Source organism: Megalops cyprinoides, chromosome 5 (assembly GCF_013368585.1).
Source record: "Megalops cyprinoides isolate fMegCyp1 chromosome 5, fMegCyp1.pri, whole genome shotgun sequence".
NCBI classification, from domain to species: domain Eukaryota; kingdom Metazoa; phylum Chordata; class Actinopteri; order Elopiformes; family Megalopidae; genus Megalops; species Megalops cyprinoides.
The window spans coordinates 14,003,178-14,147,356 of record NC_050587.1 but is presented as its reverse complement, the minus strand read 5'-3'; the positions used below and the strand labels follow the sequence as shown (position 1 = coordinate 14,147,356).

Below are 144,179 nucleotides of genomic sequence, written 5' to 3'. Positions count from 1 at the left end.
CAGAAATCAATTCTCCTTTGCAGCGAGCATGTTTCAATGAAATGCCCTTGATTGGCTTTCTAAAATAAGAGCTGTGTTTTAAAAACTACCTGTCACTCCAAAGCTCAGCTCAACAGTATCAGTTCCTGTAACAGTCACACTTATATATATATATATATATATATATATATATCACACACACACACACACCATTTAGGCCAAACTCCTTGAAAGGCCACCAGACATAGAGATAAAACCCTGCAGCACTGAGTATACTATATGCTGTTATGACCTCAGCATGGACAGGGACTGATCAATATTGTTCAGTATCCCCTGCCAGGGACATGGGCCTTTTGGCCCAGTATGTGCGGTATCTATTCCAATAATATGTGTGATGGCAGAGGCTGAGATAAGTGCCATGTATGATGTAGGACAATGACTACACTTTCACCTTATGAGTTCAATTCATTGCTTAAGAACACAATGAAGCCAGTGCTTGACTGTAAAAAGGTGTTCATTAACTCAAAAATACATACATAGCAATGAATAATTTGTGATAATTTCATCAAGGTCAAAATTCCCCTCAATGAGTATTTTTGAAAACAGAGAACTGGGACATCAAAGAACATTCAGAGAAGAAAAAATACTCACTTTCTCCATAGCCCAGGAAAAGACATGCCACTTTGTTACTTTATAATGCAGAGGATTGCACCTTGTTTGAAAATTTTTATCTTTTAACCAGTATATGTCAAGCTGCCAACCAATATAATGCAATTTAAGACAGGGCTACACACATTTCAAGAATTTTTTGCAGAGGCATTATCTCACTCACAGTCATTGCAAATTAAATATAGAGGATGCATTTTCTAGGGGTTGCATTTTGAACACCAAGACACAGTAGGAGCACAGATACAGTTCTGTTGAATATGTAATAGTCAATATTTCCTCAGAGCAGTTTTTTCCTCCTTCACGCTTAACAGCAGAATCCAGCCAAATCACTCAAAGAAAATGATGTTCCTCTTGGCTGCCACAGGAGAAATGAGCAAGTAGATGCAGATCTTGAAGGAAACAATTGAGATACAAACTCTTTATATTTTAATAGTTCACACTTCTTGGAAGGCAATCCTATCTCTCAAATGATGTGGGCTTATGACATTTTAATTTTATCCCCTTTACACCATGTAATGATTTATTACTTACTAAGGAACGGATATTGTGATGAGATGGTCACCCATGGAGAGAACTTATTATAAACAATATGTACACATATGGCAGTGATACACTTCACATAAATATGATATGATGAGTGACAAAAAAACATGCTGCAGGATTCGGCTTATTTCAATGGTGCACAGGAAAGTGTTTTCTGCTGTCTGCTGTATAAGTGAAAATGCTATGCTCGCTGTGTCTTTACTGCTGATAAAAAATCAACCTAACTTTTTCAGAAAAAAAAAAAAAAAAACGTTAACTTGATTGGTGCAATGGCTGTTCCCTGGTTGCCAGCATTCATCCACACCAGTGATAATGACAGCAAGTAACTACATCACTTGAACACATATGGATGCAATAAACTTACCAGAAGCCACACAAAACAGCGTTAACCCATTGGAATGTACAGGAACACATTAGCTTCCATTGTTCTGTGGACTTAAGTGCTCAGTTTTATGTAAAATGTAACATAACTGTAATAAATATTTATATTAGAGTTTACATAAAACTGCATAGCATAGCAAATTTTATATCCTTCATTTGACCAAAACACACCAGCATTTACATAAGTACTTGAGATTGTTTTCAAAAGCCACAAGTGGTCAACGTGCAAACAATGGAATACGTACACAACCAAACTGCTTTTACACCTTCAACTGATATGAAAACAGCACTGAAATACACACATTTTCCTTGCCTGAAATGTCAAATCAATGACTGCTATATATCTAGCCAGCTATGATGTGAATTGCATTGTCTGTAAAAATTCCCTTGTCGATGATGTATTTAGTACAAAAACAATACGGCAAATAAGTGAATAGTGGTTAGTCTTAGTTACATTTCTACTGTACTTGAGTTAGCAATTAGTATGTACAATACAAGTTCCTATTTGTAATTATTAACCTAAACAGTATAGAAAGTATAAAACTTACAGAAGCATGTGCCATGTAAGTTTTACACTTTTTATACTACGCTGGTTGATAACTACAAACAGATATGTATACATACACAATTTGATTTTGTGCAGAATATAATTTGGGAGCAGGTTTATTTGAGACACAGTTTGCTGTCATCATTTGAGCTCCATGGCTCATGATGAAATGAGAGCTGATGAAGTCCACCGCTCTGCTATGAATTGCTCCTTGGTTGTACATGGCATCAAGAAATGTTTACATTTGTGTTTGACAATGACATCCATACGCTAAAGGAATATAATGACATCCTTCATGGCTTGCTGCCAACCTACCCCTGCACAACATTTCACACACATCCACATTATCCGTGGTTCTAAATTGTCAGATTGAATTCAACAAGTGGCAAGTGCTGGATCTAAACACTGCTGTTATTTGTGCTTAATTAGTGATAATTAATTTATCAGCTTAGATGAAGAGGGAGGTGCAATTGCTTAACAAGTGTTTTAAAAAGGCTCTGTTGACCTCTTGGTGCCAGAGGACTGAAATACATGCAAGAAAACAAGTCAAGAAAAACTGAGGGCTCTACTTACATGCGACGCTAGCTAGCAGGCCATGCTTTGTGAAATCAACATAGTGGGTACTAGCAGTAAGTCATAAGCCTCAACATTGTAGAATTTACTCATATTAGGAAGGAAATATAAAACAAAGAGCCTCCTGGTGATGGCTGTTTAATGTGAATGCCCAAGATAAAGAACATCTACAGTAGGTCTCTGTGGCTGCACAACATCCTTCATTGTGTTAGGGTGAAAAATGAATATACATACATTTTAAAGGACCCCAAAAACCACTATTATGAGGCAAGCAAGTCATTTTAGTAAGACTGTAAAGTAATTGTAATATTATGTCTTTAAAAACAAACAGATTGAAGGAAGCCTGTTTCGGCAACATCTAAAATCTGATTACTCCTTCAGTCTGACAGGTCTTTCAGCTGACTTAAGTGACTAGTGCCCTACAACATTAAATCCACATCATTTTGATAGAAATGTGTGACTATTTCTTGACTGTGGCTCTCACAGCCTTGTGGTTCTCTCATAATTGAGACTAGTGTATCCTTGTGCATCCTTGTGTAAAATTATGGGGTAACTGGATTGGGCCTGACAACAGCGTTTAAACTTTAATTACCTGGGTGATTTCTTTCTGAATCAGTACACAGTATTGACTGTGATTTAAGCATGGTTAAACTGTCAACCACATACTGCAAAATGGCCTCATGTTAAAAATTTTCAGAAGGATATATGGGTGAATTGTGAGTTAAGATATTGGCAACAAGCTGTTTTGCACTTGGTAGGTCAGGACATTTTTCATTTTGCATTATTTATTTATTTGTTTGTTGCATAATGTCAGGGTGCCAGTTTTCCAGTCTTGTACAATTCCTGAACTTTAGTTTACAAGTTAGGAAGGCATGTGCATATGGAATGTGGCACAGTCTCTCAATATGACGGAAATAATCAATTTAAAACCATCACTACAGCTGCCACGTCTCTGGATAGACAACTTTAACACATGTTGTGAGCGAACAGAGGGAAGAGACTGAACAGTTTTATGTATGATACACTGGCTCCTGCAAGCCTTATGGAATTGCAATAGGAAAAGTGGGTTGGACCATACATAGAACAGTACTTAGTGTGCCAGGTCTCGCGAAATCGCTGACGAAGAAAATAATTACTATTTTCCACTAAAGTTAGGCTACTTTATTTATGACCAACGACCCATGGATCTTCTAATACACAGCCCAGTCGATTTGTTTCGACAAACGAGCAACGGTAAGAACAGAGTTCCATATGGTACACCTTAGTTCATTATCCCCTTATGACTGGTTTGCAGTCTCGGTCCCAGACAACAGCGAACGAAATGTCCGAATTGAAATACACGAAACTAAACTACAAACAATGCAAAACTTCTGCACTCAAAAGGTCCGTGGAATTAGCTAGTGTATGGCTTTATCTGAGATTTGAAACGCCAAAAATGGCATGCAACGTAAACTTGGGGGATCCGAATAGTGCCGTTTAAATCGGGACAATGTTGCTACGTTCGTAATAGTGTCTAACACGAACAAGAAGGAAACACTTCAGCTTCTTACCTGAGACATACAACACCCGGTGCACATTTTGAGCCTGGCAAATCGGTCACGACAATTTCCAAGGCAACTCTTTCCAGTTTCGGAAGGAAAAGATCCTCGCCTTCCTCATTAGATTCACCATTGGCCACACGCCCCTAGGTATTGTGTCCGTGTTTGTCAGAAAAGACACTGTGGTTTCTGCCTGGAGGACGTAGTGATGGCGTAGAACTCCGAGCTGGAGATACGCCTGCTCGGGATCTTCCCAGTGTGAAAGGGGATGCAAGGGGCTGCACAGTTTTTGTTTGAGAGAAGTAGTCGTCTGTCATTTGCTGGACTTAGACTACAACGGAAAATGCATGTGAAATCACTTGAATCAGACAACGTATCCATTAGTTATTCACTGCACTCAGTTTTCAAAGCTGGGCAACATAATTTTTCCTACACCGTTCTCGTCAACAACCGAATGTTTTACTCCACATAAAGCATGGAAAACAGTAAAGTAGACTAGTTCGTTATGACGATAGAGACAGTCTCTTGGCCATATCATATGTAGGCTACCGATGTACTTTAGTCTACAGTAAAGTTTAAATTAGCTTTATGAACAATGCAGCTCAAGTTAGAAGACTTTCGTTGCAGTAGCTTTAGGCTGGTATAACGGCAATTAAGCACTCGACAAACTCAGTTTTTTTTTTTTTTTTTTGAACCGGTAGGACATGATTAGGATGTCTCCGTGGTTTGTTTCGCAGCTATAGTCGCGTTATTTGGCTAAGCTACTCGTCACTTCCAGCTGTGTTAGGCAGCATAGAAAGTGAAACTTAAACGCTGAATCAGTCAAGAATAAACAAATATCGCAAGATAAAGGTCTAACGGTGTTCATATGCTCTCCCTTCAACATGTTGCTTGGTAATTAGGTAGGAAATCTTTGAATCACGACAAAAGGACAGCTCACTCATATAAAAAATGATATAAATTTTAGAGGATACTTTTAGGTCAATAACTATATTGAATAAATGTAAATTATTGCCGTTTGGTATGTTGCAATATTTTTGGCTTGCATTACACCATTTAAAATGTATTCTCAATATATTACAATTTCCTGTATTTAATTTTCATTGGGGCAATCAAGGGTTTATTGGAACAAAGACAGAAGAAATCAGCAGAAGCCAACAGGAGCCATGTGCTAACTGCCTGTGATTTCACCTCATGTCTTGTCTGCTATCTGTTGACATATAGCATGGCCATTCTGCCAGTTTGAAAAGTGTATAACTGCCACAAGTTTTATAAATCAAGGAACTTTAACAGATAATATTAAAAACTATACAGCAACACTTCTGCAGAAGTGAGAATTGCCTCTGAAGCATCATTTGTTGATGGACTTTGTTGTTGGGTTGTTGTTTGTTGATGGAGTAAGTTGTTAAGGCCAGTGTCTACTCTACCCATAGTGTGCCTCACACTCCAGCTACTTCCTCCATGGGCCCTGGACGAACCCCTGCTGAAACCCTGGTCGCTTCAAAGCCTCAGTCTTCGAGATGCTTTGAGGCCCGATTCTTGACCTTATTTCTCGTCTTGCATATCCCATCTGTGAGACCACTGCTCTGTGGCTTCTACTCTGTTAGCTGCTGATTCTTCTCTCATCCAAGGCTTGTCAGAAGGTGGATAAGACACCAGAGTTGTTCAGGCTTACTTCTGGAGAATGGGAGAAATGAGTGGAAGAGGCTGAAGAAGATTTGCAAGTGTTTCTTTGCTAGATATGTTTTATTTGTTTTTAATACCAATGTTCATTATATGAGAGATCCTTGCTGTGTTGAAGTCCAGACTTGATGCAGTTTTGGATTCTCTTTAATTGTAATGGCGAGGTTAGTTGGGCCAAATGGCCTGTTGTCATCATAATATGTTCTTATATATTACATTTCATGCGTTTAGCAGATGCTCTTATCCAGAGCAACTTCGAGCACAGAAGAACAGAAGTATATTCATTCAAGCTGAATGAGCAACACTGTCAGACAGGCTAACAACACTCCCAGACCAGTAGGTGTGAGCATAACACTATTCAAGCCCTACCACAAGTTAATTTATGCAATCTGACTAGACAGCCTAGAATCTAAGGGAAGCCAAGTATAATACCATACATCACAGTCACTAGATCACGGAATCCAAAACAGATTGTGATACTACATGTAAAATAAACAGCAGATAATACAAGCAGTATTTACAGTTGTTAGGGGGTGGGGATTGAGGTGGAAATGAGATGCAGTTTAAAGAGGTTGGTCTTCAGTCTGCATCAGAAGATGGCCAGTGATTCCACTGTCCTGACCCCCATGGAAAAGTCCCTTGCACCACTGAGAGACCAGTACAGACAGGAATCGTGTCTGAGAGGGGCGACCCCGGAGGATGGGACAGTCAGTTTCCCCATGGTAGCAAAGCGTAGTGATCTGAGTGGTACAAATGGTTTGAAAACCAATTGTAGGTATGAGGGGGCTGTTCCATACGCTATCCTGTATGCCAGAACCAAGGTCTTGAAATTGATGCAAGCGATAACAGGAAGCCAATGAAGTGAGGTGAGGAGGAGTGTGACTTGACTATGTTTATGAAGGTTGTAAACAAGTCGTGCAGCTGCATTCTGGATTAGTTGCAGGGGTTTTCTTGGCACAGGTAGGAAGACAGGCAAGGAGGGAGTTACTGTAGTCCAGATGTGAAAGGACCGGGGCCTGAACTAGGAGCTACATAGAATACATAGTGAGGTAGGGGCAGGTCTTTTGGTTGTTGTACAAAAAGAATCTGCACACCTGACTCACCGCTGCAACCTGAGAGGAGAAGGACAGATGAATATGGAGCATTACACCAAGGCAGTAGTAGTGCTATTGTTGAGAAGGCTTGTAGAATCTAGGCTGAGGGAGAGGCCATGAAATGGGGAGGACCTGGATGGGATGTAAAGCATTTCAGTCTTTTCCAGGTTAAGCTTTAGGCGGTGGTCCACCATCCACTGTGAAATATCTTTGATGACCTGCAAAATTCAAGTATTTAAAATGAAAGAAACATTTGATTAATCTGATTAAAACAAATGTATTCCTGTGGTCAATGAGAAAAAAAGATGACAAGATGACCAAGGCATGTAATCAAATTTGTAAAATTTATTTTATTGTGGAATAATAGAAGTTGTCCAATTTGTATATAAGTTGTACATCTATGAATTGTAAATAACACTCTTGGTGTCCATTCACAGGCCCAGGTGCACAGCGTGTGTATTTTCCTCTATCCCCTTGCCAAAGTCCAAAGGTCCCTTGGCCCCCAGTTTCTAAGGCTGCATGTAGTGTGAAAGGCTCAGCTGTTTTGCTTTCACAAGCCAGTCTCGGTGCCTGACATTTCGCTTCCACTCTATACCACTGGCTTAGCTTAATATACTTTTGGCAAACCTAGGGTGTAGCCTCCTCTGCCAACCAAGGACCAAAGGGCCTGGCCTCTTACTTCTGCTGGGTCCATCAATACAATGTTCATTTCAGGCAGCCAGTTGCAGACCAAACAAAACAGGGTTGCAGATACACAGTTTCCTTTCATGCAGATTGGAATTTTGCAGATCACTATCTCAATCTGGAAGCTCATAAAAATGTGTACTGCATACACCTTGCAAAGCATTTTGTGGTCAGTACACATATTGCCACTAATATGAACGCTCGGTCTGGACAGGAAATTGCCCACACCCCTTATAATAGGTGACAACGTTACAGTTCTGACCATATTGTGAATCCATCAAGAAGATGCAAATGTCTGTGAGCCTATTGTATATGTGTGATATGGTAGAGCCATTGAGAAGTATCAGACAATGGACAAGGACCACAGTAAATCCAAGAGGTGAAAAAATTAAGAAATTACTAGAGGATATTAGGAGGTCAACCAAAATGCTGTGATCTGTAAATCAATAAGCTCACCTATCCACTGTCTTAGATATTAAACAGAATGTAGCATTACTTAAAGACAAAGCAAAACTGCTTGTGCATTTATTTGTATTGTTGTTAGTTATATCAGTGTTAAAAACATATCAGCACTATTATAAACTACAGAGAATGGTCTATTTTTAGACAACTAGATTTAATCCAGAACGCAGCTGCAAGACGTGTCTACAATCTCTAAACGTAGCCAAGTTACTCCCGTCCTCACCTCACTTTATTGGCTTCCTGTTATCACTCGCATCAAGTTCAAAACCTTGGTGCTGGTATATAGGACAGTGAATGGGACAGCCCCCTAATACCTATGATTGGTCTTCAAACCCTATATTCTGTCAAGATCACTATACATCTGTGGGGCAACTGACTGTCCTATTCCAATGGGGTCACTCCTCTCAGACACGATCCCTGTCTGTACTGGTCCCTCAGTGGTGGAGGGTGGAGGACTGGAGGACTAGGAAGTGTACAGTTTGTAAAGTGGGAAAACTAAAGTGTGCCCTCTAGTGAACAATCCAGGGCATGCCATGAAAAGAAAAAAAGGTGCAAGGCCAAATGATAATGGATTTAATCTCCCACTATAAAAATGGCCATATCCTCTTTTTTTTACAAGCAGAGACAAATTTAAATACTACACGTGTTTCTAGGCATCTGTTAGTGCTTTTATGTAATAGTGATGACAAATATAGCTTTCCTGCAAAGAAAAATATCTGATTAGTGCTTGATAAGTTATAGACAGTTAACATCTATTTTGGGGGTGTTTACACAAAACTGCATAATGTGTAGTTCTTTTGTTATGCAGTTTTGTGTAACCACAATAACATGTAGTTCTTTTGTGACAAACCAAAGTTGAAATATTATCTAATAATATAATAATGTTTTACCAAGTATCAATTGTACATTACCAAGTACTTTATTTCATGAAAATTCTGGTGATCCAAAGAGATGTTAGCATATTTAAATAAAGTGACCTTTGGATTTTCATTTTTATAACTGAAACTGACTGCAACATTATATTAGGTTAGGTGTCGATTAGGTGTTGTAGAACCATAAAGGAGCCAAACAATGCATTTTAATAATGAAATAATAATAACAATGAGATTGTTTGTAAGAAATCCTGAATATTCAGTATTTTAATCAATACTGCTGAATTATCTATACAGCTTAAATCAATTTTGGGAGATTTTCACTCACTATTTAATTACTCAGTATTAAATCTTACAGTGAATGAATGTACCTGTATGTACAGACAAATCAAAATGTCAGTATCTAATAGAAATATTTGTTTGTTTACTCAGCTATCAGTTAGCACTGTGTCTCTGTAAACTTGAAGCAGTATCTGAGATGACAGACAGACAGATGAACATCCTGAAGGCCAGATCAAAACACAAATATACAGCATTCATACAGGGTTCAAACTACACGATTTTTTTGTCTTTCACAACGTTCACCACGTCAGACTAGGCATTCATAATGCCATAAAATCTTGCCTCGTCTTGGTCGGCAGACTGGCTACACTACAAGTTTGACCCCGACCAACCATCGTTCACGTCCTTGCGTGTCGTCGGGGAGGCGGGTCAAGAAAGTGTCAATCATGGCTACAGAAGCATGTGTTGTTGCTGTCGAGTTCACGCATTAATGTTACACCGGAGAATTTGCTATCAGCTCCTAAATCGCAGATACAGAATGTGCCTCGTTGTCTCTAGTACACGATTTCTACAACTAGTGTAAATGTAGCTGTAAGTTTAACAAATATGATAATAATAATGCTGATCACTGTTACTACTGTAACTCCATGCAACTGACAGTTACTGTAACACTTTAATTGTGTAACCACAATTAAAATAATATTACCGACGTTTCACAATAATATACTGCTACTATTCCTAATTTCCATGTTTGCAGAGAACACTCTGTCATCCTATTGGACAACTTCGGAACACGTCATGGGAGATTCTCAAAAAATTCTGACATGCTAGATTTTTCGTCGGGGTGTCATGGGTCGTCCCAGAAGCCACATCGCTGTTCATCGATTATGTCTCATTACAAGACCCGTTCGTCGTTGTTCCTGATGTTCACATTCTGGCCCAACGCTAGAAATTTGTTGCCTACGACAAAATCGTGTCAAAATCGGGCTGAAATCGTGTAGTCTGAACCCGGCATTAGATACTCAGTGTCCATCATGTTTAAAAAAATCTTTATTGTATACTAAACTATGCAATAATATGCTTACTTTTAGATATTGCCCAGTTTGTAAGAAAAACTTGTTGATTTTCAGTAAAGGGATTACAGGTAAAGTTATATATATAAAACATCAAATTCTCAAAGCAAATTCTAAATCACAAATCAAAGTCACAAATGTGACTAAGGAACACACAGGTGCTGTGTAAATAAATGAATGAATTTTATAACAATTTCCGGTAATTTTTCTGTTAAAATTTGTATGTAGGCTATTTTTTAGAGACTGTGAAGCTGAACATTAAAGAGTTTTTGAAAGTATTCAGTGTAAATCAGGCATGTGATTGGCAAAGGACAAAAAAGCAGGAAAATATACAGAGTGCAGAGCACTGTGGGGCTGTGTCACGCGCACGCACACACACACACACACACACACTGACATTTCATACCCTTTGCCAGAAATCTACTAGGCCTAGGGCCACAAGTGTGCTCCATAGCAGTGATGGGAATTCTGGCTTTGTAGTGAGCCGGATCATTCGGCTCAGCTCAGCAATAAGAGCCGGCTCTTTCGGCTCCCAAACGGCTCTTCCTTTACTAGCCTACCCTTTCTGTCTTTTATAATTCAGCCAATGTTTTGACCTATGATTGGAATGTGTGCACGTATAGGCTATCACTTAAATTATTCAATGTAATTATAGTACTAAACCTTATAATTTCCAGAATACCATTATTTTACATTTTGTTTGGTATAAAAACATTAATGTAAAAACACCAAACACTATTACACGTGTATTGAATGTTTTATTTATATTGAACGTTGTAAATTAGCGTTTCGCTACAAACACTAAACACAGTGCATCTGGTCCATGTGCATAAATGTATGTTACAATTGTAACATTTAGTCAGTGCATGGAGTGCCTGTGGCTGAGCAGTGTGGTGAATGTTCATCCTATTGTTCTGTCTTATATTAATTTAAAAAAAGGAAAAAAAAAAGAAATCGGCTCTCAGACGGGAGCCGGTGTCGTGCCGCGTTCTGCACCCCTGCCGTGAAATGCACCCCCCTCTCGGTGACTCACGAGGATATTGCAGGCTTTGATGACTAAAAGCAACTTGACGAGTCAGATTGTCTTGAAAAAGAAGAGACTGCACAATATTTCGCCGTATTTAGATTTATCTTGGTTTGTAATACTCCTTGAAGTAACGTTAGCTAACACGGAAAAGAGCTAATATAGCTTAGGGTGAGAATGGGGTTGGTTGTCACAGTCATTAGATCTCGGTCTGTAGAGGGCGCTGTTAAAAAATGTTGAAATTAAAATTTTCAGAATTTGGGTCAAAGGTCACCTACAAAGACATCTAAGCAGCGAGACATTTGACATTGAGGTGAGAGGACTTTTAGTGTTTTTCATATCAAAATGTAATTATCCAGGTCTTCAGTATATGTCCTCTAATTTCTTAAACATTGGGTTTATAATAAAACAGTTATTACCATTAAAAAGTGTGAAGGCAGAGCTACAATTCAGATATTTTTTTTCTTAGCTACGCTACAAAATGTGGTTGTTAGCTTTGCTGTTAGCCAAAAACTCCAGTTGGGGTTGCTTGTCACATTCTCTTTGAGGTTGGTTGTCACATGTGGAGCCCTTCTCAAATAGCCGCCCCAAGGGGACATGGCTGCAATGCATCCTGTGCAAGCAGTGGGCACACAAGGACTGCACACCTGGACAGCCAGTGTATACTTGTCAGAATTGTGAATCTGAATGTGAGTGACTGACTGACATAGGGACATAGGTAGTAGAGGTTAATGATTAGTTAATGATTAGGAGTTTTACATTAAATGTAATTAAATGATATATTATTGTTCTTATTATTGTTCTATAAATGAAATATTATTGCTCTTTGTATTGCAACAATATACATAATAGCCTGACAATAAAGTTTATTTATATAGCACTAAAAACAGAATAAATGAAGTCATTTGCAAAAACAAAAAGTAAATAAAAAAATAAAAATGGCGATCATACCGCATATTCCACTGTTGAGCCACCCTAAATCACTGCAGGGGAAATTCCTTCACCACGACAGCCCTATACTTGTCCATTAATTATTCAGATAATTGCCATCCTTGTTAATTAAACAATCTCATGTTGTAGCTTTAATACCAAATCCTGTTTAGCCAGCGTTTAAACGACAGAATCTTGCAGATCTGATTAACGCTTTTGACATTAACATTCCGTGACTTGGACAGAGAACGAACAGTACAGTTATCTGCAATTTACAAAAACGTGTGGGTATGACAAATGCTACACAGTTCAGTGAAGAGAAATAATACTATCACAAAATGACACTAGTAATCATTTACTCAGTTTACGCGATTGCTGTTGATTATTCTGTGAATCATCTGTTTTATTGTTAATCAAGGAGGATTACAAGTTGAAAACAACGATAGATTTAAAGGTAAGGTTTTCTCTGTTTCCAGCTCTCCCACTGCCACTGCTGTCTTGGGAGGGAGGTCACTGTGTGCTGAAATATGGAACTTTTGGGCTTTTTAGAATCTGAAACATATTTTTTAGAATGTCTGATATTATGGATATTGTCATGATATTCCTGTTGTCTTCTTACATGGATGTCTAATCACTTGGTTATTGCTCTGTGTCACAGATGATGCCACCCTCAGCCAGCTGCAGCCAGATCTCCTCAAGGAAAAGGAAGAGCACAGCTCTTCCTGACCTAATGGAGGTCATCAGGGAGATGGAGAGAGAGGAGAGGTGTTGGAGGGAGCTTGAGGAGAGAGGGAGAAGCGAGAAGCAGTGGAGAGACGAGAACGAGAGGCACAGGAGAGGGAGGAAAGGAGAGAAAGTGAGACAAGGGAGAAAGAGGAGAGATTACTCATCCTCTTGGAAAAATTAGTAAATAAAAATTTATATATTTTTCTACCCACATTGCCTCATTCTCAATATTAAGGCTTTTACAAAAGTTATTAAATGTGTATCTGATTTAGAAAATAGTATGAGTGCCTCCACCCGGCAACTAACATACCTTTTCTTCTTTGAAAAAGGGGCGAGGTGGTATAAGATATAGGAAGACACTGTATAGTCTAAATGTCAATGTCAAATGACAAACACATACAAATGAAAAAGAGGTGTGTACAAATGAAGAGATGTGTACCACAGATATATCAGAGAGCTAAACGGATTATTTAGTAAGCAAGACCTGTTTGGGAATGGCAAACATAACCAAATGATATACAGACAGTGAATTCTAGATTTAATGTCTGTATAATTACATCATCATGGAGGGGATACTGCAAAACACAATTAAAAGGGAATGTCACCACGCTAAACGAAAACAAAGTTTATTATACAAAGGCAAATTTGGAATATTATCAGATATTTAAATAAAGTGGTCCTGGTGGATGGAGCAGATTCATTTATGCTTGTTGACTTTCTTCTTTGCAACTGGGAAACACAACAACATGACTGCCCAAACATTTTATTTATTTAAACAGGAAAAACCCATTGAGACATAAAGTCTCTTTTGCAAGGGTGACCTGGCCAAGAGGACAGCAGGGAACATTAAAACAGTTACATGACATTACATTACAATTTAGACATTGCAGCATTAAAATATACAACATATCATCAATTAACCGATCCAGGCTACAGGAAACATTTACACTCCTCCTGCACATTTTGAAGCAAATATTTAAACTCACCGAGGGGCACTAATACGTCTTAATGTAGCATACTTTGTAGACTATTCCATGCCTCTAGTGCACAATAACAAAAAGCAGTCTTGCCTAATTCTGTAACAGCCCTGGGGACTCGAAGTAGTAGCCACCTAGCAGACCTCGTTAAATAACTGCTAGTGGTGAAAGAGAAGACTACAGAGGTAAAGGGGTAGTTTACCCAACAGGCCTTTATATATGAATACATACCAGTGTAGCTGTCTACGCAAAGACCGCAATGTCCAGCCTACTAATTCATATAAGGTGCAATGACGGGTGAGTGACTTGGCATTTGTAACAAAGCGCAGGGATGCATGATAGACTGAAACCAGCCTCTGCAACACAGAAGAGGCTGCATGCATATATATTATGTCTCCATCATCAATTATAGGAAGAAATGTGGATTGAACAAGCTTCTTCCGAGCCCAAATGTAAAACAAGCCTTATTATGAAAATAAAAACCAAGTTTCCTCACAAGATTGTCAATGAGTTTTGTAGAACAGTTTCTCATCTAACCATATACCCAGGTATTTATAAACTGGCACCTTTTCAATGGGCATACCCTGCAAAGTAACAATGCTAAAAGACTCTGCCTGAAAACGGACTCTGGTGAAAGTCATGAATTTTGTTTTGTGCACATTCAGGACTAGCCTGAGACCATGTGATGAGGTCAATTGTAACAGAAATGCAGTCTGGAGCTCTTTGTTGTCTTTAGTCAGACAAGAAGCAATTGTGCAATTTAGCTGGATGCATCCCATTGCCTAGGTCATTAATAAAAAAAGGAGAATAAAACAGGAGCTAAAATTGAACCCTGGGGTACACCTCTAGATATACTGAGAAACCGGAGTTTACAGCCCCTTCGCATAGACCAATATTATGGAGTCTAGCTAACAAAAGCTGATGATCAACTGAATCAAATGCTCTAATAGGTCAGCAAATAATGCAACACAGTGCTGTTTTTTATCAAGTGCATTTATGATGTTTGTCACTGCCATGGCTGCAGTGATAGTGCTGTGTCCTGATCTAAAGCCAGACTGAACCCCACTCAGAATGTTGTTTTTAAGTAGGTAATTCTTAAGCTGAGCATTCACTAAAGATTCAAGGACTTTGGCCAATATAGGAAGCTTGGAGATAGGATGTTAATTATTTACATTTGAAGGGTCTCCACCTTTTAACAGGGGGAGAAAATAAGCTGATTTCCAAACCTTCAGTATGGAAATGGACAAGAGGCTGGCTTGACAACAATAGGAGCTGCTATCTTTAAAAAGTAAGGATTCAGATTGTCTGGGCCTGCAGACCTTTTAGGGTCTATGTCTTTTAAAGCATTGTAGACCCCATCATAAGAAACGGTCTCAAAATTAAGAGATCGCTCACATGAGGCCCTGTATCAGTGCTCACTGTAACAGGGCATACATTAGACGGCTGTGCCACATCACCAAAAGATTGTTTATTGTAAGTGTTTATTAAAAACCTCTACAATTTCAACTTTGTCCTTCATTTCATTAGAATCCATCATTATATGGTTTGGAAGCACAGGACATACATTAAAAGTTGAAATCAGACAAACATAGATCCTACTCATATAGATACAACCAGAAATCACCAGGACTACCAAGTAACAAACTAACCAAGAAACTATAACATGACAAATAATCTGAACTGATTGGCGAATAATTATGTGTTTAAATATTTAGAACTGATTTATAAATGATTTTGTGAATAAATAATTACTGATTTACAGGTAATCATGCTCGTGAAGTGCTGGCACTCAGCGGTCTGGAGCAGAGACGGCTGCAGCCAGATTGTCCCACACATTGTCGTCACCTCCACTGTCAGCCTCCAGCTCGACAATGTCCCCGTTGGCAATGCAGAGGTTGTGGAGGACGGTGCAACATGCCACAACCTCTGGCACAAAAGCAGGGCTGACCTCCAAGGCTTTAAAGAAAATGGAACACCACTTGCCTTCAGCATGCCCTCTCAATTATATTCCTGGCCTGAGAGTGCCTGCTGTTGTAGCAGGCCGGTACAGGGTTCTGAAGTGGTTCCCTGTATGGGGTCATGGGGTCGCTCAGGCACGGATACCCACTATCCCCAAGGATGCACCAGTCCGCAGGTGGGTACAGGCAAGGTGTAAACAGGACTGTTTTTTAACACTCTCGCATCGTGTACTGAGCCAGGATACCCAACAAAAACATCAATAAATTTGGTCTGGTGGTTGCAGATGGCCTGCATCTGCACTGACTAAAACAATTTTCTATTGAAATAGTAGGCTGCATGGTGGCTTTAAGCGGATGTGGCAGCCATCTATGGCCCCAACTGCGGCACTAAATGCTGGGGACTCAGCCAGTTGAGCAAAACCAGCGGCCACCACTTCCATGTCCTCATTAACAGGAAGTGAAATCACCCTCTGGAGAATGGGCAGGACAGCCTTGCAGATCCGGTAAATGTCATGAACAGTAGACTTAGGAATATCAAAAGTCCTGGACACCACAGGGTAAGATGTTGTATGGGCAAGCCAATACAGAAACACAAGCACCTCAATGTGTCTCTGCCATCCGTGGTCAGAGTCAGACCTCAGTGCCGCAGTGAGGGTAGTGATGGTCTGCCGCGACAGGCGGAGATCTGGTTTCAGGTCTCCGTCACTGAAGTACAGCCACAGGATGGGAACTGTTGTATTCAGGCGGCAGTAGGATGTTGGACTTAACGTCTGTCAATGAATAGTTGTATATAGTTTTAGTTTGAGAAGTTCTGTTTCGGTAATATTTTTTGTGGTGTAAATGTTATTTCTTAATGATTTCTGATATACTGAATAACTACACTGAAATTAATTAACTAATAATTATTATTAAAAACATGAAACGCTGTAGTTACTGGCTTTTCATTAAGCAGAAGTTGACTGACACTCTGCAAACTGATCTGTTCCTGGTTGTTTAACCCTTCATTTATTATGTCAGAAGTGATAAAACATATCAACATCCAAAATGCTTATTAGGTCATCGGAGGTGTAGTTTGGTTAAGGTTAAGTTTAAAACTTGGTTAAGCTAACAAATAAATTTGCATGTTATGTAACGTTAACTTTTCATTTTACCTCAGGTTGGCAGTCAGCTAAGTAAAGCAGGCTGATTTTTAAAATATTAATGAAAAAGGAAATGAAAACAATCTTACAACATCTTGTAAGAGCATAAAAGGCTACCTGTAAGAAGATGTACGATGACGTGAAGTGCCATTTTCAAAGCATAAGACATTTTGTGGTATCATCAAAGATTGCTACTGGTGGTGCCAATTGCAGCCTTGCCCCTTTTTGGTGTGTCTTCAGCGTTAATCGGAACTAGCTTAATCCAAAAATTAAGAAGTGCTAGTGTTTTGATTAGAACATGAACGATTTTGCAGAATATCACCGAAATGCCATTCCAACTACTGCACGTAAAAGAGAAGAAGAAAAAAAAAGCGCGACAAGAAAGAAAAAAGTTGCATTGGAGCGGCTGCTGAATTTCACTGTAAAAAGCTTGCATTGCTGGGAGAACAACAAAACATAAAGACATATTCTAAAGTTCCACAAATATTTTTGTGTTCAAACTATAACTATTTATACTGCCTTTGATTTCGAGAGGGGCTGTATGAAGTCCAGTGCAATAGGTATGTCAACTAGGTTAGTTTGTACTAGCTAGCTAAAACATTCACTGAGTTAGGGTGGCCATACATCCTGTTTTTGGGACACATTTCTTAGGTCCCAAAAAGAGGACATGTCCGGGAAAAAGAGGACGTATGGTCATCCTAAGTTATAACACAGCTGAGTTCAAATTAGCAAACTGGCTAAGTTATTGTAATTCTCCAGGGTCACATCTAGCGCTAGATCAGTCCTGCACATGATTTTAGCTTCTTTATCAATAAACAATACATGGATATTACATGTGTAGGACGGTTTATTGAAAGAACTTTACATGATAAATAATCAAATAGAGAGGTGGGCTGCATCCGAATACTCAGTATGCACTAACGTTGGTTAAGAACCTACCCAACCATTACTGTAGCACGTTCTATGAGTATGTGAGCAAGTAGTAAGGACACAATTTGTACTCCACCGCCATCTAACCTGTCCTTTGACCTGGCTGTTTACATGTTTTAAAAATCTGCCTGCTTTACGTAGCTGACTGTCAACCTGAGGTAAAACGAAAAGCTAACATTACGTAACAAGCCAATTCATTTGTTAGCTTAACCAAGTTGACTACACCGCCATCTTCTTCCTCTTTTTCCCGGGGAATTCTTCTTCAGTTATTTGGGCTCCAGCTGACTTATGGGATAGCGTAGTGTAGTACATCTGCACATTTCAAAATTTCACTACTATTAAACGCCTACTGAGTATTTGGACACCCTACAGATTGTGGCGTATTGCTTTTTGTGTACTATACAGTACGGCAGTATGACTATTCAGATGCAGCCATATACTCACCGTAGGAGCAGTTGGCATTTGCTGTCAGTGAGGAAAGAAAAAGCCCGCCAAGTGTGGTCAATAGATGTTGCACCTACGCATGTCCTAAAGCTATGGCGCATCATACTGAGCCACAGCCAGTGTGCAGAGCTTGGAATATGCCACCTGAATTATTATAGACTGTTAAATTGTTTAATTATATGAATTCATATTTAATTGCTCAATTTAGCTAATTTGAATTGATTATTTACATTTTAAATTGATTAATAAATTTTACTCAAAGTTAAATAAATAAATCACATTTAAAAAATTATTCTTTCATTTTTTTTTTATAGAAAGAAAGAACAAACCAGATCCATAGGTCATTATGAAATCACTCAGTTATAGGTTTGAGGGGAAAAACCCTAACAAAAAACAACTTAATAATAATAATAATAATAAAATAGATACATGATTAACATAAAATCAACAGGGAAAAAAGTTTAAAATTCAATCTTCTCAAAGTATGTTTTTAAAAAGACGATTAAATTTGCCAAGTATAAATTTTTCGTTTTTATGTCTTGAAAATATGAATAATTTACTAATTTAAATAAATGTTATTTTAATTTTGTTCATTTTTTAAAATTTATTTTGTTTTTCAATTTTAAAATTAATATCAAATACAGAATTAAATATTAATTGATTAATATTAATTAATCTTTTAAAAACAGAGAAAGGAAATAAAATTTACTGTAAAAGTCTGTAATTTTAAAAGTGTATTATTATTCCAGTGGCACATTCCAGGCTTCATAATAAAATGAATGTCAGCCTATAGGCCTAATTAATTAATTAACTAATTTTGTGTGTGTGTGTGTCTTATTTTAAAACATATGACATGCAGTCATGGGCCCATAAGTTTAGGGATAATTTCCTGCACAAAGACATTCTGATTTGGCATGGTCCAGAGTTGACCCACCTTGAAAAGGCAGGTCCACTTTCTCCTATGCCCCACCCCTGATCTCTCCGCCCCCAACACTCAACCTAAACTGGTTCAGGTCTTTATGGCCATTTGGTCCAAATGCAGCCAAATGTGCAAATTCTCGGCCGAAATCGGCCCAAGTCCACACACCAAAAACTTAGCCAAATCTGGCAACTGTTAGCTGCCAGATGAGCTGCTGCCAGAACACAGCCAAGTGCGTCGACACTTAGCCGCAATTGCCCCAATTCGGCTGGCTACCTGGGTTGCTTGCATGATTTTTTTCAGCAGCCCTCAATCTTACAGATAGATGTATTCAAGTCTGAATCGTAAGTAAAATGCTGCCACATTGGATTTTCCTGATGGCGTCCCATCTACAACGGAAAACCCAAAATAAATTGCAATATCAGAATAACTTGGTGTAGGCTACTGGTTGCAGGTAACATAGCTAGCTAGTTATCTGTAAATCGTCCAAGCTAGGCACGCAAGGTTAGCTGATTTCCGCCACCAAATAGCCTACTACTGTGTAGGCTAACTGACGAGATAGCTAATGTAGCTAAGCTATATTCGTTATGGTTCGTTAGCTAGCGTAATAATTGTAGTTGATGGAGGTGATTAAATTTGGCTGCCTAACAGTACTCATTTTATGATTAACTGTGGTCTGACACTTGGAAAACTTACAATTCAGCTCAATTTAACCTTTGTTCATCAGTGATGGTTTCTTGAAGTGCACTACAGACATGGGACTGGTTATTAAATTAACCAGTAATAGAGATTTCAGAATGATGTTTCTCTTCTGGAACAACAAACATAATAGCGTTTTCATTTCTGTTTCTGTTCTTCATAAAGTATTGCTCATTTTCGGTTTTCATTTTTGTTCCTCAAACTGGTTTGAAGCCCTGGTGCAAAGCCTGGCTTGTCCCATTCAAATTTATATCATAAACAAAATAGGAGAAATTCATCTCAAAATGTTAGATAATGTATACCTAACAAATGTCACAATCTATGTACTATTATTTATGTTATTTATTTTACTAGGAAAGTTCCATATTGACAATGCCAAATGTCAAACCTCCACTCCTTCCTTCAATTTATTTTTAACTTTAATTGAAATCTATTTCAAGTCTCTTAAATTGATTAAAAATACAAAATATGTAAGTAGTCAACATCTATTCAGAATTATTTTTATAATAGAGTCGAGACAGACTCTATTGTATTTCTTTGGTTTTGTATTACTTTTTTTTTTTTACTTATTTATTTGTATTGATTTCTTATTTTATTCTAGATGATATTCTAGATTCTGAGTCAACTCCCTCAGAGCTCAGAGGTCAAATATATGTGAGAGCCAGATCTGTAGCTTGCTTGGAAAGGGAGATATCAAACCACAGGGGGCGCCGCACTGAGCTGGGGCTCGACTATGTGGTAGCCCCAGCCAAGCCGAGTCCAGTAATATTAGTTTCAATTCTGTCGGAAACTCAGTTGAACCACAGCAAGCCTTACTCCTTCGGTCTCTGTAAAGTGGAAAAGCAGATCCTAGGCTGCCTGTAACCCCAGATGAAACTAGATAGCATGGACTGAGCTTTCTTAAAAAAATCTGGTGGAGCAAAAGGGGTCATGGAAAACAAAAAAATTACTACGTGGGAGGACTATCTTGAAGAGATGGATGGTAGGGTATAGTATCTTGGAGGGGCATTACAAGCGATTTACCCGAGTTGACCTTGTAGCCTGAGAACTGGCTAAAAGTCAAAAATAGATGTAACGCAATAGGTATTGAATGGGCTATATCAGAAAGAAAAAGGAGAATGTCATCTGCAAATGAAGAAATACAGTGAGAAGTCCCCTTTAGTTATTGACTTGATGGTCTGAGACTGACGGATGGCTTGAGTGAGCGGTTCTAAGGCCAAAACAAATAACATAGCTTAAGGGGAAGCCTTGACGAGAGCCACGCTGCCGCTGGAATGGTGTCGATCTGTAAGCGCCTGTCTGCACAACTGCCATTGGGGCATTATAGAGGGGGTGGATACCATTTTAATGAATGAGGGCCCAAAACCAAATCTTTTCAATACCAACCACATGGAACCCCATTCTAAGCGATCAGATCCCAAAACTCTAATAATAACTCTGGTGGGATACCATCAAGGCCTGGGATCTTACGTTTGCTCAACATGTTAACTGCATTATGTAATTCTGTAAGGGTCAAAGGGGCTTCTAACAACTCTTTTTGTTCATTCGTAAGTGTATATAAAGCTAGATGTTGTAAAAACAAAGAAGCCTCTTCATAAATGTCAGACACCTCTGATGTGTATAGATTTGTATAAAAATCAAGAAAAAATTTGCTGATGGCTGAAGGTTTGCAAATGACCAATTATTTAAATTCCAAGACACCACTTTAAGATTGCACATCAAGAAGGGTAAAGCACCCAGCCAAGCAAACCAGCTCTCTCCCTGCCCGTAGGTCTAATCCCTCTAACACAAGATATGTAGAAAAGACTGCACCCATTACACAGCACTACATCCATATAATAAACTACACAATTGTGAAAACCCAGTGTATCAAAAAGAACAAGGAAAGACAAAAGAAACGAGATGAAATAAAATGAAAAATATGCCTGCTGCCATGGGAGTGCGAGAACCACCACTCACCCCCACTTGCTGGCAACAAATAAAGAGTCCTTTAGCGTCTGTGACGACAAGACCAAGAGACCCTGTCCTTGAGTACAAAGTCCTGTATAAAATTGAACTATACTATAAACCACACAAATACAGAATTATAACCTTATCTAATGAACCATCTTAAAGATCTTACACCAAATGGCCTTCAGTCTGATAAACTAAGGCTAGGGCTTAATAACCCGGTAACAATAATAATAGAAAACATTCAGCCTACCCTTTTCCCACACTAGGATTTAATAGTCCCTAGCGCACTGAGCATCTTTTCAACTCGAATCGTTTGGGGTAGAACATATAAGCCGCTGCTTCAAGTTCTATGTGGCCATGTCTCTGCTGCCAGCAGGCCCAACGAACTTTTCCAGCGCTTTCCGCATCCTTTGGAGTGACGTAGTAAGACACCCTGCCGTGTTGTACCACCTTCAAAGTGGCAGGAAAAAGGAGGAAGGATGGGATGGAGTGATCTTTCGAATGCCATCAGATCAGTTGATGAGCCTTCTGTCGCTGAGCAGTTTTCCTTGGAGAAATCCTGGAAGAGTCGGAGTTGATCCGTAGCATTGGAGAGTTTCTATCTCTGTCTCAGCTGATTCAAATGATCAGTTTGTTATTAAGCAGCTTCAGGAGTTCACAGTTGCCTTTTGGAAAGAGGGATAAGCATTTTTAATCAGCAGAAGAAGGTGGTCGCCCTGCCCATGTCTGCCCTATGGGCCCACTGCCTTGTGCCCCAAATAGGGCTGGGCGATATGGCTAAAAAAAAACTCGTATCTCGATATGCTTAAGAGAAATGGCAGTATACAACACGATGCCATGAAAACCTTAAAGTATAATGTTAAAGTATTAGTATTTATTTGTAACATCAAACACACAGCATATTGTATGTCTAAATAGTAAATATCTAACTATATCTAAATAGTATTTTATGAGGTGAAATGAATTTGTTGTGCTGCTGCCTTTAGTTGCGATGTTTCTACGTCATAATTTGCACAAGACCGTACTCTGTTCAGTGTCACCCTCCGGAAACCGAACCATTTCCACACAACTGACCCATGCGCATTCTTTTTAGGAATTAAATCTTCGCCATTGGCTTCATTTTCCTCCATTGTTGACAGATCAGGTGTGGGAAAATGGTGAAAATTGGTACAGCGACATACACCGACAATGATAGCGTGGTGACAGTGGGGTGTATGTGTGCATGCGCGCACCAATTAACGAGAGAGAGAGAGAGAGCTGCATCATTCTTTCCTGTTAAAATGCGGTCTGTTTAAAACACACAGAGATGGTAACCTGCGTAGCAAATATTATGCATATTCGATATTACGAATATGGTCATTTCTTATATCCTCCATAAAATAGTACCGAATATATCGATATTTTAAATATTCCGCCCAGCCCTAACCCCAATGCCCACTTGTGTCCGCACAGCGACGATCTCCTGCAGCTCTGCCTGACAGTGCTGGGTGAGCTCTTCACCAGCCTGCTCCTTGATCTCCCCTGCGTGTTTTAGCTGCCATTTATACTCCTCCTGCAATTCCTCCAGCATAAGGTCCATCTCCTGGTAAACTTCAGGCTCCGGCACCACCTTACCATCATTCTTGGAGTCGGCTGTGGGAGGGAGGAGGGTATTAGAGAACTGTTCATCTATACTAAGGTTCAGTCACAGCTATGATTTTTATATCTTTACTAGTGATAAGAGTTGTGCCTAAATCCTGCAGCCCCTTGGAGTGCTTCTCCATCAGGTTTGCCATTGATTCCCAATGCTCCATCTGCTGCTTCTCTTTTTCGCTTTTAAGAACCTGCAAAGGAAAGGCAATGGCAAGATTATCCAGACAGCAAGAGATGACTCACATTTTTGTGGCACTCCGAAACAGGGGTGTCTTACATAAGGCGCATTAGAGCCAGCGTCATTTCAGCTCACCTGGCACTCCGTTCGCAGAGACTCATTCTCTTGAATCAGTTTCTCCATCATGTCGATGAATGTTTCATTGCATGTCAGGTTCTTCTGATTCATTTCGTCTATGAAATTTTGCTGTTGGAAGTTGGTAAAGAGACAGGGAAAATGGAAATGACAATATGAGTAAATCTGACCAAACCGAATTACCCATGACCCAAGGGCAATGCAAATGTAATATATCAAAGGTCTTGACTTTCAGAAAATGTATATTCCACAGTGTGAGTTTTACTATATATTCATTACATAGCCCTTGAAGCTACACTGTGCTTGAGGCACTCAGTGATCAATGAGGAATCTAGAACGCAGAGCATTTCCTGCTCTTGGGTCTCATTAGCCTTTCGCTGGAGACTCACCTACAGTGACAAGTTGTTGAGATGAAAAGGGAAAGAATGATTCAAACAGAAGAACAGCACCAGCTTCTTGATGTCCTTCATCTCCCTTTCAAGGAAAAGTGGTAGGAAACACAAAGTAGTGGTAGAGACAGAACAGAGTAGAGGGAGAGTAGAGTAGAGGGAGTACAAATAATGACATGATTAGCTGTTAGTGCATGTGCAGCCCAGTAGATATCCTCAGTTATATCCATCGTAAGTGCTACTAACCTGTACCTACATGTTATCTTCTTGATCTATCAGTACTTCAGAAAACCCCAGACAACCCTTCTGAGCAAATGAGGTGTTGCTCAGTCACATGCAGGTGAGCTGTTGCTGTTTACCTCTGTTTAAATGTCCATTTCTGCCATCAGATGTGATCCGGTGCTCCTCTCTTCCATGAGAACCGTCTCATATCGCTTGTGCACGTTGCACATTTCTTTTTCTAGGCTCTCAAAAAGCCTCCTCATTTTCTCCAGCTCGTGCTCCAGATGTTGAGATGTATCTTTACTCTGGCATAGAGAGGACACAGCTGATACTGTCAGCTTTTTCCAAGATGTTCTTGTTCCAAAGCCTTTTGCTGGCAGAAAAGTTACTTTTAAATATTTTGTGTAAGAGGATGTGTTTGAAGCTGAAACAATAAAAGGATCTACTTATTTTTAGTCAGTGGCTCAGCATGGCTGCCTTCTTGCCATGACTGTACCTGCCCTGTGAGTCTACCCCAATGCACCCTGATACCCACCTGTGTCAGCTCTTTGGAGTGCTTCTCCATAATGTCTGCCATCGCATCCCGATGGTCCAGCTCCATCATCACCTTTTGTGAATTGAGAATCTGCAGAGGACAAGCATAACAGCTTATCAGATGATTTACTTTCTTTGCAGTTTTCAGAAACAGGTTTCATAGTTTGCTCCATGACACTTGCTGAAGACAGCCTGTGATTTCAGCTCACCTGGTTCTCCATGTGAAGGGACTCACTCTCCGTCTTCAGCTTCTGCACCTCTTCCTGCAGGTTGTCCCTCCTCTTAACCTGGGCAGCAATCTCCTTCTGCAGGCTGTTGATCTGTAGTTAACAAGGTTTTGAGATACAAAGCAATAATGAGAAATCATATCTATCATACCTATCATAAATACTATCAGTCTGTCAGTGGTTACTTCATATTCACTTATGAAAGTGAAATGTAATCTGTTAGATGACATGGAATAAATCAATCAATTACATCATTTGATAAGTCTGGTATTTTCTAAAGTGCATATGTGATGATTACAGGGCAGTAAATGAGCTGCACACAATTATCAAATAGGAACAAATGTTACATAAAGACCTTGACACAAAACATGAACGTGCACATATGCACATATAACATCGCAAACCTAATTCGTATCAGAAATGCCCACCAGAAGGATGGGGTCCAGTATCTGGGTGAAAGCATCATTGGTAGGAGCAGGTTTCTCAGTTCCTTTTCCACATACATCCAGCGGCTTCTTTTTATCAGTGACCCCATCACCAATGAAGGGCTTGGGAACAGCATCTACATTGAAATTAAGGGAAAGTACCTTTGCAATCCACCTAATGACGTCTTTATGATCAGGGGCTATGTTAGGATTATGGATTTGGTGGAAATGTATTTGATGGCCCTTCAATGTCGCAGTTGCTTGTGTCATTTAATCTTTACGCGTATTTGAAGTTTTTACTTTGTAAATCGCTCTGGATAGGCATGAATAAATGTAAATGTAAATTAATCTCAAAGCTAGTAAAACAAATGCCTCGCCTTTAACCAGCTCAATTGCAAGGTTAGGCAATCTGCAATTGAAAAATGTATAAGCAAGCCCTCTCAATCAGTAACTTCCTTACTTCTCACCGGATGCAGTTCAGTATATAGTACACTCACCCACACATGCAAGCATCGCCACAAAAATAAAATTCAGTGTACAAAACTCCCATGTTATTTACATTTACGGAGTACAAATGAATCGAAGTTACATGAATAATTTAAGATACATTACTACTTTGCTACCGTATTACTAAGATACTGCTTAGCCTGTTAGCTAGTACCCTGGTAATATGGCAGTAAAGCTAGCGAACAAGCTAAGTAGCAGAAAATTAAAAAAAAAAAAAAACTTTGCAAAAAGCAAGCAATCTGTGAAACCTGCAAGTTACTTACAAGTGACACCGGAATGTCATTACAAGTCTCATTGCATGGCTCTTCTTTGTTGCCCTTCAGGCAGCTGAACCATGAGAAAAACTTCCTACCTTTCTTCTTGTTTTGCTTATTACCACTCTTGACGTCTTTTCCTCGGGCCAGTTTTGGGGTGACCTCAGGGTCAACCCCATTCCGGCCCATGGTTGCTGAATGCTGAATTCCGTAGCTCTGTAACCTCTCTGGCTCGTCGTTCTCTGTAGTCGAAGGTCTGGACCATAAGACTGAACTGCACTCCAGATTATCGGCTTATTTATAGAGAAATTGCAAATAGCGCTTAAGACGTCACAAGGCTATAGTCCAATTTAAAAAATCGAATTCTAATAAATTCCTTCAATGACGTCACAGGCGCCTTCAGTAATTTCCATTTTTCAGATTTTACTATCTTCGGGAAAACTATTGTAAAATGTTAGAAAACGTTAGAGAGCCAATGTTTTACTAGTAGACCTAATATTTTATCTTCCTCAAGATCGTTTTATTATATAGGAGAACACAGCAGTAGCCAGCCAGTTATCCCGTTGATTAAATCTTTTCTGAATACCGTTCTAGATTTACACTTGTAAACTGTATTTTAAGTGAAAAGGTCATGTCAGGGATACATGCAGGGCCGGTCCTGACCTCCCTTGGGCCCTCCTATCTGACTCGTGAGCCATGTAAACCATTTGCCATTGCCACACAGTCACACCTGACACCCCAGTGCTCCCACTACAATCCTCCCTCCTTTACAACAGTTTACTCCATCTGTCTGTCTAAGAATAAGTAGACCTATACAGAACAGAATGAGGTGTAAACAAACAATATTTATTGAATAGAATATTTTCTACAGAATCTGAATATTAACATTAACATAAACAAGAAATTCTAGAAAATAAAAAATGTAGAAAATAATAAAATATAACACGGAGCTTTGGCTAAAATAAAACCTATACAGCTCTGTGATTAACTTTGGTTCCCTTTACAGCCTGGGCATTTTCAGCATCAGAATGGACACCAGTCTATCTGGACTGTCTGGAAGAAATTGAGAAAGTATGTCACATAGTTCAGCGTTTCTCAAACCTCTCCTGGAGTACCACTTGTCCTGCATGTTTTAGATCTCTCCCTGCTCCAACACAGCTGATGATCAGTTTATTATTAGGCAGCTTCAGGAGTTCATAACGAGTTGATTATTTGAAGCAGCTGTGTTGGAGCAGGGAGAGATCTAAAACATGCAGGACAAGTGGTACTCCAGGAGAGGTTTTAGAAACGTATCAGGTAAATTCTGAATCTTGTGTGCCAGATCCATTCCACTGATGTCACAGTCATCTCTGAAGGTTAGAGTGTTTTCAGCTTCCATGCAGTGAGCCTTTAAAGATTCACTGAACTGATCTGAAAGGCAGTACTGAAATTCAGCAGCACTCCATATTTGGTTTTCGCGTGGTTGAGCGTTTCAAATCTCTCGTCCATGGATGTCACAGCAGAGTCGACCACAATGTTGAAGTAGTTGACTTCAAGGTTTTTCAGTGCATCGGTCTCTGGTTCATCAGGAGCCTCATAGCTGAAATGCCTCTTGCTGTTTCTCAATCTTTTCTCTTTCAGAACAGCCTCCACATTCATTTCTTCACAAATGCTTTTGGCTGTTGTCTGGGCCTCAGAGAATCCAGTTTCCCAGTAGTGAGAGAGGCCTTTGCATTTGAGATTAAATTCACTGCGACATCCAGCTGCATTGAGGCGGATTGGAGGAGCTTGTTCACCTTGTTTGTAATTGTCAATATCTCACACCATATTGTCAGGAACGGGGATCGGGACACAAGCGCGGACCACCGGGTAAGCGAAATCAAGCGTTTATTGGAAATCGTCAGGCAGTTCGTAGTCCAGGGGCAGGCAGGGTTCAGAGACACGGGAAGGCAGTCCGGGGGCAGATCCAGGATCAGGAGTCGGGGCAGGCAGAGTCGGTAACCAGGTGGTCAAGAATCAGGCAGACGGAACCAAAACGGCAGGCGAAGGGCGAAGTCGAGAATCAGGCAGGAATCCGAGAACAGTGATGAAAACGTCAGGTAAGCTAGAGCGGGGACGAGACAGGAAAAACTCACTGCAACGAACAAGCAAACAGACAGGGACACGCAGAGGAGATATAGGGCAGGGATGACGAGGTGATGGAACACAGGTGAGCAGACAGGCAGCGGGGCGGGGCTAAAACACAGGGGAAACAAACGAGAACACCGCGGCTAAGGGGGCGGAGCCCTGACAGTACCCCCCCCCCCCCCTACGGACGCCACCGGGCGTCACAGCGGGTTCGCCAGGGTGTCGGTGGAAATCCCGGATCAGGGCCGGGTCCAGGATGTCCCTTGCAGGCACCCAGCTCCTCTCCTCGGGACCATACCCCTCCCAGTCCACCAGGTATTGCAGACCGCGCCCCCGACGCCGAACCCTAAGCAGGCGGCGCACGGTGTGAGCCACGGCGGAGGAGCCCGGGGGGCAGGGCAGAGAGGACTGCGGACAACGGGCTTAATCTTAGAGACATGGAAGGTGGGGTGCACACGGCGAAGGGAGAGCGGGAGCTTCAGCCGGACAGCCGTAGGGCTGATCACTCTGGCGATGGGAAAGGGGCCGATGAAGCGGGGAGCCAGCTTGCGGGAGTCCACCTTGAGGGGAAGGTCCCAGGTGGAGAGCCACACCCGCTGGCCCTGGCGATAACGGGGTGCCTTGGAGCGGTGGCGGTCAGCAAACCGCTTAGCCCGAGCCGAGGAGCGGAGCAGGGTGGTGCGCGCGCGTCTCCAGGTGCGATGGCAGCGCTGCACAAACGCCGTTGCCGAGGGGACCCCCACCTCCTCCTCCTGGGCCGGGAATAGGGGAGGTTGATAGCCTACACAGCACTGGAAGGGCGACAGCCCCGTGGAAGCAGAGGGAAGGGAGTTGACGGCGTACTCGACCCAGGGGAGGTGCTGGCTCCACGCAGATGGCTCCCGAGATGTCAGGCACCGTAGCACTGTCTCTAGCTGCTGATTGGCCCGCTTGGTCTGGCCGTTGGATTGGGGGTGAAAACCAGAGGACAGACTGACGGTGGCCCCCAGTAATTTGCAAAATGCCCTCCAAAAGTTCGACGTAAACTGGGGCCCTCGGTCGGACACCACATCGGAGGGCAGCCCGTGCAGTCGGAATACATGGCTAATGAGCAGCCGAGCGGTCTCCCTGGCGGACGGCAGTTTGGGTAAGGGGACGAAGTGCACGGCTTTAGAGAACCGATCTACGACGGTGAGGATGGCGGTGTTACCGTCAGATGGTGGCAGGCCAGTAACGAAGTCCAGGGCGATATGGGACCAGGGTCGTCTGGGGACAGACAGGGGTTGTAGCAGACCGGCGGGGGGTCGGGTGGAGGTCTTGCTCTGGGCGCAGACGGAGCAGGCGGCGGTGAAGCTCCGGATATCCTCCGCCAAAGTGGGCCACCAAAACCGCTGGCTAATGAACGCCGCTGTGCGCCGGGCTCCAGGGTGGCCAGCGAGCCTGGATGAATGCCCCCACTGCAGGACCTGAGAACGGACAGGCTGGGGAACAAAGAGGCGGTTAGGGGGACAGGAGCTGGGACCCGGTTCGTTCTGGAGGGCGGTGCGGACGGCGGCTTCAACGTCCCACAGCGCCGCTGCGACAACGCATCGGGCTGGCAGGATTGTGCTGGGTTCCTGGGAGTCCCCGGCAGGGGCGTGCTGGCGCGAGAGGGCGTCAGGTTTACCGTTCTTAGAGCCGGGTCGATAGGACAGGGTGAAATCAAAACGGGAGAAAAAAAGGGACCAGCGGGCTTGTCGGGGGTTGAGGCGTTTAGCTGATCGGACGTACTCGAGATTCTTGTGATCAGTCCAAACCAAAAACGGAGTACTCGCCCCCTCCAGCCAGTGCCTCCACTCCTCGAGCGCCAGCTTGATGGCTAGCAGTTCCCGGTCGCCGATGTCATAGTTACGCTCGGTAGGCGTAAGGCGGTGAGAGAAGTAGGCGCAGGGGTGGAGCTTGTTGTCGGCGGACGAGCGCTGAGACAGGACCGCCCCCACTCCCACATCCGAAGCATCCACCTCCACCACGTACTGACGAGCGGGATCGGGCTGGGTAAGGACGGGCGCCGAAGTGAACCGAGCCTTCAGGTTGCGGAAAGCCTCCTCGGCAGCCGAAGCCCAGGTGAACGCCTTGTTGACCGACGTCAGGGCGGTGAGGGGAGCCGCTACCGTGCCGTAGTTGCGTATAAAGCGACGGTAGAAATTCGCGAACCCTAGGAATCGCTGCAGCTCCCTGCGGGAGGTGGGGCGCGGCCACTCCTCCACTGCGCGGACCTTCTGCCGGTCCATACGGATGCTACCTGCCGTGATCACGAAGCCCAGGAAGGAAGTAGTGTGCTGATGGAAGGCACACTTCTCCGCTTTCACGTACAGGTGGTTTTCGAGCAGGCGCTGCAGGACGCGGCGGACGTGCTGTACATGCTCGGGCAGGGAGCGAGAGAAGATCAGGATGTCGTCGAGGTACACGAACACGAACTGGTTGAGCATGTCTCGGAGGACGTCGTTCACCAGAGACTGGAACACGGCCGGGGAATTCGTCAGACCGAACGGCATGACCAGATATTCATAGTGCCCCGAGGGGGTGTTGAACGCCGTCTTCCACTCGTCCCCCTCGCGGATCCTGACCAGGTGGTAGGCATTACGGAGATCGAGTCGCGTGAAGACGGTAGCGCCCTGTAGCGACTCGAAGGCGGACGACAGAAGAGGCAGGGGGTAGCGGTTCTTGATGGTAATGGCGTTGAGACCCCGGTAATCAATGCAGGGACGGAGGGAGCCGTCCTTCTTCCCTACGAAGAAGAATCCGGCTCCCGCAGGAGAGGAGGAGGGGCGAATGAGACCGGCCGCGAGAGACTCCCGGATGTATTTGTTCGTGGACTCGGTCTCTGGTGGCGACAAAGAAAACAGTCGCCCCCGAGGGGGGGACGAGCCGGGCAGCAGGTCGATGGCGCAATCATACGGGCGGTGAGGAGGCAACGATGTTGCGCGGGACTTGCTAAACACCGGTTTCAGGTCCATGTACTCGGGCGGCAGTGCCGACAGGTCCGGGAAGTCCTCGGTGGTGGCAGCGATCGGCGATCCAGGGGTGACGGCTGCCCGAAGGCAGTGGGAGTGGCAAAAGGGGCTCCAGCCCAGGATCCGGTTGCCCTCCCAGTCGATGTGGGGGTTGTGGCGAGCTAACCAGGGGTGGCCCAAGACCACGGCGGCCTGCGGGGAACGGATAACGTTGAGGACGATCTCCTCGCGGTGGTTGCCCGAAACGAGGAAGTTCACCGGGGGAGTGGCGTGGGTCACGCGAACCAGGGGGGCCCCGGTGATCGCGTGGGCCTCCAACGGCGAGCGCAGGGGGACGCGGGGCAGGCGCAGACGGGCTGCCAAGTCGGCGTCGATAAAGCTGCCATCTGCCCCGGAGTCAATCAGGACGGACACGGCGTGGCTCTGACCTTCGACGAGCAGGGTGGCAGAGAACAGGGGACGGGTCTGAGGAAAGTGACGCAGCGGGGTTACACTCACCTGTAATCCCCCTGCTGCGGGTGACCGCTGGCCCTTGGCCGGGCAGTTCGCCACAAAGTGGCCGGACTGCCCGCAGTATAGGCAGGACTGGGTGCTGAGCCTCCGTTGGCGCTCCGCGGGAGACAGGCGGGTGCGGTCGACCTGCATGGGCTCGGTGGCTCCCGGGGATGGTGGTGCAGGACCCCTGGCCGCCATCGGGAGGGGTTGCTCACGGACGAGACCGGGCAGGCTGCTGGATGCTCTCTCCCTGCGTCTTTGCGAGAGGCGCTGGTCCACACGGATAGCCAGGTCCACCAGGGCCTCGAAGCTGGCAGGCAGCTCTCGAGTGGCCAGCTCGTCCTTAATGGGCTCCGCGAGACCGTGGAGGAAGGCGTCGAACTGGGCCTCCGCGTTCCATCCGCTGGTGGCGGCCAGGGTGCGGAAGTCGATCGCGAAATCTGACACCGACCGACGCCCCTGGCGAGCCTGCAGCATCTCTCTCGCTGCCTCGCGGCCCTGCCTGGAACGGTCAAACACCCTTCTCATCTCGTCGGCGAATCCGGCATACGAGTGGCAGAAGGGAGCGCCGGCGTCCCAGACCGCGGTACCCCACTCCCTCGCGCGGCCTGTCAGCAAGGTGATGACGTAGGCGATCCTTGCCCGGTCTGTGGGGAACGTGGAGGGTTGCAGCTCGAATACCAGGGAACACTGGGAAAGGAACGAGCGGCAGGTTCCTGGATCCCCCGCGTATGACTCGGGGGGCAGCAGCCGAGGCTCCCGGCCGGGAGGGGCTGGCGTAGCCGGTGGGTAGGCAGCCGCCGGCGGAGCCGGTGGGTAGGCAGCTGCTGGCTGAAAGGGTTGGCTTTCTTGGTTGAGCTGCAATTGTTGCAGCCGCGCCGAGACCTCGGCGAGGCTGGTAGCGAAACCCTCCAGGGACCGCTGATGGAATCCAGCTGGTTCTGGTGTCCCCCCAGCAGCGCTCCCTGGAGCTCCAGGGCCGTCCTCAGCTGCGGTAGGTCCGCTGGGTCCATACTGGCTTGTTCGTTCTGTCAGGAACGGGGATCGGGACACAAGCGCGGACCACCGGGTAAGCGAAATCAAGCGTTTATTGGAAATCGTCAGGCAGTTCGTAGTCCAGGGGCAGGCAGGGTTCAGAGACACGGGAAGGCAGTCCGGGGGCAGATCCAGGATCAGGAGTCGGGGCAGGCAGAGTCGGTAACCAGGTGGTCAAGAATCAGGCAGACGGAACCAAAACGGCAGGCGAAGGGCGAAGTCGAGAATCAGGCAGGAATCCGAGAACAGTGATGAAAACGTCAGGTAAGCTAGAGCGGGGACGAGACAGGAAAAACTCACTGCAACGAACAAGCAAACAGACAGGGACACGCAGAGGAGATATAGGGCAGGGATGACGAGGTGATGGAACACAGGTGAGCAGACAGGCAGCGGGGCGGGGCTAAAACACAGGGGAAACAAACGAGAACACCGCGGCTAAGGGGGCGGAGCCCTGACACATATAACACAGCAAATCAAGAAGCGGTAGAAACAGCGCAGATTGTCTGTAGTTTGTGTGCTATTGCGAAAGCTACAGCATGAGATTGTTTAATTAACAAGGATGGCATTTTGAATAATTAAGAATCCCAAAGCTTTCTCTTAAATGTTTCACTTTATAGTTTCCTTGTGTTACAAAATTCAGATTAACGGAGCTAAATATAGTTAAATCGATTTAAATTTCTGAGAATGAACTTTTAGGTTAGGTTAAGTGCAATGAACAATAATGTTTAGAACACACATCTCACAAAAGCTGTGATGTGTCATGAGCATTTAACGTAATGCAAATTGATAAATGCCGTCCTTCGTTATGTTTTCATTAGCGTTATTAAGCTTCTCATAGTTTTCAGTTAGCATAACACCGGTGTGATCGTACGCGTGAAAGGGTTAACGTTACTGTTATTTACTGACATCAAACTTGGAGAGACCTGATTGCTGTTCTTGAAGGCTTTTTAGACTGCACATTTAAAGTTTTTCCCACTGTTTCCCATGTTTGGAAATAAATGTTTAAATATGACAGGCAAGCACTTTGCACTAGTGAAGACTTTTACAGTACTAAGACATCTGCCCTCCAGTGGAGAAACTGGAGCACAAGACCCTTCTTTGGTTGCATAATAAGCACATATCTGAACAATTTTTGTTTCTAATTGCAGAAGTAATTAAGTAGTCTGGTGTAATTCAGTGGATTAATACTGTTGCTACCCCCACTCCCACCCCAGCAATATGTGAGTTCAATCTTGCTACACTTATTGTAACTAAGATCTATTTTTGCTTTGCTTTTCAGATTGAAAGTTTAAGTATGATATCTGAATAACTGGAGTCACAACCGCAGTGGGTAAATGTTAGGATTTTGTTCCTTGCCTTGACAGTGTGAGCTAATTGGTTTTTCAAATGGATCTTTTGCAATTGGCCCATCGGATTGTAGCCTTTACTAGGATGGATGAGCAGTTGGTGTGGTGGAGCCATAGAACCCTGCAATTCCTCTCCCCATATCCCCCATACACACCCCCTCCCCTGATCTAATAAACCCTTAGTTCCTCCCACTCTGATCCAGCACCCCCTCCTTCCCTCCCTTCCTTCCTCCTTTTCCAATCCCTCCAGAGGGACCCCCGTTCCACTTACCTGATGGCTGGCTCCTCCTCTCCAACTCCAAGACATCTGGTCTGACCCCCAGCCTCTGCACCAGCTCCACAGAGAGATCACACCATGTGTGGGAATCAAAAACATGAGTCACTGGGGGTAACACCAGCATTAACTCACACCAGAGCCCTCAAAAAAGTCGGCCAAAAATGACATAATTACGTGCAAATAAGACAAAGATCACACCAATGCACACTATGTGTGAGAACTGGACCCATCATTGCTGAGTGGTAGCCCCAGCATTAACCCACTGAGCTATTATGGAACCCTGGTCCATGTATATCATGTCATATACAGTATATTACGACCATATAGTTTCTGTAGGTCACTCCAAAAGTCCACCTTCATGGGTTGTGTGTCCTGGTGCACTGGGGAAAATGAGGCTCTTCTGCAGTCTATCTTCCCCAGACTTTTTTTTTAATTCTATCATGAGTTATTCTATCTATCTGAGCACATTTTCCTATTTAGATATCAAAAAGTGCCTGGCAACATAATTTCAAAAAAATGTCTCCATCTGGTGGACAGAAACAGTATGAGGCACAGTGAGATCATTGCCTGCACTCAATTTTCTACAGACAGACAGTGACCTTACATTAATCTGTCTTTTGGTTCACAAGGTACTCACAGGAAAAGGAGGCAGTCTGGGTTCAACACACTGTCATCTGAAGGGAAATAATTAATGTTGCTATGATTACTGATCTTTCCTTTGCTTCCCCTAAATGTTGTAAATCGCAGGTCTCTTTTCTGCCTTGCTTTGAATATAGTAGTATGACTGCTGTTTTCCACATAAAAACAATAATACTCAGAATTAAGTGGCTATTTTATGATCAGAAGTAGAAAAATATATGATTTTACATATGAGTTCCACAAAATCTTATGACAGATAGGTGTACACAGCCTTCAACATACACCATCTGGCACAACATACATGTCTGCACTGATGTTGAGACAGTGCTTTAATCAAAAAAAAGAAAAAAAAATTATAAAAAAGAAATTTAACGGTTATAGCCATGTCCGCCCAGTAGTGGAATGAACTTATTGTAAGTGTCACATCTCAGCCATTCTTCCATTAAAGATTCAGACTGAAAATTCTGTATTGATCATCAGCATAGAGTGGCAGTAGGAGATTTTGCATCACCTCAGTATCTAAAAGAAAAAAGGTATGTTAAGTTCCTGCTTATTCCATCATTTCAGACATGCTAAAAATACTTAACTCACAGTTTGTAAAAACTTTCTATTCAAGAATGCATTGCAAAAAAGATATCAGATGAGGATGAGTCATTAAACGTAGCAATTTAGAGATAAGATGATAGAGAACTAGAGAAGCCTAGTGAAAATACTTGTGTGCTTTTAATGTCTGCAAGAAAAGTCATGTTGAATGTCTGTAAAAAAAAAGTTATGTTTCAACTTTGCTTGGTACCTAACAGCCAGATTATGAGATTATGCAAATGAGGGCTCCTTTGAACACTGTGTAAAACAAGGTAAAGGGGAGAGGGTTAAGGGGGTCTGTGAGGAAGGATGAGGTGTCCTGGCGAGGGGGGGGGGGGGTTGTCCTGGCTTGTCTTTTCGTTTTGAGGAGAGGGGCATGGTGTCCTGGCTGATAAACCAATTAGAAAGGAAGGTTGGGGTGTCCTGGCTGGTCCACTATATTTGGGAACCCCTGAGAGGGATGAGTGGATGGGTAGAAGGTGGGTGTTGCCCTTCAGAGGCTGAGTAGAAGGAGAGGAGGGGATCATGGAACAGTTTTGCTAAACTACCCTAAACTAATAAATAAACATAAACTTCTCCTTTGAGAGAAACTTCTCCTTTTGAAGCTTTGAAGACGCATTTTCTGCATTTGCAACCTTGGTAATGATCCATTTGCAGGATACATCTCTTGTCTTGTCTTGCTTCTTTCACAAACCTAAGGTGGGACCTGACTGAACTAACAGAACAAGAGGGAGCAAAGTAGTTTTGAACCTATGAGCTACACTTGTAGAGGGGCTAGATCATACTTCTGTACCAGATTCCTTTACATGTTAAAATTCCTGCCATTTCTGTGTATGCATACATACAGGGAGGTGACAAAATAATGGAAACACCAGACAATATATGAATATTTATTAACTAATAAGGAGCTGGGCTGCTCCTTGCCTTCTGAACAGCTCCATTCCTTTTTGGAATGCTGTTGTACAAGTTTTGAGGTTTTAAGTGGATATTGGACCATTTGTTGGGAAGGAAAGCCCCCAATTCTTTGAGAGATGAAGGAGAAATCCACTCCATACTTTACATCACAGAACTTCCCATAAAGTTTCATTGATGTTAAACCTGGTGATTGAGGAGGCCAAGACTTCATCCTTATAAAACCATTCTTGAATCTGTTTCGCAGTGTGTACAGGTGTGTTATCATCTTGGATTATGGGAACATCTTGTTTACAATCAATTGCTTAAAATGGCTTTGTATTCCTACCATGCAGAGTAATAATGAAACCCAGTGATTCCCACATGGTGGCTGCCTAAACCATCACAGATCCACCAATATCTTTAACAGCTGGGAACAGGCAATGCGGGTTGAGGGCTGTTTCTCTTTCCTGATGCAACTTTTCCTTGTTTGGTGTATGTTGTCATAATTTTTAACACTGTTCCTCTTGACATATTAAATAATGTTGCCATTTTGGTGATTGTTGCTCCAGCAATTTGGCCAGCAACCACTTGTTGTCTTCCATAATCTGTTAGATTTCTCAGGTTGCTTTAGAAATTCATATATTAAAGCACTGACTTTGTATTTAATAGCAGAAATATATTGGTAAATAGTATTGATGTTAATATGAAACAAGTGTAGGCTCCTTTTCAGTTGTGATTTAGTAACCTAAGAATACGAGTGCTTATTCTTTGGGTATTGCCATTATTTTGTCACCCCTTGTATGTTTTGTGGATATTAGACTATACACTGACTCTTTACCTTAATTTGTTGAATACAGCTACAACTGTAAACTAAAGGTTACCAAGCAAACAGTTGTCTGTTTTGGCTATAGCTTATTAGATTCCATGGAACAATCCATGCATGTTTTGCATTCGTGCAAAAAAGAATAATGAAAAGAACTGAGGAAATTTGATACTTTGTTTCATCACACATGACTTTGTTAAAAAAGATTGGATTGTGCTTTTTTTCTCCATTTTTCTTGTTTACTGTACATCATGCTGTAGCAACAAATGTTTCCCACTTCAATAGGAAGTGGTTAGCTCAGGTTCTGTTCTCACAAGAACACCCACATCCTGTGACTTTGATAAACACACTTGTGGCTTTGCTCTTAACCCCTTTCCTAACTGCTACTGAACTGAAATGTACTCTCAGATGGCAAGTGACTAGATGAGGGTCTTAGAAGTCACCTTGAATGGCAAAAGCACTTTCTCTGTTGAGGTACATCACTGTGCTATAGATATTCAGAGTACTTACTGTCTTATAATAACTTACCTGTATTATTTGACCACATATCACATTAATGTTATATCTAAGAAAATTATTACTTTGTAAATTGTACACACTATCAATACCTATTTGGAAATAGAACTGAATCTGAATCCTACAGGTGGAATGACTTTAAATGCACTATTAATCTATTAGTAATTTATGAATTTGTTAACCACACTTCAGCACATCTTTAAAAAGCCTCCTGAAAAAGATAGGACCACCGTTCAATATCAGGTGCTACAACACTTTCCAGCAAAAAAGCAACAAGACAAGCAAAAACAATCCATTTAGAGACCATGTTAAATATGGCATGTGAGAATTCCCTGTCAGAACTTACACTGTACTTCCTTGAGTATTACTGACCTCCTGAAATTTTAATCAGAGAATACATTCAGAATGCTAAGTCACATCTTTATTCAAGGTTCAGAGTGAATCACCAGTGAGAAACAAATGCACAACAATGCTTTTTAGCTTTGTGGCTTCACTTTTTTCTTGATTTGAAGTAAAGATTCAAAAAGCACTTTGCAAGACATCAGCGAGGCTGAGTCCTTCCTTTTTTTGAACAGTCTGGCCTTTGATGTGTGCATACTGAACTTTGAACTTTGCAAAATGTAAATCCTTCTTTTCTCCTTTGGCCATTTGTTTTTGAAACCACACACTTCACAGCAGCCATCAATAATTTGCCATCAATAATCAAGTTAATCCCGATGGTGCAAAAGTATTTAATGTGATAAGCACTTTCAGTGGAGCCTGCTGCCAATACCCAGTTGTAGATCTCCCACCAGCATTAAAAACCCTAACTCTCTGCAGGAGTTGCGCATGGCAACCAGGCTTATCAAAATATCAGCAAGGTCAGCAGAGAGAGGTCTGATCCTGGAACCTACAGTATGAACACCTGAGGCTATCATGTCATGTACAGTTTGACTGTTTTTTTTTTTCTTTTTAACAAAAAACACACTGTACACAAATTCTGTGTGAAGATGCAAACAATTAACATGCAAAATGCAATTTAAACACTATTTTATCTTTGTGAGATAGTGTCAGTGATAAGAACACATTTGTAGCCTACCTCTTTAAAAAACATGACATCCATACTATTATATTTTCACTATGATGTTACAGTATCTATGTGAAGAATCCATTTAGAGACCATGTTGAATTTGACCTTAGTGAAAGGTTGTTCTAGCATCAGGTGTGAAAATGACTTTGAAAAAGCTTCATTAAGTCCACTGCAGCCAGCAGTTACAAGATGTCACAAACAGTCATGCCAATGAAAAATAAGGGGTTGTCAGGAAGAAATAGACTCTGTATTCTGACTGAGGTGGTAAGATCCTGTATTGTGCTGGTGTTGTGCTACTTCATATGACTTGTTAATTCATGCTATCAGATAAACCATAAGATTACATAGAAAAATGTGTGTTAATGGATAAAAAAGTGAAAGATTATTTTATTTTATAATAAACAGCTGCATAAAAGTTTATTGAGCATAGCTGTGTATAGTTTTGTCCACATGTGGTTTTTGCGAACTCTGTTGTCTACTGTTGTCATGCGCTATTTAAATGTAGCTCTTTTTGAAGTTTGTTTCCTAGACTTCAGCTTTACTATGTGTAGAGTACAATGATAATGCTACTATTAAGAAAGACTATATAACAATACTCTGTGATTATGTAATGCTGTATCTATTGTGCTGTCAAATAAATGAAAGTGCACTTTCAGCACTACCTCTGCTTGTAGCATATATATATCATCTAGCTGAATTTTAAATCAAATGTGGCTGCAGTTCTAATATTGATGTAGTCTCATGAATAACTCCCCTCACTGAAGGCAGCCCCCGTGCATAATTATTTGATTCTTGCAGCCCTGATGATAAACCAACAATTGAATAGCTTTTCTGACATGAAGTACATGGATTTTCTATTATTTCCATCAAGTAAATCAATCAGTCTTTATAATACAGATATAGCTATTCCTGCCACAGAAAGATAAGTAAAACCAGCAGTATTAAAGTCTGAGAAGCTGACAGTTACAGCTTTTGTGTGGGAACAAGGTAGTCCTTCAGGCTGACAGTGAGGATTCCATTCCAAATGTCCTGCGTTTGAAAAGAATCACACCTAATGTTTCTCTAAGGGAGGTAAACGTAAAGAGAGTCAACAACTTACAATGTGAAATAGGATTTAAATCAGCTTTTCTTTTTTGCCCTTGGTCACTAATTTCCATATCAAGCAAGAGAAAGATGTGTTCCCGTGGGCAATAAGATCTCTGGCAGAGACACTCAACCCTGATCCAGGGGTGCAGCCTTGTCTGCTTCTAAGCTCACTATACACTGCTAGAAGCTGAGGGTAGAGGTTGAGTTGATTCAGTCAAGCAAACAGAAGGACAAGCTAGCTGAAACGGCAACCCACTAAAGAACCCCACAGCTGAGCACTGCCGCATGTTCCCAACATAGAGTACATTGACTGTTGCTATTGTACCCCAACAAGGTTAGCTGTGGATAAGAAGTGTGTAGTACACAACTCTTCCATCAGGGGATGCTCTTAGATTCCTACACACAATATTGCGGATATTGATAAAGCACTGATACTACACTTACCTTTCACTATAGTGTACTCATATATATATATATATATATGACTTGGTCAATTTTTTGTTATAAAATATACAGATTGTGAGGGTGTTTCCTTGTTTCACTCTTAATCGTACGCAAAAGCTGCAAAAGCTGTTTGTATTCGCATGTGTTATGAAGTTTCAAATAAATAATCTACATAGAATTTGATAACGTTGTTAATTTAGGGGCCAGCAAAGTGTTTTTAAAAGAATATCCCTTCCATGCATATGACGATTAAGCAAGTAACTTTTTCTTGTATCTGATCGATAGAGAGAATGTTGGTCGAAAACACATTGTACAGTGGCTAATGTGGACGCAGAAAAGGGGTACATTAGTCTACAATGCGCGGAGGGACAAAGTGTTTCTCGCTGGTTGACAGTTGAGGGGCGACAGTGAGCCCCGTGTGCATTTACTACAGCTCCAAGCAGTGTTCGCTCTCTGTGTGAGATCATTATCTAAAACTGCTGCAGGACAAGTCAGAAAGGCATACGCTCTTTTACTGATCACTAACAGTAGTATCTCGCGTAGTGTAAAAGCGACAGTATCGGTTAAATTTGATTTCGGATTCAAAACGGATACATTTTTCCCGCTGTATTGCGCTGCAGTAAATTTTCTAATTGGGGGAAAAAGCTGCGTGTTTTTCCTCTCTCTCTCGAGCTCTGGGATTTGAGAGGGAAATTAGCTATGGAGGTCTGTAATTGACCAGCAACAAGGCATGTGGGATAGTTTTTGCAACAAGGCAAGCGTCGGTTTTCATCGGAGAAACTGTGAAATGAATCCATTTCCATTCCAGAATTTCAGCGATCATGTTGGATTATAGTTTACCATTTGCTACTTCTGCATTTTAATTTAACTCTCTCTTCAGCAGACGCCATTTTCGTATCTTTTATTTCGTTTAAAGCGTCGTTCGATTTGACACATCACCGGGAGGATGTCATTGCAGTTGGTGATCGCGCTGGTGTAGACAGCGAGTAGTGACCGACATTGGCTAGCTGACTAGATTAGCTACATGGATTTGAATAAGAACTAATTGTAACGCGCAGACGGATCGAGAGAACATCACAGCACTGGATATGGGCAAGTATCTCTGAATAACTTTGACTTTGTTGCCTGACTGTGGTAGTTTGGAACACTGCTATCTAGCTAGCAGTTACAATGTGAAACGAATGTTGATTTTGCTAAGCAGTTTTACCCATCATTGGCCAGTTAGCAATGGCAAGGTGCAAATGCAAGGAATGTACTAGCTAGCTACTTAACTTAGCAATGCAACTGTCTTTAGCTAGCTGTTTATGTAGCCAACTAGCTTGCTAACTAACTTTTCTGTAACATGCTGTCTAGCTAACAATATAATTGCATCCAAGCAATGCAAACGTTTTGCAAAACCAGGGCAAAAGAAAGTGAATCTGATAATGTGGCTAACTGGCTAACTTGGAATGTCTACCTGGCGAGCTAGTTAACGTTATCATTTTCCCTGTGAAAGCTTCATTGCTCGCGTTTAGTCGTCACGCGCGTGTGGAACTTCTTTAAGGAAAACGCATAACTAGCTGGACATATGACTGGATGTACACCCTTGAATTTTTTTGTACTCGTCTTCACCTATGTTTTCTGAGAAAGTGTGATATAATGTTATCTTTTGCAATGCTATACAGGTCTCCCCGTATCCGTCTATCAATCTGTCTATCCATTACCTTGATTATATATAGTCACGTTGTGGGGGAAAATACGAGAAAAACCTAGCAAGCAGTGGATGGAAATGTGCAGGATATTCCCATACTGACCTACCCCATTTCAGCATCTGAAAACAATCTAGTGGATTGCTCATTTCCCAGTAATTTCTGCAGTTTGGTAGCCTATTTCTATTGAGGTTTCGAGCTGAATCGATATATGAAATACCAGTGGCACTCGTATAGCACCGTAGACAACACTTGAACGATATATTCTTTGTAGCTGAGTGGAAAAAGTCGTATCTGCTTGAGTACAGCGTATGGTCCAAAGCCATTATCGTGTCCTCACGTGATGTAATTTCAGTGTGGTTGCATGCACGTTTTGGAAACGAGAACCAACACACAAAAATAATACACCAGACGTTCCTAACGAATAGTTAAAAATAATGACACCAGTAATTAAACATTATCCAAGAATTGTCGTTTGCATCACTCCTGACCTACTATCATATCAGAGATGCGCTGTTCAAGACTCCGCCTCTTCTCTCATTTAAATGGTACAAATCAAGTATTTAACCAACTGAAACCATAGCTACCACAGCTTTTAAATCAAAGGGGATTCCCTGAAGAGCACACAGCAAGTGTTCCGTTTGAAGAAGGCAGTCTTACACAGGTTATTAAATACAAGAAAAGTTTGGTGGTTCATCTGCAGCAGTACTTATCTCTGGATGAGTAGTTAACTTAATCTCCTGAAGGAGGTTATCCCACACTCTGGACTGGCAGTCCCATTACAGAGGTGGATATGCCAGCACCCTGCAAAGGTGCTGTTTGATGTCCAGTGGTCATCTGTCTCTCCATTGGTCATTGCCCAAGGCTCCTAGTGGAGTTTGCCACTACCTATAATGGTACTGGACACCCTCACAGCTGTATGCTATCAATATTGCATCCACAATCCAAAATGGTAATGTTTGTTTAGAAAGGGCCTCACTGTGTACTAGTGGGGGGCCATAACACACAAAAATGGTCCGTACTCTGAAGTAAAGCCTTGCAACCTGACTTGAACTTGATGGGACCTGATGAAACATGTTGGATTATGGCTGGTTTGGGCCTATAATTGCATTATAGCATTTGGGGTTGGGTCAGGTCAGGCTCAGTGCTTCTGGATATCAGGATTTGAATGCACTGCTGTGTAAAATCCAGTTTTGATTTCATTTTGAATAAATGACATACAAAGGGAATTCATGTTTTTAGGGTTACCAAACATAATTTTTGAATGGAGGATTAATTAATATACTTACTTTTTTATTTTTGCATACATGCCCTCTGATTCCATGTAAAGGGCTCTTGGTTCTGTTGAACATATTAAACTGAATCTTCTCATTTGTATTTGTTTACTTATACAGCCTTTATTCACTGCAGTGCTCTGTTTTCCCTGCATGGATGGACTGTACTGTGTTCATCTGTTGTGCTAACTGAATTTTACAACCTGTGGTATTAATTTAATTATAATAATTCTGTTAGTTTAATTAGCCAGTTTGGTAATTTTCTCATGAGCAAGCCCCCAAAGTCAGGATGGGTTTGGGCTGGGTTGAGTTGAAGTTTTGGCCGAGTTTGGTGCGGGTGTTATAGTGTGCGGGTTGGGCTGGGCTCGAGTTCCAGTTTCAGGCCTGTGCAGACCTTCACCCTGAAGGTTTTTTGTTTATTTAGAATAAATATGCAGTGTTCTGACTGGGCTGAGCAGGTGAAGGCCTCCCTGGTAGTCATCCACTGATGGGGAACAGCAGAGGGCAAGTACCGTGTACCGTGAACCAGTACAGTGTCCTGGTTCATGTGCCAGGGTTAGAAAGCCTTCGGTAGGAATGACAGGTTAAAGCACAGTTCTCAACCTTTGTTTCTCTGGGAGGTCCCGTTGAGATGAGGAGATCTGTTTTGCAAGGGAGATTTGGACAAAGCCTTTGGAACTGGATATGTAGCAAATTGTTCTAACCAACTGTGCACTTAGAGGGGGCAGTCACTACCAAAAAGGGCATCTTACGTAGGGATGGTAGCTATCCTTTATTTAGATGTGTTCTTTTTTTCATAAAATGTTTAAAATGCTCATGTCCCCAGATTTATCTAAATTTATGTGACATCATTATTTTATTTGCCACAGTCAATTTGAACATGCTTGCAAACAGGCTACTCTCTGCTTATACACTGGGGAACTAGTTGTGTGCTTTCTGCAACACTAGGAATCTGCTTGATGCATGTTTCCAGACATCAAGACAGGAGTCAGTTATATCTATGTTGTTTGAGATTTTGTCAGTGTTACAGGGACAAAGAACAAAACCTGCAACAGTGTGACTTGCAAATTCAATTCAGTAATTTGCATACAGAGATGGAAAGGTCAAGTAATCGATTATGAGTATTGTATGAAATATGTATTTTCAAGAAAACCATGAACGTATTTCAAATTAACTTCTATGCCCTTTTATTTTTAAACAAATTAAGAGCTCATCAAAGGCTTTAGTATGGATACTTACAGTACTGTGTTTAAATACGCCATATTGCATTGAATTTGTGTTTCAGCTTGTATTCTTAGTTATTAAAATAACCATATTGAAAGTACTTTTATTTATCTATTATATTACAGGTAATGAACAACATACATGAAATGTGATTTCATTTAAAGTTATTAATAGTAATGACACTATTGGTGTCAGTAGATGATCATGATTGTTTAAAGTTAAAGCATTATATTGATCTGAGCGTAGCATTTCTATTCAATTAATAAATATGGTGAAAGTGATATCTTTCAGTAGTGTGCGTTTACGGCTTGGTTTTCCAGGAAACTGGCCAAAACCTGAAAGGAGGTAAAGAAAAGAAGGAGAGACGACCAAGGACAAACCAGATTTCTGGCAGCTTTTCAAAACTTAACATTAGACAGGCCTACCTGCTAAGGGAATGCATTGAAATCTTTGTTATTGCTCAGGTACACTTTGTGGCTAGCCACCAGAGGTGTGAGTGAGTTACATTCCTCTGAGTCCCAAGGATGTCTCAGGTTGTAAGAACCAAGTCTGAGTCAGATCAATATGTTCAGTTTCAAACAAGTTAAGTCAAGTAGTACGTCCAGTTTGTGAAAATGTACTTTTTGTAAATAAATTTTTTTAATTGTGATGTGTCTGTGTGTATCAGAAGAAGTAAATTATCAAACATTTAATTCACAACATCAAACAGTACTGGCTACAGCACTTTGTTGCTAGAGAATGCCATTTATGAATATGCAGGAGTAAGGGGGCTCTCCAGGCCTGGGTTCAATCCCAGCTGTGTCATCAACAAACGATTACAGGGAACCCATAACGGAACAAATTGGTTTGTTCTGCCAGGGATATCTGAGAGGGTAGATCAGCGTACGGGTTGTCTTGTAGCTAAATAGTTACCCCTGCTGGTCTGCCTGGGTAGAGGCGTTAAACAGAACAGCTTGCAGAGGAGAGTGAGTGTTAGTCTCACACCCCACTGACTAATAGTGTGTGTCATAGCTGGGAAGAAAATTAGAGCAAAAACATTAGTCATTGAAAAAAGATACAGTAGTTTGGAAAACACTAGAATCTTCTTTAAAAGAACCACTGGTCCAATTTGCAAGAAATTTGAAATGAATTATCTCTGTATCTGTCTTGTTCAAACTGGTGAACTTTATCCATCCAGTTGTGTTCTTTTGTTTAGACTTGAACTGATGATCTTACCTAGCCTTCAGTGATTTTATTATTCTAGTACGCTAACTAACTAACTGTTGGTTCAGACTGGTGCAGTGCTGCATTGGCAAAATGTAATCAGCAACAATGAGTGGTAGTAGCTAAGTTAGCTAAAAGCACCATCACCAGCACTGACACCAGTGGTGTTAGACTGGTGAGAACCTTGTTAGAACCAAATTGATTTTCATAGTACTACTGATGAAAAGGTATAAAATTAGCTAAGATGGAAAGCTGTGGAATAGCATAAAATAGACAAAAAACCCTGAAACTGAATGACAAGTCTGTTAGCTGGCTACCTAAGATGGCTAACTACCTACATGAAAAGATAGCTAGCTACCTAGCGAGTTTACAAAGCTATTATGTGGTTAATGTTACTTACCACTTATTTGCCTGGGAGAACTTCGCATATGTGGCTAGCAAACTTGGAGATGGTCGCTGTGCTGTCTGTTTTCATTGTGTCTGTTTTTTTTTTTAAAGAGTGGGGGGGGGGGGGGGGGGGGGGGCATGATGACATTGCCCTGCCTTCAGGGGAAACTAATCAAATGGTATTGTCAGCAAACATGTCTGTCACTTGAATTTTCGGTCACAAACAGGCAGGGGAAAATTTCAGTCAGCTCTGCTAGCATGCTTGTAAACATATGCAACTTCAACTGTTAAAACTACTAGATGTCATAAATTAGCATATGTTATTTCTTTTGATTCAATATGTTTACAGCTCATTTGTACTGCTCAGATGGATTTTGCTTGGACTTGTTTGGAGCCAAGTTTCCCAGGTTATTCTGTCCCCAAGGCTGTCAAAAAATCAAGATTTCTGAATTCAGATGGGGTTAAGGATCATTTTAGGAGGATTGAAACTAAGTATTTGGCAACAGTTGGAAGACAGGCCACATACCCACAGACCTGACTCTTGCCCCCCTGTATGACAACCTTACACATCTGAGAAAGGAGACTCCATACATTTTTCTCCCAAAAACCTGGGTCATTACAAGTTAAGCAAGATGATGGTATCATTTAAACTGAGGTCAGTGCAATTCTTTCTTGTCAAGGCCAATTTTTCACTTGTGGTTGACCTTTGCCAGGTCAGCCTGAAGGGATTTTTTGTTACAAAATAATTTCTGAACTCAGCTGGTGTGAAATCCCCTCTGGGAATTTTTCCAGCATGACCTGAGATGAAGTGGCCACAACATTGGCGCTCTTGGCATGCATTATTGCCTGACCCCACCATACATATGGACCGACAGATTTGAACGACTCGACTGTATGCAGAAGTGTAGGTGTTTGGAACAGTCTTTGGAACTGTTAGTTCATTGTTCACTGTTCATTCTATTTTCTAAAATCCTTTTAATTTACTACATGTTAGAAGGCAGATAACTGATTCCAAGCACTCTTTGTTATGTAGCCATAGAGTAGTGTGAAGCTCACCATGCCTTAGAACCAAGTCATTGATATAGGGAACTTAACCTAAGCCTTACGCTCATCGGAGGTAGCACAGACATCCTTATGTGGGGCCAAGACTACTTATGTACCCTAGATTTGTCACATAAACGATCACAAGTGGAGAATCCTGCTAAAATTACAAATAAATTAATGGAAAATAAATTAATGTAGACATATACATGCATAAATAAATGTAAAATTTAATAACTAAACAATCTGCTAAAATTCAAATGAGTTCTGTCAGTGAGAATCCTGGTGGGTGGTAGAGGATACCATTCTCTTGAAGGCAGTGCTCACATCACAGGTACCATTTTCAGTTGGGAACCTGGCAGCTTGCTGGCTAGAACCAGGCCAGTATTCAGTAGATTGTCTTGTCATTTTTGGAAAAATCATAATAGCTGGCCGTTTCTCACCTCATGACTTCTTTGCTATCTAACATTAAACAAAACAACTGCTGGAGCTTGGCCAAATATTAGTACATAGTCATTGCTGGATTTACTTTTTCATCATGATGTACACTATACAGACAATGAAGGGACAGCACCAGCTAATAATAATAATAATAATAATAATACATTTGCACAGATAATTTGTTTTGTTTCAGCATGGCAGCTACAAAGTAGAAACATGAAAAAGCGGAGAGCAAGTAATGGAGCATGATTAAGGGAATGAGGAAGATAAATCAGTTTTTTATATACTTTTTCCAAAAATATTTTCACATTAATACTTGTGCTAATAAGATGTGTTCACTTGTGCAATTGTTAATTAACTTGAGGACCGATTAGTCTGTTACTCAGTTGTGCTGTACTGACTTGCTTGCGGGCTATTATTGGTCAATTTGTCTGACATGGATGGCTGGTAACTCAGTTACATGTTTTAACAAGACTTATTTTATAGCTTTTAACTTACAGCTTGGTTCATGACAATGCAGTGGGCATTGGCACAGATGTATTCCCTGACATATGGAAGGCTTACGATAGACCTAATTATGGACTGAATATGGACTTTCATGGGCTTACTGATGGGAGGCCTGCATGACCCAACATGGTTTGCAAATCCTTATATAGTTTGCTTCAGTGAGCTTTATAGGCTCAGTGAAAACAATACAGGGTTATTCTGAGGATTGTAAAGCATGCTTTGTTGTTGAATGTAGCTGGTTGCCATGTTGCATTAAATCAGATTATTTTTAGCACACAGTGCACTTCTCATTATGGTTGTGTCTTCAAGGGCACTTGAAATATGATTTGTCAAAACAGACAGAACACACAGCATATTCTTTTGGTTATTCATTATTCAAATATTTTGCCACATGATTTAACTGTTGTTTCAAAGGCCATATATGTTAAGACAATACACTCTGATTTTCAGAGGAGTAATGTCTGGAAGGTTAGCTGCCAAAGCACCAGCTTCGGTGTGTCCAGGCTTTTGTTGCATACTGAGTACATTACAGTGTAAGGATTCTTGGGAACTCTGTAAAACCTTATAGCTGATTTTTTTTCTCAGTGATTGTGATTTATGAATTGACAGTATTTTCCTGTTTCTTCATCAGTAATGTTATCTGAAGGGAGGTTACATTGTAACTTAATTTGGTACTGTGTCATATTTCCATTATATATTTCTGTGTCATATTTCCATTATATATTTCTTGGGTCACACTTTACATTAGGTACATGTACTTATACCCTACCTACATATGTCTATTGCATATCTGTACTGTGCACATGCACATTGTCGTTGTTAAAGTCTAGACTAATTGCACAAGCTACAGGCAGGTTTAATAATGTACTATGTAATAATGAGTACATATACAGTAGCTGCAATGTATCCCAGTACAGTGTACTATACACATGTTAAGGCCAAACAGTAAGTGGGGTGGCATGCTTTCTTGAACTGATCACCGAGGTGACCGTGTTAAGAATATAAGGCATCACTAAGAATGTAAAATTACTGTTTACTTGCATAAGAAATAAGTTTCCTGAAATATTGGTGTCATATTGGAATTGACGGATATAGTTGGAAGCTGGCCCTTAAAATCTCTGACTAACCTTTAACGCTAACCCTAGCTTAAACTGATACAGTGGACATCAGTAGAAGCCCCCTGTGTGAAAGAAGCTTGATGGAAGCACAGAAAACAAAAGTTGGAGTGAGCTGAAGGTCATAAATGTGGATGCCTAAGAATTGGGTGGTTTCAGCAGTTTTAAGCAGTGCTGAAGCTGAAGTGTTTTGCTCATCTGTCAGTCTGAACCAGAAATAATAGCTATAGTGCGCTAGGTTTAGGTCAACAACATTTACATGGGAGAAGCAATGAAGAAGGTCACTGAGCACAGCAACAGATTTGTGTGCAGGTCAGTACAGGCCAATAAGGAAAGGCAGGAAAATTGCAAATTGGTTCCTAAAATGAACAGTTCTCACATGATTATTTACTGGACAAGAAAGGATTTCAGATGCCAGTACTCTATGATGTTTGATTGGATTTAAAAGGAATAACTGCCTGGTTTGACCTTGTTTTACTTTATAAAAAAAATTCTTCAGCATTCCAAACTCTTCCTTAATCTGAAAGATTCATGACTCTAGAAATACTTGTCTATGAATTACAATTTAGTTTATTTGTTCTCTGGTAGAAGAGCATCTCAAGAGTTCAGTGGGTACCAAAGACCAAAAAGGGCAGAGACATCTAAGAAAATGATATGTTTTGGTTCAACCACTGCCCTTTTATAAAATTTCTTCTTTTTTTGATGTGACTGCCATAATTCTTCAGATGGTTTCAATATTGCACAGGACAGATGTGTTGTCTGTGCAAAGGGAAAATATCTGGCATGTTTAACTGTACATGATGCTTTGTTTTTGTGATTGGATTATGGCTTTGGAATTTTGCAGGTTTTTTTTTATTTGTTTTTTTCAGAACTGTTATCTTCTGCTTTCAAATTCAACCTAATGGGTTTTCACCTCAGATAAGTGGTGAATTTTGATAACTTGGCTAGATGTGTGCATGGTCATACATTGATCGTTTTTGTGGGTGTTCAGGGTGAACTTTATATTACCCTAGTAAAATTGCAACAAAACGTATCTTGGAGTAGAGTTCAGGATTGAAAAGAGATTTGCTATTGTTAGTTAGAGCACAGTTAGTTCAAGCTGATGTAGTATTATGAAAGAGTTTTGTAATGCTTGGCTTAGGTTGGGTTTCTCAAGTGATAATGCATTTTTATTTGGCACCTCAAGTGGTATTTGTTCTCAAGCTATTTGTTGACACATAGATTCGTTGAGAATTCAAAACAGCGTAGTAGTTGTAGCCCACTTCTCTTGCCAGGCTTAGTTCCCTGCTATTGGGAATTATGTGATATGTAATTGTGTGACCCAAACCCCTCTCAGCTCCAGAGGCTGTGTCAGCATGCTGCTAATATGACTTAATTGTCATCCTCTTTGATATATTTCCAATGTGCCATTCCTCATTTCATATTGTTTTGTCTTGCAAATTGGCAGCATGAAGATAATAACTGAGCAGTGGTCCTGGAATTAGTTTGTCAAGATAACAAAGGGACAGATCCTGATGAAATTGTCAGTCATGCACCAGTATTAGTCATCTTACCTGTCACTGGCCTTCCTACTCTGTAGCAATGTGCTAGTCTTGCCTGCCTTTAGCATTTGTAAAGCTTTGCACTACTAAAGGTAGGTTATGCAGTAGGTTTGTGGTTGATCAGTATATGGTAGAAGTATTTGAAATGTATCATAGTTAACAATAGTGTTCCAGCAATATTTTTTCAATTAGCCGTTTTGTTATTTGCAAAACAAATGAAGAAAAAACTTCCTGAATACTGATTTAGGTGATGTGTTATTGTAAATATCAGCCTATATTATGGTCTGAATTCAGTCAACTTGGAGAAAGTATGAGATTAGACTGTGTTGGCAGATGGTTAATTCTGGAGTCGTTTATTGCATCCATGTTGAACTTTTAAAAATTTAAACTGCTCTTTGTTTTTGATGTGAGAAGATCAAACATTTTTTGCCCACTCTTTTCCTCTCTCCCAGAAATCTCTGATTACAGTGTCACCCTGCATGTCAGAAAAAGTGCGTGAGGGAAGAGGACAATCTGACCATGAATACCTCATGCGTTGAGTATCAGACTTTTTATCTGAAACGTAGGGAGATGTCTGCTTCTTGTTTTAAGTTGCCTTCGTTTTTCTTTCTTTTTTTTTTTTTTTTTCTTGATGACATAACAAAGAAAACTTTTGCCTTGTGTTGCACAACAGGTCTGTCTTTTTTCTTTTTTCAGTTGTAGAGGTGTTATGTGACTCTTGGGTATTTGTGTGAAGATAATACGAAATTCCGGTCCTGCCACTAGTTTAAGGTTACATTGCTTAATTCTGACCCATGGGATAATCTTAGAGGGGGAACCGGATTTCCACTGCGAGGTGTGCAATGTGCAACATGTAATATTTGTTTTATTTGTGCAATATGTTTGCTGTTCACAAATACATCTGTGGTTAAACCAGTAGATGAGCTTCATAGTTCACGGTCTGATGGAGTCAGACATTTCTGTGCTTGTTCAGTCCATGTGGTTACTTTGATAAACAAAGGCCAGACACCAGATTTGAAGATAGAACTGTGCTGACATTTACCCTCCAACTATTTACCCTTCAGCTGGCTGATTTGCTCTTGAGTTTTGTTAATATTAATTGCCATTTAATAAAGAATCCAGTCAAAAAGAGACCTTTTGAATTCAGAGACAAGATGTATGATGATATGTAGAGTGGTTTACAGAAGCTCTACAATCCCAGTCAATTTAAACATAATAAATGTGTCAAGTTCTTTCTGAGTGGTTTTGTCTGCAGTGTCAGCATAACAAATGAATTGCTTCATTCGCAAGCAACAGCTTACAGTTGCTGTTAACTGTCCAGTTCTGTATCTTAAATTGAACTGGCTATTTCTAAGTCACCATGCTTTGCCTCATTACTGTTTGATCAACAAAAACAGAGTTTCCAGTGTACAATTATTCTCTCAATGGGTATTGTGCAGGAACTGCACTCCAAAAAATGTTATACTTTCTCTACCAGCACAATCATGAAGGGACATTACAGAGCGAGACAGCCCCATGAGTGGGGAAAAAATGAAATCCTGTGGCGTGGAGACAAAAAAGAACCATGCTGAATGCAGTCTTGCTGTTGTGACATAATTCAGAGGTGTTCAGGCACTCTGATTAATTCTGCGCTGTAGAATAAAGCCCTTGAAAAGAACATTTTGTCTGTTCTTTCTGCTTATTGTAGAGAATGAAAGGACCTTTTAAGGGATGGACATTTTAGGCATTTATTGTGCTTGAGTACTCTGCAATGAAGAATTGAGAGTACTTGAATACTAAAAAAGAGTTAAAACTCCAAAAATATTACTTTTTGCCAACCACACAGCCAGTGGTATCATGGTAAAAAATGTAAACTATAAGAAAGTCATTGCAAACGGATGCCATCATGAACCAGTAGGTACAGATATCAAAGTGTCACATTGCAGTGCATCTTTTGAATGATGACATGCTTGAGCAATTAAATGAATGTCTTTTTGAATATGTTGAAAGCATTTTTATTTTAGATTCTTTATTTTAGGTTCTGGACCAAAACAATCAAAGACAGTCAGGTAACATTAAGAGCACCTGTTCTCTTTGAAGTACCTGAGAATATGAGTACTTATGACTAGCCACAGTCCTTTTACTAGGGGGTGACCCACTTCTTATGAAAATACACTGTATTTAGCCTAATCACTTTTTTTTTAAAAAAAGCATCTGATGTTGTTCCAAGTGTACTACACTTTGATTTGTTGTGTTTTCGACATTCTTGAAAGATGGTTTTACTGGGGGCAAGGTGCCAGGTTCCGAAATCCCTCTGCTGGAATGAGCAGTTGTTCGTTTTCGGAGTTTGAAGCTAGCAGCTGCTGACATGCCATGTTTGAGTTGTTATGCTGATTGTTTAGAGCTGAGCCGCCCGTGGTGTATGCGATGCGTATAGGGTCTAATTAGCCTTTCAGAACCTGGGGGTCTGTGTCGCTCATAGCTTTAACTCGTGTTTGGAAAAGGCATTGGAGATTGACGCGTGGCTTGCTCTTTTTCATGGTAGGTCTGGGATCAGTCTTCAGAGCACTAGGCAAATGAGGTGCCTGATAATGTAATTATGGTCTTGCCTGGCAACTGGCAGTGTGCTTTAAATTCTAGCCAAATGGGACAGGTTATACAAGTAATAGATTTCACGCTGAAACATGGAGGTTGTCCTTTTGTTCCTGTGGGTTTGGTTGAAAGCAGATTAGCTTAAATCTGCTCTTTTCTTCAGCACTCTTGTTGCCTCTTGAAACTATTGGGCAATAGCAAATGATTTTGCAAGCTATATGGAAAAGAAGAAGAAAATGCCGTTCCTAATAACTGTGGTTTTGTTAAATGTTCTTACTTTAAATTCCACCATAATTTCTGATTTCCTAGAAGAATGTCGATGGTCCCATTTACAAGTTGCACCATTACCTTTCTGGGAGCAGTAGTCATTTTCTGAAACTTTATTGGGCTCAATTTGCATTCAGATTAAATGATCACATATTGGCATACATTTCTTTTTTTTTTTTTTTGAAATTGAGACTAATTGAATGAGTGAAATAACAATTGAAGTAATTCACTGTCGGATAGTCTTTCTCAACCGCATATATGTCTAACTCCCTTTTCTCTCTCCAGTTGCAACTTGGCAGATTTGTATTCCCATGGGATTAATTGGATTCCTGGAGCGATAACAAAGTCGGATAAGATAGCCATCACTGCTAGGATTGCTCTACCACTCACGTTGCTCACATTACCTGCCCCCTGGACCAAGTGTTGGGACCATCAATGGAGCAAAGAGAACTCGGGGCCGGGTTTGGTGTCAGTGACAGCATGTCCGACCACTGCACCCTGCCAGAGAGGGTGAGGGGCTTGCTGCCTGTCCCAGAGGAGGGTCTCCCTGAGTTGGGGGGGCGAGTTGAGCCTGAACAAGAAGATGACCTCACCATGGGTGAGGATGAATATTCCATCTCGAACCTGGACAGTGAGAAGTGGGCACAGGGTGACGGGCTGGAGGAGCAGGAGTTCTCCATCAAGGAGGCCAGCTTTGCTCAGGGCAGCCTTAAGCTGAAGATCCAGACCACCAAGCGGACCAAGAAGCCCCCCAAGATCCTGGAGAACTACATCTGCCCTCCCGAGATCCGCATTACCATCAAACAGCCTGGGGAGCAGAAACCAACCAAGCTGGTCAGGTGCAGCCTTGGGGACCAGGAGGAGGAGAGTGTCATTCCTCGAAAGAAGGTAAACCCTCTTAAGTACATCCACTCTGTATGGATTAAATGCACTCCTACAATTCAACAACAAAGTGTGTATTGGCTTGTTTTAACTTCCAGGAATTGGAATAGGAAATCTCTCAATCTCTTTAATGTCAGTAGGTCAGTAGGTATTATGAATATGTTAGATTTTGTTCATATGTTGTGAATAAGAACAAAAGAATGCCTGGAATCCTTTTGTGGTTTTGGTAATCCATAGTGCATTGCTGGATGCACTTCTTTGTTTAGACTAGTAAATTACATTTGGAAATTGTGTTGTTGCTACTCGTTCTTAAGAAAACAAAACATAAAATTTCATGAGCACTTAAATGCATAAATAGACTCCAAATGCTCAGCTAAGCTGCCCTTTGCAGCTGGTAAGATGGTTTGTGTCTTGTTGTATGAATATGAATTCGTCCATTTTAGCAGTGTGCTGGCCTGACATCACAATACAGAAAGTACATGACAAGCTTCACTAGAGCCAAACCGAAATGAAGTGAGACGTACTGCACAAGGTTTCAGCTAAATTAAGGAATGTCAGCTTTTAAAGAGATAGCCCCTTGAACATATTGAGGCAGAATGCACATGTAGTTCTCCAAGTTAAAAATCAAGAACCCGTTCATTGCTCATGCATTGGAGATTTGGAGAGCTCAGTGCTGAGGTATTGAAGCATTTCAGTCGTTTGTAGTTGGACTTTAATGGATGCAATCTGTCCCATCCTGCAGCCTTACTATATCAAAGGTATTCTTCATTCATCTGAAGCTGTGATTCAAATGATCATGCTTCTGAAAAGAGTTTGTCATATTGAAAGACCTGGTTCCTTTTGTCTATATTTCAACTGCACCAGAGTTATTTAGTACAGAAACTTCACTGCCATTCTCAGGTTCTGTGACCAAGTGTTGAAAACAGCACTTAGTACCTACAGATTCTCCAACAGATGTGCTCTCTTTTTTTATTTTTCTTGTGAGTGAAAAGAGTGAATTCTGTGAGAAATTGAAGGGACAGGATCATGGCACCACATCCTGACCCTGTAATTTAATATAATTACGAAGAAAATGCTGGCTTGCAGAAGTAACGTTTAAATGCCAGCAGCAGCAACTTTCAGAAAAAAGCAGAGGTTTCAAATTCATTCTTTTCGCCCCCCAGCAACACTTAGCAGTTTAGCTTTCAACCAATGGGTTTCCCAGGTATAAAAGTAGCAAAGGACAAAAGGGATCACATGAGAGTACGGTCATGTTTTCTCCTTACGCCAGTCTTGGTACTGTTAGTGTGGTGTTGTTCTGTGAAAGCCAGTTACCCATAACCTTTTCTTCAGAAATGCTTTGAGTACTAAAATGGGTCAGGGCAGGCCAAATGGACTTTTTCTGTTACTTTCACTGTGAAGCCAGAGAAAATTCTAACCAAGCACAAATTGGCTGCTTTCCTCATAAATATGCACCTGTGATTAAACCCCCTGCTTTCTCTGCCATTCCAGTTATTTCTCCTCATTATTGTCTGGGAAAGCAGTTTTTCACAAAGAATGTCATATCATTTGGACAGGCAACAAATCTGGACTGTTACAGCTGCCTGCTGCCCATGCATAATGTAGGTTGGAGACAGTGGTACCCCTCATAATATTGGAGTTGTCTCCTGCATAGAATCAGGTCACAACAACCCTTGCCTTGCATTTTAAATGAATTGTACCTTGAGTCAGATTTAAATGTATGACAATAGAACACATAACATAACCTCCTGGAAAATAAATTTTTGAACATAACTTACTGAAGGTGTGAACCTTTCGTCTGCAATATATGAGCAGATAAACTTGGATTGTTATATGGGATATAATCAAATCCTTGAATAGTAAAAATAAAAAGCTGTTACAGAAGAAGCTACCTTGCAATCAACACGTAGCTTTACCTTACAGTGCTACACTCATGAAATTTATTTTTACACTCTTATGTATTTCTCTGCATTCCACCAGAAACTTTATCACCGTGGGTGCTGCATCTTTCTTCCTCTGTGCACAGGCAAACATTTCCAGCAACATGCAGGCCCAAATCGCTTCTGCACTTCTTGCACTCTCTGTATGTCTTATAAATGATGCATGTGAGGATTGTAGTAACACTGGCCCTGAAATAAAGAAGGGGAAGAACTGGTGCATAAATAATTCCTTCCATGATTGTTTTCCCTTTTTGGAGGATGCTGACTTAAATAAAGAGTCAGTGAAAAATTTCCATATATACAGTGTAATGTGAAGATTAAACAAACATTATGCTGATGTATTTCATGTGACATATGCATGTGGCTGCACACCCACGTTTGGTTCAGAATCATGTGTTCTCCAAAGGGCTGTAATGTAGAAACTGTAATCCTTTGCTAATAAGATTTTAGGTAGTGTTCTATTACTAGTCTTATTATTATATTTTATTACTGGCACTGAGCTCAAATTTATTCGTGTAATGACTGCAGCAGGAAGGTAGAGGAGATGTGTTATGGGATGTGATGCAGTAATTTATATGCATATGCATACTAATGATGTTGTGTGTTTGCGAATTTTGCCAGGGGCCTTCAAAACTGATATCCAGAGAAAATCACCAATAATTGCAAAAAGGCTGATTTCAACAGGTTTTTTTTATTTTTGCAAGTATTATGAATTTATTTTAATTTTTCAGGTTGGTGTCTGAATTTGAGTGCAGATATCAAAAACTGAAGGTTTGACTTGAGTCTCTCTTGTATTTCTGGATAGGAACCACAGAAATCAGGTGGGTGCAGCCTAAATGAAACTAGCCAGGGCTTGCTGAGAATACAGCTTAGAGCAACCACTGAGACTGTGACGGCTGCTCAGAATGCAGTCATGATGCCAATATTTTGCATCACAAAAATCTCCCTTGTGTAACTCTGAATAAGCTCAGGGCACTAGTCAGTTTGGGCTTAGTGGAGATGAGCAGGTGAAATGGAAAGGTTTTTGACTAACATGACGACACATCATGAAGAAATTGTGCACCTGCGTTAGGGGAAACATCAACCTTTTTATTTTTGTCAATGGATAGTAAAAGCCAGTCCGGGGGGTGAAACGGTGTGCTGATCACATTTTACTGGGTGCAGGTTTGCATTAATATTCAAGGCTTTTTGAGTGAATGGCATCACTTTCCAGCATTACAGGTAGATGCAAGGCTGCAGATGGATTATTCCCTTACTCTACCTCAGCTGATGTGTGGTGAACATTCCAGCACAAGTGGCTGCTGTGTGCCACCCAGGTGGGTGCTGCACATTAGTAGTGGTTGAGGTGCACCACACCCCCTTGAAAGGCGCCATATAAATTTAATATTTTATTATTGTTGTTATTATAATAATTACTATTACATGGTCCTTAAATCACTGTGGTTGATTTTATTTTGCTATCTACTATCCAACTCCTATAAAATCATCAAAGTGTCATGTGGAATTAAACTACCTTGTAATGGTGAGTTCTGGCTTGTATTGTTTCAGTATGTAAAATGCATAATTTTTGAAAAGGAAAAACTATACACACTATGTTATATTATAGCCAGAAGTCCAATTGTTTGCAATAAATATGTTTCAAGGAATGACTGATAATAAATTAACATGAACATTTTTTGCCATTTCTCCTGTGGTGTGACAAGAATGAAAAGTCCAGAGTCTTGATTCACATTGGGGGATATCTGAACAAATGTACCTGTATGGTTAATCTTCAAAATCCACAGATAGTTGCTCTTCAGTCATATGGTACTTGATTGTGACAGTCAGACCAGTAGGTCCCTTCTGATGAAGATCTGGGTAGGAATACTGGTTTTCCTCTGTGCCATACAGACCTTTTTATTTGTACTGGGAGTTGACGAAATGAGGAACTGTGTTTGGGTTAAATGCTGCTGTTGTGCTGTAATGATTGGGGAGTCTGGCACAGAGCAGATGGACTGGCTCTATGTCTCATTGTGTCTGGGTCTCTCTTTTTTTCCAGTTTGGCTGAACTAATAGGCCAGATGGTTGCAAGGAGGAAAGGCCAACAAGTGAGTTCGGCATATGGGGAGCCTGTTTAAAACAGAACCCACACAGGGGCGGGGGTTGGGGACACTGTGAGACACAATGGGACTAAATTAAGAAAAGCACTTGACTTCAACACAGAATGTGTAAAGTGATGTCTGCTGTGATGAACAAATGCTCACTGTTTTCCAGAAAGTCAAAACAAGTGCAACCATTCAAGGTTTAACAGAAAATGGCATGGCATTTGTACCAAATGGAGTACTGATTTGAGTGGTACAAAGTGCACATATACAGTACGTGAAGTATGATATGGTAAGTGATGTCATATGAAATTGCTGTCATGCCTCAAACATCATGACTTTAGATGGAACACTCCTACTGAGTGACTCCTAGGTCATTTGAGTATATTATTACATCGAGGCCTCAAGTGGATATTGTTGTTGTTTTTTTTTTTAAGGACATCAACATTTTTTTAAAATTGTGACTTGACCCTTGCCATTATAAAGCAACTTATTTTCAGTAGAAATGTTGTATTATTGATTTTAAGCTCTTTCTATGAGAAAATTGAACTCAGAATGTGTGATTAATTATATGATGGATCATATCTAAACCTGTAAAGGATCAACTCAAGATTATCTGCTGATGTCGGTCAGCGTGACACCACTGTCTTCAGGCATGAGACAAAATATTATGGTATGAAATTTCACAAAATCAGAAAACGACAACATCTTTCATGATCCTACGAACATGTTGCGAAATCAAATTACCATGTGACCCTGATTCATATCAGTAGAATTTTTAGTTGCTTTATTTGTTTTGTCCATTACTCCTCTTGAATGCCGTGCTCATTTTGGTAGCCATTCGAATCTCTTCTTACTAATGGCAGCACCATGTGACGCTGCTGTTAGCTGAGAGACAGCAGACCAGTGTGCGGCTCTGATAAGAGCGAGACGGAAAAACTAGAATCCAAAACTGTATTTTTTTTATCAAGCACTTTATTATGAGAAAGTGTGCTGCCACACTTTCTCATAATAAAGAAAAAGAACTTCAATTGTGTTATTGCTTTCCTATCAGCATTATTCATCGGGGGAATACTGTTTTGGGATAATTTTGCACCCTGAACTCCATTTTCTGAAATATCATATTGTGACGTGTGTTTATCATCTTATTTTTAGTTGTCTGCATGAAGGAGCACTTTACAGTTATATTAATTTTCTAACCATTTTGGTGGTGTGCCTTTGATATTACCTTGTTATTACATGTATATGTTTCAAGAGGAAGGTGCTAATGAATTTTAGAAAAACAAAAGACTCCTCTATTCTGGAAAGTCATTCATAATCTCTTTCAATGTATTTTGGTGACATTGTTTTGTTCTGAATATTTTTTAGGAAATGGTCATAGTCATGGTGGCAAGCTACCATTCTAACAGCTTCTGACAATAAAGGTTCAGTTGCAGTGTGATAAAAACCACATGATAATTTATAGTAGTGGATCTTAAGGATTTGCCTTGGGCATTTTTGTGCCAACAACAGGTGTGTTTCACGTCCACAAAACATATTCTGAAGTAGGCTATTTAAGATTGCCCATTGACAAGTAACTGCTGATGGAAAAAAAACCCTGTTAACCTACATTATTATGATAATGTTTAACATTTTGTGAATTGATTGGTCTCACACACAGACTCAGATACACACAGAGCATGTGCAGGAATAAAATTAAAACTGTATATAGTGTAAATTTGTTAAGTATACAGAGGAGGTCCACCCATTAGAATTAAGATAGTAGTGATCATTGGTTGCATATTGTCTCCCATGCTTTGATGAAACCAAAGGATGCATTATATTAAGGACCACTGATTTATAGTATTGAAAGCTTTTGCATTGTATGGACTTAAGTTGCAACTACAATGTTTAGTTAGGATGTTCTTTACAAATGATTTTGTGTTAGTCTTCTGTCTCAGCCTTGAGATTTCATTTGGGACATGACTTTCAAACAATACATAGGAGTGCATCAGTTGTGATATTACATTTCCTTTGGTTAGGACATTGTAAGATGTTGTAATAAAGTGCAAAGATCCCCTTTTAAACAGCAGTAAAATATTACAGTGTCATGAGTAAATACAAATGAAGATGTCATAGATTTTTAGATTGACTGCCTTGATATTGAATACGTGAATATTCAACCTTGGAAGCCATAAAACATTCAAAATTCAAATTATTCAAATGCACACTGCTACCACACACTTTCTGTTTCCCATTAATTCATCTGAACATTCTTTCCCGTGTGTAATTATCAAAGTAATATTTTCTCTGTAGTCTGACATAGCGTGTGCTGGAGGTGTCCTTTAAAACATAGAGACGAAAAGGGCATTTTGGGATCCATTTCTAATCACGTTTCAGTATTTGCACCATGTATTTGCTAGTGCAGCAGTAAGCTGTGTGTTTTTTTTCCCCTCACTGTGTTTGCTGGGCCTCAGTGAAGCCAACTCGTTTCTGTCTCTGTGGCACTGGCTGGCTGCAAGCTGTGCTTGTCTTTGTAGTGTGTACGACTCAGCCGGAAGGGCTTTTTTGTGGGAATTATTGGTGGAGACAGGAGGAGGAGGGTGGTTGGGTTTTTTTTTTTTTTTTTTGGCGGGGGGCGGTGTGCAGGGCTCATTTCAGTGTGATATACCACCACCGAAACAGCAGCTGTCCCTCTGTATCTGTTTCGCTCAGGCCAGCAACTCACTAGCTGACCATAATCAAGCAGCTGATGCCGTTGGTCTCACACAGGACTCAGTGCAGGTCACAGGGCAAAGGCAGCTTTTATCAACTCACTCTCTTTATCACCACGTAATGTTTTATAACAAAAACAAAGACCGTGTACATATAACGACAGATCAATGCCTTCTCATCATATTGTCATGTGCCAAAGTAAAGAAATGGCAGGTTGTTTTTATGCCTTTATGTCTTTATAGCTCACCATTTTTGCTTTGTATCTGGTTAATTCTCTATATGAATGCAAGTAATAAAAACCCATTTAGCCAAGTGGTTCAGTGTAATGTTTGAGCCCTTTATCTTTTTTGTCTTCTTCTCTGTCTCCCACAGCATGTTTTGGATTGGCATCTCATTTCATATCAAAAGGCCTCAAATTTAGCTTTTTTTAGTGGTTTTCTATCCCTCATATGAAGTTGTTAAACTTGTAGCCTTTGACAACTGTGTCTTCAGATCAGGCAGCTAAAGTTCTCCTAACTTGTTAGAATAGTAAAATAGCAGATTGATATGAAGGAGGCCTACATTATGCCCATTGCATACCATAGACTGCTCATTGTCTAGCCCCTAGTATTTAAGATACCCACTTGCCCACACTGTAGATATGTGATTCACAGAGGTCAAAGTGCACAGGTGACAGGTTTGGTTGTGATCTTACCATTTTCATGAAATTACATACTTATAAAAAAATATTGGTAAGTAATGAATCATTTTATAATCATTTCATGTCTTTTACTGTTGACCTGAGATACTTGAAGACAACAGCCTAACATTTTTAGGAGCATAAGGAATCACTTGCAGTCAGAAGTCAGAAGTACCAAAATTAGTATCTTATTGATGCTGTTCATTTTTTTTTTTTTTTTTACCTGTCACCCAGTGCTCTACATATAGATGAACATTTGTTTGTGGTTACATTAAGGTGTGGATTCCAAAACTTCCGTCCCCTTGGTCTTCAGCAAACATGCAAAAAGTATTTTCTTTGGCATGCTGCTTGGGAAACGATGAATAGCACATCTTAAAAAAAGAACAAATCTTACTGTGCCCTACAGCTCCTTCTGACATGCTCCTTGTGAAGCGTTTATCAAACCACGTTTTAAACATCTCCAAAGTGTGTAGATAATCTCATAAATTCTTAGTCAGTAGAACTTGCTATTCTTATTTTAGTCTGTGAAAGCTTCATTTCTATCAAGGGGACCTACACCAAATGCATTAATTTAATGCTTTGTATGCATTAATACTGGGTATTTAGTGAAGCTGTTTGCAGTTTTTGCACAATCCAGGAGAGCTCAGTCACATGCAAAATAATTACAATTCAGTCTGGAGTGAGAAAGTCTGGAAACAATTGCAGTTTGGCATCCAAGCACACTTTATCTCTTACAGCTATCTCTTAGCTGCCAAGAGTTCTGAAAGGCTTTGCAGTTAAATGGATGGTAAACATTGTTACTTTGTTTGTGTTTCACCTATGCAACCTAAAGCTTCAGTGCTGTTTTCTCAGAGTCCCAGACAACACTGCAAAGATGTCAGATTACAGTTTTAGTGCCAAAGAAATGGCTTGAGGAATGTGGGTGGGTTCAGCATCTGAAGCTTCTCTTAATGGGTGCGTCAGGAGGGCCGGGTTGAAGGATGGGAAATCCACTGAGTCAGTTGTAAATTCCTGTGTGCCACCCACTGATATTTTCACCAAATCTGTACAGTCCTGTGGCCATTTATTTTGTCTCTCACATTATCACTGTCTAGGCAGGATATAGTACATTCAGCTCCAAATATATGTTTCATATATATTTCAATATTCAGTAGTATACATGATATCTCTCAGGCGTTAGTACCTTAACTTAGATCAGATTAGCTCTGGCTCGCTACACCGACCTTGTGCTCAGCTTCAACACTAGTGCCTGTTTGCCCACTATATGCACTTTTGTACATCGCTTTGGGTAAAAGCATCTGCTCAATGAATAAATGTAAATGTAAATGAGTACTGTGGCTTTTATAAAATGGATAAATAGTAGTTACATAAAGTAATGAGAAAGAGATTAATTGTATTGGTAACATAACTGCCAGTGAAAGTAGTATTTAGTTTGTTACAAAGCTGTTGCTATAGTAACAGTCTTTATTATTTTAAAATGTAATGAAATAAATGTTTTATGGCTCAATCCCCTTACCTAAAATATTAGAAACTATTCATTGTAAAGTTTGAATTTTTTTGAATTGTAGAGATTACTCAAGGGCCAACCTGAAGAATAAAAAGCACGCTTAAGCTGTGGTTTATTGTTCAAAAAATGTTACTGAAGACAGAACACAACATTTGTCTCTTATAGGGCATTCCTTGCTAACTACTTGTGAGCAACATAAAACATAACTGTAAAACCAGACATTTCTGTTTTTCTTTAAAGTGTATATGAAAGAGGTATCAAAATTCATATTGTTAAGAAGGAGAAAACATTTTTAAGGGAAAAAAGATATGAAAACCATAAAACATTAGCTATGTAGCATTTTAATGTCTAAAATCTCCATGAGATGAATGAATGAATCCATACCTCCAGCAGATACTTCAAAAAAAATCGGAGAGAAGTAGTTTGAGATTAATTGAGATGAGCCTTTTCAGTACTTCGGCATGAAATAGTACACATTAAAAATGTCACTATCAAGTATTTTTATTTTAAAAGGAAAAACACCACGGGTACTTCAGGTTTTATTTCTCACATTATTTATCGGGTAGCATTAAATGAATGATACAACATAAGCTAGTTAGGAAGTTAATGGACAATGTGGTCAGAGATGCTTTCTGACTGTTTTAATTGTGCCAGCTATTTTGCAGTACTGTGCCCTATCTAGAGGCAGCTACCATTTAAACTATAGGGAATGTTGTCAAACAGCTGACTGAATGATCATGCTGATATCCCCTTTCACAGTGTTATTGACAGTTGTTGATACAATTGACAGTGTTAATATACAATATGATATAAGATTATTTCTTTTAGAATTTCCAAGGTAGCTAGGTATGCTTTACTGAGAAACTCAACTCAGGAATATAAAAGTGCATCGTATGGGCCACATGGAAATTTGTTCTTACAGAACACCATACGACATTATTTGCAGGTGCATGTGTGTTATTGAATTTGTGGCCAATGAGTATGTTAGGGGTAGGCACATCATTTTATCATATTGGTTGACTTAATTATATTTTTGGAGCGTATCTTGATGATGCATTCCATCTTCCTTCTGTGCCTCCACATTTCAAACCTCAGGGTAAAGATAAAAAGACAACTTTCAGCGAACGTAAATGTGCCAAATTTTATTAACAATTTTATCAGATATGATAAAATACAATGTTTGTCAAACAGAAACTTGATTTTCTATCTTTATTTTACTTGCACTTTACCTGCCCTGTTATGTATCTCACGTATCTCCCACACAGGTGCTTAAGCGGCCCATATCTCAATACGCAAAGGTGCGCAAGTCTTGATGGAAGCACTTAAATGGGGTTTACATGCACGTATCTCAAGTTTGAATTGGAGTCTGAGTGAATTTGTGCTGTATCACCATCTGGTTTGTACTGTCTTCCAAGCATAATACTGTTTGGACAACCACTGTACAAGAGACCCCGAGTGAATTTTCTTTGTAAATTTATAAATCCACAGTACATTGTGTGCTGCCCACACTTTGTAATGCTGGGGACTTAAGACCCTCCTCATCTTTCCTGATCCCCTCTTGAACCCTGTAATCTTTCAGTGTCAGACTGTGAATCAGTCTCCACATTAAAGGCCTTTCCCTGAATGGGTAGTGGCACTGCTCTTGCAGTCAGGGCAGTCATCAGAGGTATAAAAGCCACTACAATTGGACCTGTAGGTCAGCAGCCAAGATTGTGGTGAGGATTATGTCATGTAACCCCCCATTGCCTTGAGCAGTATCCTTTTTGTCAGCTGCGTGGCAGATCTGTCTGTCCTGGAATTGTCCCTAGACATTGGTGATGTTCTCACCTTGTCATCTGAACGGCAGCCTCCCTAGCTGTGAACATACCTCAACACAGTGGCTCTTAGGATAGACAGTGAAAGACAAAACCATCCCAGCTCTCCAGGTCTCTGCTCAAATTTGACCTTCCCTGGCCCATGGCTGGCCGATGTATTGATGTCATGGTAACCACAGTCTCTGAACGTTAGTGCTGAGCAGCCTGTGAGCCCCCATTTGGCATGGAGAATTACCTACTGACTGCACACTCCAGCACAGGATGTCTCTGCTTGATTTTTTGCTGAGTGTAAAAGAGGACTTTCTTTATATATATACTACAACCATTATAACTCCATGGTGCATTGATAACACTACAGAGGTGTTTCGTCAATAACTATTGAAAGTTTATAAATGTAGCCCTATGAATATTTCCATGTCAGGTGAGGTGACACAACTCTCTTAAAGGCTAAAGTACAGGTCCCACTGAACAAATGAAATGTCATGTTTTACAGCTGGAATGTCTGCACAAAAAATGGGCATAGGCCATTCAAAACATGATCTTCTGAATCTGTTGTGAGTAGGGCTGCAATGGATATCCTCTTGGCCTTACTGCAGTTCCTTTAATTGTTCCCACCAGTAATTTCCCCCATGGCTACTAATCTCTACAGGTTGAGCAGCTGTGCTCCCACACTGTAGTGTCAGCCTGGAAGACCAGTGTTCTTAGGGGCCACATGCTCACATGTGGTGGGTTCAGCTGGCCAGAGCAGGACAGGGAGCTGTTGGAAATAGTCTGTGTATTATGTTGTCATGCTATCATGTTTCCAAGCAGGCAAACCCTCTGTCCTAAGTATACGGGTCAGAAGCTATGAAGCCAGGATATGCAGTTACTGTTGTGAATGTTTATGGGTTAGATATGGTGAGTAGTATTACAGTTTAGAGGTGTTATAAAACTATGTTTGTTTTTTGTAAAAGTCATATTTATCATAATGACCATATCAGGTCATTGTTCGTGATAAGCCAAAATTTATGGCAGATTTGAATATTTGAATAAGGGTTTTCTGCTTTGAATGATTTTCAGTTAATTGGAATACTGTGGATATCTAACTAGAGCCTGAAAAGTGAATGATACACATGAAGTAATATATTTATGTAATTTATATCTTTGTTTATTTATATTGCCATTATATGTTCTTTTAAGAACTCTGAAACTAGAGTAGGCAAATTTACTTCATTATTTGCACATTTGGATTAATCTTGAAAAATGTTGATTTTGATTGTGGTGTGTCACTCAAAAGTCAAACTCAGGGATCAATATATTAGCTCTGTCAAAGTCAGTGTCAAGTTAACCTTCAAAGGTTGTAAAATAAGTTAATTACTCAATGTAAAATTTGTGTTGCAGTTAGTAAGAAGAACTTTGCATTTTTGTACATATATACTCTGAAACTCAATGGACACCATTTTACTCTTCTCAAGACACAAGGGCATTACTGAAAGCAAAATCTTTTGTTCACCTAAAGGAACAAGACATTTGTAGAAATATGCTAAGAAAGGTTTTTAAAAATATTCTTTCCTTCTTCAAAAGGCATTCAGTCATAACTCAAAGCAAAATGAAGTTCTGGTCTATTCCTTCTCCCGGATCCTCATTTAGCGTGACCAATAGATGACCCATGAAGGTCAGTATGCTGAGGGAAAAGTTGAGCTTTGTGAAAGGGCAGATGGCATACACGGCTTTGTGTTCAGTGGTAAGACAAATGTTACAGAATTACTAAAAAAAAAAAAGTTTTTTTTTTTTTTTTTTTTTGTCTTTTTGTGTCATGCCAGGTGACATTGTAGTTGCTGTTGCCTACAATATGCCATAGCCTGTCTGTTGAAAACACAGTATGGTATAAAACCTTTTAAAGCCCTTACAATGAATTGTACAGATTTTGCGATATCTCCTTGCATCACATTTGTGCTATTTCTTTGTATCACACTTTCATATCATGTACTCTTTATATCATCATACCAGGGGCTTGAAAGGTAAAATTATTCAACTTTTATGAAAGAAATGCCATCCATTATGCTCAGTCAGCAGGTTCTCCACAATCTTCTCATTTCAAAGTCTTTTGCCTTGAGATCAAAAGCAGCCTATATGCTTGTCACTCCACTTTATATTTTTTGAATCTTTGCGTGAGGACAAAACTTTGAATTAGCTTATTCAATATTTTTCTGTGCCAGTACTAACCAGTGTAAAGTAAACTCATAGTCAATTTATGGTTCTGAAAGCTAACACCTTGTTAGGCCACATCTTACATTTTGGTGCTTAAATTGACGCAAAAAACGAGAAAGCATAATAATGCAGCATACAGTACAAATGTTGCACTGGGGATGTCACAGAGTACTTTTTTCTCATGTTTTGTAATACATGTAACGTATTAAGGTCCGCATATGGACACAAAGTAAACTAGTCTTCTGCAAACAGATTTAAATGTGCAATACATGGGGTATGTAAGGACAGTGGGTTTGCAGCATGAGGTCACATCACCTCTTGCTCCTGTGACCTTAAGGGCAGCCGTGTGTGTCATCTGACACCGTAGTCCGTGTCAGGGCAAATGTGGACAAACATTCAGGGGGGATGGGTGATGAGTCATCAGCCATCCTCAGGCACATTAGATATGAGCCAGAGGTCATGACAAAGCAAGGTGAGCCTGCTGTTGCTTCACCGCACTGCAAAGCAGTGGAAGCTGTGATCGGGTATCTGCAGTTCTCTGTTCCAAAGCGTCAGAGACATCGTTGTCCAGCAGCCAGTCGTTTTTGCCCTGTGGCATAAACTGCGCGTCATACATATGTTTCTTTGAGTTTCAGTTCCGTTCACACTAACAGAAGCATCACAACAGCCAGAAATGTAAGGGAGAAAGATCAATATCATGAGAACAAATCTTTTTAATACCTTGTTAATGATTATGAAATGGTGATTTGGTTTGTAGTGAGTCAATACTGGTTAGACTACAGCCATATCTGATAATGTGTGAGTGCCTTTTACACCTCTGTCCTGATGCCTTCACACAGTTAAATTGAGATGATGGCTTAGTGCTCTGGGAGAGGGTTGTGCCACCTCACAACCGCACAATTGTTCTGTCCTTGTCACATGTTGTTCTGTCACATGTTGCTTGTATTTAGAGAATCCTTACTATATTCCTTCTGCTGTTCATTTTTTCCTTGTAAAACACAACACTTGGTTCTACAACAGGCTGTTTTAGTTTATTGACTTTGTAATGTGGACTGTGTTTGCTCATGAGCTAATTCTAAGTAGTGAGGGTACAAACTGAAGGCATGGTCTCTCCCTGGGTCACAATGTTCAGACAGCACGCCATCCTTTTGTACAGTTTAACAGGAGCTGTAATTTGCTCACCCACTGAGGTGTCACATGATTTCAGTGGTACCGTGCTCCCTTGGCTAGTTAGCTGAAAGCTTCTTAAATGCTGAAAGATTTTTATGGTTTCAGTCACAATGTCATTGTCACTGGTAATGTCTTAATTTTGCCCTGCTGCTCCCTGGTTTTAAACTATCTCCATGAGCACTGAGGGATGCACTTCATGGTTCAGTGTCTTCATGGTTTGCCCTGCAGCTAATTAGAGCAATAGCAGAAGTGTTAGAGAAAATACAATGGAAGGGTACAAAATGTCCTACACTTCAACCCACTGAAAGTAGGCCAAGCATAGAAAATGTTACACTATCAATGAGACAGTTTTCCTGAACTGCTAAGCATTCACTATATAAATACCTAATTTAACTGAAGTTTTAGCTTTTAGGATGAATAAGATCTTTGTTGAATTTGAAGCTAATATTTAACTTTTTAAACAATTTACTTACACTTGTTTGCATTGAAATCTCTTCTGTTGGGGAAGAGTGGGGGTTTGAAATCTAACAAGAATGACCGCTTTGGGATATCACAACACATTGCCATAAATTGCTTCCTGAAGTACTTTAATTGTGCAAAAATGATGACTTGTGGGGATGGGCACATCTTTTATGCGTTGTTGTGTTTTTTTTTTTGTACTGCCTAAAATTGCATTGCCTCAGGCATTTCCACAGTCAGAAATAGCCCCAAATCTTTAAAACCTGGAGTCATTTCCTTTTCCCAAATGTCTCAAAAGCCAGCCGTATTACATTTGCCAGGAAGCCTGGGTTTCCAGCAGACATGATGCATTGTTTCTACGTGTCGAGAACCGAGGGAAGCCTGACAGCAAAAATAAACATTTTGAGGACTGTCCATTGTATGTGGCATAGGAAATTCTTAATATTTCAACAAAAATCTGATTTCAGTCATTTTTCAGGATGAAGTACAACATTTTTCAATAGATTTCATGTAACACTGTCAAATAAAACCTCTTCATAACTTAGTTACATGACACAGTTCAGTCCTCATATGTGTCTGCTCATAGGACACTCCAGTTGGGGGGCATTGGACAGTCCAATGTCTTATATCAACATATTTATTCATAATAATTGTTACAATGCATTTATTCAGTATTTTGCCAACATTAGAGCAGCTGTCTGTTGACAATGATATCAGCATTTCGGTCCTAACAGCTGTGCCATATCACTAAATATAGTGAACAAAAAGGTACATACAAGGGCCAAATTTAAGGGAAGCCTACATCTGAATGAAGTCCATTTGTGGAGAAAAATGCATAAACATGCCTAAAGTGGAGGTCAAATTTTTGAGTGTTGTAGTAATGGTGATGGAGTAATTGCATGTCAAAGGCTTGCAAATGTTCGTTATTCTGATTAAATAACCATAGCATCAAATGCTAGCATCCATAGCACCAAGTCTATCGCCCAGATGTACCAGCTTGTTAAATCTTTCCCATTATCTTGTCTCACTAGAGCAATTTAGGTATGGTAAAATCATGTGGGAAGCTGTTCATCACGCTGCCCATGTTGAGGATGGTTTGAACATACACGTAAGTAAAACTGAAATGATAGAAATAGCTGTATTATTCTCATTTAAGAAATGCTCTTATCCAGAGTGACTTACGTAGGTTACAATTTTTACGTTATCCATTTATACAACCGAGGAAATTGTGAGTTAAGTACCTTGCCAAAGGGTACACAGCAGTGCCCCAGCAAGGAATCGGACCAGAAACCTTTTGTCTACTAACCCTTGGCCCTACCAACACACCACTTATCAATAATATTTATATGAGGAAGGCATGGATCAGTTGACATTGTAAAAGTGCTTCATGTGGAGTTGGAAGTTAATAGTACCACCTCCCAAAAGTATATGCTATTCAAATACACATGTTAAAAGGTGTAATTTTTGAAGGTCTTATGGGTTACTTTCTAACTAGCATATTGGTGAAATATAAGACAGTTCCAGGATGAAATAATTCAGGTAATTGTCCTGTCTTTAAGTTACTTTTTCTTCCAAAATAGAATTTAGGCCAACTTCTTGTAAGCGTTTGCTGTAATGTATGTTAGGCATGTGAGACTCAAATATAAGCTGAGAGTAGGTCTGCATTTATTACAGCTTATAAGAACCTGCATGAACAATGTACCTGCAATTATAAATGCCAAACCAAGCCAAACAAAATGCCAATGGCAGTTTTTATGTGTAAAGATATGGCTCTTAAACTGTGTACTGACATTTGAAAGAGAATGCAGAACTGTGACATTGGTCTCTTGTTTAAAAAAAAAAAGCAAGAGAGAACATCCTATCTGAGATCAGTTGACGTACTTCTTCTAGACAGGCAGTGTTTTTAGACAAGCCTCAGAATTGAAGTGGAACATCAGTCCAGCCACACCTTGAGAGAAACACACCCTCACCCCGCTGTGTCAAAAGTGGAATGAATAGGTGTCTTTATTCCCAGGAGAGCTGGTGAGGAAAATGTTTGTGTGTGTGTCTGTGTAATAGTGTGTAGAGTGGGGATCAGAGTTCCCATTTTCTCACCACCCCACCTCTGCTTTCTCTTTCTTTAGCCCCCTCACCCACCCTCCGTACCCCTGATCTCCTCTTAAGTGCTCCTTGTTGGACAGTGGGCACAGAGGCATGTTAGTATTCATTTTGTTTGTTTGCTCTGGACCTGTCAGTCAGTCGCACAAAGCTGGGAGAGATCAGAGAAGAGCCTTGCACTCACTGCAACTCAAGAGGGTCCCGGCGGTTTGGTTCCCACAGGGTGGGGTGGTCTTCTGCAGAAAGGGAAAGGAGGAAAGAGAGGGGGGAGAGGGGCCTAGGGGGAAGGAGATGGGGAGGGAGTGAAGGGTGGGGGGTGGGGGGCAGTGTTGTTTCAAAGCCAAAAGAACTGTGTGAGGATCATATCAATCACTTGCTTTTTGGAGGGAAACATAGTTAAGGAAGGGGGTGGCTCCCCGCCCTCTCTCCTTTGTATAGAGAGTCCTCTGGATATCTGCCCAGTCCCAGCCACTGGAAACGCTGCCAAAACGGGTTACAAAAAAGCACTTTGTGCGTCTGTGTAAGGGTGGGGGGTATAGGATGCCCGTTTAAATTTAGGTTTTCGATTCTCACTGACCAGTCCAGACTGAGATTTTTTACAAAATCGGATGTTGCATCTGTCTAAAATATGTGCTGTGAGAGTTATTGTATTGTTTAATATTTCTCTAAAGTTGTCGTCACAATAAAAATAGGTGGGATCAAGCAAAACGTACTGAACATTTGAACAGTGACATTTTTGTAAGTCAGTTAATTTTGAAGATGCAGAGACACAGGGAAATTTTGGTTTTTGTGGCCATTACAAGTTCAAGATGCCTTTTCCCTATCTACTTCAAAAGACAGGACCTCCTCCAGCACAGTGTCCGTCAGTACTTTTTCAGCAGAAGATGTGCCATCTGTGGCTTATATGTCTCTCTTTTAGAAGGGTGAACTCATAATAATATTTATACTGAATACTTTGCCATTTATCCAATGTTGTTTTGCTCAGCTGTTCGTAAATACATCACCTATATATCTTTTCATTTGATATAGGAAAGCAGAAACGAGTGATTTTGTAGAGTTGATGACATGGTATAACTAAAATGCTTTTATTGTGTATTTTTGGTAAACTGGTAGTGAGTGTGGAGCATTGATTTTTTTCGGTGATTTTTAATTGTGACACTATTTCCTATTTTGTGCTTGTGTTTTGGAAATTTGACCATGTCGGTACTCTCTTAGTCACCATATAGTGTTAAAGGTCATCTGTAATCTGTTTTGGCAACTAGAAATTACAAATGTATCCACTGTATGTCAGCAAAAAAATTGTGTTTCTACCTTGCACTTGTATCTACTAATAAGCTACCATGGATGAAGATATCAGACAAGTAAATTATACCTAGTAAAAATACATAATGAATATTGTAGGGATGTCTGGGAAATAAGCAGTACAGTCTTTAAATTATCACTGAGTATATTCCTCCATCTGTGGGTGCAGACCTCCATAGCATCAGCAGCTGTGTTGGGCACTGCAAGTATGCAGTGGGTACTAGGATGTAGGATCAGTTTCCAGAGCTAGTGTGTTGAGCACAATGAGGCTTAAAAGTTTCCCCCCACCACCCCCAGCCATATCCCCCTGGGCCAATGTGTTGTCTACAGGTGAGTGTAGTGAGTCTGTCGCGTGAATCTGCCGTCTGAGCCGGGTTGACTCTGCTGTGACCATGCAGGGTGGCGAAAGTGAGGCCTTGGGTCACCACAGCACAGCTGGGGATACCACCAGAGTGGTCTCTGTCCTGCTTTATTTACCTTTCTATCTGATCCACTCTTAGGTTTACAGTTTCGGATGGAGTCTGTGTAGACAGGCAGTGTAGAATTTCATTATTTCTGTTTGATATTCTTGTGAAATGTTGGCATCTTATTTAATTGTTTACTTACATTACCTTTTCCAAGATGATAAGCATGATGCATCACTGGCAAAGTCCAGCTAAAGGTTATTGTTAAATGTGTTGATTTAGAGGTGAACCTAGTCCAGCAGGGTTGTTTAGTGATTAATGATCAAGCTTTCATCTTGAATAGAGCGCAGTGTGAGTTTAACAGCTTCAGTAGTAACTAAAAGAATACGGTATGGCTATATCTGTACCTACTGCAGATGAAAGGTCTTCCTTGCCTGCTTAGAAAGTAGTTTTGTCTGTTTTCCAGTCAGTTGTTGCATAATGCAGAGGGCGACAAACAGCGAGGGCACAAATTGTATAAAACAAAAGGTCAGCCCATGTTTGCTCAGGAAGGTCAAGAGGGAAAGTGTGGCTGATTGGTCACCTCTTGGAGCTCAAAATATCAAGAGCGCCAGTGAAAAGGTCAGTTTTAACTTTGCTTGGTGCAGCCTTGGAAGTCAAGCCTTTCAAGAAGAATGGAAATCTGTTCTAGGGGAAGGCCATCCAAGGTTTTACATACAATAACACTTGGCTGACTGACAGGTCTTGGGACACTGAGGTAATTTTTTCCCCTTTACCTCAACAGCAAGGGAGTAAGGATTTAAAAAAAAAGACTGATTTATTGCATTAAAATTGAATTTGAAAGATAAATCCTTTCCCAAGAGTTTGCCATTGTGTGTCTGAAGACTATGGATTTGTGTAAGCCAATGATGCAAAAATGAATGGCCATAATGATGTTGTGCAGAGGAACACTGAAGGCATGACGGTTCTGAAATGTTTGTTTTTGGAGTCTTAGAGAAACATTACATCTCAGTGAAATAAGAGGACAACTCCCAGCAATTCTTAGATTTCTGTTATGTTCATATTGTTTTACTCTGCATTTTAAATTAAATGTGTCATAGTCAGCACATTATTCCTTGGGGCTTAACTTCCCACAGTACCCAGTTCAGGTGCAGTCCCTCTTATCTTTAGCCTTTGCATTCCATGCTGAATCCAGTTTTGAATCCGCTTTGGCATACCTTCTTTAACTCCTATAGGTTCAATTTCTTGTACATTGGAACGTAACTAAAACACATTCTTTAACATTAAATTGATTTTATTTAGGTTGTGAATGCTGTCTCTGCCTTTGGTTTTTTGAAGTGCAGATTTATACACTTTCACAGCTGTATCAAGCACTTGAAGGGGGCAATTAGCATGCTCACATCTCCTCATCACAGAAGGCCTTCCATATACAATGAGAGATGCCTGTGTTTCATTACACTTAATTGCCAGTCATTTAAAATTGTGGGTCTTTGATAAGAAGCTAATCAAATACTGACAATAATGCGTAATTCATAATTCAACAAGCAATCAGACAAGTTTCCCACATCCCTGTGTCATTGTAACTACGCCTAATGACACCTGGTGCCTGTGCTAATTAATGCAGCGAATTTTGGAAGGATATGGAATCAAACTGCAAACAGCCCAGACCTGGAACTGCAAATGGACAGTCTTCCCCATCAATAGAGACAGATGGATGACTGACATAGATGAATCAAATACATGTTGTTTTGTTCTTGATGCTGATATGTGCTTTACCAGGATTCCAAACCTTCCATAGCCATTTAATGTACCTGATGATAATTGGCAGGTAGTGATGCTATGCTGACTGAGGGAGTGTTGTATGAGTGTTGAGTGTTGTCACGGCAATATGCATTACCAGACAAGATGAATTACAACAACCATGTGTCCGTTTTGGGCAGTTCAGTTAGTCTTGGACAGGAAATTACATATAAATAGAGGCTTATTGACCACACATGTTAAATGGTGGTGTCCGTGTCAGAAAACAATTTTGTCCTGTATGCAGTGCTTTCTGACGATAGTGAGTGGATGTACCATTTGCATGCTCATGCACAGACAAGTAGTATATTTACTGAACAGTATATGGTCATACAAGAGGGTTGTCCATAATGGTCAGATTATGACTGAAGTCTGGTTACTGATCTTCAGAATTCAAGACTTGGGTAGAAATAACACTTGTTATTATATCTGTAATCACAAGATTTTTGTTATGCTCTGTTGATTCTTGTCTCGGGAGGTGGGATAAATTGCCATGCTTTGTCAGGGATGATGGGTTTTTGATTACTTGTTTGCGCTTGTTTTTTGTTTTTTTTTTTGCAGTTCAGTTGAATGGGTTCTTTTTATTTTTGCAAAAGCTGCATTGTACGTGTACATCTTATCTCTTCATACAACCAAATCCTTGATCTGTCTGCCAAAGATCATGGTTAATATTCTGTCCATTTGACAGTACAGGTTTGTAGTGTGTTGTGTTACTGACAGGGGATGTTTTCAGTGCCAGGTTTGTAGGTTGCCAGAGATTGGGATTAGCAGGAAACACTTGTGTGGTTCATAGGCATCTGATTGACTGCTGACTCAGTCCTTTAACTGAGGCTTATATGTGTTTCCCTCATTTGCATTCCATTTTTCTCTTTCCCAATGTGTCTCGTGCCCTTTGTTTTTTCTCTCCCAGACCTCGAGGACAGGTCTTAAATTACAGGTACTATTTTCAAAAAGGTAAATAAACCAGAATATGATTCACCATCATATACCACTCAAAGTTGTTGTCAAAACATACCTATAACTGTACAATTTGTATTGATTTGTATTGATTAGCAAGAATATAGTTGTTGTTCATTTTATTATGAAAGGTACACATCAATAGAAGAAGGAAGGGGACACGCTAAAGGCTTGAATTCATCCTCTTGTATAGCTGGGTGTATTTTTCCTCTCCCTCCTTTTACTTTGGATGTTTGATTGTGATCAGTGCAAGAAAGAGGGTGGCAGGGGAGCAGAGAGGTAGAGAAAAAGCTGAACCAGTGCCAGAAATCAACTGCCGCAGAAAGACAGGTGAGACTGCAGTCACATGAATGTTTGCAGTGTGTGCGGAGGGGACGTGACGAGCATGAAGAAACTCCTTCTCCTCCCCACACTTGTCTAAAATGTGTCCTTGGTTGTGTGTGCCCAAAGGGAAAAATATGTCAGTTTTACGGTTTCCGTTTTCTTTGCCGCGGTCAGGGTTTCTGAATACTGTGCCTGGCCTGTTTGTTTATTAGTGTTCTGTCATAGTGCTCGTTTGAATCAAGTGCTTCTCTTTTCATGTACACTTAATTTCAAAGGTGAGCATAGGCTGGTGTTAGATTACATCGTTGTCATTTAGCAGATGCTCATATCCAGAGCAGCTTGCATATGTTATATACTATTACATGTTATCCATTTATACAGCTGGATATTTGCTGAGGCAATTGTGGGTTAAGTATCTTGCCCAAGGGTACAGCAGCAGTGCCCCAGCAGGGAATCAAACCGGCAACCTTTTGGTTATAAGCCCTGAACCTTTCCACAATGCTACACTACCGCCCTTACCAGAGTGTTGTCAGTCCACACACTCCAGTAAGCCTCTGCAACGGAGTTAAACACAGTTTCACATTGTTTTTTTTTTTTTTTTTTGTTTGGGGTTAACCTTTTATCAGCTTTTTGAATTTTCTGTGGGATTCAGGAGAGAGGGTTTCCAGATGAGATCCTGAATGTTGTCATTGTGTGATCCCGATGTAAGCCCAGATGTCAGGCAGGACACAGCCAGCCCTAAGAGATCTGTGAGACTCGACATGTCAGTGGGTTGATTAAATCAAGTAGGTGTGTTGTGAGGTGGTGCTGGTTATCTCAGCTTTGCAGTCAGGAAAAGAAATGCTTTTTTGTCACCTGCAAAATTGGCAGGCAACTGAAATATTTTCCTGCAATTTAAAACATTTTCCTGCAATGCCTGAAAAGATAAATTGTACATTATTATCACATCCTCTTGCTGTGGAACACTCTAAAGTTGTTAAAATTCTTCCCTCTAACTCATAAAGCTGACTTATTGTTGTACATTAAAATGTTATTGAAAAAGCAAAGGTATACATTTATTTAAACTTTAATGGTGAAAACTATCAAGGTGGTGTAGTCAAGACATTTTACACTGAGTCCTAATCAAATCTAAAGCCACCAGTAATCATAAGTCCTAGTCCAAGTCACCAGTACTCAAATTCAAGTCCAGTAGTGAGTAATTCAAGAAAAATATCTGATTTCACAGCTTCCACTAAAAAGATGAAAAAGTCAAATCTGAAATTCTGAAAAGAGAGACAGTCATTTAATCCAAATTAAATCTTTTTTTCTCCTTTATTTTCTTGAATCAGGTAGCACAGTATGAGTAGGGTGTGTGTGTACTTGGACACAAATCTGCTGATGCTTTCAATTGCAGAAGTCCAGAACATGTTGCACTTCCTCTTTTCCAAGGTCCAATATGATTTAAAAGAAATAGCTGCAAGTCCAAGTCCTTAGCCTCAAGTCAAGCCCAATTCACTAACGGTAAAGTCCAAGTCAAGTCACGAGTCATGAAAATTGACTTCTGCCAGACTCAGGTCCAAGTCCTGAAATCAAGTACTATAATGCTGCATGTATACTCCTTAAAAACCAATTCACAGCTGTGTCGACCACACAAAGTGCACCTGAATTATTTCTCTAGTCTAGTAGCCACTTTTGTCATGAATCCCATGTTGACACTTTTGATCCCATGTTGACAAATTCCAAATAGCTGACATGATTCCAAGTTTGATGGCAACACTAGGGCTCCGCTGTTAGTTTCATGGCAAGTTTACAGGCTACATCATTATACATCAGTGTACTCATAATTGGAATCATTAAATTATGATGTCAATACCAAGTACGAGTGTTTACCATGTTGTATCGGCCCGATATGAGTATGAACGAGTAGTATCGGTGCATTATTAGTAAGACTCAGTGGTAAGCTTGCATTTTCAGGGCTGAACAAATTCACCATAATTCCCAGCTGTTTCACTGGGAAGTTTGATTTTGCCATACTAATGTTCACTGTAGTGTGAGACAGTCAGTTCTTGCATGCTTACATCATGCTGGAAGGTGATGGAACACGGTGTCCTGGAACTCCCGTGGGTAAGCAGTACATCCACACTTGTCATTCCAAGCAAAGGCAGTGTGGCATCAGAAAGAAGAGATGGCCTGAGGTTGTACAGTTTGTCATCGTACTGTGTATTCAGCTGAGCGAGGGTAAGAGACTGCTGTGTGTTGCAACATAACACAACATCGAAGGGCTTTATCAAATGTTTCACTTCAATTTCTTTTTTTTCTTTTTTTAAACTTCAGACTGCAGGAAAAACGCTTGTATTCTGAGCCCTGACCACCCAGCATAAAGTATGTCATTTGAGCCCACACACTGGTGCTGTCAATACTGGATTTCAATGAACAGTCCCATTGTAGACTGTTAATCACCCCTTTCAGCTGGATGAGTAACAGGTCTCTTGGAGCTCATCTCTGTTAATGACTCATAACTACAGCAAATGCACAGCTTACTGTAAGGTGTTCAGTACCTACAGTATTGTAGTAAGTATCAAGGGTAGTAATAACATCCAAATTAGATGTTTGCATTTAATTATCAGTATTTCAGTTTCCATTTTGATCTTTAACTATTGTAAAATCGGTCCCTGAGGTTTGCACTTCATAATCAACACAGGAGGGCATTTGTGTCAGAAATCTCTCGGGGGTGTGCTGCCAACCATTTATCTCTGCATAAGCATATTGTGTCAGCTCTGGTAGCCATGCCTCTCCACATCTGTGAATCGTATCAGGAGGACAGTACCAGCTTGTTCTAGTTCTTGAGTTTATTATGTGATTACGCGATTACCTCATCCCTAACGACTTCAGCGTGGCCGATCATTTGAGACGGAACACTGATCTGTGAAGTGATCCCTAAGAAAAGTGATGAAGAACTGAACAATCCCCTCACAGTAATTTAACTTTCAAGAGCCACTTAAGGATGTTTTAACTGCTTACACATGTTGGGGCTGGAAGTACTGCGGCCGGGCCGCCCGGGAAACTAGAACGCAGTCAAGCGTTTCGAGCTAATCGATTGCAGCTCTTCACACAGATGGAGGAACTAAAGCAGTGGTCATGCTTAAAGTTTATCAGATAAAAGAAATTACAGCTGGGCTGTACTAAACAGAGGGATGCAGTTCGATGTTACTGCACGAGAATACCCTCATTGCAGTACTTCACGTGCATTGCCATGTTGAACTATAGTCTGTCTCTTAGTATGACTTTAAATTTGTCATCCCTTATCCTTTATATTCTTTAATGTTGTCACACACCTCTGTGAACAGGGCTGTTCCTGGATGGCCACCCTCTTATTCAGGCTCAGTGCCTTCTTGGCAAGAATGCTTTGCGTCCAGGTTATATTCCCTCAGGTCCAGACAGTCTCCATTTTCTCGGTAAACAACATACTGGTAAAGGTGTTCAATTCAAGTGCAGGCTGAGCCCTGTAGCCCAGGATATTGCACGTCTGAGTCCAGACTATGTCATTAGTCCACAGCTAGGAAATCAGCAGTGGCAGAATTCAGGACATGCTGCTTGAGAATGGTTAGGGCTGACATGGTTACTGGCACTGGACCATGACCAAAATAAAATGTCTTGGCAGTTTAGCTGCCAAATTATACGTAGTCTATCTCTGAATGAGCTCTCATTCTCTCAGAGTGTCTTCACCCCTTTAAGTTTGTGTGTGTCTCTCTCTCCTACTTCATATACTACAGGCGCTACCTATTTAGAGTCTGCCGATTTATGGTCGCTCAACTGAAATTTCTGCAATGTTACTAATGTTTCATTGTTGCTCATCTTACAGTTTGGACACTGATGCCCCAAAAAGGCATACACCCTTGTCAAGCAACAATGAAATTGTGATGATAAAGCTAAATCTTGTTTGATAATACTGACTTATGGATAGGAAATCATTTTGCCAATTATTCTTTGAAGGATAAACTTAATTGATTTATTGATACAGATGAACAATAGTGTTGTTTAGTTAGGTAACATTAGCAAAATTAACTTGGTGTCATGGTTTGGGCAATACAGCTGCTAAGTTTCACTGCAACTCCTGGTCGTTGGTTTTAATTTAATGGTTGTAATTATCACAGTTAACCGTCGTGGAAAGCGGTGAAGCTCTGTGGGACTCGAACAGTGAAACTGTGAAAAATAGGCATTGGCTGCCAACAAGTGTATCAAGACTCACCAAACAGGTGATTTTTCATCTTTTTAGCTCATTCCCATCTGTTCTAGCTCTCTTAAAAGTATACAATAGCTTTCAAATGCATTTTCGTTTACTTCAGCATACCTTCAGTTTGTTTTTCTCTCTTTTGTGTATCTAACACAGTCCTGAGACATTGCCGAAGGTAACTTAAGAAAGCGTGTCTGTGCCAGGTGATTGACACATGATCCGGCTGGGTGTGCCGCTACTTGAATGTCCCATGATTTCAGGTTGCCCCCTCTCAAGGGTAATCAGACAAGCCAGCTGTCCCACTCACCTGCAGTATTCTTTAATTGTTACCAGAGACTGACTTACAAATGCTGAAATTTGAGCAATTAGTATTGTGGTTACATGGAACAGTACCCGTGGTCATGCACACTTTATCAGTGTTTTTCCCTTTTCCCCCTCCATTGATATTTATGACCTTCTGTTGTGTTTCTCACTTATATTTGTGTACTATAAAATTATCATCCTCTTTGGCATGTGTAGGAAGTGACAATATGGCTGTGCATTTTTAGCACCTTTTCATGAAAGGATCTCAAAGTGCTTAACAGTGAGGGTGTAACTGTCATTGTCTGACACCACTTTGTTGGTGCACACGTCTTGGTGATGCGCCACAGCCATTTTGCGCCAGGTGTCACCTCACACATCAGATGAAGTGAAAAGACAAGGGAATCATCCAGCCTTGAAAACTGGAGAATGATTAGACAGCCACATTGGAAGAACTGTGTGGAGATACATGTTTTTTTGTTGTTTTTGTTTTTACATCCAGAGGGAGTAGGGCCCCCTGGCAAGCTGGTTTTCCTTAGAGGTCTTTTGTCCAAGTACTGATCAGGCCGTGCTTAACACCATGCCTGCAGATTACTCCGGAGGGTTACAAGATGGAATAGCTGCTTGCACGTAATCCCACAGCAGAGAACAATTACGTTTTTTGTTCCTTAAGTGAACAGCCGCTGGTGTGATGAGTATACGTGAGGTCATTCGGTTTGTTTTATTGCATTACTTTCCTAATAATACACGTGAGGCTTTGAGCAGTTGAATATAGTTTTTTTTTTTTGTTTTCAGCTACATTTTGGTTTCTTGGAAATAATTATGCTGGAGATTTGGAATCTCTTCACTGCCCCTGTCTCTGAATCACTGGGCCATCTGCAGTGGGGCCATAAATAACCGGCGGAGACTTTTGCAAACAAACCCTCTGACAGTTCATCATAAAAAACGGCCAAGTCAGGAAGGGGTTGGAAAACGGTAGAGGCAGATCTGTCTGACCTTCCTGCAGCGAGCCTCGTTCCCAGTCTGCCGTCACCTTCGATTTCTGTCCTTTGTGTTCGCAGAATGCTTGGGCCAAGAGGAGATTCTGAGTGCTTGTATGCGGTGATTTGCAAAGCGTGATGTCATCTGTGGTAGTGCTGCTGGCTTATGTATGTGAGTGATCTGACTCGTAAGGATGACTTTGAGCGATGTTTGACCTTAAGATATGCCAGGGCTGAAACGTAACCCTCTGGGCCACTTAATTAGAAAAGTAGTGTAATGTGACCACGTCGCTCTCGGACGGGGAGATTTTGGGAAAGGGAGCATTCTATACACAGGGGTATTACAGTGCGCACTGTTCAGGGGCAAACAGACAGGCAGGCAAGCAGGCAGGGAGAGGGAAGGTTGGCGGAATGTACCATTGGCTGTTTGTGGCAGCTGTAACCCGTGGTAACCCTTGGTTACAGAACACACACACACACAGCAGAGCAGCATGACACAAGCTGTCACTTATTGTATCCGGAATGAGCCAAGGCAAAGAGGGAAAGTGGAGAAAGAGACGGAGGAATTTATGCTCATTGCAAGCACTGGAAAAACCCTTGCTTATCTTGAGCAGATCGTTCCTGCAATCTCTATGGCTTATTTTTGAATTTACAGTGTCTTCGCTGGCAGATTGCTGCCATATCTGGACTTTGAGGAGATTTGACCCTGCCAGCTGGATCTGTGGCCTCTCTGAGACAGCTGCTTAGTAACGCTGCCAAGGTGCAGTCATCATTAAGGGGAAATCAGTAATTTATTACCGTTCTGTACAGATTTTTGCCACACCACTGTTTTCAAAGGTGACCCGAGAATGCAGAACACTCCATTCTCATCATAAACTAAATAGCTGCCATTGAATATGCTTTTATTTGAGCCCAATGGGCCGTAGCATACGAACTAGAATTGACTTAATATATTTGAGGCTTCTGGTGAACAGGAGGATGAAGGACTAGAAATTGCTCCAGGGTATAGGTAAGTCTTCTGTTTGGATCATAGTTGTTTTTTCTGTTACAACAGTAAAAATAACAAGATATTCTGAAAAACAGTATTTCAGTTAGGAAAAATGCTGCAGATTAGATACTGTGTGAGTTTTATGTTTGTAACTGTAATGTGATTATAATTCTGACATTTTCACATATAATAATATGTATTTCACAAAATCTCCTGAAATCGTTTATGTGGAGCAGATAGGCGGTTCCCTGCTCTTGGCACTCTATTCCCAAGTGGTCACCTGGAAAATCTGATGGAATAGCTGTGACATTGTTGAAGGAGAGAAGGGGAGCTTTTAAACCATTTAGCTAAATTAAACAGCCACAGGAAGGCTTCAGAGACTGTATCTTGCAGGCTGGAGGAGACCACAAATTCCACAAAGGATTACAGGATTAAGAATCTGAAGGGTGATGCAGTTTCTCGGAGACTGGAAATAAAAGAGCACGGCCAAGCAGAGGGGCGACCTCCCGTTAAAGCATCTCCCAACTGTGCTACTCTTAATTAAAAGCCACTGACAGAAAGATATGGCAGAGGATTTGGAATGGGCCGGACTCCCGAACAGCTCTGCCGCAGATACAAACGCCTTCCTCCAGTGGGCATCCACCAGCTCTCCTACACTCCACCCTGAGCATGCTGGGAATTTTATAGCAAAGCGTGACTACAGAGACTGTGTATGTCCCGCTGCTGTGTGCACCAAGGAGGTAGCCTAATGAGGAGTGAGAGAATGAATGAGAGAGAGAGAGAGTGAGAGATAGATAGAGTGGGGGGTGGGGGGGGGACAGAGAAGGAGAAAGGGAGCAAGCATGAAAAGGAGAGAATGGTAGAGGGAGAGAGAGACCAGTCACCCAGCAGTTAATTCTTAGAGAAGAGCCTAGAACTGTAAGAGCACAGACGACTCATTCTTTTGGATTTATTTTAGGGGGATATAAGTTCTGCCTGATTAGTCTGTATGCTGGTCATGTATTGATGAAATCTTTCCACTTGTTTGGGAAAATAAGAAGTATTTTAATTAAAATGACACTGAGGCTACAGTTAAAAGGGAGCCAGATGTGTTTGAGCAGCATATGTGTGTTGTAATGGTTGGCATATCATTTTATATTTGTCTCTCACTTGTTTACATTTTTAGTTATTAGGAAAAAACACTGTGCTTTCCTGGCGCCAGAATTTCGTCGAGCTGTCATCTTTCATCATTCTAATGGCATCCTCAAGCCAAGCTTGAAATTTGAAGTCTGCTTGTGTTGACCTCTTTTATTCAACCGTATCTGCATTGGTGGAGTGTTTCCTACGTTCTCCTTTCCTTGTGCGCACAAATAGACAGAAGTAAAGCTGTGTTTCTCTGTTCATGCTCAGTGCCCAGTGTTTCATTTTATTAGGCTAAGGGACAAGTAGTTGACCATGCCTAAAAAAAATACTGCCAACCCCAGCATTTGTATTGAACTTGATTAATTATCCATCCCTACTCTACTCCAACAAATATTTTCACGTGCACACACTTTATTAATTACCAACTGCCATCTTCATCACATTTGTTGGTGTATATCATGCAAATGTAGATTTTATATTGCTTGTATTATGCAGTCAGGAGTGCAAATGGTTGGCACAGCCTAGTTACATTTGAAAGCTGAGAAGCTGTTGCACATATACTACCAATGGTGTGAATCGCATGCCAGACACCAACAGGTCCATCACTGATGAGGATGTGTTGGGTTATCTTGAAGGAACTCATCATTTTTTAAATTCATCTCATGAATAATTTTATCTGAGTTGCTTCTGTTTGGTTTGTATGCTGATAAATGGTTTAAGAAGCTGCCTCTCAAAGTGCCACTGTAGACTGTTCTCAAATATTACAGAAATTTTTCCAATTGTCCAGGTGTCACTATTTGTAATCAGATTTGTGACATTCTCTTTTGTATTAATCCTTTTGTCACTAGATTTTGTTAGCACAGATTTTGTCATTCGATACAATTAAAGTAAAGCAATATACCATGATAAAATGATACCCAAATTCAGTTTTGAATCTCAGTCAAATGGTGAACAGTACAGGTGTATAAAGGAAGCATTAATCATAGTCATAATGCTGTTTGTGGTGAGTATGGGAATATTCATAGAAATACTCAAGTGCAGAAACTGCAAGTGGGTGTGCCACCCGACAGATGCATCTAGAACACATTCCTCTGTGCATGACCTGCTATAAAATGGCAGCATTGCGCATGTTAAATAGATGATCAGGCGGGGAGTGAGGAGCACTGCACACAATAAGGTTTTAATCTAGTTAGAACTACTCTTTTTTTCAGAGAACGTAAAATAGGCCTAATTACTCATTTAGTCCTTGGCAAATTTGCGATGTCCGTTACAAATACTCTTTTTTTTTTTTTTTTTTGCAAAGCACTTTTGTTTCATCAGTATTCCATTTGCTCGTTTAAAGTAACACTGAGCTATAAAATAAAAAGTAAAAGAAGCAGCAGACTGAGCTTTGAGCAGACGGTAGCTGACAGAGAAAGAGGCTGGTGTAATTTGTTTTACAAAAATGCAGTCAATTTCAGAGGCATGTTGGACCCTAGCACCATGAAAACCTGCACTCTGAAGGCTGAACTGGAACCGCAGAACAGAAATTAAAACTTCAAAACGGCTGTCATGCTTTGGTATCAGTTGCAAAGCAGCAAAACGGAAGCAAACCTGTGCTGAGAAAAAAAAATTGTGGTTAGCCATCGGGACCGCCCGTAGCTGTTGGCTTTGAAAACAGCATGGCTTTAGCGAGCGTACCATCAGATCAAGTCCTCATTTTGTAATTCATGGTTAATTACCTTGCAGCAAAAGCAGAAGATTGGTTTGTACTTTCTGTCTGAGATTGCAATGTAATCATATACATATGTCATACAATCATATGGTGCAGAGATTATATGTATGACTGAAAACATCCTGTACCTAACTAACTGTTGCCAACAAGAACATGTGTTGCATCTGCAACAGATGCTGTGTGGTTTTACCGAATGGTGAGTATCACTAAAATACCTTAGTATAAGGATTGGTGTGGAAGTAATGACAGCCCGGGTTAGGAAAAGGCGTACATAAGGAAATCCTCAGACCTATTCAAGTACTCTACAGCAGTAAAACGTAATGTGGGATTTCCTTCACTTGTGAGAAGTACGGAGAGTTTGACAGTTGTCAAATATATTGACTACAGTTTGTAATGTGTTAGGGAGTCTAGGTGGATATTAATATTACTAGAATACATGGGTTCTTTTGTGTAACTTACATCGGTGAAAACAAGTTTTTAGCCTAGCCCTGAAGGAAGTGCATGTTATGTAATATATCTTTGTTGAGATAAATGTGCTTATTGCTTTATAATGTGGAGAGGTATCTAAGTGACATAAATGCATGCACGAAATATCTTAGCATGGATATACTGTATTACATTCATTGTATATTCACATTTATTTATTTTATTAATTACGTTTTGTGTGGTTTGTTTGGAGGATGGTTTGATCATTGAAGTTGGGTTTGGAAGCAAAACAATCTAAATAAATTGAAACTAAAAAGTCAGGGTGCTGTCAGTGTGAATGAGCGTAGTAAATTTTAAAATTCTTTGTGAACATAAACCTGTGCATATTCCCATGCAACATGCAACAAAGAGCTATACATCCTGAGTTGAGATGACACTTCTTCATTTGCAGTAGTTAGCACCAATAGGATTGAACTTCTAAAAATATGAAATTAACTGCTTGGAAAGAACATCACACATGTTGCTAGCATTGCAGTGATGTTGCTTGGTGTCCTGTCTAAAACTCCTCCTATTCACATTCCGCTGTCATGTGGCAGCTGTTGAATACATCAGGGTTTTACCACAGTAGAATATGGTGAACATAGTGGCTTAACTGTGCTGTAAGTTTTGCAGAGTATATAAGCAGTAAAAGTGAGCTTCATCCAATGAGCTACATTTGTGCACCTGATCTTCAGAATACTTTTGGGATTTTTTTTCTGTTTACAGTTTTATTCCTTTATTGCAGATAATATTTTTCCTGCTCAACATCTATGCTGATATTTAGAATTTTCAAGGCATCTATTAATTTCAGATGGTCTGTGATCACTGTGACAAAATCATAAAGTTCATTATGTAGCCAACTTGCTACCTACTCTACAAAACTAGCTAGTTTTAGCTGATGTTACCTTTAAAAATCATTTTCTTAAAAATCATTTTAAATTTATTGTTTTCCAGAGCTTCATTTCTACATGCAATATGTACAAATAACTTGATGAAGGAACACATATACTTTAACACATTTACTTTAACAAGTATTTAGTTATAATAAAAGCCAGCAAGCTAACAAGCTGCAAATTAGAGTCAAGTGGTCTGTCTGTAATTCATAATGCATTTATTGAAGCTGGATTTACACTAAAACTCCACAAATAACTTGCGTGGGAAGGGCATCCTCTACATTTGTTTGATATGTTGTCGTTGAACCTTGATTATATGTTGTTTCTGGCTTATATGAGTTGTGTGCTGTACGAAGGTTAACCTGCAGCATGCCGGGTATTCTGAGCAATGACAGTTATAATGACATGTGGCATTTTTGGAAAACCACAAGAATAAGCACAAGGTTAGATATCCACCTTCCCCTCAAGGTTCTCCCTACTGTGTATCATCCCCCTGTGGTTTGTGCTAAAGAGGAAATGAGTTTGTCTGAGGTGTTGATTGAGTCAAAAGAGTTGCAGCCTGTGACTATATTCATGTCCCACCTCTCTCCCCCAAGTTCAATGAATTATATTGTAAGTTATATAACCAGATTGCCATAGCGTTGGGTTTACCAGCTCAGAGAGAGTGTTTTAAGCTTTTAGGAATCTCTCTGGTTCCCGGCCTGTACACAGGCAGGGAAAACTATTCAGCATGTTGTAGAGCCTTTTGAAAGTGCAATTTCTGCAGAATTGTGACTGTTTTTTTCTTTTCTTTTTTGTTTCTGTTAACCAGATCTGTGATACCCCTTGTACACCTACTGAACAAAATCCGAGTGATTCTGTGGAAGAGCTTCTGGGAGAATCCTTAAAGCCAAAGCAGCAGCCCAGGAGCCATCTTCAGCATCAGATAGAGTGGACACAGCCACCAGCAGGAGGGGGCTCACCTGAAGGAAATGATGTGATTGATTGCAAATCGAAAAGCGAACCAACAGTATTTAACGAGAACTCTTTCCCAGATTTGTCAAACACTATCACCAAGTCGCTGCAAAGAAAAGCAACAGGAAACCTATCTTCAGGTCTCTTCAGTTCAGGAATGGCAAGCCAAATCCCTGGTTCCCAAATGAAGCCACCTTCTGCTGCAAATATGCCACCAGCTACACAGACAAACAGCAATCAAATGATGCTTACTACTTCAAACAAAGACAAAGGTTTGCAGGAGGTTACTGAGCTAGTATTTGGGAACATCAAGAGGAAGTATGGCCGAAAAGACTCAATAAGAAATATGGTAGCCTATTCTTTAGAGTTTCAGCAGGGGAAGAAGGCAGAAAAGAACCTAGACACTGACGCTCAAGATAAAACTAAAGAGAGGCACATAAGCCTGTTGGAGAAAACTGCTGAGCTTACTTCTGGAGAGACAGAGTCTACAAGGCAGAAAGCAGAGAAGGAAAGTGAGCTTCTTACAGTGACTGTTCCACAGAGGAGCAGTGAGTCCATAGTGCATTCTTGGAGAAAGCGACGATATGGAGAGTCATTGAAACATGCCGCCACCTTGGAAGATTTAACAGAAGAAACTTCTGAGTTAAACAGAAAAACTGGCAGGGGTTTATCAGAACCAAAACCTCCAAATAAGATTGAGCCAAAGACAGCAAAGCAGGTGGAGGATGGTCAGCCTGAGGCAGTGACTGCAGTAGCTGTGACTGAAATGATTGACATATTTAAGAATAGACTGCGAAAAAACCCTGCAAGGAAGCTGGATAAGCTGACTGATTCAAGTGATCAAACTGATACTAAACTTATAAACCCAAAAGGCAAGGAGAGCTGGTCATATCTGAAGTCCAAAAACTCCACTCACCAGGAAAACAGCAATGGTCTAACAGCGAATGTCTCAGAGCCTCCCTCAGCTTACCCCATCACACCCTCTAGCCCACTCTATACTAACACTGACAGCTTGACTGTTATCACCCCTCTTAAAAAGAAGCGCGGGCGGCCGAAAAAGCAACCTTTGCTAACAGTAGAAACCATTCATGAGGGAACCTCTAATGGTCCTTTAAGCCCCATTGCCGAGGAATCACATGGCACTTTGAAGAAAAGAAAGAATAAGCATAATTGTCCCAAACTGTTCGAGGTAAAAGCACCTCCTGGTAATCAGGTAAAGCATAATAGAAATACAGGCCAAGTGGGCGTTCGAGACAAGAACAACAAGAAGATAAAAATGATGAAGATGAAGCACATCTTAAATGAAATTTTGTCATGTTCTGCTAATAGCAATTTGGTCTTAAAATCTAAGACTCCTGTGTCAAATACCGTTTCAACTGTGGCATCAAAAATTGAAGCACGTCTGGGCAAGCAGATCAATATAAGTAAGCGAGGGACTATTTACATTGGTAAAAAGAGAGGTAGGAAGCCCAAAGCTGAGGTTCAGGTACAGGTACGGCAAGATCAGTACAAAGTCAGTGATAAGTGCTCTGCCTCTAGCCAGTTTGAGAATCCAGCAGTGCCTTTTAATCCACAGTCCACAGCTGGGATAGCTTCTCCCAGGACTGTCCACTCAATCTCTGCCCAAGCCACTGGAGCTGGTGGGATACTATGCCCTGTCAACACAGAAATTAGTTTGCAAGAGTCAAAGACTATGCCACACCTGCAGCCTGTCAGTGCACTGCCCACGAGAGCTCCTAGAGGCTACCACAGTGGTAACTGGAAGCTGTCTCCCCCTCAACTCATGACCAACTCGCCTTCCCATCTCTCTGAGGTGGCCTCTCTCAAAGAGGTTACCTTGTCTCCTGTCAGCGAGTCCCACAGTGAGGAGACGATCCCAAGCGACAGCGGGATTGGCACTGACAACAACAGCACATCTGACCAAGCTGAGAAAGGCCCAACATCTCGCAGAAGGTACTCTTTTGACTTCTGCAGCCTCGAGCCCTCTGAAGCTGCTGCATTAGATGCCACCAGCAGAGCTAAAAGAGGGCACTGTTCAAAGCATGTCACCGCGGCTACAGTAGGGACTTTCCTCTCCCAAGAGAGCCTTAAGAAGCAGAAGCACCGGCGCAAGCGGAAGGGTCTTCAGCGCCGGGACGACCTTCAGTTTCTGGCTGACCTTGACGAACTTATTGGCAAGTTCCAGGTCTTCCGTATCTCCCACCATAGCTACAGAATATATCATGAGAATTCGTATCCCAGCATCTTTCGGATGAACTTTGACCATTACTACCCAGTGCCGTACATACCTTTTGATCCACTGTATTATTTTCGTAGGAATTCAGAAATGAAGTCTAAAAAGCGGCGTGGTAGGCCAGCCAAAGACAATGCGCCAATGTCAAAAATGCCTTTCATCCCAGGATTTGGCTACCCATTTCCCAGTGGCAATTACTATGCACCTTATGCAATGCCTTACACACCAATGCCTGTTGCCACCAGTATGAACTTGGGTTATTATGGTCAGTATCCAGCTCCTTTGTTCTTGTCTCATACTCTTGGGGCAGCAACCTCCTCTTTCCTAAGGCCAGCAACTACACCATCTAAGTTCCCTTCTAGTGCCCATGTAAAGTTAACTGCTGCTGCCAAACACAAGATCAAACTCAGTTCTCAACCGAAGCCCCCCGCTGGAATGGACAATAATCATCCATTGTTAGAGGCTCCCAAAGGTGGCAGCAGTAACTTAAGTAGTGTCTGGCTTCACAAACGCAAACACAAACACAAGCACAAACATAGTGAGGATCAGTCCAGGTCTAAGAGGGAAGACCTGGGTGGGCTCTTCAGTGGAACAAAGAACCCTTGTGTCCTAACGGTTCTAAGTGAAGAGTTGGGAATTTCAGACAAAGGGCCCACATTGCCAAAGCGAAAAGATAAGCAACGGAACCAGCAGAACACAGACACACTGCTAAGAAGCTCCAGGAACATCTTTGAGATGGACTCTCGCACCACATTGTCTCTGTCTGACTCGCAGCAGTGGAAGTGTGCACGAGAGCGAGGGGAAGCAGTACATGATCTCCATTCTGCCTGCTCCAGCCTGTGCACAGAGGGCATTCGGAATGCCAAGGATGTGCCATCTGACCTGTTAAGAAGGGTGCAGTCTTCTCAGGAACTCCAGTCTGGAATCAGAAACGTGAGGCAGAGCTTGGAGACCTTTGGGGTGTTCAGAGAGCAAAACATGGTGCCGTTCAGAAACAGCAGGGGGGAGAAGGTGCAGAGCACATTCCAGTGCTTAAGTCCATCATTGGAAGGTAAGATCTCTTTGAAGTTCATTTCAGACATTACTGAGTGTAATTACGGGACCTTGACAGATATCCATGGTTTTAACTTTGGTGAGTTACAGGCTTTTGCATCAAAATTAAGTTTACTACAGCTTTCTATATAAGTCACAGAACGCTGATTAAATGCAGTGTGGCCAAATACATGCACCATTCAGGCCAGTTCCTATTTTTTTTTTTTCTTTAAGTCAGTATTCTGAGTATAACTGAGTGAATAAAAGACAGACAAATGAAGACCATATTCCAAAACGTACATGCCATTGAAAAACAGGACAGACCTCTCTCCCATTTTGAGTAGCTGTGCGAGTAGCTTTGATTACAACTGCATGGCTTTTTTACATACTTAGGTAATGTCTGGCTAGCTAACTAGCTGCTAAACATTAATTCAGCTGTCAGCTTTAGTAATGTTATGTTGCTGGCTAGCTGTTTTAACTAATAATATGCAATGTTGCTACCAATACAGGTATGTGTCTCACAGAATGAAGTTAAAATTTAGCTTGATTTACAATTAATAGTTTTGAATGGCGAAAAATATGATTGGTTAGTGACTTTTTTCATCTGGACCAAAAAAAGTTCATTTTTGAAGAAATGATTATATTTCCCCAGGCAGGTGACAAGAAAACGCTTCAGCATTTCAGTTCTCAAAATCTCTGATTTGTCTGATTTCTCAGATTTGTACGTGTGTGTGTTTTTTGTGTAAAAAAGGAAGGAGGCAGGTCACATGAGTCCTGTGACCAATCATACCTTACTGCTTGATCAATAATAACCAGGTTGATTGAGTTTCAAGAAGTTTTAGATGTAACCTTGTTAGTTTTATAGCTACCCCCTTATTGTATCATCCTTATTATAACTTAGCTCAGCTGGTTACTAAAGTCAGCTAACTACCTAGCTAAGTATTATATTGATGGGCAGTTTGAAAAATAGCCAGTCAGATCACTAGCTGTGTATTATGGCTAGCTAGAAAGTTATTTTATAGCCTATTACAGCAGATGAGTTTCATCGAGAAAAATTTAAATGACTTAAATGACTAAGTACGTTCAGAATCTGATGTTCAGACTCTTTTCAGTGAGGCACCTAAATTGAGCTTCTAACTGGACCCTGATGAGACTTCAAGGACAGGTCAAGTGGGTCCCCATGGTGAGAATAAATAGTGAAGCAGACAAACAGGTGATCAAACTTAGGACAATAATAAATTTTTAGTCTCTTTATATTAGGCCTACTGTGAAGTTATGCCATAGAGTTATGATCAGCTTGCTCAACCTGAAAAGTGAGGAAAAGCCATAATGTTGAACTGTGAGATATATAAAAAGTGTGTGTGCGTGTGCATGTGTGTGTGTGTGTGTGAGAGAGAGAGAGAGAGAGAAATACAAAGTATTGAAACAAGTACAATATGCAAAGATATTTGAAACACATACATGAAGAGGCCTGTAAATATAATTTTTCTTAACCTTCTAGTGCAGTGGTTCTCAAACTGTGTGCCGTCTCACACTGGTGTGCCTTGGGAGCTGGCCAGGTGTGCCTTGGAATTAGTCTTATTTATGATGATTTACATAGCTATAATCATATGTAAAGGTGTGCCTTGGAAGTATTTGTTTTCATAAATAGTGTGCCTTGTGACAAAAACATTTGAGAACCACTATTCTAGTGATCTCTCAGCTGCATTATTTACCCATTTGAATTATTTTTGAATATGGACCTGCGTGTCTCTCTTCCTGTGCTAAGAAACCTGGGCAGCAGCCAGAAGTCTAATGAATCTGGCCTGTTCCAATGGAGGGGAATTGGAAGCCCTGGGCTCTGTTAGATTGCATTCCTACTCCCCAGAGAAATGGGGGAGGACTCATTCTGCCTAATCACCATCCAGATCCTTGACTTACTGTCATGCTGTTACGCTTGACAGACCTGTCTTGCCACAATTAAAATGGGCACAAACATTTGAAGTATATTATATACATAATCTCATAAATTCATAGTCATTCTTAAAGCATCTTGAAATAATGAAGTTGCATTTTCAAAAAAAATGATGTATTATACATAATTATTTCCTGTCAATGCTAAAATTCTACTGTAGTGTACATTTCAGTGTCCCTGTGTGAAACCTTTGTGTTAAACATTCATAAACCATGCCTTTTTAAATGGAAATTATTACTGTGGTTAAAATGTGATTTAGCTAAATACAGTCACATTTAGAGAGCTTGGAGCTGGTAGCACTATGGCTCACACTATCTAAGTGAATGCCTGTTTCAAAAAGCTGTATTGTTTGTAAAGTGCTCCATTTTGGCAAGTGGCACTGTTCAGCAGCAGTACTAAGAAAAAGATTATCACCATGGGGTTCTGAAAAACCGTGAATTCCAGCAGGGTATAAGACATACCTCCTTAACATTACATTAGTCAACCTGATTATGAAACAACATAAGCATGAAAGAATAGTGGGCTTTTGTCGCTATCCAATATTATCTTATATTCCAATATTTTCACCAAGATATTTTTGCCCCTCTTCTCACTCACCTACATCCTCCACTTCATCCTAATAAAGTATGAAATTATAAACATAATCTTAAGCTACTTCTTGTACTTTGTGACAAATGTTTACTGTCTGTCATCAAAAAGAAATGTTAAACAAATATTTAATCGTTAACGTTTGTTGTAGACCTGTTGTTGAACAACAGAAATATCCCAGTAGTATCCATAATAAAATTATTTTAATATAGACATTTTCACATATCACCAGGGTTCAACATTAAGGTTTTTTTCTCACTTGTCCCGTTGGGCAACTGAGTCAGAAATCTACTTGCCCAAACTAAATCTGTATGAGTAAACATTTTACTTGACCAAATATGGCATGGTTTACCTGTGATATGAACATACAAATGATTGTTGTCCAACTCTGACCAGCTGTGTGTATAATTTCCTTTAAAAAGCAGCTAAACAATTGTCAAAGCAGTCACTCCATCCTCTCACAGCTGATGAGATGTGAACAAAGGGATGTGTGGTTTCAAACTGGAGACCTGTCAGTCTGGCATCAGAGTCCATGCTGAGCTGTTGTCACTGCCTGTTTTTCTTGCATCTCACTGCTTCAGCAGGTGCAAGAAATACATACATGGTATAAACTTTGCCCAGAGAAAACATCATATTAGCAACTATGGCTAGCTGGCTGGATAACTAGCAGGCTACCTAGCTAAGGTAACATGACTGAGTGTTAGCTAGCTAGCAGTGAACTAATAATTTTTGGCACCTGCCTAATGTTAGCGATGAAGGTTACATTTGCTGGCATAATAGTTATATTATTTCAGATACATATTGCTAAAGCTACAAAGTTGACCTGCTAAATAACATTAATACACAAGAATAAACCAGCTAAGTTATAATGAGGAGCTAGGTATAAAACTAAGTAGGCCTAGGCATTTCTTTACACCTCTAACGTAGTGTAAGCTAGTTGACCTCAATGAGTCTTGCAACAGAATAGCAGTTATGCATTCCAAAACCTCTGTGTATTATGTGATATGGCATAATTACATGGTGAACCTTTCAGTGGTATACTGGATTTTAACAGGAGTGATACAGCACATTAGTTTTAAGTGCATTACAGTGTAATGACAATCTGCCAGAGAGTGAGTGATTCAAGTTAATACCTGAAGCACAGCTGTGTCATTGAGGGGATATTAAGTGTTTCATGAGGTCAGTTGTGCTGCTCTTTGAGTTGTGAACTTGAGCTCTTTGCTGTACATCACAGAAAATGGACATGTGGTATTGATTTGAAAGCTGGCAGTACACTAAATGTGAGGCCTACATAGTGCATTTTGAAACCTCTGAGAATTGCTGTCTGTTGCAGTTCTTGTACTCACTCTATACCCTAAGACCTTCTTGACCCTCAACTCCTTGTTCACTCACTGCAGCAGCTGCAATAAGATAGGAGTTTTACAGTCCAAACTATTGATGTTTGTGTGTGTGTGCGCACGTGCGTGTGTGTGTAAGGATGTGATGTCAGGATGTAAGTACACATGCTAATTGTTCCTATTTTGAAAATGTAAAAATGACAGTTACAATATGAAGGTCTGACCTATTGACATCATTAGAATGACTAAAACAATTTTTACAGCATTAGAATGATTTTTTTTTTTTTTTACAACATATCACCTTATTTACTTGTAGTTGCTTCTCCATCTTTTGCCATTTCAGCTCAACAGATTAATTCCTCGCCTATCACCTACATAAGTGTAATGTTTGGGAAGAGTGTCCTATGTCTTAGTGCTTTTATGTGTAAACTGAAGAATGAATGATCTGATACACATGTACTGATGGTAGGACATGAGCCCTGCTAGCTCGTTAATAAAGTCCATAAACCTGAGTATGTAAACCTCAGTATGTAATACTAAATTAACCCACTAATTAAAATATTAATTTACAGTTTCCGAGAAAGGACATTACAAAAGGTTGCTAGGTTTTTTCCTTTTTCCCTCGTTCTTATCCTGTCCTTGTACCCTCCATTTAATTTGTCCTCTTTGCACTCCCTTCTGTCAGATCTCTTCTATGGGCTCCTCCTTGCCCATTCCTTGTAATGGTGCTTTAACAGGAGCTGTATGATATAGACTGTACCCATTGTGACATTCCCTGTCTTCCCAGTGGTGTTCTCTGGTAAATTATATGTAGTTTAAAAGCTACATCTCATTTGAAAGGTTTGACGATGAACCCTGGGAGATGTTTTACAGGGTGCATGTGCACAGTGTATTCAAAATAAGCACTATCCTTTCTAAGAATTGTTCAGAGGCCAAAGGAATTGGACAAAGGGGGTTCATCAACATTTCAGCTGAACTGTTTAAAAAACATATCTTTTAATGTTAGTCAGTAGGGCAAAAGAATTATGGAAAATGTTGCTTATGTTCTTGTACTGTTGTCATAGGGCACTTAAGTGTAATGTTAAGTATGGCTAATGCTATTGCTGAATAGATGAGACTTTGGGATCCTGGAAAGACACTATGTAAATGCAATTTATTAAATCAAACAATGCTTATCATTGTAGTGCTTATCATGTGCTAGTTATTGTACTTCACCTGTACAAACATTAAACCTACTCTAAATCAGGTTGAACCTACATGATATATCACACAGGTACGAGATTTCAAAACGTTGCATGCTCACATGATGATGCCCACTTGTTTTCTGACTGGCTTTTGAATGAGAACCAGTTATCATGGGCCAGGCTCTCATATCTGTCATATGATCAGCAGTGTTCCAAGGGAGTGAAAAATAACAAATTCTTGAGCTATAGCTACAGAAAAGGAGGTGAGAGTTCAAGCTTGTTTATCCGGTCTGCACTCTGAGGATTGGAAATTCACTAACAATGCCCCCTATCATCTGATAAACCCTTTGAAATAGAAATTGTTGGCCAGACTTTAAAACCGAGAGCAGTTCAGTACCCACCTCTGACCTTTTTGTGCTGTTTATGTGTCGGTACACGACACAGCTAAAATCTGTGTTTTGACACCCAGTAGTTTGAGGGAATAGTTTAACCTTTAACTCCAGACTCTGGTTTCCGTGACAGTAGGAAGTAGGCCTCTGCAGGCAAGAGGGAAGCAAGAGGGAGAGGGTAGAGGCTAGTCCATGACTATGTGCCTCTAATGAAAACATGGTGTGCAGGATGCAGGTAAAGATTTCAGGGGATAAATGGCTTGTGACGGTCCCTTTGAAAATTAATGTCTCTTCCACATGATTTGTTGGCTCTCAGGAAGGCTACACAAGGCTCTGAGCTATTAAAGAGGCCAGGGAGCAGAGAGGATCGCTTGGGATCTGAGGGGGGAAAGACGATTCTTTGATTAAAACCAAATGAGGAATTTAGCCAATAAGCCCAGTCTTCTCCCCTGTGCATATTTCTGGGGTCTAATTAATGATTCAAATATGTTTTCCTCACAAGCTTCACTCCTGCACACATGTCAGTTGTGAGCGGTTTCCCACAAGATCACCTTGTGAATAAAATGAGGTGGTTACATGCAGTTTTTCTTGTATTTAATGAGTATGTGAATTTTACCTGAGGGGGTACTTATGGAGCAGGAGGATGTATGTGGCTGAGTGCTTTGGCTGAGCTCCCAACGGAGAGGAAGGGTTTCTTAAAATGTCACCACCATTGACTTTTGTTGTTCATTGGGAAATGCCTAACCAGTATAGGTGTGTTGTCTCTCTCTCTTCATCTGGCACTGTTTTCCTCTGGGAAATCCTTGCTTGCCTCTTTTTAGCAGAGTGAGGTGATTTTTAAATGAGCAACTTAAAAAGCCTGGCAGAGCAATGTACCTTTTAATGTAAGAGACATTCATCTCAAGGACAGCGTTCACAGAATTAATTCATGAGGGCCGTAATTGTGTAATTTTGAGCTTTGATACAGATTTAATTTTAATAATTTATTTGGTAAAATGAAGCCAGTTAATCTCCTTGACCTGCTTCTCTACACCCCTCTCTCCTATAGTGCAGCTAGGGATTATTCCATGAATTAACATTTGGGATAGGCCAATATATATATCTGTAAAATATGTCTCAGGGAATTACAGTTGTGCAAGGTATGTAAATTAGTTCCTTAAAAGGGTTTCCTGTGAAAGAAAAAAATATTCTGGAAACCTTTTAATAATACTCAAAGAACTGTGAGGGAGATATCTACAATATATTGAACATATATTCTGTAAACACCTTGCCCTGCAGAAGAAGTCTGTTTCAGTCGTTTTTCAGCTGTACAGCCTAATTATGCTGACATATCTATTTGTACAGTCAGACATTTAGAGCTGAAAAGTAAATCTGAATTTGTAAGAAAAGTTCTTTTTTTTCCCCGCAGTTCAGTTGGCCTCTAAACTGAAAGGCTATTCATGAATGTCTGATTTGTAATTGAAGCACTGACTGGTTTCCTGAAAGTGTATTGAAAAGTGGTTGGTTGGCATGCTTTATGTTAAACCTGGCAAGTCCACCTTTAGCGTAAATTGCTGTTTATCTTTGTTGAGGTAAATATTTACACAGCCCATCAGAAATGTTGTAGGTGACCTACCTGTCAAATATTTCCTTCTCCCTCTATGACCCACTTGGTACATTTTCACCACAAAAATTGAGGAGGGAGTTTTTGCATATGAAATGTAATTGGTGGTGTTGGGCTGAATTTAAGGGCTCCCAGGATTGTCATCTGATAAAATCACCCCAAGGAAAGTTTTTGGGTGCACAAACCAAACATTTTTCAGCCAATCTGTGTGGGGTCTGTCATAGTATATCTATAATATGTTCAACCCTGAACACTGAATGCCTGAAAAATTTGTTCAGGGATTTAATTTTGAGCAAGTTAAGGATATCTTCTTGATATTGTTTACTTTATTTGTACTAGTTGTACTATTTTTAAATGTAATTCTTTAATTGATGGCATGCCTCATTAAGCAAGGTTCAGTGCCTTTGAGTATTGTACAGAATAACCATAAGTAGCCTTGAAAATAGGAGGGTTACTTGTCTTTTGGAATGGTTAAGTTGCTTTGTTGGCTCATAACACACATATAAGGAAACTTGTATATAAAGAGGCCACGTTTATCAAAATGTCTGTAGAATTGCTAATATGTGTTTTTCCTCATGGGTGTCATATCCTCACAGCAATATACAAAGCAAACATTTCTGAGACAGAGGTATTTGTCGGTATACCATGGAAGAGGTTGCTAAATACAGTACAGTCCATGGGGCTAATTGAGATGCAAGAAGCCACTAGAGGGACATTCATCAGCAGCCTTAGGGCAGGGGTTGTGTGGACCTCATTCCTCCAAAATCCAGGATGTTGGTACGGGGCTGTCCAAGAGTACGGGGAAAAGTAAATGCAGAACATACAAGGATGAGAAAAGAGAAAAAAGCAGGTCGAAAGAGAGGAAGGCACAGTTTGGCGTTGCTTATTCTGGCTTGACATGGTTCCTTGCATTTTGCCACTTCTTTTTCTCCCTTGACATTCATATGTCACCTGGTAAAGAAAGGTAGTAAGATATTAAGATGCAAGCAATAAAAATGACTTAATTTAGGAAATGAATCATGTGAAACGAATTTGAAAAATGAACTACACACTGTCTTATTTTGGCAGAGCATAATGCAAAATAAATAAAAGATGCACTGACAAGCTAAACACGTACACAGTGCCAGTTAGAGGTAGGTATTAGTGATCAACAGAATAAAACTATGGCTAAGTTGACCCAATTCAAAACAATACCGCTTTACTTAAAAACTAACAGATGGTCAAGAAGGTATATATGTAATCACTAACACAGAGGAATTGTTTTGATGTAGCAATAAGATAAACAAGACAAACTCAATAAAGAATATTTCTGTATGGTTAATACAAAAAAACTGAACAAACAACAGCCTTAAAAGTAAAGCACATGGTCAAAGATGCAATAAAAGTACTTGATACTAAGCATGTTTGTCCTGCACTTCATGCAGAAGTGAATTGCTGGCATTTACAATATAGCCTACCTCCAAATGCATGTGGATGTGCTGGGGTACTTGGATGTTTTGCCACCTTGACCAGATTTCATTAGAGACCCTCATTACTTGTTCACCACATGAATGGCATTATGACATTATCCTGTTCTATACATATGATAAAATATATAATATTATACATATTATTCCAGCTCATTCATTTAATTTCTCTCTGGGGGCTGTCCCTCATTTGGCTGTCCCTCAGTTTCCAATACAGTGTTGGTCTTCTGATTTTGTTTTTTGTTTTTTTTTTTTTGGCTGTGCAGTTTCCTCTGATGGAGTTGATTATAGACCAGTTATGGTTTCACATCCCAGCAACACATCCCAGCAACACCATGTGGTTCCAGGCAAAGTTTCAAACATGACTGTAAACTAAAAATAAAATTCTTTTGAGTGGCAGTAATTTACACATGAATATAGATCAAGCTATGCAAATATTTCTCTGTATATACACAATACACACTTGGTTAACACTTGGTTAAACATTGGTGATCAAAAAGGAAAGGAGAAATAATTGTAAACAAAGGCAAAGGTGATTTTTTAAATTTAAACTGTATGAAATCAGTGTCAGTGATAAGCTTCTCAACATTTACAGTTCATTTTCAATATACATATATAACTGCTCTCATATCTGGGGTCTGCTTTTTAGCATTTATGTACCTCTCATTACTTCATCTTGCCCTTCAAAATGGGGGCAGAGTTAGGATCAGCTGCTGGCCATTTTTCAGTTGTTGGTCTTTGTGGAGTTCTGTGGTTGGCTTGAGGATGAAGTGTATCCTGCATATTTCCTTCCCTGTGAATAGTTCATGCAATACAAATGTAATGATGGCTGCCATATCCTGAACATGCAAAACCTAAGAAAGGTAAGAACCACCTTTGATGGTGTACATGTTGTATTTGATTAAGTCATTCCACTCCATGTTTTGTGACATTTTGGCTCGTCACATTGTCCATTTTTATTTTCTTTTCCCAGTTCTAATTCTGACTGACACAAGTTTGGATGTATTTTTATTAACTCCATTTTGACATTTAAATAGCAAAACCATTTAAACCAAACTTGTCAGAACAGAGACAACATTTCTGCCCGATTCCTCAGAGTTAGCATGCTACCACAGGACTTCCATGTAATAATAATACATACAGTGCTTGGAAGAGATCAGGCATCAGGTATCATGTAGCTTCTAACCTTTATTTTTGTTGTTTTAAGACAAAAAACGTGCATACAAAAAGACACATCTGAACATATGAACATACATAACCTCCAAAAGAGCTAAAAGACACTCTTAGGCCATGCAGGATCCTCATGGCTTGTGTTTTTGTAACACACACGTTGGATGTATGAAAAGGCAGCTCTCGCATTTGCTTCACATTTTGAACGCACATCAGTACTTCAAGGAAAGTGAAAGTTTACAGCAGAAAAGTTTACAGCTGCAAGTCAAAAGTTTGTTGGTGACTGAAAGTACAGTAGGCAAGTGAGCTTCTTGATTAATAGATAAATTGTAAGTTAGCATTTGAAATGGTGACAACATTTAATCTTTTGATCATTGTCCATGGTGCTAAAAGGATGAAGACACTCAAATGGCATGTTGCACAAAAGTATATGATGTTTTAGTATTAATTTATAGTAAATAACATTTTGACAGTAATAATAATGTTTTAATATTATTTGTAAGAATATATAGTAGGAATACAGAACATGGTAGGGGGCGCTCTTAGACAAGCAAAGGGGTGAGAGAGTATGGGGGGTGGGGGTCAGCTGCGCAATTTTACTTTCACTTTCCTCTGGTAGAACTGTTGGGGGGGCTGGGGGTGCCATTAGTGGGCGGCCATTTATGTCTGACAGGCAGCCTGACCACTAAAGATTATGGTAAGGGAAACACTGACATAGCTTATAGAAACTTACTCCTGCTGGGGTCAAATGCACTTCTCAATGAATGTGGTAACATACTGTGCTGTGTGGTCATGATCACATTAAGTGTCTGGTATGGACCTGCCTTGGTAGCAGCAATTCCCTTTATGGAATATAAGATACAGAATAGAAACCCTGATGAATGAGTTGCCAGCTGACTGAGTTTTAAATACAGTACCCGTCACTGATCCATAGTATCCCCATTCCCACTGCTGTGTTTGAAGCTTAACTGCTTGTCAAATGAACAGGAAATTTCACTGACATTGGCTGTCATTTGTGGTCAATTTTGAGTAAGTTGTATCCTACTCATATTCCGACTCTTCAAGGTTAGGTATGAATAGCACATTTTTTTTTCCTCATTGCAAGCCAGAATGTAAGTAAGTCGGTGTAGCACCCCGCCATTATCTCCTGTTGGGAAGCGCTTGCGTAAACCTCCATTGTTAGAATGGATGCGTTTCCAACACACACCATCTCAAAGCCTGTAATCTGGTGCTGGTTTTGTCTAGTGTCTTTCCTTCCCCACATTTGCCTATTAAATTCTCTGTAGTTCTGGCTGTGTTTGTTTTCTGGGACAGCTGCCCAGATGGAATGACGCACAGCCGAAGAGAGAATTCTCCAAGGATAGGTGAGGCTTAGAGATCTCTGAAGTGGAATACACATTCACCAGCAGCTTTTCTTGGGCAGCTTTAGGCTGCCTGAACTCATTCCACATGAGACCCGCAGAAGGATAACTTCTCCTCTCGTCTGGGCTACCATCCAAGACTCTGAAGTGAAGTGGAAAGGCAGTAAATTAATCACCTTTGCATCGTAGACCCTTCAATTTATGGCTTGAATTTACAGGGGATTATGTACAAAACATTGAAGCGAACACTGATGATATTCAGATGGGAGCCAGTGAGACAGATGCTTGCTCGTTTGCTAATTACGTGCGTGGACGTCGTCGTTTTCCAGATGTCGAGTAAAAAAAAAAAATCCTTTGTCTCGGTGCTTTGTAATGCTCCATTCTCATGGGTCATCCTTGAAGAATGTGTTTATCTGCAAAAAGCACGTTTGTCTTTCTTAAGTGAGGGTGTTTATATTGAAAGAACTCGCAGTCCTTGATTATGGTTTTAAATCAGTCTCACATTCAACATCACTGGCTGGTTTGAAAGGAAAATAAGATAATGTACCCAAACCATCAATTTGGTTATTTTGAAATGTAGTCACAAGCTGTCCAGAAATTCAGGAGCAAATCCGTTTCAAGTTCAGTGTTTGACATTTCAGTGCTGGCAGACGAAGTCAGAGCTATATGATTTAATCTGCCTGAATCAAAATGAGTCCCCCGTCACTCATCCTTAAACCTTTGTTGCTGAGGAGACTTCGGTCTGCTCACATGCCCTGCCAGTCCTGTGAGAAGGGGTACTGGAGATTAGCTCTGTGGCCTGGGCTTGCTCCAATTTCACAGGCATGAAAGGAACAATATGGCTCCATTTGCATCTGCTCAGCCACTTCTGAATCAACCTATAACGTGATGGGCCTTCCTGTTTGCAAAATAAATGGTGTCTGCCTGTGTCCCAGATGTGCGGGGATAAGTGGCTTCAGAAATGACATGGGAGACTTTTTTGTGAATTTCCTATTATTTTAGGATAATTTTTCAAGCTTCTTCGTGCAAAATGCAATCAAGTCTTGTCTCCACTGTGTTTTGAAAGAAGGTCTGTATATATAAGTTAATGTTACAACAAAAATGTATTTTTCAGTGTCAGGTTAATCCCTATTTTTCATTGACTTATGCATTAATATATACAGTGTTGTGGCAAAGGGGGCATGTTTAAGTTATACAACCATGATTGCTGTCAAAACAACAAAAATGTGTAAATTCTTACATGTGTTTCTTAAATGCGTAAAAGGTCATATGAAACATAAATTCCCTTTTCTCTCCACTACAGAACACAGTCGTTCGTTGAAGAAGAGGTTCAAACGGGCTGAGATCGAGGAGATTCAGTGCGAGGTGCGCAAGATGTGCGCCTTCTCCAAGATCCTCTCCACCAAGAAGAACCTGGGTCACGTCAACAAGATCCTGAAGGCAAAGAGACTCCAGAGGCAGGCCAAAACGGGCAACAACATCGTGAAGAAGAGGCGAGGAAGGCCCAGGAAGCAGCCTTTGTCTCCGGAGGACGAGGGTGTGGGCCAGATGCCCGTTCTGGAGAGGTGTGTGGACCTCCCGGGCAGGAAGAGTTCCTATCCCACCCTGGCGCCTGAACTCCTGGAGTTCTCCAACCAGGACTCCATCATGGACGCCATTGAGTCAGTGGTGCTCATGGCCCGTGCGCAGCCCAAGTCCCAGCCTGTGCGGGGTGGCAAACGCTGGCACAAGACCTCTGAGGACACCCGGCCCAAGAGGCCACGGAGATGTCGGGGGGACATGCAGGAAGAGGTCGCCATGGCCGAAAGAAAGCAAAGCAGCTCTGGCCTTTTGGCAGCCAGATACTCCTCAGTGCATTCAGCACTGTGAATCCTCCCTGCACTTTAACCTTTCAATGTTATGGAGGATTCAGGTGGAGAGCATGGTACTTCTTTTTAGCTTCAGCTTCTAATTGAATAGAGAAAGAAATACATTGCACCTTTCTGACATGTTTCCTTGCGACAGATATGACTTTGTTAAGCTAGCGGAGCATCTTAACTCTCAACACCTGACAACTGTGGCCCTGCCATAACTTTACCAGCAAAAAAAGTATTTTTTTCACTGATCTATTTGCATATGCTGTGCAGCTCTTGCCTTTGATTTTTTTTATATCATCAAAGTGCATTACATTCTGTATGGTGATTATTTCCACACATTACATACATTATTACTTTATGCCAATGACTCCACCCCTTTCTTCAGTTTCTCTAATAGCGGGTTGCAGTATTGTAGATGAAAACCCACATGAGTGTATTCCTCCAGCTTCTGACACAAGAGGTCTAAATGTATATACAAAACTTCTCTTCTTGTGGGACATGCCTTTGTACAGTGTTTCTGACAGTATTTTTGACATATTGGATTATGAAATGACAAATTGTTGTACCCTCAAACTTGGGTATTGTTTTTAACCAAAAAATGAGATTCCTATGACTCTGGTGGTTGAGTAGAAACTCCAGGCAAGTTTGTGTTGAAGGGAAGGACCCATGTTTTGGGGTATTCTGCACATATGTAAGTATCATGCTTATTAATAGGAAGGTATCCAAAAGTATCTCTTCTTGCTTTTGATATGGCATATAATGCAAAGGTACTTGTACATGTTAAGAAATATTTACTATACATAATTTCTATACAAATTCTATGTATTTAACCAACTTCAGCACTTACATATTTAATCATTGCCTTAACTGTTTTTTTTCTTTTTTTACTCCAGTAGTGAGGTTTTTAGTCTCACTCATTTGTGTAATTACATTGACTGATTTATTTCAACAAAATGCAAATAAAAATACAAATGTGAGGAAGACATTTGAAATGCCAAATTAATATTACATGTTGTCAGCTTTTCCTCTTATTATTTAAGTTTATCATTCTCAGTTTGGGATGAAATATGTAAAAATTTGATTGTATTTAAGCCCTCAGCACACAGATGAAGTCAAAATATCAACCAACCAGTCTACTTTTGAGGCTCCAGTGGAAGAGCTGTTGTTTCTGTAGCTCACTGCATCAAGGCTTCTCTAAAAATCTGTGGAAAATATTGAGCTGAGTGCTGTCAGCCCACTGTGTTTCAAAAGCCGGCCTCTGTCACAATTATGTTACGGTTTGACATTCCTTGACATTTGTGACAAATACACTGTATTTTATTTTCAAACAATATATGATCATATTGAATGTTTACATTAAAGTCTATTGTACAGCTTTGGCATAAATACACAAATGTCACAGCGACAAATTGCCTTCTGGCTCTCAGTGAGCTAAAGATTTCGCTTTGTGGCTCTTGTGGTCAGAAGGCCCGCTCTGCAGCCCATGTGAAATGTGGATAAGTGTATTTTCAATATCTAAGTATTTTTTTGCACTGCAGGTAGTGTGTCGTCCATTTTTTGTGTGGTGAGATGAGGGGATTTTCCAACATTTTGAGGTTGAAATAATGAAACTTACATTTCACTTACATTTACATATTATAAATGTTTTTTTCATCTGAGATGGGCTAAATGTTACCCTGAGCACACGTACAACTAATAGTTTTACTGCCTATTATTATATCTATCATCATATGTGGCTTAAGAGAGTATGTTTAGGAATTTACTGCTAACAAGAATATAGTTCATGCTCTGTTCGGAAAGGTCATACTGTGTGCTCACAGTTGTTTGAGGAGCTCTTTTGCACCCCTTGTATGGTACATAGATGACTGATCAGAAATAATTTGTAATTCTTTTGCCCAGTTGGCTGTGAGGAGATGTAAGAATGTTTTGGAGGTCTGTCACAGTTGTAGTCATACATTTCCAAAACTGTGCTGATGTGTCACTGCAGCACTTAATGTTTCATTTCATGCATGCAGCATTGTTTGTGTGGTGTTGTTTTAATGGCAAAACTGAGACTGTCCAAAAAGTTGCGATTTTTAATTGTACCTCACACAATACCCTTTGTATCATAGCCTTATACAATGTAATTTTACCATATCAATTCAATGTTTGAACATATGAAAAGAAGCTGGTTGTTGTATGAAAGTATTTTTTCACTGGTCTAAGAAACACACTAATAACGTGTTGTTTGTGTGCTGTAACAGTGTATTAGAGTCTTTGGTCATAAAGGTGGAAGACTGCATATCTGATTAATTTTGCCCATAGTGTTGAATAACTCTGCTGTGTTACTTACAAAGTGCCATATAACATATTTTGCTGAAGTATTTGTGGTTGTTTATGCTTATAACAACTGAATAAGAGATTGTTACTGGAGGAAATGTCTTGGTTATGAATTTTTGTTAGGTCATTCTATTAACTTGTTATTAACGTGTTTCCAAATGAATGTGTATTTTTTCACAGGTGGAAAAATAAGCTTAAAAATGGATTCATTGTGGAATTTCATTTGAATTCATGCGGACTTTATCATGCACAACATCACTGATTACGGAATAAATGATAAGAATAGTATGACACTGAGTAGGAGCATTGAGACAAACACTAATATGTCTCTTACAAGTGAGGGCCCAGCAGCAGTGCAGGCCTATGAAGCAATTTTGCAACCATTATTTGAAAGCCAGTCAGATAATACTGCTCAACACGCTAACTGGAAATATTTCCTTTGCCCAGTTAAATGTGAATTTAAGCTGTGTGGATTGTAGAATTGTGATGTTTTTAAGTAAAAATCACCATGCATTTCAATGTTGAAGTAAGACTTAAGGCAATTGTTATAAGTGTTTTCTTCCTTGTTTAATTTGCTCTTTTCCTATTTCGGCCTCACTTTACCATGATCTTTATACAGTGGATGACTGTATATTGAGATTGTGTAGCCTTTGTTGCCAGAGAAATTGCTTTATGGAAGTACAGATATCCTACATGGCCAAGTTCTTAAACCCCTGTAACGTAAGATTTATAGATGACTGTTTTTTATCAAAAGATCTTGACCTTCAGATTCTTGTGTAATTCTATATGCAACAAAATGAGCTGGTAAATCATTTCACTATGGAAAAATGGCAATAATAGCCGAAGGAACCACAGCAATATTCTCCATGTTTCATTCAAGCAGAATCGTATTATTGAGAAGTGCTGAAACAGCACGATATTGTACTGGATCCATAATACTTCTCCCATCCGTCAGCAAGGCTTGTGAAATTTTCATGATGTTCAGAGTCAGTATTTTGTTCGTTTTTATTGGAATCATGCATGGACAGAATCAATCAGTTGACATTTTTTCCCAGTTTGGAATATCCAGTGGGTGTGTCATGTGGTTGGCTCCATCTATGAGAAACTAATCTATTGTTTTAAATTTCTGACTGTGCCTTATGTTTGTTTCCAGATGCATGACATGTCTGGTGGAGATTGAAAGAAAGTAAGCTAAGAGTTAGTCTTATCGTCTTTCAGTTTGTCACTGTGCCTTCTCACTGTGCAGGCTCAAAGCTACTTTAAAAATCAAATCTTATGGTGTGATTCTTCCCCCAGCTTCTTTATTATGACTTAAAAAAGAAAATCATGAATATAGGCAGGCAAAGCTACAATCCCTTTGGATGTAATGGAGTATTCGCCTCTCTGTCAGAGGAAGGCAGTATGGTAAACCGGTCCAGAGTAGCAAATAATGACATTAAATATTCAGGGAGATTGAAAGGCTGCATGCATTTTTTGCTGTGGGCATTGTAGCCTCCACTTCCTCATTGGCAGGTCAGCATACTCTGAGGCCTATAGGATGAATACATAAGATGTGTTTCTGTTTTGAGTCTGTCCATTAACAACAACAAAAAAAGTCATTTAACACCACTTTCCAAAAAAAGAAGATGATGAGGTGTTAATTTGTTGTGTTTTTGATTTACTTCAGCTTGGTCTCAGACAACGTATAATACACATAATTTAGGAAAAAGTTCATCTGTCTTATATATATGCTATTGGTTAGACTAAAGTGTTTTATTTGGGTTTGGTTCACTAAGCAGCTGGACTTTGTTACGAGGATATAAAAACTTATGTAACAATAATAAAAGCAAATAATGTTAATAAGTTTGTGAATTGTGCTAAAAATGACTATAATTGTAGAAATTTTACTGCCAAGTATTAGCAAAATGGAGCCTCAATCTAAATTAATATTGTAATTAACCTAAAAGTCTATTGTAAATACTGTAAGTAAATTAAACCTGACTGCATGGAGGCAAATTGTATTTAAATCAAACATTAGACTGTTTATTGGTTTACGTCAAAGCCCTGTCAGAACTTGACCTGAAATATTGTTAATAGCTGAATATTATCAGGTCTGAGCTTGCCTTGTATTGTTTTGCAGCCATTTAAAATAAGTAACATTTGGCTAGCTGTTACTCCCATCAGTTATTAGTAGAGAAACAAGGCTTGTAAACCATGTGACATTGGACTGATTCTAAATGCAGTTTTCTTGCCAAAAAAAAGAATTATGCCTGTGATAAAACGATGACAAAAGTATTAAATCCTGAGCCAGCTGAAGCTAAGTTTAAGAGAAACTTCATTTTTATGTCCCATTCTTAAACAAACTGTCCAAATCTCAGACATAATATACCATTATTTATCGCTGCTTACGCTCTTAGCATGCAGACAAAGTGTATGGATGGGAAAGGGTGCAGCCAGTTCAGAAACACATTTCTTGTAATCTGGTTGTTTAAAGTTATGCTGAAATCTAAAATGGTAGACATGTTTACTCTAACATGTAGTAACAGTACAGCAATGCCTTCTAAAGCTGAATTGTATTATCTTTATCTGTTCCTTAAACTTCAGTGAGGCACAGTGAGGTCTATTTGATCCCAGCTGGACTATTTTTGTGAATGGTACTGAACTAGTATTGCGGAGTCAATTGGCATTACATAAAACTGCAATCAACCCTGTGAAGAAAAAATAAAGATTAGAAGCGAAAGAGTATTTAATTCCTTAGCTTTGACAGAAATTTCTTCAAAATCTTCTTTAAGTTTTCAGACAATATTTGTGTTTCAAAAAGAAAGGTCAAACGAAGTTCAGAGAAAAATAAATAAATGTAATGATGTATATTACAAGAGCTCAGTGTGAGTTCTAAACCATGCTGGCATATTTAAGTTTGTATAAACAGTGTTTTAATCTCTTAATGGAGTGTATGCTTTCTTAAGTTGCATGTTTCTTGACGGTATGTATACATATTTTCAAAAGCGTTATTTGTATTTTCCTTAAATTTTGAGGAAGACTTGTATATTGTTTGATATGTTTTTTGTAATGATTTTTAATTCATGAAGCATTTTTGTACATTATATGGATATTAAGACAAATATTTGGCATATACATAGGTATATATTTATATATGCTGGCATGCTTTTGGTCATGTTTGTTCATGATCTAGTTGTTGTTTTTGTTTAATTTTAATTTTTCTTAAAGAAAATCTCATCTTTTTGCTACCATTTCCTGGTTTGCAGTATAGAGCACTTAAAATAAAGCTGATCTTGTTCATTGTGTGAAAATAATAAATGGGTTTATTGAAAGTTGCCAACATCTGTTTTGTTTCTTTTTTGTCAGCTGTTAGCTGTTACTGTTCATAAACCTCAAATAATAAAAACATTAAATACAGACAAACATCAATATGATCATGTGGAGTATATAACAAATGTATGTATCTACTTCACATTGGAACTTAATGTTAACACTTCTACATCACTGGTGCTAAAGCTAGCTGGTTAATTAGCATTTAAAGTGCAATACTCAAGTGCTATAAAATGAGTAAATTATTTAGAAAACATGCCAAAATTATGTCTGAATTCTTCAGTGCTAAAATTATGGGCTGGCTCAACCCAAGCGAGGGTTTAAAACATTTAGCAGAATTTGCAGAATGAGTATTTGGACATCTGATCTGAATCTTGTCTGAAGGACTTATAACCATGTTGCAGATGTATGTTTGGAAATATACATCAAATGTAAACAACACCAGTGGATGCTTCAAATCTTCATAGCAACAGTAGGTAATGAAGTGAAGTGAATCCATGCTCATTGACACCTCCATTTCTTACGTGCTCACTCACCAGTGTGGTATTGCAGAACTTTAGTGAATAGATGGGACCAATTCCCAGGGTCTGATTGGAGGGAGTTTAGCGGAAGGCTGTTCACCATAGGCTGATGCCCCTGTGTAGAATCTTGTTGCCATGGTTGCTGATTGAATTGCCAATATGCTCCTGAGCAGTGGCTCTGCAGACACCATATCCTTGCTTACAGGGAAGTGGCAAATCTTTTTTCCACAGAGGAGAGTATGATTACACATATCTGCTGTCAGAGGGAGCAGAAAATTTTGTTTCGAGGCATTTGGAGAAATGTGTCATTTCATGCTGAGCTATGCAGACACAGTCCATCTACTCCAATAAGGAAGAGTCTTCATCATCTTACTGACATCAAAGGCAGGCTGTAAATCTGTAGATCAAACAAGGATGTAACTCCAATGTGTCAGACATACTTTCCTTACATATAACTGTTTTTATTATTTTTTTACATCTTCCCAATAGACTTTGCACTATTCTGTTCTTAAACAAACACTTCCCACACAATTAACATTTTTGTCTTATCGTCTACATTTGTGTATTTACCATATTAAAATGTATAACTTCCCTCGGTTTCTATTAAGGATACTGTATGGGGAGATATGTGAGCCACTATTATGAAATCCATCAACTGGGGAAATATTAACTATAAGGCTTATCAATTGGCTGGTGGATAGTGTCCTGTGAATAACCTATTACATTTTACTTCTTGAAATCACTGCTGTAAAGAATTAAGAGAGCATTAAATGCTCAACATTCTCAAATGAGACTCCAAAAAGCTTGGAAGTTAAACGCCAGACTTTATTTGTAGCTATAGAACAGACAGAACATATTTAGATTGTAAATTATCTAGTTATCAATCACAATGTAGCAAATGTATTCACAACTTGGAGTTGTAATGGAGCCATAAATTGATGACGTAATCTGGAAGCAACTGAGTACCTCAACAATTCAAAACCTACAGTCATATTTCCATGATTACTTGCATTTTGAATTTCATTATACCATCTTTTTTATTTTTCTTTACATCATATATGTATGTCTAGAACCTCTCTTAGGATTTTTTGGAGCTAATCATATTTCAAGGTAGCCTTTTTTCTTTCTCTGTACTGAACAAGGTCAATGTACAAACAGCCGATTTTATTGTATTGAATTACCTCACATCTGATATGTCAGGCATTTATTCTTTTTGGCACAGCAAAGAGTATCACTGTAATTCTATTAAAATCTGCACCTGACATGGAAAATGGATACAGTGCTTCTAACAAAAGAAACCGTTGAATCCTACTGCTCAATTAAAAGCCTGTTTTCTCATGGCCTGCCTCAACATAATCCATTATTCCCTGTTTTAAGAGGAATGGAAAAAGAATGCCATTCACTGCTTGAAACACTTTTAATTCATCTGTTCCAGGGAATTATGCAGATAAAGTACTGGCTAGAGAGATGGGTGTTTAAACATAATAAAGGATGATGATGGTTATTATTGTTATTAGTAGTAGTCGTTGTGTAACGTTTTATAAACAGCACAAATCTCACATTAGCACTCTTTATGTTGCATCCATAACACTTTCATAAAGGTTTAGACCACTACACCACTGTACTCTGTGAGGCCTTCTAATAGATTGCAGAGCTATGGTTTTAATTCTTGCGAAGGGCATTGCAATTGGCTCTTCATGTTTTCCTCCAAAAAAAGCTTTCATTGCCTGAGAACATCAAGCATTCACATGTAAAATGTATAAAGCACATGCACCAGTATATCTACAAAACAGACATTCTCCTTAAGTCAGTAAAAACACTTGTGAAATTGGCTAGCTTGCTAGCTGTCATGCACAGAAAAATGGTGGCTGTCTATTTATCATTAAATAAATTATTTATTTATTGTTCATTATTATTGCCCTGAGATTGCATGAACATCCTTATTGGTTGCACACTTAGAAATATCTGGTTGCAAATTGTTGTTAAGTGTTAATATTAATTATATGCTAATTCTCTCAACCACACCTTTTGATTTAGTTTTTTTTTTTTCTTGGTTCTGGCCATCAGATAGATAATGTACTTGGGGGACCATAGCACGTCCCCTGGGAATATAAGGGCAGTGACAAACCCATCTGGGGTGATCATGTTAACTCCATAGTGGAGACAGTGCATGTTCGTTTCGCAAGCAGGTCAGCAGTAACAGAAGAGCAGAATCACTCTTGGGAGAAAAGACAGCAGGAATAAAAAGGCTTCGAAATACCATTTTTTCTGCATTGTTTTCAGAGTTAATGGCATTGTGTTGTTGTTTTTTTAATTTTAGAAACTAGTGATGTCACAAAGTAACCCATTAACCTGTATATTTGTTTTTTTTTTATCATGAAACACCAGTCATACAGATAGCTACAACTGCTGCACCACTGGTACTAAATGGACTGTTTTTAGAAAATAAAATGAAAGACCAACAAACAATTTAAAATGACAATGTCAGAACTTTCCTGCATTGTCTTTCTGTACAGTCATCATATTAATGTATCGCCTCCACAGATGCAGCTGAAATATTCAACACACATCAGAGAAATATTCAGGTTGTACCAGGCCTTAAGTACACCAGACTAGCAGGCAGTTTATGGCAATCACAAGCTGATAACTGGAGGATCCCTGCCCAACAGAGCACCAGACGTCCTGTTAAACATCCTTGATAATGTTTAGCCTATTTGTAGCATTGATCAGTATTAAAGATTTTAAAGATTCAAGCCCTAATTCTCAACTCATAAATAGTCAAACTCTCACTCTGTTATATTTAACAATGAATCTCAAACAGTCCCCCGTGACAAAGGGTTACTTTCCTAAGCAATGTGGAGATGCATAACCACAAGGGAAACATCAGCTGATGATCTGAACAGCCAACAAACCAATTGTGGTACTGTGGTGGGTTTCAATCACATTACCAGCTTATCAACACATTAAAGCAGGGGCAGACAACTCGGTTCACGCTCCTGCAGATTTGAGATTTTTCAAAATATTAAATAAAGTAAATAAGAATAGCAAGTGAAGATATGAAATTCATACAGGAGTGCCAGAGCTCTCCACCGGGCCTACAGTATGTTCTGACAAGGCTTTCCTGCACACACTGTGGTGCTACATCCTGTGGTACTTTATGAAGATTCCACTCAGGTTTTCATGTTAGTGAGGACTCAACCAATTCTGTTACTTTCAAATAACAACATTACAATTCTTCTTATTATTATTTCACTAACATCTGTTTGTATTCACCTTAGATTGCTCAATGGATTACTGTATGAAAATTCCATTGATACTGTGCACTGGAAAGTCATTGAAATGTGCAGTCTGTTTTCCTTGTACAAGCTCAATTGTACCTATAAATTTGTCATGGGAGAAAAACCCTTGCCCAGAATAACTGGCTATCAGAACATTTTAAGTGACTGCTTGTGAATCAGACAAGGGATATTTAGAATGTGACTAGCTTTTCAAATGGGTTTTAATGTAGGAGAATATAATGAATAGAACAAATAGGATTACCTCCTGTCCTTATTCTGAAAATTAATATTCAAGATTCTAACCCATAAACTTGCATTCTTTGTCTGGGACAGATATTATTGCTTTGTGCATTCTACAGATTCCACAGATTATTCTGTATGACTACGGTTTAGCCTCTTGTGTTCATGTTCATTGCAATTGTAGCCGTCTCTTGCATGTCAGCTCTGTAGATCCCGTAAACATGTCAAGGATGTCAATTGTAACAGTCACATTTGTTCAGGTAGTAAGCTGTAAGGACCATATTTATCAAAGCAACTGCTAACTATTAAACTGCACTGCATCAAACGTGAATGTCTGCCACTGTTGTTGATTTCAATGTGAAAATCATACACAATTTTTACATAATTGTAAGTAAGAGTCTGGTATGGTCTGGCATTAAACCCAAATGAAATGCATAATCATCAGTGCTGTACGGGTTTGCATGATTTACTTTTCCACATTGTGTTTGCTGGTTGAAGCATAGGCCAGCCTGGGTGGTGAGCTGTAGATGGGAGTACACTGATGGCCCTGTCTGACCTGGAGATGACTCAGACATGATGGGGATGATGATGATCTACTGTATGTGTTAGTTGCTTCCAAAGAAAACAAAGCAATTTGTGCAAAAAGTCAAGAAAAATACCTCCAAGTTTTCTTGCTCCGCATAAATTTCCTTTCCTGCCGAGGACTGTGGCCAAAAGCTAGAAGTTGATGAATTAGTACTGTCCTGTAGTACCTTGTTTTTCATTTGATATTTAGACAAGCGGAGTGTTTAACATGGTGCACTGGCTAATGCCAGTTTTTAGACAGTGCTGTGTAAATATTTTGCTTTAAGTAAAACCACAAATTGTCAAGCTGCCTTGACCTTTTATTTTTTAGCTAAAGGCTTTGCAGTTACAAGACTGCATGTTTTGTTTTCTTTTGTTTATTTGCAAATTCTAAGCTACACTCATTAGAAATATCCAGAAATGCTACAATCTGATGCTATCATGGTAAACTTCCAAATAATGTGTGACATACATGATATGTGTAACAAGCATGATAATATAAGGTTGTATCACATCATGACACTGAAGCTGGGAATTACTAGCAGAGAACAGAACTTGTTGAAGGCCTTTTGCCCTCTCATTCCATTTAACCATTTGATAATGTTTCATGATGGTCTGTTGTTGCACGTGGTTTTATCCTCAGACTATCATGTTGTCTATTGCTGTCTTTACAGATTGTAGTAATGGTGGCAGCGCTCTTGCTGCAAGGCTAATGTTTAACAGTTTTGTTATGCCACCTTCCCTTGCAGTGTATCTGGCAATGGCACTAAAGACACATTCTGAGCATTTACAAGCCAGACTTTTTAAAGTGTAAGTGCCAAAACACTCTTCCTTCTCTGGCATCTCTTTGTCTATGTCTTCCAAGGGAGATGTTTTCTCCACACAGCCCTCTGAGCTGCACTGAGGAAATTCCAGGTAACAAGTAAGCAAAAAAAAATTTAAAAAGGGTTTTATGTAACTAACCATAAATAATGTTTTCAAAATGGCACAAAGTTTGCTATGACAACTTGGCAGGATTTGTTTTATTGTGGTAAACATCTGTAAATGTTATTTCCACAAAACTCGAACTACTCGACATAAAAAAAAAACTGCAATTGAAATTTAAAGACCAAACACATGGAATAATATTCCATTGTTCTGAACTCTGTGTGGTTAAACATTAAGCAGCTTCCCATTTGGACAGCATGCCTGTGGCACCAAGAAACTCACAACATTCTGCTTTAGAACTTTCAGGTTGTTCTTCAATTAACTGCCTCTGTCGGTTCCAGGGAGTTGGCATCATTTCATATATTAAGAGTGTGAAGACATCTGAGAAGCTATTTTTTCCAGAAGGTCTTCATGTGAACATCCTAATGCTATTTTATTTCTAACATTGTGTAAGTTTCCATTTGGATGCTTTCATGAACACAGTTTGCAGTATATTGTGTTATATAATTTAGTATAAAGTATAATTTAGATGTTCATAGGTGTAAATAGAATATGTTTTACACAAATCAGCTGTACCACTCATGAGAATATATTGTTGTTGTTTTTTTTTTTTGAATTGTGTTTTAATTTTTCAAAATGGGGGTAAAATCCAATATACCCAACAGCTTTGCTATGGATCCCTAGTTAATAATATACATATAATATGACAATAAAGTGCTTTTGCTATTGAAAATGTGTTTATTGAACGAATAGTGAGAATGTCAAAGCCTTGTTCCTTTTCATTTATACATAAAGAATGTTACATTATGCAATAGCAGTAGATAGTGATAAATGTCAAGATACTGACGTTGTAGCTCTTGCTAGTGGTAGCTGACCCTTTTGCCTGCTGGCAGTCTGAGTGGACATTTAGAAAATCCAGCACGATTTAATTTGACTCTCCAGAAAAACTTCCATTAGACCTGTATGACATTCTGTGACATTTGAATGGTACAAAGGGGATAATTATGTCCTAATGTACTTATGTGTCCCTGTAGTCTCTGTTTCTACCCCCACTGGATCCCAGTGCTCACTGCTCTCACTTCTGATGTCATGCTGCCCTCTTCCACTCACTGCACTGGAACATACATGTTCCTGCCTTCTTCCCGTAGTATCACCTGAGAATACAGTACCCATCTTAAATCACAACTGAAATATGCCAAATCATTCTGCAGTGAAGTCTGAAATTAATAATCGCACATGCCTTATAGATAGGTCAGGCCAAGTAAATTTGTTTTCTGCACTGTACTGCCTAAGTCTCAACTGGACGGTCTTATATATTAGTTTTAATGTAATCACGTCTTGCTTCCAACTGTGGAACAAAAGTTTGTGATTTGCACGCAGTATCTGACTAAACACTTCCCTATCACTAAACTCAATCCCTAACTATATTCACTTCCTCAGCTGTAAAACTCAAAACACTTACTCACACCACTCACTCTACACCAAACCTCTTTTTTCAGATGCTACGCTTGCTATATTGATTGATGCATTAAATAATACGAATGATGGAAAAAGAGACAGAAGAACTGTACTTGCCCTTTAAATTGGTGTGTCTGCAGTAGACGACTTCAGAGGCTGCTTCTGTCCTGTTGGGTAGTTGTTCTACCACAGAGAGAAGAGAGACTGACTGAGCTGCTGCCTGAAGACTCCTGACTGAAACAATCTGGCTCATTGTTGCAGTTACAGTCATACAAAACAAAACTTAAATAAGTTTACAGCAGGTAAAAGGAAGAGTACATAGACAACAAAATATGTCCTGAGAGTTGGTTAGCTTGCTACAGTAGGCAGCTGCAAAAGGGCAATATCTGCTAATACAGGGCATTACTGAGATTGCTTGTATGTGTGATTTCCTTGATCAATGTCGAAATTTGCATCCCTGAATCATGAATAAAACATCTAACAAACTGCATTAGACAAACGGAAACATTTTACTTCTCAAAACTGTGATTTCCAAATCTCTATGACGCTGATCATCTTTGTGATATTGCATGTGTTGTAAATTTTTTGAATTTTGTGGTTGAATATGCTATCACAGGTCTGGACAAACAATACACAAATGATTGCAGTATAGGAAAAGTACAGTCCACAATCTATACAACAAAGTTAGTATGTCTGTTTTGTTTAGCAGACATTTTCTCATTGATCCCCTTCAGCAATTATCATTGCATTACTCACTGTGAATGTGGGGGTGATATTATATGTGCTGTCACTCACTTTGATGTTACAGTGCATATACAGTGCAGAGAAGCCCTCCAGAGTCTAGAAGGATTTCATTTTCCTGTCAATTTCCACGTGTTGATCTATCAGTCCATCTAATTTTATTTGTTATAGTGTACTTTTACAATTAAGATTGTCACAAAGCACTGCAAAAAAAAAAAAAAAAAAACAGAAAACCCAGGCCAATTGGGGGAAAAAACTGGAAGATTATTCCCTGGCCCTGAGAAAAGGTGGCCAAGAGACTTCTGGAAAATAACAGAAAAGATAACATTGTCATAACACATAAGAAGGCATCAGTCCAATGTATTCACCGAAAGAGTTTCCTGAAATAGTCAAGTGCATATGTTTTGATTTCCTCTTTGCAAAAACAAAAAAGGACAAGTGAGATCCATCACACGTATTAGCACACTGTGCTAGTTGCCATGGAGACAGTAGTTTCCACTTCCTCATCATAGTAGTGCATGGCTTGAGTGTCTGCACACTCAAGACCTTAAATCAGGCTATTTTTATTTCTTAATTTATTATTTTATGTATCTTACTAGAATCTGCAGTCTTGTAAACCATGCTTATATTCCAACTATATAATAAATTTTGCCAAGTATATGATCAAAGAAATATTTATCAGGATCAAAACGTCTTTGAATATGTACTTTTAAATATGTAAGTTGGGGTAATATCCCCAAGTTAATGAGCAAAAGGATCTAGACCATCATCAACAAATCATAGATGAGAAATGTTAGTGTGAATAATTCACTTTCAGAATCAATCTTATGCATATAAGTAGAACTTAACAGCAGTCAAATATATTCCCCTACTCAAAACTGCTGATACAATACTTCCACTGAGAACTAAAAGATAATGGTTCTACTGGCACTATTATTTTCAGAATGTATTCATTCCATATAATACATATTTTCTCACTGATAACTATTGTCCTAGCAGACCATCTAACAAGAAGTATTTTGACTTTTAATGGTATCATCTGTTAATAGATGTTATCCCTGCTTGATCAAACATTAATTGGGTAACAATCTAGAGTCCTAGACTAAGTACAGTAACAAACATACCTGTTACTAATACAATGGAAATATATATGGAAAATGGGATTTTTGCCATAGTTTTGGTTATATTTGGACTCAGTGGTGCCCTCTAGGTCAATTCACTGTATCCATGAATTATAACTTTTATAATTATAATTTATTGTGTATATAAGTAAGTCTGTTAAATTTGGTCTCAGTGTCTGTAAAACTTTGTATTAAAATGATTTCTCTGTGAATCCCATTCAGAGTGGATGGGCCTCAATTAACTTTGAGGTTCACATACTCAGAACCCATTACCTCCATCCCAGAAGGTCATATTATCATGGGGTAAAAGGCTGCCTGTTCGGGGGACTCTGGTGAAGATTCCAGAGGTGGTCGAACTTGTCTAGTAAATGTCCTAGGGGGGCTCACTGGCTCAAGGTATGTTGAGATTATTTATGCAGGGGGATGTTCCAAATCAGGGTGGATGCAATGTGAAAAGAATACACAACCAGTTCTTCGATCAAGACGAAGAGCTCATAGTTCATCCAACCTCATCCAGTCCTGAATGAATCCACACTAAGGATTTTTTGCAATTCCAACACGTGTGTTAATACAGTCAGCAATGAAATGCATTGTTGTGAATAATAAAAGTGATAACAATAATGTGTTAAATTATCCAAATTTTGGGAAATATGGTTCCAAATGGTACTGTATGCAGTTGGTATGCAATTACTTCTGAATGTTTGATTGTATTGTCCCAACTTGATTAACTGGTGATGATGATGATGATGATGATGATGATGATGATGATGATGAGTATTATTATTATTATGACACAAACAACTGCACTCTAGCAGAAAATAATGGCTGTTCCCATTGGAGTTGCAGTTTCACCCATTGCTATAGTAAGTGCAATTTGCCTTCAGAGATTGTCAAGCTGAGCAAATCAAAAGTATACAACAATAAAGAAAAAAAGTCCTAACAGGCTTTTTAACAGAAAAGTCTAACAGTCTTGTCCAATTCCTATGAAAATGTGCATCTGGCTGAAGTAACTTTACAAGGCTAGGTAGGTGAATAACTGGCTAACATAGTTAGGTAGTGACAAATAACCTAAATAACTGTCTTAAATAACTAGCTAATAATTACTGCCCTCAGTTTTTCTTGACCCCGTGACCTTCAGGGATTTAACCCTGCATTTCAATCATTATTCTCCAGCTTCGCTGTAGGCACTCAATTGTCAATAGTGTTGGAACAGTTGGCACAGTAACCTGACTCATTATACAGCTAATTGTGATGTTCAACAATGTACTGGCCTGCAGAGAGCTGGAGAGGAATGGAGTCATGGAAGGAATGTCAAAAGCGTCAAAAACAACGATTGTATCTTTTAGCAAAAGAGTGCAATAGTATCTGCTGCCATTTATGATTTGACAGTGTTTGTAAATGTATATTTTCCCCGAGGTTTCCTTTAACTGACAATTTCCCCTCATGTCCTGATGTTTGTAGGCTTTGATGGGAAATTTTTATTTGTCAAATCCCATTTGTCATTTTGATGGATAAAAAGCCCTGCACAAGTGCTTTATAGTGCTCCACTCCTTAAAAGGTTTCATGCTGGCCCTCTGTTCTAGTTCACCCTTTTGTTTGTTACGTCACAGCAGCCATTTAGTCACAGAATAGCTCTGAGCTCAAGCTTGCAAAAAACAGCAGGGCAATTCTATCAGCTAGCCAGATATGACAGAATTATCTTCTGCAGACATCCTCTGATTTATGCAAATAACATATTAAAAGAACTGAATACTGAATTTCTACAGACATGGAAAAATTAACAGATGCCATTGTGTTTTACATATTGTGTTTTTTTCTGCAACACAATTTGAAACTCATCCTTGCTGACATAACGTACCTTACCACTGTGAATAACTCTTCAATTGCAGATGGCACCAAGAAATGTCAATTTTATTGTATCACTTCATTTATGTCCAAGAATGCAACTATATTAAAAGCATACTGTATAGTGACATCCAAAACCTGTTACCAACTGCACATACATGTCCGCATTGTCGATGGTTCTAAATAGTTGGCCTGAACTCAACAATGGACAGTGTCAGGGTTACGCACCGATTTCATTTCTGTGTAATTACTGGGTATTAATTCATCAACTTAGATGACTGGAGAGTGTAATCAGGCAACTTTTTAACAGGTTGCTTGAAAAAAGGCTGTATTGACCTCCCAGTGTCAGAGGGCTGAAGTGCATGCAAGAATACAAGTGGAGAAAAACTGAGGGCTCTAGTAATAGCTAATAGCTTCAATAACTGACTGAATGTATAGGTAATAACTAATAACTTAGATAATTGGGTAACTTAACACAACCAATTCTGTTTGGGTAGCTTGTTCAAGGACATTATATAATATTATTATATTTGTTAATTGTAAGATTCAGAAGTTGGCTTTCAAAATCACAAAACTCCAAATGTCTTTTTTAAAATGGCTTTTAAACATCTATAGCATGGAGATATCACAATAAATCAATATTTTATGTCTCGAAAGAAGAAAACTTGATAGTTGTGCTAACTGCAATGCAAAATGCAGTTGAATGGAAACAAGAATAGTGACCAAAATAGTCAATAAGAAGTTGTCAGTGCAGTTAGTCTATTGTTCAGTCCTTAAGCAGAGTCTAAAAGCTCAATGTGGTTTTGACAATGCCATAGGGAAATGGAACAGTGTGGCATACATCTCAACCAATGAGCTCAAACTTTAAATCAAAGACACTGCTCTCAGGACACAACCACTCACGCTAAACAGTTCTTAATGAGTGAAGAATCCTACCTACCATGTAATATTCGGACCACAGCTTGCTTGCTTGCTTCAAGCTACAAGCTGATCAAGGCCATTTCATTATATTTCTAACAGGTGAAGCTGCTTCTAATCGGGGATACTTCCATCTACAGGAGCAAATGGAATTTCATTTCAACAAGGTCATAGATCACATGCATGATATACAAGTCTTACATTCTATGAAATGCATTGCTTGTGCTTCTTTGACATGTCCCACTGACTGAATTACATTTCTTATATTCACTTTCTTAGACCACTGATTCATAATATGGATTGGCCTGAAGCTGAGATGATGATCAGACGGATAAAAGGGAAAGCAAAGCCAGATGTGGCCATTGAAGAAAAGCAGAGTACCACAGCTGAAACTGGTATACAGTGTAAATGAGTTAATAAAATAAATGCCATTCGATTACATTGTTGCTTACTGCGGTGGCTCTCCTTCACCATTGTGCAGCCAATGCGATCGAACATGTGTACTTAATTAGGGGCTGATTCAGACTCGAGATATGTGCATGTAAACCCCACTTAAGTGCTTCTGTGGAGACTTGTATGAGTCTTTTACTACTAAGCAAATTAGATGTGGACCACTTAAGCTCCTATGTGAGAGTTGTGGGTTAGGGGTGGAGTCTACCCAAGATTCATGTGTTTAGCTCAAAATGCAGCCGTGCCTCATTATTTGCCAGGTATTGCTTACTCTAACACTTTAGTCTGTTTTCTCATCACAACCTTGCCACACAGAAAAGGTTGAATAAGCCATGTGTCGCAGTGGCAGTTGTGTGTAACAACAACTAAACAGGTAAAGTGCAGGGAAAATACATATAGGAATCTCATTTTATATTTTACAAACATTGCATTTTGTCACATACAGTATCAATGAAAATGAACATTCACTTTCATCAAGAATTGCTTAATATTCTCTGTGACGTCTTAAATGTGGAGGCATAGAAGGCAAATGGAATGCATCATGGAGATACACTACATTCGATAATTAATTCAACCAGTGTGATCAACGAATTTGGCTACCCTAGCTTACTCATTGGTCATACATGCATGCACACATAGACCCGCAAGTAGTGTCCCCTGTCAAATGGTGTTCTTTACTATGCACTCAAATATTCCTGTGGTAAATCGGTGGAAATATCTCAGGTTTTCTCTGAAAGCAATAACTAGCAAGCTAGCAAATACAAAAGGAAACAATTTTATAACACATTACAGGCTACTTTAGCATTGTCATTTGAAAGGGGAAATGGGTATGATGAAGATGTCTATATGGTCTATAATGACGTTGCCTCAGAACAGTAGGTAGCACTAGACAGGGCACAGTAGGTCTACTATGAAAAGGCTGGCACAGTTGGAAAGTGTGTCTGATCGCTTTGCCAGCTAGCTATCTAAGCTAGCTAGTACAGGGAGCAAAACAACCTCCAGTCCAGCCATGGCAACGGCGATTGAGACACTGCTTACAGAGTATGAGAGTGAGGCAACAATGAATCCCCAGCCTCATTTAGATGGTATAGTGGTGGAGCTCTTCAGTGGCTCAACAAGTGTGCTTGCTATTGTTAGAGCAAGGTTTAGCACTATAGCCTGGAAATGTGTGCTCCTGGCACGGCTGTGATCCCAGCTGGCTCATTTCAGCTGGGATATAGGTGTCTTGTCTCGTAGCTAAATAGTGACCCCTCCTGGTCAGTGTTGGTAGCCACATAAGACAGCACGACTTGGATATTGGAATAATATGCAGTTGTAACAATATGCAATATTATTATTACTGCATTGTGCAATGTGAGATTTAAGGTACATTCCATGTCTAACCATGCAGAGTTGATTCTTTAATTCTCAAACTGAAAAAAGTGGTGATGAGAATTTCTGATCTAAACCTCTGTTAACCTCTGTTAATCATTACATGTTTTCCTTTCATATGACTGATTGTTAGGTTTTGTCTGTACATTTTTCAGTTTGTGACCTCATATGTCAAAATGATTATATAATAGTTCTATTTCTTCACACACAAACCCATGTTGTTAAAAATGCTGGCACATGCAGCAGCACCTGGCTGGGGAACATATACAAGTACTAACAGCAATGCCCCAAAATGGAAATGTGTTTTTGCTGCTCCTATGTGCTTTATCCACAATGAAATCAGAAGGGACCATTTTTTGTTCAGTTTATTTGGTTTTCTGATGTGCACAAGCCAGTACCCTAGCCACACTGCTGTATTGTTACAATTCCATAGTGAATGTGACACAGTTTGCTGGCTGTTTGCCCTGACTTCATTTCAAACAAACTGAGAAGGATTGCCACCATCTGGTCTATGTCAGCATCAGGGCTATTCACCTGGAGCTGGTTGTCAGTGAGAGGATATAAAGCAGATTTTCTGTGATTAATTAACGGTGTAGCATTAATTATGAGTGTCTCTTTTCATGAATGTTCTGAGCTTTCAAGGGCTTTGAAGTAAACAGGCATGAGATCATGCAAAGCAGGAAGACTCTTGCCCTGACAGCACCTGGCCTGTGCTGAGAGAATGAATAACAGTATTCTGGAGTGTTCTCTTTTTACCTCGTTCACTTTTTGCATCTCATTTTGGTGGGTACATTTATTTGAGATGTGCAATGTGAATGTGTGTTCTGTCATTTTCAAGTTGTTGGGTTTGCAAGTTGTTATTATCACAGGCTGTTATCATGATTTGGTATATGTGTTTTGCTGTGTTTTCACAGAAAACATCCCTCATCAACTGCAAACACAAACAAAAATAATACTATTGTGATTTAGGTTGAGCTATGTACTATTTTTATCCAGTCAACAGAAAACATTTACAAAAACACACTCTATGAATATGTATTATATTTAATTTGTCAACATCACTTTTCTGTTTTGTGGTTTTCCCAGTGATTTGTGACAATTCTGTTGTAAAACAGTGTTGAATATTATCTATTGATTGATTCTTTTATCATTTTATCATTTGGACTCTTCCACGGTGAGCCAGTACCAGCAATGGACATGACCTGAACACGTGTGTGCTCGGAACCCCAGGACTGTTTATATTATATATCATTTCACTACAACAAAAAATTTCAAGGTGACTTCAATGACAGTAAGGTTATTTATTAATGAAAGGGTCCAGCACAAATGAATGGAAAGCAGGTTTACTGGAATCTTGGGCTCGTCTTGGAGTCCAGTCCTAAAGGGAGGCAAGCCCGTTAGTGCGGCCGTAGGATGCTGCTGAGGGCCCCCCATTTGGACCTTCTGGAACAGAAGAGGCTGATCCTGGCTGAACAGGATTTGGTCAAAAGCCAGGCAGAGGACCCTTGAACCCTGCTCCAGACAGACACCTGTGGGTAGGAGGAGAGGAACAAAAGGTGAAGAGGGAGGAGAAGGTGGGATTCGCAGACAGTAAATGAATTGCTTTGTCACAATGTCTAAAATAAATACACTTATAATGGTTTGACTCGCTTCTTGAGTAGGAATGTCATTTTTTTATTCAGTTATTTTTTCATGTAAAGCTATAGAAAAAAAAAACAATTTATGTTTCATATCCAAACTTAATGTCCTCAAATCTGGCTACATAGCATTGGATAGCAGTGGAGAGATGAACTGAGTAACACTACACTCTATATTTCAGCTTGTTTCTTAAACTCAGCCTAAAGCCTAGAGTAAAAGTGTAATCACTTGCAAAGTACTATGTGAAGATATATTACCCTGCAGTCTGCATGTCTGAATTGTGACCTTCCCTCTAGTTTTTCCTAATGACACTTGCCAGTCAAAACAAGAACAGCTACAGATTTATAGCCCTGGAAACGGTTTGGCTCCTCCAAGTAGAATATGGGTGGCAGTGAGATTGAAGTGTTTATTCTTCCAAGGTACTTGTATTCTTGATTTAGTTCCAGTTCTTTGAGAGGTAACATAAAAAATCATTTCAATGCATTAAAAAAGCAGTAAAAAGCAATTCATCACTTCAATACAGAGCACTGAAACTGCTGCTCGACAAACCCTATAGCCTTTCAATATCCAGTAATGACAATTGACATTTGGTAACAATATATTGCATTGCTATAGAGGTGGTGAAAAGCACTAGGCATCCTTCTTAACATCCAAACCACATTTGATTAATGAACAATCAAGGGTCATAAGTCTGCCCCTGCCCATCACATACAGTAGAACTGAAAATAAGGTTATTGGGGACTTCGATGTAAATAATAGGCCTTGTTTTGCAAACTATTATGTAATGTGGGATTGCTTAAACCCAGTACAGACTATGACTTTCGAAAATCACAAAGAGGTGTACCGTGAGGTTGTGTGCATCATCATCATTACAAGGAAGCCAGAAATGAACTGGTGGAGTTGGGGCTGATGCACCATCTGAGTTTAAATATTAGTGAGACCTAGTATGGGTTATCCATTATGCTTACTTCTGGCAGGTGTCTGTGGATGGATCAGACAAACAGTCATGCTCTCCCCTCAGCTGAATCAGTTCCTCATCTCTTGCCTCTGTCTATTGTCAATTTATGATTTGGCGATTATTTCTTTCTTGTCCCAAAGCTCTCTCACTGTTTCTTACAGTGGTTTCACAGGAAACAGTTCAGAGAGAGCAGCTGCCAGTTATTGGCACAGAACATTATTGAATGCTTGTTTTTCACTGGTTGTTGGCAGGCCCTCACAGCTTGTGAAATCAGACACTGAGTGGGATTCATAGAAAAAAATTAGCAGGCTAGAAACTGACATGTAGCTCATAGGTTCTCATACAGTAAGTCATAGATTCCTTGTACAGAGGGTTTAAATTGGGCTGGAGCTGCCCAGGAGTTCATTGTGGCACCTTTGGTTGGTTAAGTAATTGATTTATGTGTGATTTAGAATGGCAGTATAACAACTAGTAATGAAAATCCACCCCATCTTCCATATTTTACAATCTGTTTGTTCTGTCAAGTCACTATATTCTCTCAGCTATGAGATGCCTGTGTAATGTAGCACTGTATAATTAACTACCCCTAGAACGAGTGGTTATTGTGTCAGCTAGCCCTCTCATATTATGTCAGTCTGAGAGGAGTGAAACCTGTAGCTATAGAACAATAAATGTCTTTGGCTTTTCACTCCTAAATTGTTTTCTTTTTGTGAAAACAATCAACGCCTAGAACAGTAGCAGCACCACAGGACAAAACAGTCAGTTAGTGCAGATTGTGAGAGGTTTCTGAGAGATTAAGACCATGATATATATACACATGATCCTTATATACACAACTTCAAATTGAACATGTGTCAGCTCTTGTTTTCTTAGGTTGGTCCTCCTTTAGAGAATTGGGATCCAATAAAATATGAACATTATGAAACTGGGTGCTGAAACCAAGGATAGCTGATCACCTAGCATGCAGAAAAGAGAGTTGTGTTTTGCAGAGCTCATCATTGCAGCCAACTTGAAAACTCTTTTGAGAAGAGATACATGGGTAGTACTATTTTTTTTTCTTTTCCACTTACCGTACATCACCAGGTCTTAGTGGGTCACCAACTCTACATTCCCAAGCTCACTATTACACATGCTCAACACTATTGACAGATTTTATGCAGTATTACTCCCCTGTCAAAACCTCAGCAATAAACATGGATCTCACAAGTGTATATCTGACATCTTGGCTTCAAGAAGAGGTATTGAAATTTAGATCTTTGACTACATCCTGTACATCGAACTCTTGCCTTGCTTTTAACTGGATTTCCAACAGCACTAGATTGTATTGGTCTGTCTATTTCAAGCTCAGCAAGAAGTTAAACTTTATGCAGTGCTTGAAATAAGATTTGTGTATGGTTATATCATGGTGGAACCAGCCTTGCCACACATAACTGGACAGTCCTTAACGATTCAGCGCCATTCCTGCCACACAGAATTATATTCACTCCTTGTTTGTACTACTGCATTTGCATCATTATCTTGTTATTGAGTCATGAATATTCAAAAAGCCTGACGTTTGAACATTTTGTTTGCTCATGATTTCAAACCTCTTTATCTGGGAGGAGAGTACTTTTTTCTCCCGGGTGGTGGAGTAGAAGAAGATTGGGGAAATGACTCATAGAACCTTCAGCATCAAGCTGCAGTATGAAATGGCTGATTACATGCCAAAACACAGCAGTGGTCACATAGGAGGAGTTCGCATTATACTAGCTGTCTTCCGCACGGTAGGAAGTCTTCCCTCCTCTGAGATCGGATCTTTGCACGGAAACAGCGCTGCTGTTGCCACCAGTCCAGCTTCACAGGTCATTAATTTCGATAAGGGTGTAGTTATGATGATGCTCATGCAGTGTGCTGAGACTTGGCCCTGCCTAACCTGAGTGCTCCTGCTTCCTGAAGAGTGTGAAATTACATGTGCTTTCTTACAGAAAAGTTCAGGTAAGGATAGGATATTTCTGATACTGTTATGTTAAGAAAGATTAGGTATGGTATATGGCGTTAGGAAATGCCTGTCAGAAGCCATAAACCTTGTTAAGAGTTTAGGGTCCAGAGCTGTACTCACATACCTGTCATTCTGTTGCAGTGAGATGGATACATCTACAAACTGCCACTTTCATCATTAGACTGCATTTAACTGAGCTCATTTCACAGTTGAAATGGTCACAGCCTAAGTGTGGAGAACCTATGCAACATTTGCATATGGCAGATATAACAGTTAACAAGCTCCAGCTTTCGCTTTTAGAAATTATATCCAAAAAAAAAGTTATTTGGGGGTTTTGCAACACTGACAGATATGCTGCCAGAGTAACCATTCCACATTCTGAAAAGTAAAAAATTATAATAGTTTGTATTTCTGTATTTGTTGTTGGTCAAAGTTTAAGTGTAATCTCATTTGCTACAGTAGCTCACACATATAGTAATTGTGTTGTTTGCCGATTAAAAAAAAAAAAAAAAACATTTCATTAATTGGCCGACTTGAGTAAGAGCTCTACATCCTGATCCCACTTGCATTCTGATCCCACCTTAGTCATGTCAAGAATGCCTCTCAAGGACAAATGCACAGTAGTGATTTGCACAGCTATAAATTAGTGGTTACATTCATCACAGAGACCTATAATGCTCTTATTCACAATACACATTTCCTAATAGCCTTGCAATATGATACTGTGTGATACAATCAAGAGTGACGAGTCTCTGTGTGATATGATATGAATGAATCCATTTTTATGATACAAACTTTATTTATTCCCTTAGGGCAATTACAGTATGAAATGCATCAGAACATTGAGATACACTGATATTAGGACAAACATGACACATTATGTAAATAAGCTGCAACATGTGGCAACTAAATTCACAATCAATATACTGCACAGAGTGAGATAAGTGCTTGGTGGTAGTTGCCTTGATTATTCAGTTATCTGCTAGTACAATAAGAGCACACATTCTTATTTCTGCCATCTAGTGGCATCTCATTATTGCAAACTGGTTAAAGTATTTATGGGGGGTTCGCCAAAACAGCTGTGAAGCTTCCATCTGATAAGCTCAGTTGGCCTTTTTTATAACCCTTAGTAGAATAATAACAAGGTTAAATGTATTATTAAACATATTTTTAGTACAATGAACAAAGATGTCCTTGAATAATTTTCAAATTAGGTTTCAAGGCCCCCTCAGTGCTATCTTTGTGCCACAGACACTGATGATATTTACATATTGTTTCCTGTGATTGGTTTTAATCTGCATATAAAATAGAAGTAATGAAGCTTACTATATACTGTTATCATAACTGCCTCACAACACAATGCCAAAATCTCAGCAGCAGTTTCCACTAGAGCTTTATTATGCAGTGTTTGTGTGCTATTCAAGTGATGAATCATTATTCATAGGCCTCACATATTAAAAAAAACTGTTGTCAGTCACAATAGGAAAACATATGCTTCATCTGAAATGCACACACATTTTCTGGCAAGCACAAAACTCAGCAGATTTGCTCAGGTATTCTCACTCCATGCTATGGCCCTGGTAAATCTATGGGATACAGTTTCATAGACTTAATTTCTCATAAGCCATTCACCATCCTCATAACTGTATTTTCCATTAGGCAATTATTTATTCGTGTACAACTACTTACACCTTCAAAAAGTTGCTTATTTAAAAATAAAATGCATAAAGAAATAAACGAATAAATAAATGCTGACAATAACTATATAATTAAATGAAGAAAAAACAAATGTCATTCATTTATTTCTACATTTATTTATTTGTGTATTTCTGCTTTTGATATCATATTCAGTTTGGTTTTACATGCAATTAGTTTATTGTCTGCTGAATTACTCTGGACTTGCTTTGGAGAGACAATTAGCCAAACTGCGTGTTATGCAAGAAATCACAAGAGACTTGTGGTCGTTAGGGATGGAAGTGGTCAACCATGTATCCTACTTCACGTGGAGGGTTTCATGGAAGATTTAGGACAGTTGAGATTGAAGTGGTTGGGGTAAAGTACGATAACCGCAGAGACTGCAAAAAGTAAGTCTTATCTTTGTCAAGCATCACCTAATAGAATGATCTTTAGCTGGCTGGCCAATGACATGGTTGGACATGAGTCAATCATTGAAATGTGTTCTGACAGAGTTTTTTTAATCTATTCTAAACTGTTCCAAAGCCCTAGTTTTTGCCACTCAAGGGGTCCACTGTTGCTAAAGAAGCTACCATTCCCTAGGTTTCGGGATGCCATCATAAGGGATGGTTTCGACAGACTTACTAAGTTGAGGTCTCTGCTGCTGCAGAGAAAATGAACAGGTTAAGTCAAGGGCCGGAGTGGCTGCCCCCTCTGGCCCTGAAGTGAGCAATTAGCAGTCCTGTAAAATTGGCAATTATCAGACATCTAAACTCACTTGAATAATAACAGCAGAATGACTGAAGCTGGGTATATATCCCTGATTCACCTATGCTAGTGAGATCTTAATTTAAATTTGTTGGCTTGCATGCACCATCTTCTCCATCCTTCAGGTCCTTGGACCAATGGTGCATTAAAATCAGGTTAGACTGGCCAACCACATGAACATATTGGACACAGAAATTAATGTAGAAATATAGAAATACAGATAGTTAAATGTAGAAATAAATGAACAATGTGTATTCATGTATACATTTCTTCTCAACATGTATTTATTTATTTATTTGTGAAGTTATTCCAAACGGTTATTTATTGATTGATTTTTTAAGCAAATCAGCTTTCATCCTCCATGCTTGAATTCATTTATAGTGTAGTCATGAAATATACTGTTGATACTATTTGTTTTTTTATCTTTTGAGTTTCCTTCAAACTGGTTGGGGTAATAATTAATCATTAATATGATTTGATAAGTATGACAACTGTTATGATCAAGCCAACAAAATTTGGATGATCTTGTGGTTAATATATGATATTTTATGTCCCGCACAATCTGTTCTACACCGAACTGTAAGATTAAACAGAAAGGAAAATTTCTTCCTCTAAGGTAGCTGACTGTTGGGGGAAGGGCAGCTATTGTCAAGATTTGTTTAATGATTCATAAAGTCACATCACCAGGCCCCTAGTGGCCATTTTAATGAGATTTGCATGGGAACAGAATGAAGTCAACAGAGGACTGTAACAAACTGCTTGGGGTTGAAATGTCTCAGTAGATTCTTTACTGCCAACATATTGAAAACACCTCACAGGAGACTATATTATTTTCAATACATGTGAGAGCTCAGTTTTAAATCACATTGTACCCTCCATGTCTTGTACCAATGGCTTCTTTACAAGGGCACTCTAATGATCATTAATCCAGCGACAATGCAACCATTCATGTATTTTCATTACGATTGGGCTATTGTGATTTGTTCGTTTTTTAAACAAAGGAGGCCATAGGATCATTCAATCAAAGAAAGCAGTGGAAACTGCTTTAAAAATGGATCAAAAGTTTTTAAAAGCATGGCAAGAAACAGAGGTCTGAGCTGAGAAGAAAGTAATCAGTTTTTCTACATGTGGCTTTGTGTTGAAAAAGGTGTTTGGCAGGATTCTGTTTGAAAATCTGAAGCATACAGAAAAAGTAGCTCTAGTAGATTTGTGGTGGTTTCTCTATGGTGACAATTTTGAATGATTTTACAGTCCTCATTATTTATTTGTGCTGGGTGCCCTCATAGATTAGGATGAAGGCTCATGACCTCTCTTCACTATGTCAGTGTGGAGGCCCCACCCCCTTGAGGATAATATTACAATATAAACACATACAGAGTGTCATTAAGATGAAGTAACAGGGCCAACAATCAGACCCTTGTGTAGATTGGGTACCTGTAGTAAAAGATAAATACAAGGCCTGCATTTCATTAGACTTCTGTAAAGTCAAAAATGGAACAATGAAAGAAAAGAAGCAATGTTTAAAGCTCCATTTGGCAAAATGGAGAAGTTTCTGTAGTTTTATGTTCAGTATATTAACATTTTCAATAGAATAATATAATTTCATAGAAGTAGGTAGTACACTGTGCTGAAATGCTTGAATCTTTTATTCAAATTTTTTATAAAATCATTGAGCGGGGGCCCTTTCTCTACAAGGTTCTCAACATAAGGTTCACATTCTGTTGAACTAATCTCCTCATATACATGCAGTATTGTGACCCATGTGTGTCCCTTTATGACAGTTACAGTGGAGGCATTATTTACCCTTAACAAGTATATGGGGCTCCTCAGTACCTCAATGGTTAAGGCGCTTGTCTTGAGTGTAAAATGAGTTCTGCAGCCTGGGTTTGATCCCAGCTGTGTCATCGGCAATAACCAGAAGCCTACAGCTCAGAGAGATATTGGGTTGGTATGTCCCCAGGGGTGTCATGTCTCAGTGTTCTTAGGCACCCACAGATTTGTCAGGTGCTATTTCCTGTATGTGACTGCAAGTTGCATCTATTATCTAATGAGTGCCCACTCCACTGTGGTGGGCTGTGTGACTTCCAATGTGAAAAACAGACACATTTGTCTCGCCTCAGTGCTCCTGCGCGAGTGCAGAGGTTTTTGCAGTGAGACCAGCTTACTATGGTATGCAATTGTGGATTCCAAAAGGGTGCACAAAGGGAAAACATGTTTAAAAGCAAGCATATAGATTGGTGGGTATTTACTTACTGTCAGGAATTACCATCACACCTATTCAGTTCACTAAATATCTCTGATACTCCCAAGCTGTCAGTAGTATCTTGAGTGTCCATTTCCCAAATCAGCCGGAAGATGACGGAGTCTAAGGCTAAGGCTTGTGACCTTTCCAAAAAAAAAAAAAAAAAAAAACATTTCTAGACCTAGATATCTCCTTGTGGTGATAATCAAGTAAACGTTCCAAGCAATCAGATGTAAAGTCAACACAAACTCTGCCCTCAGCGTTTTCTCAGATTGTTATAGTTTAAATTTCTGTGCCCTTTGATTCTTTGATTTGATTATGCAAGACATTGACAACAACTCTGAAACCATCTATACTTTCTCTCAGTCCCAATGCAACCCATTTGTACGCAGCACCTCCACCTCCGTTGTGCTGGAGCACCTGGAGACACCATTACCCCTCCCTGACCACACCAGCTTTTTCAAAATACACTCCTCAGCTGCTTTCAATGTAAGTGTTTGCTTGCATTTTTAATATTTTGTAAGCATTTTCCTGATGTAATTGTAATACTGTGAAAATAGAGGGAATGAGGAGAGTGAATGAAGATCATTCATATATCTGTATTCATATATCAGCCACAGTATCTGTATTGATTTGTTATGCGTGTGTGTGTAACTTTTTTAAGCCCACTCATTGTTGGTAAGGCTTTGCTCTCCATGCAAAGCTTTATATAACTGTCACACCTATGAAACCATGAAAATGCCCTCTGGGCCATCATGGGACAGCAGTGTGGTGTGGTGGTATGGAGTAAGGTAATCCAAAGGGTGCTTTTTCAGTACCCCACTGGGACACTTCTGCTGCACCATAGGGGCTTAATCCAGAATTGCCTCAGTAAATATCCAACCGATGTTACCAATGTAAGTTGCTCTAGACAAAAACACCTGCTAAGCAATTAAATGTGAATGTGAATTATATGGAAATCGCATTACCAGATTTTCCCAACCAAACCCAACCCAACCAAGATTTTCCCCTGCCTTCCCATTATGTGCAGTCATAAAATATCATAACTGATCAACTTTGGCAGGACCTTAAAGATATACATGTGGGTTTTTCAGTCCACCACTGGTCCAACTCTAGCTGTCTAGTTAGACCACTCCCTAATGACCTACTAAGCCTTGAAATAAGACACTCAGTGTCACAGGGTTCACTTTAAATGAACTATCCTCCAAGGAACTGTACTTCCCGCCTCACTGGCAGAAATGAATGCCTTTATGAAAATATTACTTTTCTCTTAGTACTCTGTGATGGATTTTTGGGCATATATTTGAAGTAGAACAATGTATGTGTGTCGTATGTGTACTAATCATAGGATATGGATCAAATCATATGCAGCATGTGATTTGAATAAAGAAAATAAAACTGTTGGTGATTACCCCTGCACAACTTCTCATGGAAAAATTCCGCAGTGTACCATTCTCAACTCCATGTTTGCCTCTTACAGGATGTGTCTTGAACTCGTCACCTTTACTGGGATCATGACAGTTAGCCATGTGACGACAAAGGGAATTATAGCGCTCTACAGGATTTAATCCATGCAGCTATATCCATGCACAATCCAGGACAAAACTAATCAATTCTTTCAAATTCTCCTATATGGATGCACTTTCATTTTACAAAGATCCAAGTTTACTGTACTTTTTCAACATTGATCTGACATACCATCGACATCAAACTATAATGACAGAAGTTAGAGGCCCTTACAGTGTTTAGAAATATGTTTGAATTATTGTACAAAATTACAAATGTGTTTTTCTCTGTCTTCAGATTTACACAAATGGAACAGACATTACAGTTCACAGCCCATCTTTTGTTAAGATATAGCACTCACAGTTTTTTCATTTGCAATTTGAGTTTGAAGATAACTTATTTGTATTTATAAAACAAATTATTACACATGTTCACATTACAGTACCTCCCCCCAATCCATTACAATTTCAGATCTGTACAAGCATTTCATACAATTATATTGCAAAAGCACACATGCACACAATTAAAAGTGGGGCAACAAAGGAAAACAATTATTGATGGACGTGCTTTGCTGTGCTTGGTGAGCTGATTATGAATTCACTTTCTGCACTTTAAAAGCACTTGATTGCTGTGGGATACTCAGGCTCCAGATGAGTCTTGGGACAACAGATAATATTGTCTTGAAACTGGAATGCGGTTGAAACAAACTTGAAACAGTAAACTTAATTGCTGTCCTCCACTCTGACAGTATCATACAAATTCCAAACACTTGGCAGGACATAGCGGATCTGGTGGTTGACCTTGCAATGTTGTATTTTGTAGGTGTTGACTGGATGTCCCCCCCCATCACAGAGTCCAATTCTTTTTTATCTTATACTCAAGGTGCATCTTCTGGGCAGTGTCCGGACAGTGTCTAACTTACATCCCCCCCCCCAACAACAGGCCTTACTTTGTAACTTACAGCACACATGTAGAATTGTTTTCTATATATATAGTTTGTTTAAGGCTAACATATTGGATTGTTTGGTTCCCCCTATACACTTCCAGACCTCCACATCCATAGCAGAGATGGAGTAAATGACTGATATATCAATAACTTCAGTTAATAATGTCAATAACTACTGTTAATATAACAGTAATCATGATTAATATGATAATAACTGTGATTAATGTACAAAAAAGCATTTAAAGGGGGCAAATTACATCCACAAAGTAAAGAAGATCACACAGAAAAATGTTGGTCCTCTTAATATTAGTGTTTATTACTCAGTGTTAATAGACCATATAAGATCAAGTGTCCCAGATCTTCCCTTATACAAGGATAGAAGACAGGACATGAGCTGTTTTACTGATCAGTTGATAGGAGAAACCATTGGCAATTAACAGGTAACCATGTACAGCACTATCTTTTGTGACTCTGCCACTAACAATTCTGCCCGCTCATTAGCAGGGCAGGTGATGTAACAAAAGTGCTTTACACATTTACACATTTCACAAGAGCTGTTCAGCAATTCCTGTATCAATACAAAATTTCTAAATTAATGACAGGTGTCAGATGTCAGAAAGGTGCTCACTTTGAGTGCAGGCTGAGCTCTACAGCTGGACTTTGAAACCTACCACGTCTGCCAACAATGACCGGAAACCCACAGCAGTGGAACAAATTGGTTTTGTTCCTGCAGGCCTATGGATATATACTGTAGGTTGACTAGTGTTTCCTCATCTCACCGCTGTCAAACATCCTGTGAGTTACCAGGTGACTGCGAGTTGCTCAGATGACGTCAGTGGAGGAGTGTCTCTGTGGTTGGTACCCAGGTCACTGTGGTGCACTTTGTAACCTGTATTGCGAAATGTAGCCATGTCCTCTGTGTGACTGTACACGGATAATTGCACACGTCTTGCTTCAGTGCTCCTGAATATGTGCAGATTGTGTTGTGCTGAAATGTGTGTAATATACAATAGCTAATTCCAAAAAGACAGGGTTACATAAAGGGGGAAACGCACAGAAAATGGTTATCTTTGGACCTTCATCTTTGTAGTGCTCCGTAGGGCTCAATGTTGTTTGTTACTATTAAAATAGTAATATTAATATGATATATAATATGATATGATATCAGTACCACTCTATATGGAACCTCCACGATGAGCTGTAACGGCTCATAAAAAAGAAGAAATGACACAGCCTTTTGATTATAATGTCCCCTGTGAGTGCTCTGACTGACCAATTTTAACATTATTCAGAATAATGTCTGCATTGGAGATTTAATGAAACCTTCAAGGTCACATGAACTTGTGATGAGTGCAAGCGTGTGTGTGTGTGTGTTTGAGGGAGTGAAAGAGGGGGCTGGAGAAAGCTAGTGTGTGTGTGTGTGTGACTGTGTGAGGGAGTGAGAAAGAGAGAGAAGATCATGGAGGAAGGGAGGTTGTTATCACATTTGTTTTCAAAGGTGCTGTTTTCACAAATGCTTCAAAAATACCCAAAGGCAAGGCTATTTTTCCCCAAAGTAACAGACCTCCTGACATAATCTTTTTCCAAAGCCTGTAATCCTCCAGGCAGAGAAAATAAACTGCAAAACCTGGTGACACACTGCTGTGCACTGCTGCACCACCACAGTTTCAGGGACAGGGAGTAAAACGGAGGCATTTCATAGGAGGAAAATGCAAGCAGACAATGGGTGCAGGTCAGGGGGTGTTTCCTTCATGTCTATTACATACTTAAGTTAAACTCAACATTGCCCACTGGTAAGTTAGTGCGCTAGTGTACTAAAAAATATGTGTCATCGATATTAATTGGAAAGTAGCATAGCAGAGTTACACGAGGGCTTATAATTATTCATAGGTACTATTGTGGTACACGTAATGACACAGCAGGGACACCACAACTCCTACAGCACTTGTCAAGGAAGGACACCAATAGTTAAGGACTGGATTTATACCGAGAACCCACAGTTGGAATTTTCATTTCAAAGGCTGGGCCCAGTGGTGAGTACATTCTTCTTCATGACTCCCTAATATTAAAATTCTTACTGAATGAGTGATTTATGTTTACTCTTTTTAAAGAAAAAAAATCTGATGCTGTAGAGCAGTGACCTGCTTGACTATGTGCTTAAAAGTTACCACTATTGTCTCTTGGCTGTGAAGGAATTTGTAAGTTAACAGAGGGAGGGACTGATGTTTGAAAAATAGCAATTCAGCTTGTTAATTATGTAAAGGTTATCTCATTTGCAGTGGTTTTCAGAGTAGACAGAGAAGGGGAGATGAAGTCTGCAGGCATGAACCGTGATCATGCAGTTTCTCAGAAACTCTTTCCCAGTTTTGTTCTATATGTTGGGAATCTGAACTACATGTTGGTATATTCCATGATATTTAGACGTTTGTAAAATTAAGCACTCACACGTTTCTTGCAATGATGGCTTGTGTGATGCAAGTCAGAGATACCCAAGCTGTGTGGCCAAACCCACTGGTCAGTCCTGAAAGCAGGTGAGACGCATCAAAAGATGCAAGTGAAAAACACATTTTTTTCCCTTTCTTAGACAATCAGGGTAATTAACATATTGGGTTGGCTACAAGCAGTTATGAACGAGTAAAACTTTTAGTATATATTATAGAATGTATTATAATTGTGTACAATTGTAATTTTGTTCAATAATTTTAATTATTTTACAATATTTACCATATTACATTTATGCAGTACATGAAGGTGGAAACGAAAGACTTAATATGTGATGCATATGCATGTTACATGCAGTTTCTTAAGATATATTATGCTACTTTTGCTTAGGAGAGGGTCACAGAAAATGCATGTGGTACAGAGACCTAGGAAACCCCTCCTGGAAGAGCTTTTTGATTTGAATCATATTTTTATTTGCATTTATTTTGTAACTTTCCTTTCATTAGAAGTACCCTCATCACCAATGTGACCTACATGATGTATGATGCAGTACATGGAAAGAACTGGCTTGTACGCCTTCTGTAAGGCCTACAATTTAACTGATTTAAAGTAACTACAATGACTTGAAGGGATTTTCCTCTTTCTTTCTTTTCTTTATGGGAAGATGATGGTAGAGTGATAAATATTCCACAGTGATAGGGGTTCAGGCCCCCGTATGTTAACAACTGATATGTTTTCCTTGTGTTTTTGTGGAACCCTTTTAAAACACAGCCTAGATGTAGGTTTGACATTTGGCAGTGAAATTCATATGCATACAGGTTTAATCTGGAAGCAGAGATTGTCAGATAAAGATGTTATCCATTTGGTGCTGGTCTATATTCTAGAATAAAAAAACAGAAGTAGACCATCAGTCATCTTTTCCTGAAAGAAGAAGAGAGTCAGATTTCTAGTCCGGGAGGGGAAAAGAATAACAGTAGTATCATTAATAATTTATTAATGTTTTCCTTTGTCCACAAGAGGGCACATTGGCCCTCCTTAATATAAATACGTGGCTGCTCTGACTGCTTATTATAGGGCTAAATGTTTGCCACAAGTAAATGCTATAATTAATGAATAATTTGGCTCTGTGTAGAGTTTATGCAAATCTGTTGATTGATGGATGCTTTAAAACCACAAGGAAATTTATGCCCTAGCTAATTTTTAATAACTCTGAAATTATGCCATATAGCTGATTTTTACTATATTTGAAATTATGCCATAGCTGATTTTTTCCCTCTAATTTTCTTTGCTGGTTATTTTATTTTACATTACATTAAGTAGAGAGCCATTGTTTTTCTACAGTAATTTCTCCTTGTATTTAACTTAAAATCAATTAAATCTAAAGCCCTAAAGGTTTTAGTCATATTAATACCTTACAAATAATCAATTGGTTTAGATTTTAAAATAAAAAGATTACAGTGGTAACTAGCAGTGGTAGTATTTTATATTAGTCATCAGTTTAATCATTTTATGGGTGAAGGGCCAATCTATCTTGAACTACTTCGGCCTGAAAACCACCATATCAGAGCTTTCTGCCACTCTACCAAAGAGTGCATACTAATGAAAGAGGTGTCCCCTAACCATTTGTATGTGTGAGAAAATGTTTAATGGTTGCGTGAATAAAAGTAAATAAGTTTTGTCCAAGTCACTTGTCTTTGTTTCTGATGTTTGCTGTACCTGAAACAAACAAACAGTCGGGGGGTCACCTCTCTCATGGCTTTATACCATCTGATCCAGCAAGTTCTGGTTGGTGGTGTTGAAAACTCTTCTCCTTAGATCCTTTGACATGGAATGAGTGTGAAATCTTTCTTCTCCCCTTGTCCATATCTAACACATAAGACACAGTTATGTTAAAATATTTAAAGTGTTTCAATACTAGAGGTTACAGGCTGCCACAAGGCTTTCAGCTTGAATTGCAGGGGACTTTGATCTATGATCAAAAACACATCTAGAGACCATGCCTGAAAAACATGCAATGAATAAATATGAGAGGAATCAGTGAGTGCTGTCAGATGCTGCTATGTAAATAGTGTTTAGTGATTTGTGCATGGCCAGGGACCAAGAAATAAGAAAAGCTTACATCTAGAAGCAATCCCTGACATGCACCAAACATGAAAGGGCTGAGTCAATGCTGTGAGAAGTTATGCACATGGATGAAAGGCATGTTTGGAAGCCATCTTTGGCAAGGCTTGTGACCTAGGTCAATGAAAAAAATATCTGATGCATATGTAGGCCCTATCAGCAATGGACTGTTCTTTAATATGCAATGCAAAGGCCATGTTTTGTGACCCAACATCTCATGTGTGATGAATATGCCAAACATCTCTGACTGAATTATAATTTCCTATATGAGGTTTCCTCCCACCATTAAAGACATGCATGTTAGGGTTAATACTCCTGTCAGTGCCCTTGACCCTGCTTCAGATGGGTCAAATACAGACGACGAGTTTCCTCACGGGGATCAATAAAGTGTACCATTTACCATTTTAACATTTTTATTTTAAGCAGATATCTATCTTGATTAAACGGTTCATTCGCTTAAGAGTGAACATTCCAGTCCAGAATTTCAGAGGTCTAGCACTACAATCTTTGAGAGCCCCTGCAAAAGGTGCTGCAGTTGAGCCTGTCTGAGGGAATACAGTGCTGTGGACAGCACTATCGGGGTGTAGTGTCAATAGACATTTAATGTTACCAGCAACTGTAGCTAGCATATTCCTGTTTCTGAGTACAACTGCCATCTTTGTATGACATGCAGTGTAATGGATCCTTTAAAATTTGTGCATCTTTTGCTGCTGTTAAATGATTACATTCAGCACAATAATAGTATTTGCAATACTATTACAGTACATCTGAGGACCACTTGATTGTATTGAGGTTTGTTTTTATTGTTTGACCATGAAAGAATCTGTTACAAAGGCTTTTCCCACATATATCAACAAATGGAGGAAGTTCAACTGTAGGGCTGCTGGGTAATGATATTACAGAAAAATTTCCGTCATTTGTTTATTGATGTTGGAAAACATGACCAGACTAATTGCTGAACAGAAATATTGGAACGACATGTGAAGCAGGGGGTCTGCAAAGCAATTACAGCAGGAGTGTAAACCAATATCCTGCAGAGAGAAAAGGGACTTTCAAGCTGTGGACAGCATCAAACATGCATTGCCTTTGTTGCTGTAGTAATTATAGCTAGTCATAAATACAATGACTATTAGCTTAAACATATTTACAAAAGGGGCATTCCTCTGTGAATCTGAGCAAAACGTGATTGATTTTATTCACATACACCTAAATTAAATATCATACTTCATTTCATTAATAATGCTGTATCTTGGTGAGTTTCCTGCATTGTAATTCTTCCTCTCCCCCAGGGAAACAAAGCCCAATTTCAATTAATGCACTAATCATTCATTAGTCACTCGGTTGCTTGTCTTTGTTTCTTTGTCGCTGAATAGATGACAATTTCTTTCAACCATGACAGCATACGTTCAGACGAATTATGTAGGAACACCTTCCAGACCATTGTATGCACTTAATGCCTGGGATCCTGTAAATGGCTCTGATTTTCTAATAAAGGCCAGTCCAACATGCCTTTTTAGAGCCCAGTTAATGTCTTTGCTGTCATGACATAACCCCAAGCACAGCAGACTTTTGAATTCAGGAATGCTGAATTCAAAAATCACTTATTCAAGCCAAGTGTTTGTTTCCCAGGTCAGTTTTCATGAAAGAATATTAGAAATGGTGTTTTCTTTAAATGGATTTTCTGACATGCTGCTGTTTCTGTTGATGTTTCACATCACATCACATCCCATCCTGACTGATATGACACATTTCAAAATCCTTATTATCATTAGTTACTCAATGAAAATGGTAATCTCCACAGTAACACTAATATTGCATAAAGAATCGTTGGTCTTCACAGTTAATTAGCAAGTAGGAATCCTTACACTTTGCATGCTGATATCTACAAATGTCCTAGCTAAAGACAACATGAAAATCAAATAAATTCTGCTTTTACGTAAGTAAATGCTTGCCTGGTTTCAGTATCCTTGACTTTGTGTCCATCTCGACTAAAAATAACACAGGATACACATTCCTGCACAGACAGCTTGCTCATGGCTATGCAGTAGCACAGGTTTATCATGACCAGCTTAATTTTACAACAGAGGTGACCATTAGTTTATATGCCTTTCTGTGTATATTGAGTGACAGCAATGATTTAACAAAGAGTTCTGTTAAGCCAACATGATCCTGATTTATTACAGCCAAATTCAACAACATGACATTTTTGAGAATACAGTCTGTGGAGTCTGCAAATAATAGGCTGTGTATTCCTTACATAAGTGTGTGTGTGATGCAACACATCATTTCTGAGGAGAGGCAGAGGAGAGGAGGAGCAATATGATGGGGTATAAATCGATGGGTTGAAAACTAAGGAAAGTTAACCTTCTTCAGGATAACTGACTTATGGAACATTCCTCACAGACAACAAGACACATTTGTGCCTTCGTTCTTGCCTAGGGTAGGTAACCATAACGTTTTACTGTTAGTCATCTTGTCTATGCATGAATGTATGCATCCATTCATTCTTTTCCATGTAAATTACTGTATGTATTTGAATATATCCTTGACATTTATTTTTTGTTGATCCTCTTTTTTATCTTTGCTCTTTTATTGCAGACTCCAAATTTAATCATTAGTTATGGTGCATAAATGGCATGTTCACATGCTTTAATTTGTCTTTTAGAATGATGCATTTAAAAACTAAATCCCAAAAATGATTCAATGTGCAGAAGCATGTATACAAACAAATCAGGAGTGTAGTGAAAGATCTTGCTAAAATTCAAGCTGAACTTGCAAACTAACTGTCAAGTTAGTGACAAATTTGTTGTGGTTTTTCAACTGTTAGCCACCTACATACTGTAGCTACCAATAATTTACCTTCTTTCAGTGATTGGTTGCAAATTTGGAATTGGAACCATATTAGCATAGGTAATATTTAATTCAAAAGCTAGCTATCAGTTTAGCTTATCCGAGTAATATTAATAAGTATTTAATAGCAGCTTCCTAGCTAGCATAGCTGATGTGATGTGAGTATGTTTCTGTAAATGTCACTAGCTAGTCAGCTAGGCTTGGCTTCTTGCTGAGCACAATAGCATAGTACGAGATTCAGAAGATCTTCAAGACATTCAGCTAACACAGTTGTGAATTTAAATTATGTTGGGAACCACCTGCACAACAAAATTCAAACACTGCTTGTCAGTAGTTGTGGGGTCTGAGAGCACAAACTAACTTATCATGTTGGACCTCTGGCTATAAATTACTAGTGAGAATATCTAAACATGACAGTCAACCTTTCACTGGCAAAAGTGACATTAGTTGCTGCAGCAGTTTGATCGCACATGTACGGCGGGCAGCAAGGAGGGAGTTGCACTAGTCTAGGTGGGAGGGAGCCAGCGCTTGTACCAGGAGTTGGGCTGAGCAAGTAGTGACAGCCATGGACTGGGAAGGAGTGCTGGAAACAATTCTGAAAACAGGGCAAAGAGTGATGAGAGCTATGAGAGTTATGAGAGGGAGGGCAAGAGAGAGGATGCAGCAGAGTCAGGTGACATAACTGAGAAGGTTTCTATTCATGGGAGTGATAAGGTCGCCACAGAGGAGAGGGCAGATGGGGATAGACTGCTAAAGTTACAGTGACAGGTGACTGAGAGGGCAGGTTCAGTCTGCAGGGGCTTTGCAGCAAGGGTGAGAATAAAGGATAGGAAATACTGATTGGAAAGATGCAGCAGGGTGACCATGAGACTAGAGTTGGTACAGCTACTTAGAAAAAGGTCAAGGTGTGCTTCACAAGTGGCAGGTAATGGCTGAAGGTAAAGGTGGAATAACTGGAGCAAGGAGAGGAGGCCAGAAGTCTGGAAGTTCTTAGGTGGGATGTTGAAGTCACTCAGAAGAATAAGTGGGATCCCATTGTCAGCAATGGAGCTGATCAGGATATCCAGCTCTTCCAGAAAGCTTCCCAAAGGACCTGGTGGGAGGTAGAGGACAGTGATGATGGACAGTGCAGTCAGGTGGGTGATGGAAACGGCATAAAATCCAAAAGAGGAGCCAGAGAGGAGGGACAGGAGGAGAAAATCCTGTTGATTAAAATAAAGTTAGTTTGCTAGCTAATTTGCTCACTTTGTAGTTAGTTGCTGGATTTTGTTTGCTATGAAAGCATTAATAAATTAGAGGGTATGCATTACTGCAATTGTCTGCCCAACTTTTCCCAGCATCACAGAGTGCAAAAAATCAAGATAATGCACACCATTGAATGTATTGTTACATTTATGAAATGGATCCACATGGTACTTTTAAATGGTCATAAAATACTTAAATCTCACATTTGAAAGTTTAGTCCACAAATCAAGCTGTTGCATTTAGCTATGCTTGCTAGCCAAATTAGCTGACCTAGTATAGCTGGGTGGTAGGCTAGCATGCTAGCCAGATCTTGATATCATATAGCTAAGGATATTCTTCATGAAGTAGCCTGTATTTTTATCCATAGAAATGAGAAGTGAAAGGACTCTTTAGACTGATGGTGGCACCGGTGCAACACAGCACAATAAGTCTCTCCACAACATTGAGGCGGCAGCAATCAAAACATGATTTCCTCCAGAGAAATGAAGGCATTGATTGGTTGTTTATTGTCATCCCCACTGAGGA

General features: G+C 39.8%; 2 protein-coding genes across 2 annotated transcripts in view; one reads left to right on the top strand and one right to left on the bottom strand.

The window, feature by feature from the left end:
* LOC118777959 (serine incorporator 5-like) overlaps window positions 1-4,362 on the bottom strand; it is a 21,544-nt gene extending 17,182 nt beyond the window's left edge. Inside the window, exon 1 of the mRNA XM_036529233.1 lies at window positions 4,243-4,362. Coding sequence (XP_036385126.1) covers window positions 4,243-4,269 — 27 coding nt within the window. The 5' untranslated portion in view covers window positions 4,270-4,362. The remainder of the gene's footprint in view (window positions 1-4,242) is intronic.
* A 50,062-nt stretch (window positions 4,363-54,424) lies between these two features.
* On the top strand, window positions 54,425-105,059 carry LOC118778351 (SET-binding protein-like). The gene is made up of 3 exons (XM_036529855.1): window positions 54,425-55,013; window positions 87,909-91,335; window positions 103,672-105,059. The coding sequence occupies exons 1-3, from the start codon at window positions 54,561-54,563 to the stop codon at window positions 104,235-104,237; spliced, it is 4,446 nt and encodes a 1,481-aa protein (XP_036385748.1). The 5' UTR covers window positions 54,425-54,560; the 3' UTR covers window positions 104,238-105,059.
* The last annotated feature ends 39,120 nt before the right edge of the window (window positions 105,060-144,179 follow it).

Coding starts and splice junctions, on each gene's coding strand:
- LOC118778351 (XM_036529855.1), top strand. CDS start 54,561: ATGGAGCAAAGAGAACTCGGGGCCGGGTTTGGTGTCAGTGACAGCATG. Junction 55,014..87,908: donor GTGTCATTCCTCGAAAGAAG/GTAAACCCTCTT, acceptor TCTGTTAACCAG/ATCTGTGATACCCCTTGTAC. Junction 91,336..103,671: donor CTTAAGTCCATCATTGGAAG/GTAAGATCTCTT, acceptor TCTCCACTACAG/AACACAGTCGTTCGTTGAAG.